This window comes from Gopherus evgoodei, chromosome 20 (assembly GCF_007399415.2).
Source record: "Gopherus evgoodei ecotype Sinaloan lineage chromosome 20, rGopEvg1_v1.p, whole genome shotgun sequence".
Lineage (NCBI taxonomy): Eukaryota > Metazoa > Chordata > Testudines > Testudinidae > Gopherus > Gopherus evgoodei.
In genome coordinates, this window is record NC_044341.1 from 13726720 (window position 1) to 13870898 (window position 144179).

A 144179-nucleotide genomic window follows, 5' to 3' on the forward strand; every position below is an offset into this window, starting at 1 on the left:
CACTAGGGTTGGTCCTAGTGATGAAAATTCAGATCTAGGACCAGAACCCTAATGGCTGTGGGAATCCAAAGCTGAGGGGTTGGGTTTGTGCTTTTTCTAAGGTGCTTAGCTGCGAAGCTGAAGAGTGGGTTTGAATCGTGTTTGATCTCACACTGAAAAGCCCCCTCCAGTTCACCTAGCTGCAAAATGGGTACCTGCCCTATTGGGTTAGGACAGTCAAAGGGGGCCGGATGTGAGGCTGACCACATCACTCCCTTGTGTGCCATTGGCTATGAAAGCAAAGTGCCGCAACCGTGGCAGCCTGGCAAGCCAGTGGCCTGGGGGGAATTTGACTTGACAGACACAGCAGGGTAATTGTAGTCAGTCACTCCCTTGAAATATAAGATGCAGCCCCTGATGCTCCGAAAGGAACTGCTGATACCTAGAAAACCATACACATTGTAGCCGGGCCAGAAGATCTGGACTGAATCTACAGTCTTCAGGGGAAATTCCAGCAAATTCCATTTGAATCTTCATCTACTGGCCATCATTGCTTTCTTCTAGTCTCTCTTGGTTTCTGCATATGCACCAGTAGCCCAGCAGACTCTTCAAAACCAGTCAACCATTGGTAACCAGTAGGGTGGCAACCAAAAATATTCCCCTGGAGATTTCACAAGTATTTTTATCTTAGCAAGAAGCATGTATTTTATTCTGTTCAGGTTCTTCCACTATCCTCAGCACCAAAGTATCTGAGCAGCTTCCAGCAGTTTGCATTAATCAGTGCGACTAGCATCTGGCATGTAGTGTTTGTTCTCTCGTCCTCTCCCCAGGGGAAAAGTATGTGCAGTCGAGTGTCTTGTTTTCATAGGGTGGGTTTTTTGTATTATTATTTATTATTATTATATTTTTTTTTTGGTATATCTTCCGCTCATCCAGCCCTGATCTGTATGCTGACTCCGTGTTTCGTTTAAAGTGGTATCTCACTCTGGGTGTTGCTATTTATCTATCTATTGGTTTTGCACAGCAGCCAACTCTGTAGAGTCAAAGCATTTCCCAGATAAAATAGGTTGGCATGGGACAATTGGGGAAAACTTTGGGGAATTCAGGTCTCTTACCATCTTCTCCTATCACTCACTGATTTCAGGGTCTATCCGTGAAGCAATGCCAGTAGCGGATTCTTTCTAAACCACATCCTTCTTAGAAAGGTTACCGTAAATGTTTCCCACAGATTTGTAACTTTCTCTCCACACAAACCAGGAACCAGTGTGGTTTCCTCTATATTCTTTCATCAAACAGCACACCATCACAGCCCGTTTAAGTGAAGTGCTTAGGCATCACTTAAGTATCTTTGATGGAAGAAGCTTGTACCATGAATAATTGAGACATCCTGGCAGTTTTTTAAAACAAAGGAATGCATTAAGGCTGTCTCCGTGGCATAACATCCCAACTTTTCAAACATGTGCAGCAACTGAAGCGAAATAATAAGCCCTGGTAATTAAGATCAGCCAGTCGAGAGTAGGTGATTCAGTGTCTGAGATGGTGCAACATCTGCTTTATACAGGTTCTTTCCCCATCGTCATGTTTTCCACAACAGTGCACACTTGTGAGATGGGAGAATGGGTTCAGTTCATATAACTCTTTGGGATTTTCAGCCAAAATCTGACCCAAAACAACTTGTTTTGAGGTCTGAAAAAGTTTACTAGGCTTCTCTCACGTAGCACATGGATGTGGCAAACTTGTGCTCTAGTGAAATGAGAAATGGAGTCAGATTCAGAAGACTTGGGTGCTGTTTCTGGCCAAGTGTTGGTGTGTGACCTGCAATTCTGTAAGCATAGTCAGATATCTACATAAAACACTGTGGGCCAGATTCTGAGCTGCCTTGGGGGTATCTTGGCCCCTTTGTCCCAGTGCAAAGTGGCTTAAAAGCCAGTTTAACCAGTATGGGAGGATCTATCTGTATCCCTGAATTTTCTCATAACTTGATGCATGCTTCTGTCTTGGGCACCTTCCACCATGAATCTCAAAGTGCTGTGCACACATTAATCCTCACAGCACTCTGTTGTGAGGCGAGGTGGCAGGAAATACCAGCCCTATCACCTAAAGAGTGGCGCCTTCTCCTGCTGGATAAGTTATGTCAACTTCACACATTGGTATTGTGGGTCTAAACGGACCTAAGGGAGTCCGACACCTCCCCTACTCTCAAAGTTAATGAAAGGATCCTAACACTTCACCTGATGCATCATCTCTGAATTTGGTGCCAGCTAAGGTGGAATTTTCATGAAGTGGCAGTTTCAAAAGTATTCAAAGGGTGACATCCTAGCCCCCTTGAAGCCAGTGGCCAACCCCCCATTGACTTCAATGAGGCCAGGAGTTCATGCCAAGTGTCTGAATGGAGGCACTCTTCATTAGAGGCCATCTTTGAAAATTTGGCCCAGAGTCCCTTGATCCAGGTGACACAGCAAGTCTGAGGTAGAGCCTGGGATATAACCAGGAGACCAGACTCCCATTGAGCTGTCCTTGGGCCATCCTCAGTCAAAGACAAAGGAGATTGCTCCATTCCAATGGAAAGCTACATGTGGACACTACTTGTGGCATGAGAAGAAATTCACACCTTCGTCCTGACAGTGTGATAAGGCTGAAGAGTTATATCATTTGTCAACGCAGCCTCTCAATAGCAACAAATTAATCTCACCAGCGGGTAGATGAACAACAGTGCTTTATACCTCTGCGGTCAAATTCTTGGCCCTGACTGAGGCAGTGCAAAACCTGCAGACCAGCTGAGGATTCCCCAGATAGAAAGGAACATTTGAATGGTATAGAATTAGTGTAGCTGACCCTGTGTGACCTGCTTCCCATCCCTCCACCTAGAGGGCATGCTGGAGTTTGGGGGTGAAGGAAGGGTGGAGTCCCAGATTCCGTACTGGTGCAACAGTCCTTGTGCGACCAGTGCAGCTTTTGTGATTTAGAGCAGCCTCCGGGCTGCTCTAAATCATACAGGGGGCTGTTTCTATCCCATAATCAGGGTACTGAAATGTGGCTTAGCCTCCTCTGCCCACTACTTTTCCCAGCTGTGCTGAATGTAAACTTGGTGCAGCTGAGCATCTGGCCCAGAAAGAACAGAATTGGGGTTATAGCTTGAAAACGAAACGTTTTAAGTTTCCGTGCAGCATCCCATAATTACTTTGTCAATAAGTAATACCTCAACTCTGCCCCATTTATAGGACTAAAGGTTTCTCCTGAATGTCACCCAGGAACACCAAAGTCCCAAACCTAGGATCTGACACCCCAGCTGACATCTTTATGCTTACAGATGTCATCCCCATGTTAAAGAATCTGGAATCAGAACTTAATTGGCTGTTTTGTCCATGATGAATGAAGCAGACGAGACAACTGATCTTTTTATGACTGTCAGTACTGCAAAACTATTCTAGCTTAGAACAAAAACAAAGGAAAGATCTATGAGTGAGAAAGGAGACGGAATTAGCACCAAGATGCCATTTTTACAGCCAATTTTTTCTGGATATTACCATACTTTTAAAAAATGGTTACAATAGCTTAAAAAAAACCCAGATAAATGAGAAATGATTTCACAAATATTAATGAATCACTGAGTTCCTGCTTAGACTCCAGTCCCACAAACATTTTTGCAAGTGCCTAACTCTGAGTATGTGCTTAAATGCTTTAACGGATCTGGGCCTTGATTTAGACCCTTCAGGCATGACTGCATGTGCTCGTACAAGCAGCCCCAGTAAGTTTGTGTACCTACATTTAAATCTGTTAAGAGTTTGCAGAGCTGATGTATAGAAAAGTCAACTCACCACTAGAGCAGCTTCTCATGCCTGGGTGTTGCATCGCAAACTTTCCTTCCCTAGAACCGGCTGTTACTAGTCACTCTGGTCCTGCGATGGTCCACCTCATCGCGTGGTTTGGCCTGCTGGCCAGGTCATATTTAGTCCACCCTTACTGGGGTAATGAAGTCTGACAGGCCAATGTCCTTACAAAAGGTCTTTGACCCTTATCCCGTTCTCCGAGGACCCATGCCACCTTCCCCAGTGGTTGGGTTCCAGTTCAGGGAGCCTGTAACCAGCAGCCATGATGTACTCCATCAGACTCCTGGCTGCGGGCTCCCTGGATGTCTTCCTACTACTGAGTTGCCTTCGACTGTAGCCTCTCCCACAGTCTAAATTCATACTTCTCTCAGGGCTGGGACTCGCAGGGCTCCCCTCTGGGATCCCCCTAGTAAATCTTAAACCAATAGCATAAATGTAACTCAACTTCTACCCTCCTCGTGCTTGACCTTTCATCCCTCTTGAGTTCCCCTTGCTCTGTTCTTCCACTGGACATCTCCCAGGGCTCTCTCCTCTGCAATCCAGATCCTGCCCTCACCATCAGAGCCTGCTCCACCCACAGGGATGTTCCATGTCTCTCCTGTCAGACTCCTCTACTCAGGAGAAGATCCCAGGACCATTGATCCCCCTGGGCTTCCTCCTTAACCCTTCTGGTCTCTCCAGTCTCAGAGCAGCTCCCCACAACCTCTTTCAAATCGGTGATTCCCTCCTTTACAGCCACCACCCAGCTTCTTCCCCAGATGGTTTAATCTTTAATAAGCTTGGCCCACCCTCCTGGTGCAGCATGATTGGCCTCTAGGGCCTACATTAACCCTTTTCATTGCCTGTGCGGGGTACACACCCCATCACAAGATGTCATGGGCCTTCAGACTATAAAAGGTTAGAGCAGATGTACAGAATATAAGAATGGTCATAATGAGTCAGGACAATGGTCCATCTAGCACAGTAGCTTGTCTTCCCACAGTGGCCAGATGCTTCAGAATCGCTACAGCAACGGTTCCCAAATTGTAGGTTGCAACCCCAAAGGAGTTTGCACCATCAGCAAATGAGGGAGCATGAGCCCAGCAGCTCAGGCCAGTCCCCTCCTCCCCTCCAATCAGCGACTGGACAGATCCTCTGCTCCTTCCCTCTCCGTCCCAGCATCACCAGGCCTTGGAGAGGTAGGGTGACCAGATGTCCCAATTTTTGCATCTTTTTCTTATATAGGCTCCTATTACCCCCCAGCCCTGTCCTGATTTTTCACATTTGCTGTCTGGTCACCCTAGCGAGAGGGGAGTGCAGAAGCCTAGAGCTGCAGGAGGAGGAGGAGGCAGAACTTTGTGGGTGGAGAATTGATGGGGAGCTGAGGGGCAGGGAGGACATTATGAGAGGGCAGAATTGAGAGGGGCCACAATTAATTCTTGGGCAGGATGAGCTTATTACAACAATCTGTAACCCATTAATCCCTCCCCCTTTTATTGGCCTATGACTGGAGAGGTGTTAATGGGCTACTTCACCTTGAATGGTCTCTTAGAATATGTCAGGAGTGGCCAAGTCGTGGCCTGTGAGCTGCCAGTGGCTCTTTTACAGTTAGTGTGGCTAGTGGAGCCCCCCATGCTCCTCCCCACCCCCCATTCTCTACCCACCAGACTAGGGGTGGGAGCTCGGGACTTCTGCTCTGCAATGGAAGGATGGAGTTAGGAGCTTCTGCCAAAGATGATCATTGCCTGCTGAGAGTGGAGAGCCTTTTGTCAAGGGAGGATGTGGGGCTCCTGTTTTCAATAGAGTGGTTTGTTGAGATTAAGAGGACTAAGGAATCCATCCCATGGAATCGTGGGATACTTCCCAATGACACTCGGGACCCGAGTCAAGCAGGGCTGCGGCTACATTGCAGAACAATAGGGTTCAGACATGGGTTGAATTGAGTTCTGATGCTACAGCCCTGCAGTGTCGTGGGACCTTGGGTCCAAGCCCTGGGTTAGCACAATTGCAGTGAAGACGCATGGGGAATTAGCATGGGCTTCCGTTGCCGCGTAGACATACCCTTGGAATTCCTTTCCGAGATCTGAAGAAGAGCTCAGAGGAGCTCAAAAGCTTGTCTCTTTTTCACCAACAGAAGTTGGTCCAATAAAAGATATTTCCTCACCCCCTTCGTCCCTTTCAAATATGGAAAAGCTTGTTATGAAAAGAATGGTGATCAATTGTCCTCCATGTCCACCACGGGTAGAATAAGAAGTAATCAGTTTAGTCTGCAGCAAGGGAAGATTTGGGTTAGAGATTAGGAAATACTTACTAGCCCTTATGACAGTTAAGTGCTGGACCATGTTACTTTGTGAGTCGTGGCCTCTCCATCACTGGACGTTTTTAAGAACAAAGAGCTCTCAGACACCTCTCAAGCTCCCTTCCAGCTGTACATTTCCATGATTCTCTGATTCACAGTGACAGAGGAATGTGAGTGGGAGAAGCAGCCCCTGCTTCACAACTGTGATGGAGCTGATGTTCCCAGAGTCTGTCACTCAGGCACCTTCTGCCAGCAGGAAATTCATTTCCTTCCCTACCCCCTGGTTTGAAAAGCTTCTTCTAGGTGAACCTGTGCCCCTTGTCCTGCCAGCACTGCTAGGAGGGCATGTTATTGCATAGCTGAATGTTCCTGCTATTCATGAGGCTGGACTACTGTGGAGTGTATCCTCTGTTAATAACATCAGGTCAAGATATAGCTGAAGCCGCAGAGCTGTGCTAGCAGGGAGAGGGGTCATAGGAAGCTTCCTATTGTCTCTTACTGTAGGCATGGGGTGCAAGAGGCCAGTACCAGCCTCATCCTCTAGCAACCTGGCTCAGTCATAGGGCTGCCAGGCAGCATATCCCCCTCCCTGTTCTTTTACAGCTCTCCCGCCAAGAGACAAAATCCAGCTCGCTGTGGGGTTGTGTCTGGCTGGACTTCGTTTCAGGCATCTCCATTACGGCGCCGTGAGCCATTTGCAAGCAGGGGTGAGGAATGATCAAGGCAAGTGACACATACAAATGTGAAGTGGGGACAAGGTGGGAATGGATGGAGACCTGCTGGCTTGACATCCTGGCTGGGATGACTCTGAGCTTCCTGAGGCCAGGGATGAGTAGAGTCTGTGTGTACAGCAGAGCTCCTGGCAATAATTAAATCCCAGTCACTGCTGCGACCGACACCTCCCACTAGCTAAGACACCCGAGATCCTTTTCCCCACAGCTGCCGCTCTGCCTCTCTGTGGGCCGGCTGAAGAGACCAGAGGGATGATGCGTTGCTTCCATGCCCTGCAGTGACAGCCGCCTTGCACTTCCGTGTGGTTTTCTTACCCTCCCCAAACTGTAAGGGGGACGCTGTGTCAGTGTAGGGGGCTGTGCAGGAACGCCGTGTCAGTGTAGAGGGCTGTAGGGTGAACGCTGTGTCAGTGGAAGGGGCTGTAGGGAGAATGCTGTGTAAGTGTAGGGGGCTGTAAGGGTAAAGCTGTGTCAGTGTAGAGGGCTGTAGAGGGAACGCTGTGTCAGTGGAAGGAGCTCTAAGGGGAACGCTGTGTCACTGGAAGGGGCCCAGGGGGAATTCTGTGTCAGTTGAAGGGGCTATAGGGGGAACGCTATATAAGTGTAGGGAACTGTAGGGGGAACGCTGTGTCAGTGGAATGGGCTGTAGGGGGAACGCTGTGTCAGTGGAATGGGCTGTAGGGGGAACGCTGTGTCAGTGGAAGGGGCTGTAGGGGGAATGCTGTGTAAGTGTAGGGGGCTGTAAGGGTAAAGCTGTGTCAGTGTAGAGGGCTGTAGAGGGAACGCTGTGTCACTGGAAGGGGCCCAGGGGGAATTCTGTGTCAGTTGAAGGGGCTATAGGGGGAACGCTATATAAGTGTAGGGAACTGTAGGGGGAACGCTGTGTCAGTGGAAGGGGCTGTAGAGAAAAGCTGTGTCAGCATAAACTGGTCAGTGTCATATGTTAGGGAGAAGGGTAGCTAACTCTAAATGGTCCTACACTGGAATGCTCATTCCATGAAGGCACTGCACCCTTGGCACAGGTGCTAGAGGGAGTCGTCCGGACAAAGAATTACTCTCACACAGTTGCCCAGTGCTCTGGGGCAGAGATAGAGCTAACTAATAGTGGGAATGTTTCTGGTGCCAGCACACGGGACTTCCTATGCCTCCGTCAGAGAGCAGGACTTACACCAGGAAACATGCTGAAGACAAGGGCCATGGCCCAGACTCCTGGCAAGTAGAAGAGGCCGATCACCACCTTCTTTGGAAACATTTTTTCTGTGGATCCACATGACCTGGGAGGAGATTGATGGAATAATAATAATAATCATTAATAATAAAAAGAAGTTTAGGCCAATGAGCTGGGCAAATGCCTTACTAAATGGATAGGGAACAGTCTTCTATGAGACATTGAGGTTGCCAGTGATTAGAGCATGGTCTGTATAAAGCGTTAGAAACACATTTTGCAGGGAACAATCCTCCTTTCGTAGGAGAGCATAGACTCAGTCACTTAGTCCCAGTCTCCTCAAGACACTGCACTGGCTCAGCTAAGACCCATCCACCATCTCCTGTTTATCTGCTGGGCACTGCTCCAAACCATAGTCTCATGTCCTGGGGCCCAGCATCATTGTTAGGGGGCTTTCCCCTCCCCTCCTCCCCTGGTTCTTGTCACGCAGACAGAAAGCAGAAGACCATAAGTCGGAAGTGCAGGCAATAACATGTTTATTGGGGTTAGTTTTAAGCTTGTCTTTAACTGTGACGCCACAGAGCCTTGTTTCCCAGTGTCCTGTTCTCCCCACTCCTGAGCAGGCATAAATATACCTGTAGTGCACTCCCTTGATCGCACCCCTTATAATTTATGGTCATGTTCCATTGCGGGGGATCATGAGTCTGGGGTCTTCGTCCCACCTCTTTTGTGTCCCATGGGAGGGGTAAGGAGTGAGGTTGTGCTACGGTCAGACATTTATTTGTCCTTTTAGTGTTAATACCTTCCCCCCCCAACCCCGTCCTCCCAACTGCTTGCTTGACCTTGCCTTGAGATAGGAGTTGAGGCAGTCTTCAAGTGTGCGCTCGTATATTGTACTCCCACCACATGCAGTAGCACTTTAACTGCGCTTATCTGTTCCCATTATTCTAACTAGCCCATCTGGCTTGGCAGAAGCAACCGACACAGTGTATTTGTCCTTTGCTCACACATATTGGTAAGACTAGAAGTGTATCAACAATCAAATGGGCAAACAAGACCTAAAATTCTATCTCAGGCAAAAATATAAGTCTGAATCCTACATTATTACTAACACTTCTCATGATCATTACAGCAGGGCAGAGGCATCAGCCCTAGGCTACCAGTCCTTAAAGCCTGAAGTACTAGTAATGGTTCAGATTACTGGGAACTGTTGGACTGGATAGGGCTTTAAATTATGATTCTAGATAAAAGGTCCAGTCCTACACGATGCTGGGTGTGTTCATATCCCATTGGGCCAGCCTGTGATCGGCTGAGTAGCAGTGTACTCCACAAACAGCCCCATTGACTCCTAGGAACCATTGCTCACCAACAAGAGGAAAGTCGCGCTCTGGCCCATGCCAGCCAATGGGATTTGAGAGAGTTTCTAATACCTCAGGAAGTGCTCAGCATTTTGGGACTGTCCTCAGTGTGAGAGATGAATAAACCAACATAGGGCAGGCAGCGCTATCAATGCACCTACCCCATCCCAAGTATTGGGAGATGCAATGGTATCATTAGAATGAAAGAAATCCCAAACTGATGAGAACCACTGGCAGTCCAAATATATCATCAATCTGAGCATTGACAAGCAGCAAGTAGGCTACAGACTCTAATGACGCCAATTCTGAGCTTTCAGAGCCACCTGCGTAACTGACATCATAATAACGAGAGTGCCTCATTCTGCAAAGAGACCATAATGATCCATTTAAAAGGTGAGAACCTCACCCCAGCCACCTCAGAAGCCAATGGAGCACGCCTGCTAAACAAACAACTTATGGTCAGTCATCTCACAGTGCGAGGACAAAAGCCGCTGGCAAATAGTTTTGAAATGGACTCTCTGCTTCTTCCCTTTCCGGTATAAGAGAATAAAGATGTTTTTATTATAATTATAATTATTATTTTTCAGGCAGGATATAAATGTTAATACAGCTCCCCACAGCTGCCCGGGAACTCATAGATATGTATCTAAGTGCCAGTACAAACTCTTCATGAATATAAACCGATGCTTGGTGAGACTTTTTGACATATCTCCAGGGAAAATAAGCCAGAGCTAAATGCATTTATTCCATTCAGCATCATTATGTCCTAATAGGATTTTGCATTTAAATGCATTCAAGATGGCACCTGGGTCATCGGAATCCTTGTTGACCTTGGAGAGGCAGAATGTATCAATCCTGGCTCAGCGGGGTGCTTTCAAATGTCTCTCTGCTGCTTGTTACAGATACAGTGTGCATCACTTTATGGCCCCTGGCATGAATAATGTGGAGTTACCAATAATACAGTTGTCATGGTAACAGTTTTGCAGTGACAAGGAGGCGAGTGGAAAAAGACTGCCCCCAGAAGAGGCCAGGGACCATGTTCATCCATCTGGGATCAGGTCTGCATGTTTTGGAGGGAAATTGGCATTATGTATTGGTCCTCAATCTTCCCAAACCACAAAGTAACTTGAGATGACAACAAAGTACTAGCTCTGGGTAAACCCAGCATTCCGCTTCCGTTTCCATCACGTAGTGAGCACCTTGCACCAAACCCTCAAGCCTATGCTGGCTGCCAGAGAGTTTCCAGTTGGAGTTTGAACGGTTGTTTTTGTCATAAAAAGCCCTGAATTATTTGGGACTCGAGAGATGCACTTTCCTCCCCCAGTAGTGCCCAGGTTGGAGACCCTGCATTTATATATAATGATCCACCAAGGGGGAGATGGCTATGAATAAACTTCAGGTAAATATTTAGAGTGAAACCTCCAAAACCAAGATGTTCGCTCATTTGTACACTGCCTTCCCAACATGCCTACCTACCAACCACTAATTGACAGGACAACTCCAACCATCTCTTAGTTATGTCCCAAACAACAGCATCTTCACAGCACTCATGAAACCTCACCATTTGACAGTGCTGGTCTGCTAAGCGTGCAATACCTGTGAATGCATTGCAAGATTCCTTCTGCGGCTAGCTAGTCTTTTGCAATTCCATCCTGACTGTCTTCAAAAGTGTGTATTATCTGTAAGTATTCATGGAATATTTTAGAAAAGTTTTTTTTTTTTAGACTAAAGGTTCATGAACTTCTTACATAGGTAACCGATCTCATGTCACAAAGAATCTAAGTCACATGGTATTGCTTCTGGTCCTTGATTGGATAGCTGAAACATTTCAAGCAGAAGAGTATCAAATAACTCCCTTTCTGGTAAGAATTTTCAGATGAATATTAACTTGTGCTAAAATTCATATAACTTTCTGGTCTTTCTGGGATTTCTGGTCATTTTCTTAACTACTCAGATGCTGCCTGAGTTCTTGTGAATAACAGTCTCACATCATCAGTTGTGGCAAACCAAATTCAGCGCTTAATTGCAAAAACATTTGAGAAGGATATATGCTACTCAGTTGACACAACACTTACAGATATCTGATTGCTCCAACATGAGTGATCAATAGGATTTGAACCCAGAGCTTTAAATAGTGCATCGCAGGCCACTGAAGTTAATGAAGTACTGTAACTCTACCAGCTAGCATGTTGTTAGTGCTTAGTGGGCCAGTACATGGGGATCTTTGCAGTGGTCCTCTAAGGGTAAGAATATCAGCTTAACGATATTTTTTTTCTTTAATGGAGATGGCTGAAGACTTTTTTTGTATTCTCAAGGTTTTCAGCTGTGACCTATTTTTTTTTGTGTGTGTCTGTGAGTGCAGCATCTTCACAATGCTGATCGGGAAAGTGCTTTCCACATCTGCAGTCTATTAGAGGATTAGAAAGCTCCTGAAGGTAGTTGAATTATACAGTCCTTGTGAGCATCGACTCTCAAGGACAGAGGTCTGCCCAGTTTAGATGAGTGGCTCTTTCTCTGTCTGGAATATAACCCCCTCCGGAAGGAACCTTGCAATCATGCTGTGATTAGCTGGACTGTTGTTTTATGTTGGGCTTATCTGAGGGAAAATCACAGGCAGGTCCAGGTGAAAGGGGCAGAAGTCATAGACAGCTCCAGAAATTTAGGTTGGGATTTTCAGAAGAACCTAAAGGAGTTAGGTGCCTAATCCCTATAGAATTTGAGTGACTAACTCCCTTAAGTTCCTTTTGAAAATATCAGCCTTTAAAACTAACCTTTGTGCAACTGTCACAGTGGGTCTGTAGAGCTAGATGTGTAGGCTTGAGATTCAGTCATAAGCATGTGACTGTGATGAACTAGGTTCAATTCTTGGGCTCAGTTACTTCATCTCTCTGTGGCCTAGTGCATTATCAGTAAAATAAAAGAAATGATCTTTCCCTGCCTTAAAAACACATTCTACAAAAAAAAATATGCATGTGTACACAGGGATAACTAGAAAAATGCAATTATCTTGGTGGTGCAAGACAACAGCTGCTCCAAGTGTGCACATTTGTGCTACATGTTGGTTCTCACAGTCAGAAGAATAGCATATCCCTGTGAAACTACATGTGATATTTATTGGGGCAGACAGAGCGTAATTACCTTCATTGGCATTTAGCCAGAATATCAGGGTTAACATCCCTACACAGAAATGCCTCCTCTCACCCTGGAGGGTTCTTGCTATCCTTTTATTGATGTATTTCTTGTGTAGGTGCACAGACATTCCGGGGAGAGTTTCCATTGTGGGATGGCAGCTCAGAATGTCAATTCAGGGTTGAGCTGCGTATTCAGTGGCATCATACACCAGGAAGCAGGGAAGCAATTAATTCTGCTCTGTCCATCTCTGGGGAAGACTGGAATGTTGGTTCAATTCTCCAGGCTCCTCATTATTGGCAAAAATAGTGACAAACTGAAGAGAATTCAGAGAAGAGCAGCAAAAAGGATCAAGAGCCTGGACAGATGGATTTATGAGGAAATATTAGAATCATAGATCATTAGAGTTGAAAGGGACCTCAAGAGATCATCTAGTCCAACCCCTTGCTCAAAGCAGGACCAATCCCCAAATGGCCCCCTCAAGGATTGAGCTCACAACCCTGGTTTTAGGGGGCCAATGCTCAAACCACTGAGCTATCCCTAAGTAGTGATGGCCTAGGGACATGACAACTATCGGAAGGCTGTATAAACGCTGAGGATTAAATCCTCACCTCAGTGAAGTCAAGGGCAAAACTCGTATTGACTTCAATGGGGCCAGCACTTCACCCCAAAGAGGGAGAGGAATTATTTAGGCTCTCTCTCCACTTGGAGCTGGGGGTGTGATTCCAAGCTTGAGCAGACATACTAGATGTACAGTATCTCATTGAGATGGTGTGCTAAAAACAGCAGTGTAGCTGCAGTAGTACAGGCAGTGAGAGAAGGGGGTATAATTATAGGAGGTGAAATTAAGAAATGGAAAATGTAGACTAAATATAAGGAGTTTTCTGTGCTACAAGGACAGGCAGGATAGATAGATAGATAGATAGATAGATAGACAGATGTTCTTGACTGTGAGATCTGGCACAGGGGGTCCCTAAAGGCAGTGTTGGAAGTCTCATCACTGGCATCATTTAACTAGCCTGCACAAAAGTCCAAAGACTATATGCTGTAGAGAACAATCCCATCTTAGCTGGGTGATGAATGAGACATGAGCTAATAGGCCGTTTCCATCTCTGTGACTCAGTGCTGATTTAGACTGATGATTGCTGTCTAGAAAATCACCAAAAACCACTTCTCAGTGCTCCTAGGAGATCTCCTATCTGTACCCTGCCCCAACTTAATTGGTGAGATTTGGCAGGCTCACAGCACCAGGTGGCATTGGTGCTAGGTGCCCAAGGCTCCTTTGAATTCATCCAGACACTTCTTCAATATGGAAGTCTAACAAGGTCAGACCTTCTTGTGAAATTTCTAGGTTTGGCTGGGATAATACTGGGAGAACTGCTTCTGCTTCTAGTACTGGACAGAAACAGGCAGTGCAAAGGCTATGGACAAACTATTTCTTTCCCTAACCTCAAAATATATTTGGGATTAGTTGAGTTAGTTGTGATTTGGAGTCAGATCCTATTATTTATAGGACAATAGTACCTAGGGGTCCCAAGTGAGATCATAGCCTCATTTGTTAGATGCAGTACACATAGGGAGAGACAATCTACACTCTAAACATTCAGTGTTTGCAAAGCATGAGAAGGTAAACGGAGGTGAAGTGTCCTTCCCAGGGTCATGAAGCAAGTGAATAGCAGAGTTGGGAAAAAGACCCCAGGTCTGCTAATACCCAGCTAAGTGTCCTATCCACTAGGTTGTGCTATCTCCTCTCTTACTGTGAAGAGAATTGCTGTATTAACTGAGTTGGTTTATCCATCCTAATTATAATCCCACAACAAAGCCAATAAGGGATGTCCTCTAATGAACTGCCATGCAGGACTCATGTGCACTTGGCCAAGCAATACCTCTTCTTGTCCTGTGTTCGGGTACGCATATTTTCCTTGCAACAGTGGTGCCATTATTTTCATATGACTGTGAGTTATTACTCCATGGAGGCCCAGATATATCATTGCAAACATTAGTCCTAGCGTGGTTGAGTAGAACAGTTCATCACTAGAAGTTCAACGTTGTGGACCAAACGATCCTTGGTTTTTAGCACTGCCATGCTTTCATTACTCACTGCAAAAGAGTGAAGAAAAACTGAAAGCCTCTTCCTTTCCTTAGGGCATTACAATTACAGTAGACAGGCAAAAATAGCCAGGCAATACATTGTACAATACATTGCTTGACATAAGGAGCTATATCCTGTAGGTCCTCATAAGTTATTCATGATTCATTACTCATCCTGTGTTGAAAATTGAGAGAGGACCATTAAGTAACAGGAATGCATATTTATTCAAGACTAAACTGATCTGTTTGAGAAGCAAGGCTGCCGATAACAAGCCAGGGAGAGACGGTAGGTTTTAACGGCAAAACAGAAAATAGCAGAGACACCTCTGTGCCAATCAGGGACCTCCTGGAGCATGAAAACAAATAATGTGAGCGGTAAATTCTCTCACCCTCGCATCACCAGATGTGGGTTGTGTCAGCTTGATTTCCAGACCTTCCCCTCCACGGCGGTAGCCGATCACATCAGAATGTGCTTTCACTTCCACCCATTTCTTCCGTCTAATCACCAGGACTATGGGCTGGGGCCAGATCAGCAACTGGGGTCAGTGGGTACCATTCCACCACAGCCAATGGAGTGATGACAACTTGTGTCCAGCTGAGCAGGTGGCACCTAGCGTTTCGCTAAATTCAGATGGCTCCACCCAGTGTTTCTGATGAACATTACAGGCCTTTTAATTTTTTTTCGTTCTCAAATGTCAAGTAGATCTTTTACAGCAGCTCTTAAGAAGATAAAGGGAATTAAAGGATCATTTTATCCTATTTAAAGTTAGCTCTGAGATGATAGGAGTAAACAGAACATTTTAAAGGGCATTAATCTGAGCTCTTTCTTCTTATCCCCCACTCGCTTCTTTTTCGTCTTCCTAGCTCTGCAAACAAATTCTGCTGCGATTTCACTTTCCTGGATGTATTAACCTGGGCAGATGGAATAATTGCCCCAAAAGCAAATCTTTGTTTTACAACCTCCTCCAAAATCTGGTTTCAGTATTGGACCCAAGTTTAAATTAAGTTCTCAATCCTCACTTTGATTGTGTGGCAAAAAGAGGGGGCTGGAGGGGGAAGGGTGCTCTGGCTGGCGGAAGAAATTGTCTTTGTGGCTGGCTCAGAGAAGGAAGGCGGCTGCGTATTGGCAGCAGAACCTTGGAAGTTATGAATGTTTAAAAGGAAATCTGAGATCTTTGCATTTAGGTCAGAAAATAAAACTTTGGACTAAAGAGAGAAATGTTCAAACTAGCTGGCAGGGAATCGAAAGAGACTTGTTAACCTTGGATGAGGAACAGACGGTCAGTTCACCCTTAATATTTAAAAGCTAACGCACACTTATTTTGAATTGAAGTGAATTTATTGCTGGTGAAAGGTGCTGGGTTGGCAGTCCTTGGGGGCTGATATCCCCTGTTTATCCACAGAACAGGCCCAGCTGGAGAAATTACTTGCACACACTCTCCATATGCCTGAACCCTGACCTACCTGTAACAGTGAGGGGGCCACTCAGTTTCCGATGGGCCATCCAATTCCTGGAGGTCATGCTTACTTTTAAACAGGGACATATCCTCATGGACTTCTGTCCCTCAGCACTTTGCTGGATTGAGGGCCAGGGCATCTAGCCCCTCACAGGGACAGCCTGAGAAATTGCTTACACACCTCAACTGTTTTGCAGGAACACTCCTTTAGCATTACTATGGACCTGCATGCAACAGAAATCAAACTGAGATCTAGCATCTCCTTTCACGTAGACCCTCAGGCTGCTGTCAGAGAATGAGCCCATTTGGCTATTATTGATGTGGGTTAGGACTGATCTGATCACTAGAAGACACGGCAACAGACAGCACATTACCAGTCACCTGAGCCATCTGTTTGCCTAAAAACTGCTGTCTGTGGGGTGAATTCACTTATTTCTTAGGTCCCATTCATCCCTGGCTGTTATATAATATTCTGGGACATCACAGACTGTTGGTGTGGAGATGCTTATGATGTCACGGAGGCAGGAGTGCTGGAACAATGTGTATAAAGGGTGTGCTGAGAGACATTGAACCAAACTGTCAACCCTGCACATGATGGAAACCCCTTCAAGCCAGGGGGTGCAGCAGCACTCCCAGCACCTCTCTTTCTACCACAGAGGAGGAGGAAATCAGTTAGGGAGTAAGCAGGAGGAGTAATTGAAACAAGGGAAATCTCCTACTGCTCATGGTGGACTCTGGATCATCAGGATCATTATCCCCAGCAGTAATAATTCAATAAAACCAAAGGACGTAAGATCCAAACTCCCCGCTGGGATCTGAGAGTCAAGCTGGGTTTCTTACTGCTTGTGCATCATGATCTTTCACCCAGACCCAGCTTGAGTCATATCATACGGGTACTGTTTGCTGAAGGGAGCTATGATACAGAAAAGTGGAGCCCTTGAGACTACTTTGAGGCCACATGCTCCAGTGTCAATGTCTCTGCTTTGAGGCTGTGATGAATAAATCCTAAGGATTTCAGTACAGAACCAAAATCAGCATTAAATCCTATCAAAGCTAAACCCTAGTCTTGAATTAGAAGGGAGGAATGTGAAGTATGCAGTTATCATTCTGTGTTCTGCATGCCACTGCTTTAGCAGAAGAAGTCTACCTGCTTGAAGAGGGCAGTGCTGCCAGGGGAGAGAGGCACATTCTGCTTTCTCAGTCTCTCAGGGGGAGTTTTAGCTTAGTTCGTTCTTAGTTTGTTCCCTTTAATCTAAAATAAAAGACAATGAGATTGAAAGTTTTTATTTTGCTCTTTATCTGTGAAGCATAACAAGAAAAAACAATTGCTAAGGAAGGAAGAACCCTTGACTTACAGGCTTTCAAGAAATGATGGGGGGAAACAACTGGCTTTTGAGATGTAGGTGAAAATACTTTGACAGCATCCCTTTTAAACAGCTCCTTTCATGTTTAAGTTGCAGTAATTAGATTAGTTCTCATACACCAGACAGTGAAATATTTACAAACACATGGAGAGCTAGAGGAACTAGCAAAACTGGTCTATAGACACACCTTCAATTATTTTCTTGGTGGTGTGTCTCATAAAGGAAGCCACTGCAGTCTTCTTGTAGTGGCTTGGTAACTCCAGGATAATAACCTACTAGTGCTACCATCTAATGGAGTTATTCCTTTAGCTCAAAGGGTAGAGGTGCAGTGCTGATGACTTTGGTCTTGAATCCTGCTGACCCTCATGCTGCCATTTGAACCCTAGACACTCAGATGCTTGGGATGAGCTTCCTCTAATAAGGGTAGCAGCTAACACCATGGCAAACTATGTGTCATGTTCATCTTTAGTAGATGGCTCAGTCAAAGACAACAGCCTTCTATTGCTGCAGTTAATGGAGTTATTAGCACTGGATGTTAAACAGATGGAAGAGAGACCCAATAAATAACAATACCCACTTTCCAGTGGTGGGGAAGAACTTCAACACCCACAAAATTACTTTTTTCCTCACTGGAAAAATGATTGTCAAAGGAAAAAGAGCATCACAGGCTTATCAATCCACATCCACTAACACAAGCTGAGTTCCACACAGCCCTCTCTGACTGCAGCAGGAAGGAGGGAAAGTCACAAGTACACAGCGGCCCATTGATCCCAATAGCCTGAAGTCTGTCAGATAAAGACTTTAGGAACAGGTTAAAAAATATAACTTGGACACAGATTATCTCAGACAAGGCAGCACTGGAAACAGTGATGGATTTTCCCCAGATCCCAGCTGGTGGAGTCAGTGCATTTTGTGGTGAGTGACACCTCTGTGCAAAATGCAGATGTTTGTCATGGGATAAAATTCAAGTAGGATGGTCTGATACTATATAGAAGAGAGAAGGCTGGTTTAGCGGGTAAGGTGGAGTCCCTGTTCTGTCACAGACTTCTTGTGTGACCTTGGGCAAATTACTTAGTTTCTCCCTGCTTCAGTTCCCCCATCCTATAGATGGGGACAATAGTACTTCACAAGACAGTGGGGAAATATTTTGAGATGCTCAGTAATGGGGGCCAAGTACGTACCATAGACAGAGAAGTAGAATGAAATATATACTCACGTAGTGCTTAGTGGTCCTCCAGCCAAGGTCTGTACCTCAGTGTGCTAGGTGCTGTACAAACATACATAAAGAGACAGTCCCACTCCCTGCCCACAGAGCTTACAATGTAAGCAGACAATATAGTAAAAGGAAACATTATTATCTTTGTTTTGCACATGGGGAACTGAGGCCCAGAAAGATTAAGACCACAATTTAGCAACGCACTTAAAGTTATGCAAGTTCCTAAATTCAACTCTATGGAGAAAAGGACTTAAGCCCTTGCTTTAGTCTTATTGACTTCCAAGGGACTTAAGCACATGCTTATGCACTCTGGAGCCTCAGTGGCTTCCCCAGGGTCACACAGGAAGTTTGTGATACAGAGTGAGGAATTGAGCTCAGATATTCTGAGTCCAGCCCAGTGCCTCAACCCCATAATGATTCTTTGGGTTACATTAGAGATGAGTACTGTTTACCTAGCACCATAGATGTGGCTGGAGCTCCACAGAACAAAGAGAGGCAGATTCCTAGCCCAGAAGTTTTCATAATCCAAGTTAAAACCAGAACAAAGGGAAAAGACAATGACAAAGCTAAGGAACAGGGGCAAGCTGGGATAATTAATAGTGAGGACAATCAATTTATAAATCATTCAGGAAATTAGCACGAATCTAGTCTAGGCAGCTAGAGATTTTTAATGTAATTGTTTTGATTTAATTTGAGCAATAGCAGGCCTTATTTACATAGGAGCAGTCCTCAGCAGCGCCTTTTGGCTTCAGTGGGGTATGTGGGTGCTCAGCACATCGTGTTTTTATGCAGTGGGTTTTGAGATTGGACTGGAGTGTGTAAAAGAAGGCAATGGGAGAGACAGGGTCAGGAACAGAGCTGGCTGGGAATTATTCAACTTTCTTTGGAAAATGCTGGTTTGTCCAAACTGAAAAGGTTGGCAGGACATTTAAGCTAATTATATAAAATAAAAGCAGCAAAGAATCCTGTGGCACCTTATAGACTAACAGACGTTTTGGAGCATGAGCTTTGGTAGGTGAATACTCACTTTATCAGATGTATTCACCCACGAAAGCTCATGCTCCAAAACGTCTGTTAGTCTATAAGGTGCCACAGGATTCTTTGCTGCTTATACAGATCCAGACTAACACGGCTACCCCTCTGATACTACATAAAATAATAGAAATGTTTCATGTTGAAACAAAACATTTAGAAAATGTGAAAGTGAAATGTTTCAGTTGACGCACAACATTTTTTCTTCAAGTGGTGAAAATTATTGTGATTTCGACTTTTTGTTCCAAATCAGAAGGGGAAATGTTCAAAACCCTCCAAAACTTTCTGGGATGGGAAAACCATTCCCTGCTGACCTTCTGTTGGAAAGAGAATATATGGGGCACCGTAAAAGAAGATGACAAGGCAAAAATGGAGAAGTTCAAAAAGCAGGTCTTATCAGGAATTTTGGATCCCACTTCCACCCATGGCATTAGGGTGAGATTGTGCCTGGATTGTGGGTTTGGCACTGTCCATAGCTTATAAGTGTCTATATAATAATGTGTGCGGAATATGTATAGTACACACATACTCGTAGCCTTAAGAACCTAACCTCTTCATTGTCCCTCTGTCACTAGTTTTCTGATCAGTTCTCTTGCACTACTTCCGTCATAGCAGTTTAGTGTTACATACGACTCAATAATGACACAGCCATCAAATTACTCTGCCACATGCCTGTAAACTTCTTCCATGCAGAGGGATGTTAAATCATGGTACTGGATCAAAGAGGTCCTAAGCAACAGGTAACTTGCACATCGTTGGAAATGTCTTTAATGCCACATTGATTGATTTCTTTATTACCCTTTGACAAAGTTTAACACAATAAACAGAATCGATCCCAGGGGCTAAGCACCTTGTGCCTTATGGGAGTAGGTTGGCCTCTAAAATTGAATTACAGTTATTGTTCTGCTTGTACTATTTTTTCATGTCTCATCATGACAGATGGCTCTGTAAATGATAGCAGATTTGTATTTCATTAGGACACTTAGTCAAAAGATCAATAGTGCCGCCATCCACCTTTGCGATAATACATATACAGACCATGCTGGCTGCAAGGAGCCAAATAAGATTTAGCTAGTATTGGGGACACAGCCAACATATGTTTTATTTGTAATGATATCTCATTGATTTAACAACAACAACAACAAAAAAGTGCACAAACCCAGCAGCTTTTATTGTCACACTTTATCTTTTCTCTATGCACTGCTGAGATTGGCATTTTTGCTAGGGGTGCAGGGTGGGGAAGGGAGAGAAACTCAAGAAATGAACTTTCTTGATGTACTTTAGTAGCTTGGTGTATAATCTCCAGAGCCCCCTAGTGGCCTAATCTATGCCATTTCTGAAAAAAAGACTCATTCCCTCTATGGACTGAAATATTTCTCCTTTTTTTAAAAAAACGTTTCAGCTTGAGTCTAACACACAAATCAAGAGGAGCCAGGAAGAGATAATGTATATTTTAGAAGAAAAAGAAAACATTCCAGAGAGGCTTTGTTTTCTTTAATGTATTCCCTTCCACCCCCGCGCTCTTCCGACTTCATCAGCATTGTCGATTCAATTCAGGAGTTACTTTCGAGTTACAGGCTATATTGATTGACTTCGGTTGTAATGGGTCTTTTCAATGTAAGCAGCGGTGCATAAAAGATTGGTTTTAAACCTCCCCCTTATGGTGCATTGATTTAGTGTGATTAAATGTGGATATAAGGCTTTAGCTAGGCATTGCCTGCTACACAAAGATATGGGAGTTGGGGGTGCGGGGGAGGGAGGTTGGAAATGGGGCTTTTGAAAGCACTGATAGCACATTATGGTAAAATAATAATCTCCGCCAAATGTACACATACTCCAGCAGATTAACGATGTTCACACTTCATTGAAGAATCCCAGATCTACAGGGGAAAAGGGGAGGTGTTCATTGGTAAAATGCAGCCCTCATGCGATCATGTACGATTTCTCAGCCAGGTCTGTCTGCCATCTATAGGATCTGTCGTTGTGAATGCTTCAGGACATGAAGATCTGTGTTTAGCAAAGGGCTTACAGAGCATGTTTCTCTGAAGGTTGCCCACACACAAATTCCACACTTCTGGATATGTCCTGATTGCAGACAACTTAAGGCAACTTTGGACCAGGGAACGAATTCTGTGCAGCCTGTTCCTCTCGTGTCCCTCGCTTTAAAAAGATTTTTATTGTTACTATTTTTATTATTTGTATTTTTGCCCCAGTGGAGGATCAGAGCCCCATCGTGGTACTTGCTGTACACACACAAAGCTGCTCCGAAGAGCTTAGCCAAGTTTACTTTGCTTTTATTGACCATAGTTCTGTGTATTTTTTTTTATAAACCAGCAACTGTGGAGTGTGATTTAATTCTTAGAGCAATGGAATGGGAATTGTGCGCAGGTCCTATTCCCGACTCTGCCACTGAATTTCCGTGAGACCTTGGCCAAAGCACTCATCTTCCTCTGGCTCCTTTGATAGCTATGCACCAGCAGCAAAGAATCCTATAGCACCTTATAGACTAACAGATGTTTTGGAGCATGAGCTTTCGTGGGTGAATACCCACTTCATCAGATGCATGTAGTGGAAATTTCCAGGGGCAGGTATATATATGCAGGCAAGCTAGAGATAATGAGGTTAGTTCAATCAGGGAGGATGAGGCCCTGTTCTAGCAGCTAAGGTGTGAAAACCAAGGGAGGAGAAACTAAACCAGTATTCACCCACAAAAGCTCATGCTCCAAAAAGTCTGTTAGTCTATAAGGTGCCATAGGATTCTTTGCTGCTTTTACAGGTCCAGACTAACACGGCTACTCCTTTGATACTATGCACTAGCATGTCCTGAGACTTCATTAATTTGTGAAAAATGCATTGATACCATTGGAGGAAAGGTGCTGTAGAAGGACAATGAATTGTTACATGGGCTGTCACTGACCTTTATTCAGCAGAATACCATCTGACTCCTGGAGTAACCCTATTGCAGTCAACAGGGTTACTGGGCCAGTAAAAACATTACACAGTGTGAACAAGGGTGACAGAATCTGACCTAGGTTGCTACGATTTAGACTCAAAGTACAGCAAGGCCTTTCAAGTACACTGCTCTAAGGCCAAGTTTTTCACATGTGACTAGTGAGTCTGGGTGCTTGAATCTTTGGGAGCCCAGCTCGAGACATCTTAAAGAGAACTCCTTTTCAGCCAGTGAATGCAATTTCTGAAAATCAAGCTTCAAAATGAGCACCTAAAATGCATGTCGGACCGGAAGTTTAACATGCTGCTACTGCATCTAGGTAGAGGATTTAGTCCTAAATCTCACACCGTAACAGCGCCTTTCTTCACATCTCAAGACCCCTAGTTCAAAGCCTGCTGATGTCCCAAGCAGTGGTGGTGACTAACTGAATGGCCAGCCCAAAACATACTGTAAGCGCCAGAGGGAGGTCCCTCGTTAGAGCTCGTTCTTCTCCTATGTTCTCTTTTCTCCTAGCTTGAATGAGATGAGTTGGAGCGTCCATGTTTGTGGACTTGATGGTAGAAATGGCCTTTGAGTGATAGGAAGAGGGGGGCTGGCAATAAGGCTGGCCAGAAAGTAAGAATTCCACACTGGGACAGAAACAAGACCATTTTATTAATTGTCATGAAAAGACAAGCCAGCAAGAAAAAGATCCAGATGACCCAGCAAGAGATGGATTTTCCTGCCTCTCGGCAGGGAAGCTGAGCACAGATCCCAGTTCAAGAACAAAGGACTGGGAGGTGTGATGTAGGAGGGGGAATCAAAGTTGGCTGCTGGAAAGAGTCGGGGCTCTCACCTGGCAATTGACCAAGGAGGTCAGATAGAGAGATGAAGCTTGAACAATGGAGTCCACCACAGCTTGGCTGGGCTCTAGGCTGACCAACATGGACTATACTTTAACTTTCCTCTCTCTATACTAAGCTAAAGACTTCCTGTGCTCCAGGTGACTAATAAACTCGGCTGTTTTGACAATGCTGTGTGAGCGTCACTGCAAAGGCTGGGCAAGGGGCATTACTCTCTGAAGAGTATACGAGTGTCTCTCTGTTGGACTCGCTGAACAGAGCTCACAGTGTGAGGGAGGAACGTTGGAGCCCCAGAGGGTCAGTCTGAGGAAGCACTGAGGCCTTGTGGCCTACCCTGAAGGAAGAATGAGACCCCGTTGGGGGGTCTGGCACATTGACAAGTTTCCTCCTAGACATTGTTCCAAGCTTGGGGGCATAGTACTGATCCTGTGGATCTGCAACTTCTGCCCAACAAAATTTTGTCAAAAGCCGTTGCTTCTGTGGAACATTTCGGTTTCAACCAAATGGCATTTTTCAACAGGAAAAAGTGTCATTGCAAATTCTTTAGCCAGTGCTAGCTCTCAGGGAGCTGCAGGCCTAGGAGGCAGCAAGAGGTGGGTGCATGAAGACAGCTGGGAGATAAACCAAAGCAAACATTTTCTGTTGGAATTTGGTAAAATCAGCCTCTCAACTGAGATCTGACAGGCCCAGACATCACAGCAATGAAGGCAGGAGAAATCGACACAGAGATTAAAGTGATTGAAACAGGAAGGAGAGCTGGCAAAGCATCGGCCAAGGACAAGGGGGGATGCTCTGTGGAAACACTGCCTAGCCATGCCAGGCACAGGAGGGGTGGCATTTCCTAAATTAACCCCTGGAGGGAGAGAGAAGCCAAATTTCAGCCTCAAGGCCCAAATCCTGGGCATCACTTTACAGTCCCAGGCTATGCACTGCACAGCTCCCGGGACGTGGATGCAGAAACCCTCCGCAGCACAAACCTATGGCGTATTTGCATCTTCCAGAAGGGGTGATGTATGAGAGGACCACAGAGCATCCTCCAGCCTTGCCTGCCCTAGCCCTGCCAGAAATAATCCCTTTACACTCTGACTGAAAACCTTGCACCTCTCCTAGGCACTGCAGTCACAGGTGAGGAGGAGGAACTGTCCTCACTCAGTTGTATCCTAAGTACCACATAAATGTCCTATGGAAATCAGGAGCTAACTCTTAAGAGCTCAATGTACAAAGCTGCCCATGGAAAGGCATTTGATTGGTACTGGAAACCTGTGAACAATGCTATGTATTCTTAAGCACCATCTAGTAGTATGCTATCTATTAGCCAACCATCTACATACCTGCCAGTATCTCTTTTGCTATTAGCCAACCATCTACATACCTGCCGGTATCTCTTTTGCAGAATGCTATTGTAGCACACATGTCCTGCTGCCAGAGCCTGGCTTTTGCATCTCACCGACATGGGTGTAAATAAGGAGTAACTCCATTGAAGTCAATGGAGGGATATTGGTATAGAGTCAATGTGAGCGGAATCAGGATCAGGCCCCACGTTCTGTATTGGTGCTCAACCTCAGAAGCCTTTAGACTTCTCTTAAAAGAGAGAGAGAAAAAAATTCCCCTTCCAGCCTCATAGTCCACATTTCATGCTGAGTGCTGGTTACAGCTTCATAAATAGCAAAAATCATTTTGAAATTTTGGTAATACAGGAAATCTGTGCTGGCTCACTGCCTCTGTCACTAAAACTCACAGCGTGTGTCTTGCCAAAGCAATTAATGCTCGCTGTTCGACTGCAATCCTGCATTTGGTTTTCTAGGCCAGTTCCCGTCTCCGTCTCCCCCTCCATTTCATCTTCAAATACTGTTTGGAGTGCAGGGGAGGGGAAGCATGTTTACTGAAGAAAAATGAATCAAACAAACACAAGCAGTTGATTTAAAATATAATATCTGTTCGCTTTCCTTTTACTTCTCCATGTGTAGAGATAGCCCAGATCCGCAGTGTCAAAAGCCTCCAGGTTAGAGAACTTTCAATTTGCCCCTGACTTGGCTTCATAAAGTTTCCTGTCCCCAATGTCCCTGCTATAGATTGGACTTTGAAAAGCAATAAAGAATGTCAGTTTGACAAATACACGTTACCTGCAGAGATTTCTCCTTCAGCTTACAGGATGATTCCTCATCTTTATTGCATCTCTCTGGAGGGGCTCCGATATTTCTCCTTCATCTTTGATTTTCACGAGCATTCTCCCCCACCTAGTTCAGAGTTGGATGATCAGCTGCATATTACTTATATGACCAGAGTGGCTGTTTCTTCTCATCACCCAGAGTAAGTTAATGGAGAAACTCCAGAAGGGCACACACACGGTATAGCCATACTAGAGGTGGAATTTCCAGTTCAGGTAGTGGATAAATTGTGCAGTCAATGACTTGACCACACTTTGGTTTGTTATGGAATGTACTCAAGGGATGAAATAACAATGCCAGTCAGGTTTATTAATATGGCACAGTGTGTCAGGGTGCTGCTAGAGAGGCCTTAATCAGCTCCTGCCACTCCAGCCCCAATCAAGGGGATTGGATTGATTGGGGCTGAGTAGGTTGTCTGATGCTTGCCTGGTAACTGACCACACCTGCCAGCCTTGTTAGCAGGAGCTATAAGCCTGGGAGGAAGTGAGAGTGGGAGGGGGTGGAGACCAAATGGGGAAGGCCAGATTCAGACTGAGGGATGTAGGAGCCTCCTAGTCTCTTTGCTGGCCAGGCCTGTGGTAGGCCAACTGTTGAAAAAGCCTGTATATAGTTGGAAACTGGTGGTGGGGACTGGTATTGCACCAACCTGAGGTATCCCTGAGTCTCTGAGAAGAGGGGGAGAAGGGCTGAACTGGAGGGGCACAGCATGTGCCCTGTTACACGCAGGAAAAAGATGCTATACGATATCTGGTTTCTGAAGAGGAATCTCATGCAGTGGTGCTACCCCTCCTCCCCAAAGTTACACCTCTAAAGCCATCTTGTTTACCAGGACAAGATACCGTATATATCGTTTGAAACTACAGTCAACTGATTAGCTCTGATCTTGTTTTTCTTGTCCCATGGGGTACTCCTTATCTTTGTTCTGAACCCACCCTGCATTGTGGGGCCTGACGCACTCTTATCTTTGTACCCAGTACATACATTCCAGGTACTAAGAAGGGTAAAGACACCTCTTAGGCCTGTACCAGGTTAAAAAGGTTTCTCGGTGTTTCTGTTGCTATAAAGAAACAATTGTATGTTCTGATACTGACAATTTTCCTATCTACTGAAGTCAAAGCTGACCTCAGCTAATACAAGGTGTTGTGGGATGCTTAGCAAAAGTGAGCAGGATTATAATAAATGTACGGGCTAATTTGGGCTATATAATTACTGTATTAATTCTTAATATATTTCCTTAATGATTAACGTAGATACGTGTGCCAGCCAGTGTATATTAATCAACCAGGGGGTCATATCCATACTAGATCTGGTTAAGCTAGCAGGCTGAAAATAGAAGCGTAGCTGCAGCGGTGCAAGCAGCAGGACTGGTTAGCTGCACAAATATACATCCAAGGTTTCAGATGGGCTCATACTTGGGTCACGCTGCTCCCACTGCCAGATACACTGTTTTTAGCACACTACCTCAATCAGAGTTAGCTCAGATATGTCTACCCCAGCTGGAAATTCCACTTCTGTCTTCAGTGTAGATATGTAGCCAGTGACAAGACAAGGCCAGTGGTGAATGGGGAAGGAGAATGAAGGTGATGGGAATATTGTGGGCAGAACATTCACTCAGCTGCATTTGGAGATCCCCTGGCTGACCGTGGTGCTCCAAACTGCACCATATTCCCAAATGCCAGGTCGTGGGATTGTTCACTAGTTTCACTAGGTTGCTCAGACATGGCCCTGTGCCATGGTGGCAGGGACATCACAAGGGTGAGAGTTCATATTTGGTTGGGATAATCACCCCAAAGTTCAGATTTTTCTATGTTGCTCAGAGCCAGCAGAAACAGCCTAAGGATATTGCAAGCAGAGGGCTGCCTCAATTTTATTACAGTGGGGCCTAGAAGACCTAAGTGCAATCAGGGCCCCATTGTGTCAGGCACTGTACGTGTGTATAGCAGGAGGCAGTCCCTGGCTCAAACAGGGCACATCTGAGTAGACAAGGCAGACAAAGGGTGGGAAGGGGAAACAGAGGTACCGAGAGCGGTGGTGACATGACCACGGTCACAGAGCAGGTGAGTGGTTGAGCTGGAAATAGAAACTTCCACTTCTGTCTCTTAGTAAAGCGTCCTGATCAATAGAATACCCTGCCTCTCCATCTCCAGTATGAGTGGACCTGCAGTTCTTGCTCTGTAGCAGCCATTCCAGTCAATGCCCATTCTAGGGCAAATACATTATATCCGTGGCATTGCTCGTCTCCTTTCCTCTATGCATATTGATCCACTACAGGACCTTTATTCCAGTGCTTTGCTATGGCGGATAGGCGTGCAAATACTACAGCTGCTGATGCCACAGTCCATCAAACCACTGGGGAGAGGCCTGCAGCAGCTGCCTCTGCACGCACTCCTCAGCGTTTTCCCCCACACTCAGTTTCCCTGCTGCCCCTAACCTGCCACGTGGCCACCACTGCTTTCCCCAAGAGCCAGCTTATTTCCTGGGGAAGGTCTTCTAGAGAGCTTTTGCCCCCTCCCCCTACTTTTCAGGAGAAGGGGATGTGCTTGTGTGTCCCCCCCTTGGGGGGGCGGGGTGTCAGAGATCTAAAGGGATGATGAGAATGGTTCTTTTCTGCTTAGCAGATTCATTGCCGGAAGCTTGCAGAAATCCTGCTGCTGCTTTGGAGCCCCCGTGTAGGTAGGGTGACCAGACGTCCCGACGCTATGTGATCACCCTCTGTGTAGGGGCCTTTGGATAGTGCCCCTTGGTGATGTGTAGTGGTGGCTGGACTATTTAGCAAAGTACTGCTGTTTTTGAACATGCTCTCAAGTCTGGAGATGAAGGTGAATTTCCCTTCTTGTTCTTCTGTGTGTGGCCGCCACCCCCATGGAAAAGCCTCTTCTGCTTCCATCTCTGGTCCCCCAAGTCTCTGCTATTGTTGAGCTCCCAGCACATAGGCTCCTTTACCCTGGCACAGCTTTGCAAAGCTGAGGCTGTGATGGAGATGCAGCCAAATGCCAGTTGGCACTAACTCGCCTGGGTTCAGCAGACTGGGGCAAGATTTACTATGTTATTTTCACACTGTTTACCCAGACTCAACTCCTCTAACCCCCATCCACTCACTTGCAAGGGCATTGGTTCTAGGTTCTCTTTCCTAGAGACTGATCAAAAAAGTCAGCGCTGCTTGCAGAAACACATCCCTGCATATCGGGAGCTTATCTGCTTTGTAAAATGCTGCTGGTGAATCTTCCATCCCCAAAAGCGCCAGGAATCTTTTCCAAGATTTCCCACTGGAGAATGGTCAGTTCATAAAAGATGCACTTCATCTATTCGCAAGGCTGCTGCAGCATGAAATGTGTGCTCATCACAAAAACCCAGCGCGAGACAACTTGGCTACAGAGAGGCAGGCATTGCTTCAGACAACAGCTGCCCCCTCTGCTTTCTGGATTTTTTTTTTTTTTTGCCTTTTCATAGATGAAGTAAGTGGAGGCTCCTTTCACACCTAGAGACCGAGGTATTCCAAAATTGGAGAGGCAGACTGAGTAGCTCTGTTCCGATCGTTGGGATTAGCAGAGCCAGCATTCCACACTGCTTCTAACAGGAGGAACCATTATACAGCTGCCATCTGTTACACCAATATTCTGAGATCCCCGGCTGCATCCAGTTGGGCTGCACATAACTGTGAAACTGTGCTGCACAGTGTGCTGGCCTTTTAAATTCTGCCTATGAGGTCAGAGCTCAGCTGCCATGCTGCTCTGAGAGTCGCTGCGGCCTATTACAGTGGAGATATCCACACTGTGCTCTCGTCAGGAACCTTAACTTTTGGTCTTTCTTGTTTTCTTCAGTCTTAACTAAACTGGTTTTAGGCTGAAAGTGCATGATTGGTCTTCATCAATTAAGAAAAGAAAAAAACAGCCCCTTAGCCTCTATGGTGAGCTTGTGCAGCTGGATGAAATGTGACAAGCTAGTCCATTCCTGGGGTTGCTTCTAAGAGCCTCTTGCCTATCAATGGAAATTGATGGTTTTCATTCTGGTGCCTAGTGGACATCACAAGAACACACTGCCACAATCAGAACTGCTGGAGGCTGGGCCCTGGTGAATGTCTAGCCTTCTCCTCTCTGAGGAGGCTCAGAGCCCAAGGTAGGATCACAGAATATTGGTGTTAGAAAGGACCTGAGGAGATCACTTAGTCCAACCCCCTGCTTAAAGCAGGACCAATCCCCAGACAGATTTTTGCCTGAGATCACTAAATGGTCCCCTCAAGGACTGAACTCACAACCCTGGGTTTAGCAGGCTAATGCTCAAACCACTGAGCTATTCCTCCTCTGTAGAAAGATGGGATATTCCAACATCACAGGTCTCCCCCAGCCCCTGCCTTAGGGCTTGTCTACATCAGAAAGTTGCAGCGCTGGTGAGGGAGTTACAGCGCTGCAACTTTGAAGGTGTACACATCTGCAGGGCATCACCAGCGCTGCAACTCCCTGTTTGCAGCGCTGGCCGTACTCCCGTTTTGTCTCGGGTGTAGAGGATCCAGCGCTGGTGATCCAGCGCTGGTAATCCAATGTAGACACTTACCAGCGCTTTTCTTGACCTCCGTGGAAGGAGGAAGCCTCTGGTAATCAAGCTGGTCTCCTTTCCCAGTTTGCTCTCTCGTTCCCGGAACCCCGAGCAAGCAGGTCTCCTTCCCTGCGGTTTGCAGGGTGGCTCCGGGAACGCGAGAGCAAACCGCGGCGAAGCTGGTCTCCTTCCCCGGTTTGCTCTCTCGTTCCCGGAACCCCGAGCAAGCAGGTCTCCTTCCCTGCGGTTTGCAGGGTGGCTCCGGGAACGCGAGAGCAAACCGCGGCGAAGCTGGTCTCCTTTCCCGGTTTGCTCTCTCATTCCCGGAACCCCGAGCAAGCAGGTCTCCTTCCCTGCGGTTTGCAGGGTGGCTCCGGGAACGCGAGAGCAAACCGCGGCGAAGCTGGTCTCCTTTCCCGGTTTGCTCTCTCGTTCCCGGAACCCCGAGCAAGCAGGTCTCCTTCCCTGCGGTTTGCAGGGTGGCTCCGGGAACGCGAGAGCAAACCGCGGCGAAGCTGGTCTCCTTTCCCAGTTTGCTCTCTCGTTCCCGGAACCCCGAGGAAGCAGGTCTCCTTCCCTGCGGTTTGCAGGGTGGCTCCGGGAACGCGAGAGCAAACCGCGGCGAAGCTGGTCTCCTTTCCCGGTTTGCTCTCTCGTTCCCGGAACCCCGAGCAAGCAGGTCTCCTTCCCTGCGGTTTGCTGGGTGGCTCCGGGAACGCGAGAGCAAACCGCGGCGAAGCTGGTCTCCTTTTCCGGTTTGCTCTCTCGTTCCCGGAACCCCGAGCAAGCAGGTCTCCTTCCCTGCGGTTTGCTGGGTGGCTCCGGGAACGCGAGAGCAAACCGCGGCGAAGCTGGTCTCCTTTCCCGGTTTGCTCTCGCGTTCCCGGAATCCCCCTTGAAGCCGCCCAACAGCGCTGCAGTGTGGCCACATCTAACACCACTTGCAGCGCTGGTTGCTGTAAGTGTGGCCACTCTGCAGCGCTGGCCCTATACAGCTGTACTAATACAGCTGTAACAACCAGCGCTGCAAAATTTTAGATGTAGACATGGCCTTAGTGTAAGGCATAGACTCATAGACTCATAGACTCTAGGACTGGAAGGGACCTCGAGAGGTCATCGAGTCCAGTCCCCTGCCCTCATGGCAGGACCAAATACTGTCTAGACCATCCCTGATAGACATTTATCTAACCTACTCTTAAATATCTCCAGCGATGGAGTTTCCACAACTTCCCTAGGCAATCTGTTCCAGTGTTTAACTACCCTGACAGTTAGGAACTTTTTCCTAATGTCCAACCTAAATCTCCCTTGCTTCAGTTTAAGCCCATTGCTTCTTGTTCTATCATTGGAGGCTAAGGTGAACAAGTTTTCTCCCTCCTCCTGATGACACCCTTTTAGATACCTGAAAACTGCTATCATGTCCCCTCTCAGTCTTCTCTTTTCCAAACTAAACAAACCCAATTCCTTCAGCCTTCCTTCATAGGTCATGTTCTCAAGACCTTTAATCATTCTTGTTGCTCTTCTCTGGACCCTCTCCAATTTCTCCACATCTTTCTTGAAATGCGGTGCCCAGAACTGGACACAATACTCTAGTTGAGACCTAACCAGCGCAGAGTAAAGCGGAAGAATGACTTCTCGTGTCTTGTTTACAACACACCTGTTAATGCATCCCAGAATCATGTTTGCTTTTTTTGCAACAGTATCACACTGTTGACTCATATTAAGCTTGTGGTCCACTATGACCCCTATATCTCTTTCTGCCATACTCCTTCCTAGACAGTCTCTTCCCATTCTGTATGTGTGAAACTGATTGGCAGGCAGGCAGGATTGAACCTGGGGCTTCTTGGAGGTTAGTGCAAGAGCCTCTACCACATGAGCTAAAAGCCCATTTCAATGAGAGGCAAAGTCTGGGAAGCTTGGCCAGCTGCTGCCCTTGTTCTACCAGCTCTCCTGGTCTGTAGAGAAGTTCAGCCGCCTGGAAGTTTGGTCCTGCCCCAATTTTCAGTTATCAGAACCCCATGGGAGCACAGGTTCTGCCTAATGTGATGAGAAACCTAGGAGGAGATTTTCAAAGGACAAAGTGAAGTGCAAGCCAATGAGAGTTGGGTGCCTAACTCCTATTTGTGACTTTGACAATCTCTCAGTGGTGGCAGATGACAGAACAAGGAGCGATGGTCTCAAGTTGCAGTGAGGGAGGTTTAGGTTGGATATTAGGAAAAAAAGTTTTTCACTAGGAGGATGGTGAAGCACTGGAATGGGTTACCTAGGGAGGTGGTGGAATCTCCTTCCTTAGAGGTTTTTAAGGCCCATCTTGACAAAGCCCTGGAGGGGAAGATTTAATTGGGGATTGGTCCTGCTTTGAGCAAGGGGTTGGACTAGATACCTCCTGAGGTCTCTTCCAACCCTAATAGTCTATGATTCTCTCTCAGGTTGGCTAATAGTGTATTAATTAGCATTAGAGCCAGGGGTGGCTCTAGACATTTTGCTGCCCCAAGCACGGCTGCATGCCGTGGGGGGTGCTCTGCCGGTCGCCGGAGAACGGCAGGCAGCTCCAGTGGATCCCCCGCAGCATGCCGCCCCAAGCATGCGCTTGGGGTGCTGGGGCCTGGAACCGCCCCGATTAGAGCCTCCTCTTTCCTCCCACCTTATGCCTCTGCTTTCCAACATGACCATTACTGTTAAAAGAAAGGTAGTGTGGCCTAGAGAATCAGGCTTGGACTCAGGAGACCTGGTTTCCATTTCCAACTCTGCCACTAGCCTGTCAGCTAATATTGGACAAGTCACTGCCCTCCCTGTGCCTCAGTTTCCCTCTCTGTGAAATGGGGGTGTAGCTGGGTGGTCACCGGCTCCTGCCCTGAGGGGTTTAAAGACAGCCCTGGGAGAGGTCTGTGGTAGGGGAAAACCTGGACTGATTGGGGAAGTAGCCACAGCTGGGTGATGCCCCAATCAGGCCTCAACTGGCCCTATATAAGATGCTGGGAGCCAGGCACTCAACAGTCTCCCTCTGCTTGTAGAGGGAGAAAGGCCTGGCTGCAGGGGGCCAGAGACAAAGTACCTGAGTGGAGCAGGGCTGGGGAAAGGCAGAGGAGCTGGGAAGCTCCAGCCTGGAAAGCCCCAGGCTGCGGCCTAGCATTGGACTAATAGGTACTGGGGGTTGCAGGGGGCAGCCCAGGGATAGGCACAGGCAGCAGGTCCAAACCCTCCTTACCATTGATGAGTGGCTGATACTGCAGTCTGCCCAGGGCGTGGGGGCTAGATGATGACTGACAGTAGCTGTATACTGAGGTGAGTTGGATAGTGGGTGGGGGTTCCCTGGGGAGGGGTTGGAAAAACAATTGTAAGACTATAAGCCATTTAAATGTCTATCACACTGGTCAGATAATGGTTTTACAAATCTAAGAGACTTTAAGACTGGGGGGTTACTGCCAGGGGGCAGCACCCCAGATATCAGGGCACCGGGTCTGGGAGGGACACGGGGGGCCAAGCGGTAGTGGGTCACTGGCCTGCAGAGGGTGCTCTAATAGCTGGAGAGCTAATTCCCTGAGATGACCAGCAGGAGGCGCCGCAGGGGTGAGTCCCACATCTCTGTGGGGGTAAAGTTACTGACCTACTTTGTAAAACATTTTGGGATCTACTGGTGAAGAGCCCTAGATAAGAGCTAGGGATTTATTATTATTATTATTATTTATTATTAAAACTGAAAGCCCTGATCTTCCTCAAAGCCTGTGTCATGTACACGCAAGATGGGTGACGAGGAGCCTATATCATTGTCTGAGTTACCTGGAGGCAAAGGAGATGTGAGATGCACAAGAATATCTTGCTGGGAGGCTGCTAAGTATGTGTTTTCAGGGCATCTGTAACCCACCTAGGGTGGCACTCCGTCCCCATTTACCGGTGGTCGGGCCACAGCTAAATATCACTGAGTTAGCTACAGCCCTGCTTAATAGAATTGACTCTTACAGCTCGTGCAGTAGAGGCATGTGCTTTTTAGACCCAGAAGTTCCACGTTCAATCCCCAGTGCCAGTGACCCATCCGGGGAGCAGCAGATAGGCCGGGGTACATCACGCTAGTGCCAGCCTCACTTTACACGAGTGGGGCAAATCCACACTGGGGCTCTGCACTGTTTTGATGCAAAAATCCCTCCCAGAGGCAAGAGCTCGTTCGCTTCCTCCACTCCTGCCCAATTACAGGCCACTGACTCCTGGCCACATAGGGTGTTTCTCTCTCCCAGCCTATCTTCCGCGGTAGTTGAATGCACCCACTGTGTGAATTCTCCAGCATCTCTGGAGGAAGCTATCCTTCATAACTGCTTCCTTAATGACTTCTCAGTTTTTCATTCCCTTTCTCCTACCCGGCACATTGAAACCTCATCACCGGTAGCAGTCACTGTAATTGGGATCAGCGCCTGTAAGGATAACACTCTCTATTGCCAACTCTAGCTTTTCTCTGTTATCTAATCCCTGCTGTCTGCGCACTGGCTCTGTAACTTCAATCTGAATGGAACCATTACGATTGTCTAATAGTATCTATCAATCTACAGCATCTCACAGGACAGGCAGAGTCGGTCAGAGTCTGTACTGGCACAGGAGGAAGAGGCTGTAAAAAGTAGCAATGGTGATTCATTAAATGTCACTCTTCTGTCTGACACTGCAGAGAGCCAGCCTGGTGGTTTGTAAAAGGCAGCAGGGTCTAGTGGTTTGAACACAGGTCTGGGAGATTGGAGACTTGCAACTGACTGGCTGTATGGCCTAGAGCAGTGGTTCTCAAACTGGGGTCTGTGAGGGTATTCCAGATGGCCCAAGAGTCATGTATGGATCCAGGGGGCCTGTGAGTCATGTCCGGAGGGGCCACCAGCCCCACTGATCAACTCTTTCCCCCTGCCTCCTACACACCATGGAACAGCTGTTCAGCAGTGTGCAGGAAGTTCTAGGAGGGAGGGGGACGAGTGGGGACAGGCACGAGTTGGGGAGGGCTGGGAAGAGGTGGGGCAGGGCCTCAGGCTGAGTGAGGGTTGAGCACCACCAGGGAAAATTAGAAGTTGGCATGGGGGTCAGTGAAAAATTTTAAATCAAAATGAGCGTCCTCGGGTTGTTAAAGTTTGAGAACCTCTGGCCTCGAGAAAACACACAGGATGAAATCCTGGCCCCACGGATGTCAATAGAAAAATTCCTATTGATTTTAATAGGGCCAAGATTTCAGCCTCCATCTCTTTACCTAAGTTTCTCCAGCCTTAAATTGGGGATAACAATCATGCTGACCCATGTGACAACCTGGTGTATGGATTCAGTTTTAGGTCCTGATTCTTATACCCTCACCATGCTAGGCGAGTGCCCCATTGACTGAAATGTAGTGCCATGTTGCTGAGCCTGAGGATCGGAGGATCTGGTCTTCCCTGTTTGTAACGTGCTTGGAAAATGCTTACTGCAAATGAAAGAATTATTATGATGTTTGCCCAGGAGGCACTATCTTTCTGGTGAAGCAGAAAAACCCAAGTCTTGGCCACTTACAGTCCTTAAAGACAGCATGGCACATTTCACTAGAGCAGGGTATATCTGTCCTATGTCCCAAATCGCTGATCCATAAAAGTCAAGCTGAACTTGGTTGGATAAATTTGGCCCAGGTTCTCAGCTACTGAAATGCAATAAATTTCACCAGCAGAGAAACTAGCCCATTATTCTTTTGCAGTTCCTGTCCTAGTCTCTGGTATAGTGTGCTGTTAAACATCTGCTGTGTTCCATCCCAGAGATGGCTGCATTTCAATGGTAGATAAAGATCTCTCTTGAAGTTTGAAATCCTTTAGGAGGACCAGTGCTATAGATTTGTAAAACCATTATCTGACCAGTGTGGTAGACATTTAAATGGCTTATAGCCTTACAATTGTTTTTCAACTCTCTGTCTGCGCATAAAGCTAGAACTTTCTCCAGCACTATATACAAATTCAGCAACTGGAGGGAATGGGTTGGTTCACATGGGATGATCGTCATATGAGTCCAGGGTCCACAGTATTGCAGCAGGTATGCACGGCAAGCAATGAAGCACAATTACGTGAGTTAAGTATAATAATGAAATGCTGCATACATTCAGTGGCAATAAAAATGATAATGATTGTGCTGAAAAATATTATTACTTCACACTCATTTAATTCCGGAAATCTAAATTCACAAAGGAGACAAGAAGCCCTTTAATCTCCTGTTAGATAAATGGTCCAATTTTATTTCTGCTATTGTTTTTAATCTTTTTCCAAGACATTTTATAAGACTCCGGTACACAAGAGCACAGTTTAATTAACAATATCACATTAAAAGGCACAGCCACAATTTTCATGGATTTTTAATTGAAATATAATACTGTCTCAAAGCACACAAAAATATACAGAATGATGGGAAATCAGTCTTTTCTGATTGCTGGATAATATGTGCTGCATTAGCAAAGGGGGGTTTTCAAAACGTACTCTTTGGGTAGCTTAAGATGATCTTTCCTTGCAGTGATGAGCAGAAAGACATACTTTGTATCTCCTTTGTGCCCATCTCGGAAATTATTACTTTCTCTCCACAGGTGATAGCAATTACATGAAAACATTCTTGGATAGGGGTGCATGCATCTGCTACTCAAACCATGCAGAGGATAACAGAGTGCTTTGCACTCACATAGCACTAGAGGATCTCTCAGCTCTTTGCAAATATTCCACCACACCCCAGGCTGGGTTGTCAGACTGGAGAATTGAACCTGGGATTCGTGGCTCTTAAAGCATAAGTTTCTAATGACCCACCTCTAATAGCCAAGGCTGTAAGAGGATCATCAAGTGATACCTGTGGCCCAGCCATCACTAGAGGAGGACATGGCACCACACTGAGTAGCCATGGGTTACACAAACATTCAATATACTTCAAACAGGCCTGTGACGTAGCATAGGTTTCATTCTCCACATTTGGCAGGCAGCAAACAGATGAGAAACAGAACGGTGAAATGGTGGGTCAGTAGCAGAGTCACAAAGCAAACTCAGAAATTCTGGCCTACTCATGGATAATTGATTAAATTTACAGAAACTTCCAGGAAATGAGAGGGTTGAGATTTTTCAAAGCCACCTAGGCATTTTGAACGCCAAATTCCCATCAATTTTAGCAGGATTTGGGCAACTAGATTGCACAGACAGCTTTGAAAATATGAACCATTTCCTCTACTAAAAATAACTGTTGAGAGGTGTCCAAATCCCTTAGATGGCTTTGAAAATCCCATTCAGTATCCCTGCCTGATGGCTCTCTCTGTCTGCTATACCAAGTTTGTCACTGTGGCTAAATCTGAGACAGTCCTAACTGGGGTAAGTGATCCCTACAGATGTGCCAGATTAATCTAGTGACTCCTGCTGTCATAATTTTAGATACAAGAAACATGATTTTAGAAGCAGCTTTCCCCCAAGAAGAGTCATTATTTTATTACTGTAATATTTCACAGTAATCAGGACTTTTTAAAAGATATGCTGCAGCTCAGTCAGAAGATACGTTTTTGATGCCTGACTAACCTAATTACCTTCTATGACAAGATAACTGGCTCGGTGGATGAGGGGAAAGCAGTGGACATGTTATTCCTTGACTTTAGCAAAGCTTTTGTTACGATCTCCCACAGTATTCTTGCCAGTAAGTTAAAGAAGTATGGGCTGGATGAATGGACTATAAGGTGGATAGAAAGCTGGCTAGATCATCAGGCTCAAAGGGTAGTGATCAGTGGCTCCAGGGCTAGTTGCCAGCCAGTATCAAGCGAACTGCCCCAAGGATCGGTCATAGGGCCAGTTTTGTTCAATATCTATATTAATAATCTGGAGGATGGTGTGGACTGCAGATGACACTAAACTGGGAGAAGTAGTAGATATGATGGAGGGTAGGGATAGGATAGAGAGGGACTTAGCCAAATTGGAGGATTGGGCTAAAAGAAACCTGATGAGGTTCAACAAGGACAAGTGCAAAGTCCTGCACTTAGGATGGAAGAATCCCATGCACTGTTACAGACTAGGGACCAGGTGGCTAGGGAGCAGTTCTGTGGAAAAGGACCTACAGGTTACAGTGGATGAAAAACTGGATATGAGTCAACTGTGTGCTCTTGCTGCCAGGAAGGCTAACAGCATTTTGGGCTGTATAAGTAACATTGTATAATATATCAGAGGGGGAGCCCTGTTAGTCTGGATCTTTAAAAGCAGCAAAGAGTCCTGTGGCACCTTATAAACTAGCACATGTATTGTTAGTCTACAAGGTGCCACAGAACTCTTTGCCGATTGTATAATATAACATTGCTAGCAGATCGAGGCACGTGATCAGTCCCCTCTATTCATATTGGTGAGGCCTCATCTGGAGTACTGTGTCCAGGTCTGGGCCCCACACTACAAGAAGGATGTGGACAAATTGGAGATAGTCCAGTGAAGGGCAACAAAAATGATTAGGGGGCTGGAGCACATGACTGATGAGGAGAGGCTGAGGGAAATGGGATAATTTAGTCTGCAGAAGAGAAGAGTGAAGAGGGATTTGATAGCTGCTTTCAACTACCTGAAAGGAGGTTTCAAAGAGGATGGATCTAGCCTGTTCTCAGTGTTACCTGATGACAGAACAAGGAATAATGATCTCAAGTTGCAGTGGGGGAGGTTTAGGTTGGATATTAGGAAAACCTTTTTCACTAGGAGGGTGGTGAAGCACTGGAATGGGTTACATAGGGAGGTTTTTAAGGTCAGGTTTGACAAACCCTGGCTGGGATGATTTAGTTGGGGATTGATCCTGCTTTGAGCAGGGGGGTGAACTAGATGACTTCCTGAGGTTCCTTCCAACCCTGATATTCTATGATTCTATGATGCAGATATTATTGGCTGAGCTTATTTGGCCCATGTTATATAGGAGGTCAAACTAGATAATCCCAATGGTCCCTTTTGGGCTTAAAACCATCATCATCACAATGACTAGCTGCAATGTTTCAATGCATTAATGTATCACTCTTTTTAAAGAGTATATCTCAGGATTGCCAACTGGACTGATGATAATGTCACTCCACTGCTTGCTCTTGACAAAGTGAGGTTTGCAATTAAGTGCACCCCATGTGATTCTTGGTAGTGTGTCTAAAGTTGTGTTCCCAGTGGGTGTTTAGCCGGACTTTGTGTTTGCAGCAGAGAAGAGCTGGTTGTAGTGTTTTCAATTAAAGGTATTCTCAGTGGAAGATACTGTTTCATCAAAGCTGAAATGTTTCACAGAGGTGTATCATTTTTGACTAAGTTTTCAATGGGAAGGCTTCTGAAGCACAGGTTTATCTAGTAAATTCTGGATCGAAAAAGGCCTAAATCGTAAACCAGACCTTTTTGCTTTGAAAATGAATGTTTCCATAACATTCTGTTTCACAAACACTATCAAAGAGTTTGGTTTTCCTTCCACACTGGAAAATAGATTCAAAATCTAAAAAGTCTTCGTAAAATGGAGCTATCAGTCTCCAGCCAGTTCTAATAGAAGGTATAGAGCAGGGACACTGGGTGTCTCTGAGTTAGAGTGTTGGCCTATGTGCATTGACCAAAATAAGAGAAGACCTTCCCAGAAGCATTGTCTTTCCTCAGGGGCTAATGATAGGGCAAAGTATAGATGGTGTACTTCCCCTTAAAGAAATCACCCTTAATACCTCAGGTATCCATCCACTCTTCTGTGTTGCAGAATGATCACATATTCCTGGAGAGCTGAGGTCTTGGGGGCTTCTACTTTCTGTAGGTATCAGGTAATTCTCTTCTGCCATAGATCAAGAGGAAATTGGCCAGGGATGCAAGCCATTCTCAAAGCAGCACAGAGGCGTCTGCAGATGAATGCTTGATGCTGAAAACATATAAAAATAATATAAAAGATCAGGTTAGAAATTGGACATCCTGAGTTTCCTCCCGAATGGAGACAAAACATATTAGATCTTTAATAAATGACCCAGGAATATTTTCAGTTTCAGTCTAGGTATGATACCTAAATCACAGTGGTTATGAATTTATAATCTCCCTCAAAGCTCTCAAGTTCTTGGCTAACTCAGGAATGACAGATCAGAAGACCTGATTTCAAGTTTTCTTTCCCCCTCCTGTTCTAAATCAATAGGCATATAAAAGTTAGAGATGAAAACAAATCATGATTGTGCCCTGGCTTGCAAGGGAAACTACCTACTACAAGAAAACAAATCAATAAACCTTTGTACTCTTGGACACAGTCTTTGGTTTTGGTCAATAAATGCACAGTGTTGTGCAGTATTTCACTGAACCCTGCAGCAGTTTGCTATCAACTGAACACATATATTTGGAAGAAGAAGGAGAAGTGCCTGTTGTTAAACTCCTGTATTTCTCCATGGTAATGTGGTTTTCTGTACATCTGAGGGCTATTGAGATAACTTGTACCAGCTAGCAGGCAATGACAAAGACAAAGTTATGTGACCTGTATACATTCTGCCTCCTGTTGCGCCTTCCTTGTGTTGGCTGATCCCATGGTACAAAGAGCACGTCTCCAGTTCTTTCTGCATTGGTTCAACCAGAAGAGTTCGTTGATGATAGGAGAGGAACTCACAAAAAACCTATTTCCAGAAAGAAATGTAGATTGAAGATATTAGATTGAATGACCACACCCCTACTTGAAATAAAGCTATCTTTGGGGCGGAATGCATCAGTTCTTTGTGAATGCGCTGCAAAACCACTCACCCATTTAGGCTAGGATATGAAGAATAATTTATACAATTGGGACAGGGGAAAAAGGAAAAAAAATTGTAATTCCCTCTCATTTTTCTACCAACTCTGCATCCGCAGTGCTGTGAAAATGCTCCTGCTCTGTTTCATCCAAAAGGTGACGCCCGTAGGAATTTAGCACTGGCTCAGTGGACAAAGCGTCACCAACAATGTCATTTGCAGCAGTTGCCGAGTGCAATTAAAGAGCCATTATATAAATGTCGAGCCATTAGGTGGCACGGTTTACAATAGCAAGAAGAAAGCAGCCTACGTACTTCAGACTGCGATGGCTGCCTCGCCTGTAGAAGCACTGTCCCTGTGAAATCGGTCAGGACTGCTCCAAATAAAGATCTTCATTCTGCTGGATGGGCATCCTCCTCAATACACGAAGGAACCATCTGTCACAAATGAAGAGCCATAAGGCAAATGAATCTTTCTCGCCTGCCACAAACAGCACACACAACTTTCCGGTCTACTGATTTTCCTTGGTCCTTTCCAAGTAGGATATTAACACATCTCTCTGAAGGGTTCAGCCAGAGACTAGCATGGAGTTAATCATGTAAGGTGCCTTGGTTTGACACAACTCATCCAGCTGCCACTCTAGTCAATGGAGATGAAGAGTTCAAGTTAATTCAGGCAAATAAAGATTTAATGCCATGGGGAGTGGTCAAATGATACAAGGTCATTGCCTGGCTGTACCTCTTCCTCGCTCTCTCATTCAGAAATGATGGCAGGATTAACTCCCTGCAGCAGTGGGGCTCAGTTTTATGTTTTTGGAGAGAGGTTGGTTTTGATAGCAAGGGCATAGGTGCTGGAACTCGGGGTGTGGGAGGTGCTGCCGCGCCCCCTGGCTTCAAGTGGTTTCCATCATATGCAGGATTTACAGTTTGGGTCAAATGGTTCTCACCACCGCCTCTATACAAATTGTTCCAGCAGCCCTGAGCAAGTGTGGTCTTGTGGTTAAGGCACTAAAGGGGGACTCGGGAAATAGGAATTAAATTCCCAGTTGTGCCAGAGTCACTGGGTGACCTCTCACTTGGCCTGTGTGTATTTCAGCACCCCCTATCTAAAATGGGGGGTGCTAATTCTCCCAATCTGTAAACTCCTCAGGCCTGGGACTGCCTCTCACTATGTGTACGTACAGTCTCGAGCACAATGGGCCTCTGGTTGCTACCGTAAAATAAGTAATAGCATCCCCATCTCATTTTTGCAAATGAGTATCCTTGCTCTACTGCAGCTGACTGCCTTTTTTCTGTCTGCCAATAGACTTCGATTTTTACAGACATGTTTGCCCTTCAAAATGGATCGAGACGCCTGTGCAAATGTATTTCAGTCCTTTTGTTGTCTGCACATTGTTTGTTTCAACTATATCTCAGCTGCCCATTATTTGGGGTAGATGTTAAATCACATTGTATTGTTTCTGCTCCTTGATTGGATGAGTAGGGAAATCAAAGCCATTTTGAGTTGGCTACGCAAATGCATCACAGGATTCATGAGTTCTAGTCCCATTTCTCCCACTGATTTGTTCTGTGACCTTGCACAAGTCACAGGACCTTAGCAGAGGATACCATTGCTTCATTTGGCTGAGCAGTTAGGCTTGCTGAATTAATGCTTGCCAAGCGCTTTGAGATCCTCAGATGAAACATGCTAGAGAAATGAAGTGTGCCATTATTATTAATATCTCTTCACCTGTCTAGACTATTTTTATGAATTATTCCTAGAGTTCTTAGCTACCAGCTCCTGCATTTTGTAACTGATCACTCAAGCTGGCCAAAGACTATTATCTAAATAAATGCATTAGATGGATTTTATAAAATATTTCAAGTAAAATATTTGAGGAATATTTTCCCCCAGTATTTACTGAGCTTCATTTTTGTCAGATTATTCAGGCTTGGCATGATTTACAGATTGATATCTTGGTGGTTGGGGCCCTATAAGTATGTTGGTAGTCAGATCCATGGAAAACACTACTTCTGAATTTTAAAATTCAGTGCTCTGTATACAATGGTACAGCAGTGTGGCTGTGGCTTGTTTCACAAGGACCGATCCAAAACATGGCAGCATCCCACTAAATATCATTTATCCTTTATTAATTGGGATGATGAGCAGGAAACCTGCTCTGGCTGGCAATCTCTATCCATCGTTGCTTTCAGGTGACTGCAATCTGTGCCCTTTCAGTAATTAAACCATTTTTCACGCCAGCTTTTGATCAGACTTTGTGCTTCTTTATAGGTTTTAATGCTCATTGGAAAATACTGGCAGAACATGTTAAAAAGACCTCCAATACAGACAAGAAAGAGGACATGGGACCTAACGTTCAAGGTGCAATCGGGTTAGTACACAGCTAAGACTGGTTAAAGATTTTCCCATAGAAAACTATTTTTCAATGGAAAATCGGGTCCTTAATGAAATTGTGTGTGTGTGAAAAGTGTTTGCTTTCCACAGAACATTTCAATTTTTGGTCAAAGTGCCAAACACCCCAAACCCAACATACTGCAACTGAAAATCAAAATATTTTGGGTTTGGAAAATTTAGACAAAAACTCCCCCCCCCCCTACTTTTCTTTTAAATTTTCCATGCCACACTACTCCCCCCACCCCTTTGAATATGTTCAGGCCTTTAAATCCGGAGAGTGAGGTGAGCCCCCTGGCTTTGGTACAAAGTAGGGAAGAGCCTGAACCAAACCCATGGTTCCAAGTTCCTCTGGAATGGAGCATATAAAATCTAGATCTGTCCCCAAATTCTGCAGCTTGAGGCACTGGTGAAAATAACCATCTCCTAGAACCTTTTGCAGAAAAGTTGAAACCAGGGTGCACAGTGTGACAAACCCAGTAATGGCAGCAGGAGGAGTCCCGCAGTAGCCTGCAGAAGCATCAGCCCTAGTTCAGGACCTTGTGGTGCTAGGCACTGTAGAAACACAGAACGATGGTCACTGCCCCAGACAGCATGCAATTAATATTTATACTGTGGTATGTCCAGGGCTTTAATCAGAATTTGGATCTCATTGCACTAGGTGTTGTGCAAACACAGATAAAGTCGATCCTGGCTTCACTGACATCAATGGCAAAACTCCCATTGAGTTCCATGGGGCCAGGGCTTCTTCCATGGCCCCTGCCATGAAGAACTTACCATCTACGGCAAAACACTTAAGGTCATGCTTGATATTGTCTTGCATTCAGATCAGTGGGACGGCTCACATGTTTAACCTTAAGCATATGCTCAAGCAGGCAGCTGGATCAGGGCATGAAAGACAAGCGACATCTGAGCAGTGGGGAGAAGAGGCAGAGACTCTCCAAGCCAAAATGACGGAAGATTTGGCTTGAGTTTTGATGGAAATGTTTCACAATGATGATGAGCTGAGGCAACTGCTTATTGTGCAAACATACATTCTTTTTACTGCTACCTTGTTCCTTCCAGCCACGTGTTTGTCTGCTTCACCATCCATTGTGTCTTCTCATAACACTAGATAGTAAGCTCTCTGGGGCAGGGACTATATTTTTATTAAACCTCTACCCTGATATAACGCCACCCAATATAACACAAATTTGGATATAACGCGGTAAAGCAGCAATCCGGGGGAGGGGGGAGCTGCACACTCTAGTGGATCAAAGCAAGTTCAATATGACGCGGTTTCACCTATAACGCGGTAAGATTTTTTTGGCTTCCGAGCACAGCGTTATATCAGGTAGAGGTGTATATGCATATACAGTGCCTAGTGCACTTGGGCCATGATTCTCATCTGGAGTCTGCAGGTGGTGTGTTTTGCAGAGCTCCAGTAACAAGCACATATGCAGTTGATTTTTGGCAGAGAGGCAGTGTTTCCTAGTGAATAGGGTACTAGCCTAGGAGGTCTGGATTCTGCTCCCTGCTTTTCCAGTGACCTGCTGTCTGTGTGACCATGGGCTAGTTATTTCACCTTTTTGTGCCTCAGTTTCCCATCCTGCTCTTTGCCTATTTAAACTGTAAGCTCTTTGGGGGCAGGGACTCTCTCTTAAACTGTGTGTTTGTACAGAACCTGGCACAACAGGGGCCCGATCTCATATGTATTAACTAATCCAAATAATAAGAAGGAAAACCAGTGAGATGGTGCAGTGGCAGCGCCTTGAGATGGCCTGAATAATTAAATCCAAGAGAAGCAGATATCATATTGTAAGCCAGGCATAGATGTGAAGCTGAAATTACTTCTGTTTACTAGCTCTGTCTGGATTGCAAAGACAGAAGCATCAATCAGAGAAAAAAAAACGATGTGTGAGGCTAAAGCAAAGGGTAAGTATATGAGAAAGAAGAATCCTCTCTTTTCACTTCTTTCAAACACAGCGGCCACTTGATCTCTGCAGCACTGCATTTTATTTACAGTCTGAAATAGCAGTGTCACCAACAGGGTCACCTTCCTCTGCTTTCCCATGGCCTGTTGGTGACATTGCTGTTCTCGGGAAGGTGCATCTTTTTCTTTACATTCTTGTCTGGCTGAGCTCAGATCCAAAGCTTTAATTCTAACATCTGTTGGAAAAACTTCTAAGGACCAATTTACAGGTATTAGCTGAGTGATGTGCTCCCAATACTTTAACAAGAGCCTTGCACAACATTAGCCTGTACTAAGCTGAGCATCCGAGGACAGCGTGTTTACTTGTGTACCTCAATGATCATTCTGTGTTCTAGGAGCTGGTCTGCTGAGGATTTGAGTTTACTACTGCTACCATCTAGAGGAGTTGCTTCTGTAGCTGAAATGGTAGAGGCTCGTCCTTTTTGCTTTTGAGATCTCAGATTCACTGAGGCCAACAGGAGGAAAAAAATAAATAAAAACCTATTTTAATCCCTAAAGTCAGGGGATCTTTGCATACCTGAGTTAATAAGCAGTCCTGCCAAGTGAGACCGTTCTACCTAGTCACTTTTCTGAGCAGAACTGACGTTACTGGCCCAAGATCACCCAGGGTATGTCTACACTGCACTGTAAATCTGGATTCACATTCAGGTTGAGCCCAAGCCTCCACTCCTATCCACACAGAAATCAGTCTGACGTGGGCCAGAAACCGCTCAAGGTTCGGGGCCATGGACACTGCTAAGGGGCGGGTCAGAGCCCGAGTTTTGGGTTCAACCCCCTGTCTTTTTGCAGTGTTGACTCAGCTCAAGCCGCAGACCCCAGTCAGAAGGTCTGGACGTGACAGCAATTGCAAACCCAGGTTTATAATGCAGTGTGGACGCTCAAGCATGGGCTTGGAGCTATCAACTCCACAGTTGATATTGTGAGGCCCACAGACGAGGATTTACAATGGAGTTTAGACAAACTCACAACAAGTCAGGTGCAGAGTCAGGATTAGAACTTGAGAGTTCCTGGGTTCCAGTGCTGTGCTGTTCCTACCGCACTGATTTCTAGTCCTACACTTTTCTTGTTTACCGGGCATAATCTTAACCCAATCAGTGAGTTATCATAGAATATCAGGGTTGTAACTCCTAGGTCCTTTTCTGCAGAACTACTGCCTACCCTTTTGGTCCCTAATCTGTAACAGTGCATGGGATTCTTCCATCCTAAGTGCAGGACTCTGCACTTGTCCTTGTTGAACCTCATCAGATTTCTTTTGGCCCAATCCTCTAATTTGTCTAAATTGTCTAAGTCTTATGAACTTGCACATACTTTTTACAGTTGAGCTCGTGATGAGGGTAGGTTTGTAGGCCCAATTATCACAACATTCCTTATAGGAAAAACTTTGGCTTGCCAACCAGCTCTGAGTTATTTAGTATAGCTCACAAAGGAGGGTAAATGCCATTAATACCAGTTTATAGATGAGGAAACTGAGGCACAATGGGTTTAAATGATTTGCCAAAGGTCACAAGTTTCAATGGCACAGCTGGGAAAGGAAATCATATCTCTTAACTCCCCTCTCAGAGCACTATCTGCTGGACCACAGTAAAAAGACACGCTCACAAATTGCATTATGTAGTCCATTTTATTAAGTACTTGGCAAGTCCTCCCACGTCTGTCTCTTGCCCATTCTGCAGCTGTGGCATACAGATCCACTCTTTTTCCTCATGTTTGGTCTCTTTATTATCGGGCATAAAATATGTTTGAACAGCATAGCAAAGCCAGACAGTAATTGGCAGATCACTAATTTATATGTTTGCTGTAGAGACAGAGCTTTATTATTGCAAAATAAATCTCCTTTAGGCCTCCAGTGGCCATTTTGGTGAGTGTTTCTTGTGAATATTGCAAGGATAAATACCAGAGGATTTCTAGTTGAAAAGTTATGACTCCAGACACACATGCCCAGAAACGACCTTTTCAGTAGCCATTCAGACAGTGTATCAGCAGACAACCATTGACCTGGGAGTCAGTCAACCAGAGAAGAGAAAGTTGTATTTACTTGTGACTTGTACTATTACCTGTGGTCTTGGTTGGTTCCCCAATGATGGGTCAGGACCCCAAATGGGCTTGCTCTGTCAGTGGATGGAGTCGTGGCAATCTAAAGTGTGCTGGATGATAAAATGGCATTCTCTGCACAATGTGACCTCATACTTATGGTGCGCATGAGGTCGTGCTGCATAGAGGACACTCCTGGTGTGCGGAAGATGCCATTTTGCTATGCAAAGTGGTGCCCACCATGTAGCGTGTCCTCGCACTTATGGTTTATGTGAGGTCACGCTGTAGGTAGGATGCCATTTTAAAATGATGCCCTCTATGCTGGGGTCACAGGAAAAAATACCTCTGAAAATGGGGTCATGCAGGTAAAAAGTTTGGGAACTGTTGGTCTGAAGGGTTAGAACACAGTGGATAGACTCTTTGGCTACAATCCCACAAAACGTTGAGTGTTTGTTACTTGAGGCTGAGCTGCCTTGAACTGGGGACCTAATGATCTATTCTTAACCCCACCACTGAATCTTCTTGGAAGAAAGAAGAGCTCTGGGCAGCTCAAAAGCTTGTCTCTCTCACCAACAGAAGTTGATCCAATAAAAGATATTCCCTCCCTCACCTTGTCTTACTCTGATCTTGGGAAAGTCACTTAAACGTTCTGGGCCTCAGCTTGTCCATCTATAAGAGAGCTGGGGGAAGAAAGGGGGTGAAAAAAATGTGAAATTTCTCAACATTTTTGGAAAACGTTTTCATTTGGACGTTTTTGTAAAGAACAGATTTCCAACATTTTCAGAGGTTTCTATCCCCCCACCTCTGGTTCAATAGAAAAGTGTCCCTTTACACATCGCTAACCCTTTCCAGATCTGCTAAACCCCACTTAGTTTGGTGTTAAGGGGTAGCACGTCCCAGAGGTGTACTCAGGCAGGGCTGTCTCCACTCTCTGGTCTTGTCCTGTCCAGGCTCAAATCTCTGATCTAGAACAGGAATTGAAGCTTGGCTCTCCCATAGGAGTGCCTTCACCACTAGGCTTTAGAGTGAGTCTCTTTCTCTGGCCCGATGGCTATTTAATTATTTTATAGAATATGGAACAGCTTCAACAGGGGAGAGCCCCATCCTAGACTACCCATAGAGCCCAGTGCTGAGAGCACTCACCTAGAAGGGAGGCGAGGTGTGATTTGAATCCAACTCTCCCACATACCAGGTGAGGGACCTAACCATATTGTAGTTTCTCCAAACTTACCAGCTGAAAAGAAGTTAACTAGAATATGGGGAAATTACCTGTCCATTCAGGAGATAACAATGTACATTATTTCAAAACACAGCTTTCTCCCTTAAGGATTCCAGAATACGTAACTACATACATTGTACTTAGTTTATCTGCATAGCCCAGGACCATCACAGCAGTATGAATAGAGCTAGATATGCATTAATCCAAAGTACGGCAGTTTTGCTCTTGAACATGTAGCGAAAGCCTGCATATAAATTGTCAGTCACACTAAAGTACTTTCCATAATTCCTGTGTAAAAAACAGTGCATTGTAATAGTTTTATTATAATAGTAACTTGAGGATACTTCTTGTTTATGAGGTGTAATAACCATATCCTCGGCTAAATAAATTCCAAAGTCGATGGTCGAGTTTTTTTTATAGAAATATTCAGCCTGGGAGTTTATTAGCTGAGGAAAGAGTTATTACCAAGTTAACACAAAATCCCTTCATTTTGTTGTTATTATTATTATAGTGAAATCTTTAATTACATATTCCTATAGTAAACCAAAGGGAATTTAAACTTTCCAAACACAGAATAGGGCTGGGAAACTACTGAGAGGTGAAAAAAAAAAAGTTACATCCCTCTGGCCTGTTCTATCCCTCACCTAGCAGCTTTCTATTTTCCACCTCCCCGCTTGGCTTATCTGCTTTATATGCCTTCCGTCTCTCACCCTGAAGAAAAGCAAAGCTCTTGCGCCCAGAATAACTGTCTTATTTTTGTTTGTGCTGATGAATTCGGAGGAGGATTCTCTCCGGATACAAACCTAAACCTAGTGTGAAGAGTGCAACCAGAGAAAGGGAATCAGGTTTCAGGAAGCACCTAGGTGAGGGACTAGGGGCTCAGGATGACACAGGGTATGTCTACATTACGGAATTATTCCAATTTTACAGAAACTGGTTTTGTAAAACAGATTGTATAAAGTCGAGTGCACACAGCCACACTAAGCACATTAGTTTGGCGGTGTGAGTCCATGTACTGAGGCTAGCATCGATTTCCTGAGCTTTGCACTGTGGGTAGCTATCCTGTAGCTATCCCATAGTTCCTGCAGTCTCTCCCGCCCACTGGAATTCTGGGTTGAGATCCCAATGCAAAAAGAGTGTCGCGGGTGATTCTGGGTAAATGTAGTCACTCAATCCTTCCTCCGTGAAAGCAACGGCAGACATTCATTTAGCGCCTTTTTCCCCTGGATTGCCCTGGCAGACGCCATAGCATGGCAACCATGGAGCCAGTTTTGCCTTTTGTCACTGTCACCGTATGTGTACTGGATGCTGCTGACAGAGGCAGTACTGCAGTGCTACACAGCAGCATTAATTTGCCTTTGCAAGGTAGCAGAGACGGTTACCAGCCCTATTGCACCGTCTGCCATGCCACTGAAAATTGGTGATGAGATGACGGTTATCAGTCGTTCTGTACCATCTCCTGCTGTCATGGGTGCTCCTAACTGGCCTCGCTGAGATCAGCTGGGGGCGTATGGACAAAAATGGGAATGACTCCCTGGGTCATTCGCTCCTTTATGTTCTGTCTAAAAATAGAGTCAGTCCTGCCTAGAATATGGGGCAAGTGTACTAGAGAACCAGAGAACACAGCTGCTCCATGTCAGAGCCTCATTTTTAGTGAGATAAAATGAGGGGGAGGAAGCCTCCAGCTGCTATGATAGTCCAGGCAGGACATTAAAGGGTTGGGGAGGGGGAGAGAGGAGCGCAGCCTCCAGCTGCTATGAGAGTCCAGGCAGTACAGAATCTTTTCTTTAGACATCAAAAGGGGGGGGGGGAGCTGATGGAACTCAGCCTCTAGTTACTAGGATGAGGACTGTTACCAGCCATTCTGTACCATCTGCCAGGAATGACTGGGAGTCATTCCCATTTTTACACAGGCACCCCCGTCCGACCTCACCAAGGCCAGCCAGGAGCACTCACGGGATAATGATGATGATGGATAGCAGTCATATTGTACTGTCTGCCAACGGGAAAGAGATGCTGGTGTTCACCGCTGCAGCACCCCGTCTACCAGCAGCATGCAGTAGAGATAGGGTGACATTGAAAAAAGGCAAGAAATGTTTTTTTTTCCTTTTTCTTTCGGCAGGGGGGGAAGGGTGTAAATTGACGACATATACACTGAACCCCCCAGGACAATGTTTTTGACCCTTCAGGCATTGGGAGCTCAGCCAAGAATGCAAATGCTTTTCGGAGACTGCGGGAACTGTGGGATAGCTGGAGTTCTCAGTCCCCCCTCCCTTCCTCCAAGAGTGTCCATTTGATTCTTTGGCTTTCCATTATATTTGTCACACAGCACTGTGCTGTGGACTCTGTCTATCATAGCCTGGAGATTTTTTAAAATGCTTTGTCATTTCGTCTTCTGTAACGGAGCTCTGATAGAACAGATTTGTCTCCCCATACAGTGATCAGATCCCGTATCTCCCGTACGTTCCATGCTGGAGCTCTTTTTGGATTTGTGACTGCATGGCCACCCGTGCTGATCAGAGCTATGCGCTGGGCAAACAGGAAATGAAATTCGAAAGTTTGTGGAGCTTTTCCTGTCTACCTGGCCAGTGCATCCAAGTTCAGATGGCTGTCCAGAGCAGTCACAATGATGCACTGTGGGATAGCGCCCAGAGGCCAATACTGTCGATTTGCAGCCACACTAACCCTAATCCGACATGGCAATACCAATTTCAGCGCTACTTCTCTTGTCAGGGAGGAGTACAGAAACGGATTTAAAGAGCCCTTTATATCGATATAAAGGGCCTCGTTGTGTGGACGGGTGCAGGGTTAAATCGGTTTAACACTGCTTAATTTGGTTTAAACGCATAGTGTAGACCAGGCCACAGCATCAGGCCTGGTCTACACTATGCATTTATACCGAATTTAGCAGTGTTAAACTGAAATAACCCTGCACCCGTCCATACAACGAAGCCCTTTATATCAATATAAAGGGCTCTTTAAACCGTTTTCTGTACTCTTCCCTGAAGAGGAGAATAGTGCTGAAATCGGTATTGCCATGTCAGATTAGGGTTAGTGTGGCTGCAATTCGATGGTATTGGTCTCCGGGCGCTATCCCACGGTGCACCCTTGTGACCATTTTGGACAGCCATCTGAACTCGGATGCACTGGCCAGGTAGACAGGAAAAGCCCCGCAAACTTTTGAATTTCATTTCCTGTTTGCCCAGCATGGAACGCTGATCAGCATGGACTGTATGGGAGATACTGGATCTAATCGCTTTATGGGGAGACAAATTTGTTCTATCAGAGCTCCGTTACAGAAGATGAAATGACAAAACATTTGAAAAAATCTCCAGGCTGTGAAAGACAGAGGCCACAGCAGGAACTCACCACAGTGCTGTGTGACAAGCGTAATGGAAAGCCAAAGAATCAAATGGACGCTCATGGAGGGAGGGAGGGGGGACTGAGGACTCCAGCTGTCCCACAGTCCCCGCAGTCTCTGAAAGCATTTGCATTCTTGGCTGAACTCCCAATGCCTGAAGGGTCAAAAACATTGTCCCGGATGTTTCAGGGTATATGTCGTCAATTTACCTCCTCCTCTCCCCTCCAAAAAAAGGGGAAAAAGTCATTTCTCACCTTTTTTCAATGTCACCGTATGTATACTGCATGCTGCTGGTAGACGCGGTGCTGCAGCACTGAACAGCAGCATCCCCTCCCCTTCCTTTCCTGATGGCAGACGGTGCAAAAGGCTTGAAAACCATCTCATCATCCCGTGAGTGCTCCTGGCTGGCCTTGGTGAGGTTGGCCGGGGGCACTTGGGCAAAATGGGAATGACTCCTGGTCATTCCCTTCTTTAAGCTTTGTCTCCTGGAGAGGCAGAAGGTGCAATAGGCTTGGTAACCGTCCTCATCATAGCAGCTGGAGGTTGAGCTCCTCTCTTCTCCCCCTTTCATGTCTAATGAAGATTTTCTACTGCCTGGACTGTCATAGCAGCTGGAGGCTGCCTCCCCCTCATTTTATCTCACTAAAAAGTCAGTGTTTCTTATTCCTGCATTCTTTATTACTTCATCACACAAAGTCGGGGGACACTGCCATGGTAGCTCAAGAGGGGTGTGGGAGGAGGGAAGCAACGGATGGGGTTATTGCAGGGGCACCCCCTAGAATGGCATTCAGCTCATCATTTCTGCAGGATCTCTGGGGCTCTGACACAGAGCGGCTGTGCTCTCTGGTTCTCTAGTACACTTGCCCCATATACTGACTCTATTTTTAGACAAAACATAAAGAAGAGAATGACCTGGGGAGTCATTCCCATTTTTGTCCATGCGCCCCCAGCCGACCTCAGTGAGGCCAGCCAGGAGCACCCATGACAGCAGCAGACGGTACAGAACGACTGATAGCCATCATTGCCGATTTACAATGGCATGGCAGATGGTGCAATAGGGCTGGTAACCATCTCTGCTACCAGGCAAAGGCAAATAAATGCTGCTGTGTAGCACTGCAGTACCGCGTCTGTCAGCAGCATCCAGTACACATATGGTGACTGTGACAAAAGGGAAAACGGGTTCCATGGTTGCCATGCTATGGCGTCTGCCAGGGCAATCCAGGGAAAAAAGGCGCTAAATGAATGTCTGCCGTTGCTTTCACAGAGGAAGGATTGAGTGACAACATTTACCCAGAATCATCCGCAACACTGTTTTGACCCCATCATACATTGGGATCTCAACCCAGAATTCCAATGGGCGGGAGAGACTGCCGGAACTATGGCATATCTATGGGATAGCTACCCACAGTGCAACGCTCTGGGAATTGACGCTAGCCTCGGTACATGGACTCACACCGCCTAATTAATGTGCTTAGTGTGGCCATGTGCACTCGACCTTATACAATCTGTTTTACAAAAACGGTTTCTGTAAAATAGTAATAATTCCGTAGTGTCGAAATACCCTCAGCTGCAACGCCAGCCTCTGAGCTTGTTAAATAAAGTCTTATCTCCTACAAATCTGTCCACTTGCTGCATCACTTTTGAAACAATTCTGGGGGGAAAACTTGCTGGGGAAGGAAGAGGATGTTTGTTGGGGGTAAGGGATGACTGGAAAGAGGTCAGAGGGTTTTTGTATTTGATAACCCAGATTTTATAGCCTGTATTTACATCTGTAGCTGCGTTATCCAGCCCTGTACCAACTGCAAACTGGCATTTCTAATCTTTTTAGAAAGCCCAGTTTATAGTCCGGTTGATGCAGGGCCAGCAGGCTCCCTACCTGGCTCCACGTGGCTCCACGCAAGCGGCAAGCTGTCTCTGCTGCTCCTAGGCGGAGGAACGGACATGAGGGGTTCAGAGTGTGGGAGGGAGTGCGGGGTTGGGGTACAGGAGGGGGCTCAGGGTGTCAGATCTCAGGTGGTTTCCCGCAAGTGGCGACCTGTCCTTGATTAACCTGGTTAATGGGACAAGACAAAAGCAAAGAAGATTTCTGCACCAACCCCATAATTCATGAATGATTTAGAGCATTTATTTTGGAAAGCGATACCCTATTGAGATTTTAAATGCCAACACATCCCTGGTAAATTAACAGCTCCAATTAATTACTCTCACCATTGAAAATGTGTGCTTTTAGGGGTGCTTTATTTGTTTGATTATTTTTGGTGCTTCCTTTCTGTCTGCTAGACTCAGCATATGATAGCCTCTTGTGGACACTGGTGTCTTTCTGACGACAGCTACATTTGGAAACTATCTTAAATATATTATCATTTGGACTTTATATATAGTAAAGGGCAGGTAAGGACCACTGTTTACCATGCACTTTGCATAAGTGTGATCCCATTCAACAGGCAATTTTGACATATTTTTTTATTTCCTTAAATCCCAAGTCAAAACAAAATCTTTGAAATTTCAAAGTTTCCTACAAAATGAAATTTCTGTGATTTTTTTGTTTTGTTTTTTGTTTTTTTTAAATATCAAAACAATCTTATCGAAAAGTTTCATTCTGATAATGTCAAAGAACTTCCTTTAGACTTCATTGTTTCTAATAAATCTAATATAAAATAATATATAGTCAAAATGAATCACGTCAACTTTATAAAAATGAAATATTACAAAAAAATTTCTCAAAAATGGTGATGAAATGGAGATGGTCCCATGAAACATTTCAGTTTTGCAGCGTCAGCATTTTCCCAATGGAAAACTGGTCCATTTGAAAATTTCCAACCATCACACAGGAATGGCTCAAGATAGAATTTGGCCACATTCAGCAGCTGACACCTTTACTCTTGCAAAAGGTCTCATGGTATTTCTAGAGGTCAGGACCATAGCTGTACTTATCATCTGAAAAGCACCATGATGCCCCTTAGCACTGGCTTCTCTGCTGATGCAGAAGTAAATAGCCACCTACAGCATTAGCACTGCCACTTTCTAGAGAGCCTGGGTTTTTCGTTATAGTCTCTCACACAAGCACTGATCAGGCCTTGCTGTTCTTATCTTCCAAGTTCCAACAAGATCAAAGCCTGAGATAGCAGAGCTGCAGATGGCAAGGGCAAAAAGGGAGCAAGCAAACTCTGTATGTGAGAGGAAAGGAACTGTTCCTCCAGCTTTAATGACTGCCAGACAATATGATATGTCTCCGACTTCACACACCCAGACCATCCTGTAATCCAGGACAGATCTAGGGCTTCATCCAAAAATCACAGCTTGCCATTAAGCAGGGGAATAAAATCCAGCAGGCGAATGGGCCGGAAAGACCAATCTGCTGGACAATACTGCTCCATTTCCTCAAATTCCTTGGCTTCCTTTCTCCATTTGCCCTGCCTGAATATTTGTGAGAGATTTTCAAAGGGGCAGTTAGACAACTAACTCCCACTGAAAGCCAGTGTCCCATTCATGGCTTTGAAAATCTCCTCCTTTTGTTTTTTTAAATTGGACCCTGGAGAGTTTGAATGTTATGAAAGGAGGAAGAAAGTGTCCTGTGCCAGTGGTGACCCAAAGTCACTGAGCCACATCACATTGTGAGGTATATAGTACATATTTTGCTCTGTAATTTGGGGAAAACAGATGATATACTCTCATCATGATGTGGTGATAAGACTTTCCATTTCACTAATATCTCTGGAGGATGTTATGGAGAAGCTACTAAAGTCAGATATCTTTAAATCAGCAGGTTCAGATAACTTGCATACAAGAGTTTCCAAAGAGCTGGCTGAGGAGCTCATTAAACCATTAATGTTGATTTTAAATAAGTCTTGGAGCACTGGGTATGTTGCAGAAGACTGGAAGAAAACTAATATACGATTTTTGAAAAGGGTAAATGAGATAACATGAGTAATTATAGGCCTGTCAGCCTGATATTGATCACAGGCAAGATAATGGAGGGGCTGACACAGGATTTGATTAATAAAGAATTAAAGAAGAGCAGTGCAAATCAACATGGGTTTATGGAAAATAGATCCTGTCAAATTAACTTGATATCTTTTGGGATGAAATTACAGGTTTGATTGATACAGGTAATAGTGTTGCCGTAATATACTTAGACTTCTATAAAGGTGTTTGACTTGGTACTGCACATTTGATTAAAAAGCCAGAAGGACATAAAATTAATATGGCACATGTGGAATGGATCAAAAAGTGGCTAACTGATAGGTCTCAAAATATAATTGAAAATGGGGAATCGTCATAAAGCGAGTGAGTTTCCAGAGGGGTCCCACTGGGACTGATTCTTGGCCCTGTGCTATTTCACATTTTATCAATGACCTGAAAGAAAACATCACGGATTAAGTTCGCAGATGACACAAAAACTGAGTGAGTGGTAAATAATGAATAAGATAGAACCTAATTCAGAGTGATCTGGATCGATTGATAAACTGGGTTCTAGCAAATAATATGCATTTTAATACAGCTAAATGTAAGAGACTGGATCTAGGAACAAAGAATATTGGTCACATTTATAGAACGGGGGACTCTTTCTTGGGAAGCAGTGATTCCAAAAGAGATTTGGGAATGATGATGGCTAATCAGCTGAACATAAGATCCCACTGTGATGCTATGGCCAAAAAAGCTAATGTTATATTGGGCTGCATAAGCAGGGGGTTCTCAAGGAGTACAGAAGTTATTTTACCTTTATATTTGGCACTGGTGCAACTCCTTGCTAGGATTCTGTGTCCAGTCCTGATGCCCACAATTCAAGAAGGATGCTGATAAAATGGAGAAAGCCTTTGACAGGGTCCCTCACCAAAGGCTCTTTAAGAAATTAAGTACAGTAGAACCGCTGAGTTACGAACAGGTCGGGAATGGAGGTTGTTTGTCACTCTGAAATGTTCATAATTCAGAACAAAATGTTACGGTTGTTCTTTCAAAAGTTTACAACTGAACATTGACTTAATACAACTTTGAAACTTTACTTTGCAGAAGAAAAATGCCGCTTTTAACTATCTTAATTTAAATGAAGCAAACAGAGAAACAGTTTCCTTACCACGTCAAATCTTTCGTTGTTTTTTTTAACTTTCCCTTTATTTTTTAGTAGTTTATGTTTAACTGTGTTTACTTTTTTTTTTGTCTCTGCTGCTGTCTGATTGAATACTTCTGGTTCCAAATGAGGTGTGTGGCTGACTGGTCAGTTTGTAACTCTGAGGTTCTACTGAATGTCCTCTCATGGATCAGTAACCAGTTAAAGATAAGGAGATGTTTGTACTGTTATACAAGGCACTGGTGAGACCTCATCTGGAATATTGTGTGTAGTTCTGGTCTCCCATGTTTAAGAAGGATGAATTCAAACTGGAAAGGGTACAGAGAAGGGCTACTAGGATGATTTGAGGAATGGAAAACCTGTCTTATGAAAGGAGACTGAAAGAGCTTGGCTTGTTTAGCCTAACCGAAAGAAGGCTAAGGGGAGATATGATTGCTCTCTATAAATATATCAGAGTGGTAAATATCAGGGAGGGAGAGGAATTATTTAAGCTCAGTACCAATGTGGACACAAGAACAAATGGATATAAACTGGACATTAGGAAGTTTAGACTTGAAATTAGATGAAGGTTTCTAACCATTAAAGGAGTGAAGTTCTGGAACAGTCTTCCAAGGGGAATAGTGGGGGCAAATGACATATCTGACTTCAGGACTAAGCTTGATACGTTTATGGAGGGGAAGATATGATGGGATAGCCTAATTTTGGCAATTAATTCTTCTTTGATTATTAGCAGGTAAATATGCCTAATGGTCTGTGATGGGATGTTAGATGGGGTGGGATCTGAGTTACTATAGGGAATTCTTTCCTGGGTATCTAGCTGGTGAGTCTTGCCTACATGCTCAAGGTTTAGCTGATCACCATATTTGGGGTTAGGAAGGAATTTTCCTCCAGGGCAGATTGGCAGAGGCCCTGGGGTTTTTTTGCCTTCCTCTGCAGCATGGGGCAAGTGTCACTTGCTGGAGGATTCTCTGCACCTTGAAGTCTTTAAACCATGATTTGAGGACTTCAGTAACTCAGACATAGTTTAGGGGTTTGTTACAGGACTAGGTGGGTGAGATTCTGTGGCCTGCGTTGTGCAGGTCAGACTAGAAGATCATAATGATCCCTTCTGACCTTAAAGTCTATGAGTCTAAAAGATAGGAAACAAAGGGTAGGAATAAGTGGTCAGTTTTCACAGTGGAGAGGTAAACAGCAGGATCCCCTGAGGATCTGTACTGGGACCTGTGCTAGTCAATATATTTATTAAAGATCTAGAGAAGCAAGTGAACAATAACGTGGCAAAGTTTGCAGATGGTATAAAGTTATTCAAGATAGTTAAGTCCAAAACTGAATGTAAAGAGTCATAGGGGGAAATCTCTCAAAACTGGGTGACCAGGTAATGCAATGGCAGATGAAATTTACCACTAACAAGTGCAAAGTAAGACACACTGGTGAAAAACAAAAACCTCAGCAACACCATATCTAATGATAGGTTCTAAATCAGCTGTTACCAGTTAAGAAAAATCTAGGAGTCACCATGAGTCATTTTCTGTAAATTCAGCTCAATGTGCAGCAGCAGGATGGGGTAGCAGGATACGTTCCTGCCTCTTCCTCAAACACAGACTACAGGGAGGCCTTCTTGCTTGTAAACATCCCTCTGTAGTTATTTTACTGTGTTTTAATCTGTCCACCCATACGTAGCAGTGTCTTCACACTTTTACACACTGTGTCTCAACTTCCTAACCCCTTTTTCCAAAAGGGGAAAGGGGTACACAGAGAACTCCTTTATCAGGTTCTCTTAGTTTTATATTCATAGAATATCAGATTGGAAAAGACCCCAGGAGATCATCTAATCCAACCCCCTGCTCAAAGCAGGACCAATACCAACTAAATCATCCCAGCCAGGGCTTTGTCAAGCCAAGCCTTAAAAACTTCTAAGAATAGAGATCCCCCTAGCACCTCAGTTCCATTTTATACAGCTTCCCTGTTTGTGGGCTAATTGGCTCATTGACTCATCAGCTCCCGTCTGCCTGGTAATGAGGTACATCTCTGTCCAATTAGGCCTTCTTCAGGTGAACCTAATTAGTATAACGGTGCCTGGAGTGCAGGCTCTCAGCGTGCTAGGCCTCAGCTCTCTGTCACAAGCAGTCAAAAAAGCTAAGAGAATGTTAGGAACTATTAGGAAACGGGATACAAAATAAGAGAGAAAATATCATAATGCCACTCTATAAATCTATGATGCATCCATACTTCAAATACTATGTCCAGTTTTGATGGCCTCATTTCAAAGAGGATATAGCGGAACTGGAAAAAGAAAGAATAGCAACAAAGATGACCATTTGTGTTCAGCCTAGAAAAGAGACGACTAAGAGGGGAATGTGATAGAGGTCTATAAAACTATGAACGGTGTGGAAAAATTGACTAGAGAATTGCTATTTACCCTTTCCCATAATACAAAAATCAGGGGCAACCCTGTGCAATGAATAGGCAGCAGGTTTAATACAAACAAGAGGAAGTACTTTTTCGTTCAACACACAATTAACTGTGGAATTCATTGCCATGGGATTTTGTGATGGCCAAAAGTATAAGGGGGTTCAAAAAAGAACTTGGTATGTTCATAGAAGGTTGATCCATCAATGGCTATTAACCAAGATGGGCAAGGATGTAACCACATGATCAGGGTGATCCTAAACCTCTGGCTGCCAGAAGCTGGGAGGGAAAGGCAGGGATGGATCACTCTAACTGCCCTGTTGTGGACACATCCCTGGAAGCTCTGGCATTGGCCACTGTCAGAAACAGGTTACTGGCCTAGATGGACCATTGGTCTGACCCAGTTTGGCTGTTTTTAAGTTCAGAGAAGAGCCACAAGAATGATCAAAGGGTTAGAGAACATCTTACAGTGATCAGAGAATACCAGAGATGGAAGGGATCTCAGGAGGTCATCCAGTCCAATCCCTTACTCAAAGCAGGGCTAATCCCCAGACAGATGTTTATCCCACTTCCCTAAATAACCCCCTCAAGGATTGAACTCACAATCCTAGGTTTAGCAGGCCAATGCTCAAACCACTGAGCTATAGACTCAAGGAGCTTGGTAGGGGGTGTTCACCCCATACTTGCCCTGAAAGGGTTAAGGTAGGCTAAGAAGGAGGTCAATTAATCAGACAGGCCCCAAGCTGAGGGGAATCACATGACTTAAGTAATCCCCTGCATGAGGGAGCCCAGCTGAGGAGGAATGAGCTGGGCTGGATCTGTAAAGCTGGGAAACTGGAAGCAGCAAGGGCTTCTGGGAAAGGCTGTAGCCATTCCCTTGAGGAAGGGAGGGATGTTTAGAGGCAGGTATCCTGAAGGAAAAGGAGTAGTGATGCTGGCAAACCTGGGGTGCTAAGGAAAGGCTTCAGGTAGAGGACATGAGATCTCAAAGGGAACAGATTTTGATGGCTTGCTAAAGGATCCCTGAGCTAGAACCTGGAGTAGGGGGCAGACTTAGGTTCCCCTGCCAGTTGCTGAGGAAGTAGCACTATGAGGCAGTGATGGCTCAGGGTTGTGGAAAAAAGACTTTTGTAACCATAGAAGGGAAAAACATGTACAATGATCTGGCTGGAGGACTGAGTCATGAAGAGGCAGTAGCTTGTGGTATGAAAGAGGGGCTTCAGACCTGCAGAGAGACAGCGTATAACTGCAGGAAGGGGTACTAACCCCATGAACTATTCCCTACTGTAACCAGGCAGTGGTGCCATCCTAGCAGTGAGTGCAGCCACCCTGTCAGAGTTCAGTCTAGCTAGCTTAACAAAGACAAGGTTAAGGGGTGCCTTGTTTATAGTCCACTAAGTGTCTACATGGGGAACAAATATTAGTAATGGGCCTCTCAATCTAGCAGAGAAAGTTTATAACATGAATCAGTGGCTGGACGTTGAAGCTAGACAAATTCAGACTCAAAGCAAAGCATGTATTTTTAACAATGAGAGTAATTAACCATTGGTACAATTTTACTGAGGGTCATAGTGAAATCTCCATCACTGACAACTTTTAAATCAAGATGGGATGTTTTGGGGCAGTTCTCCGGCCTGTGTTCTGCAGGAGGTCAGATGAGATGATCACAATGGTTCTTTCTGGCCTTGGAATCTATGAATTGCATGGTTATTGTATTTGCCACTGCACAGCTCCTGAAGGGAAGAACTGCAGGTAGCTAAACTTAGTCAGATCTGCAGAGCACTCAGTCATTATATGGGGTAGCCAGGATACCTAGACTAAAATTGAGAGAACTGCAGGGTTTCACTACAGGAAGGTGATGACTCAAGGCCTGATCGTTTTTCTACTATCCTTGGTACTATTAAAGATTTAAAATGCTAACAAAACTGAAAGTAATCTGCCAACTGCCTAAGTAACTCTTGCAGACAAGAGGAGTTTTATATGAAGTGCTGATCAAAATGACTGAAGATGCGGTAAAGCGAGGCATAAGGGATCATAGAGTCATAGAATCATAGGACTGGGAAGGACATTGAGAGGTCTTCTAAATATTATCTAGACCATCCCTGACAGGTGTTTGTCTAACCTGCTCTTAACAATCTCCACTGACGGAGATTCCACATCCTCCCTAAGTAGTTTTATTCCAGTGTTTAATCAACCTGACAGGAATTTTTTCCAGATGTCAAACTGCAGCAAGGGCGGTTTACGTTGAAGCCCTTTGCTTCATGTCCTATACTCAGAGGTAAAGGGACATTTTTCTCCCTCCTTCTTGTCACAGCCTTTTATGTATTTGAAAACTTATGTCCCCACTCAGTTTGCTCTTCTCCAGACTAAACAAACTTTTTTTTTCAATCTTCCCTCATAAGTCATGTGTTCTAGACCTTTTTAATCATTTTTTGTTGCTCTTCTCTGGACTCTCCAATTTCACCACATCTTTCCTGAAAGGTGATGCCCAGAACTGGACACAATACTCCAGCTGAGGTGAAATCAGCATGGAGTAGAGCAGATTAATTATTTCTTGTCTTGCTTACAATACTTCTGCTAATACAGCCCAGAATGATGTTTGCATATTTTTACAACAGTGTTACACTGGTGATTGATATTTAACTTATGATCCATTATGACCCCCCAGATCCCTTTCTGCCGTATTCCTTCCTAGGCAGTCATTTCCCATTTTGTATCTGTGCAACCGATAGTTCCTTCCTAAGAGGAGTAACTTGCATTTGTCCTTATTGAATTTTATCCTATTTACTTCAGCTCATGTCTCCAGTTTGTCCAGATCATTCTGAATTTTAATCCCATCTTCCAAAGTGCTTGCAGCCCCTCCCAGCTTGGTATTGTCCACAAACTATATAGGTGCACTCTCTACGCCATTATCTAAATCACTGATGAAAATATTGAATACAACTGGACCCAGAATGGATCCCTGCAGGAAACCACTTGTTATGCCTTTCAGCTTGTCACTGAACCACTGTTAACTACTCTCTGGGAACAGTTTTCCAACCAGTTATGCACCCACCTTATGGTAGCTCCATCTATGTTGTATTTCCCTAGTTTGTTTTATGAAAAGGTCATGCAAGACCATATCAAAAGCCTTACCTAAGTCAAGATATACCATATACACCACTTCCTCCTAGCCACAAGGCTTGTTACCTTGTAAAAGAAAGCTATTAAGTTGGTTTGACACATTTGTTCTTGACAAATCCATGCTGTTACTTATCACCTTATTATCTTCTAGGTGTCTGCAAATGTTTAATTATTTGTTCCTTTATCTTCTGAGGTACTGGACCTAAGATGACTGGTCTGTAATTCCCTAGGTGCTCCTTATTCCCCTTTTTATAGATTGGCACTATATTTGCCCTTTTTCAGTCCTCTGGCATCTCACCTGTCTTTCATGACTGGATGATAAGGAGCTATATGTTAAGTGGCAAATTAGCAAGAAAAACAGGGAAAGAAAGCTGTCAATGATTGTGCCAGTTGCATTTAAGGAAGAAACCCTTCCAGATAGGGTAACAATAAGATACAGATTTCTTAGACAAAACCATCTATCCCACTCCTGGTGAGGTGCCACAGATGCCAAAGGTTTAAACATGTGGCAAATACATTTAAAGGGAAAATTAGATGCAGTAAATGTGGAGGGGAGCACTTCTATGACCACTGTGCGGAAGGGACAGAATTAAACCGTAACAGCTGTGGAGGAAAGCATAGCCCAGCATATGGTGTTTATGTAGCAGCAAAGCAAGCAAGAGAGATACAAACATAAAAGCTGGAAAGAGCCCATCGTATTCAGAAGCTACTAGGAGGCATCTAAGGCCAAAAAGAGGGAGCAGAAAGGAAACTCAGTAAGAAGAAAGAGATAAATGCACAACAGAATAAATCAAAGGCTATAATGAGTGACACAGGGAAAATAAGAGAAGGCATATTATGTATAGACAAAGAGAGGTTTATAGCTGTTATGACTGAAGTAATAAACTGCACATTACAGAGAGGGGGGGAAAAACAGAGAAAATGAAAATTATAGTTAAAGCAGCAGAAAAGTACCTGCATGTTAGCAACTTACTAGCAGCAAAACTCCATGTTTTTTTAAAGTGAAAGAAATCCTGTAGGATAAATAGACTTGTAGTAATGATTTACTGCTGAAACCCACATGGACAGGAACTAAAGAAAATTACCCTTGATAAGACTACTGAGCCTGATGTTATCTGAATACAAGAAACATGGTTAATAGGAAAACTAGATTTCAGAATGCCAGTATATGGCACCTATAGACAAGACAGAGAAGTAGGGAGGGGGAGTTTGTATATTCATTAAGGGAAACCTAAAATATCTTGAAATTGAGGTGACAAAAGTAAATATAAAGTTTAACGCTATTGAGATTCCAAAGCAAAATAAATCTGCATCTTTGAGAACATATAATGTAAACAAGCCTGTGGAAAACTGTAGATTAAGGATTTGACAAATATACATATTTATATGGAGACCTGAATTACCATAACAGATTGTGTGAGAGAGAGGAAAAATTATAAGAATAGCAAATGTCCAGAACAATTCATTGATGAAAATAATTTAGTAATACTGAATGATGGTACACGCCAATGGAAACCTCTCCTATCTAGACCTGGGAATTGCATCAAATAGTATCACAAGCAAATGTAGTTGTGAAGTGGACAAAGAGGAGGGAATAAGAAGTGATCATTTCCCTGGACTTAGTACATGAAGATAAAGGCAGTGCTGAGGACAGAAGAAGGCTCCCTATTTAGAATATTTAAAAAAAAAAGCAAACCAGAAACTATTTAGAAGCAAACAGAATTAAAATATTGTATAACTGATGAGTTTAGTAGCAATATAACTAAGGTAATCATTATGGCAGCAAAGTTAGCTCTGCCTAAGATGTCAAGTCACCCTAAAGGTAGAAATCATGTACCATGGTGGAATGAGGAACATAAAAAAGCGATTAAGGAAAGGAAAAAAGCATATAAGAAAGATGAAAAAAATGCAATCAATAGTAAGGATTTAATGAAATATAAAAGAAACAAGGCAATTGTGCAAAGGGCTATTAAAAGGCAAAAAAAATAGCTGGAGAAAGTACTGTAAGAAAATAAAGATACTAAAACAACAGGGATAAACAGGCAGATTAGGACACTAAATGGAATATGGAGTAAGAACAACTCCGTGCCAGGCTTCATTGCAGAGGGCCAAGGGGTAAAAAGCTCGAATGAAGAAACAGTGAGAGCCCTAGCAGACATATTCCACAATGTTTAATAATGCTGAAAATCAGAGTATAGAAAGCCGAGTGAGGAACAAAATATCATTGAGGAGAATTATGAGACCTGGAAGAGCTGAGAGGAAGATGAGGATATGATATTAACTGAAACTTATGTATGAGGAAACTTCAGAAAAGTTATTCCTTAAAGCAAAAGCTCTTCACCAGGTGAAGATGGCGTAGGTAATGAAATGCTAAAATACCTGGATGAAGGGAGTCTGAAAATGCTGCTAAAACTGTACAGCAGTATATGGAGAAAAGGTGAGCTACCAGTGGACTGGAAACAGGAGGTTGTAGTCCCAGTGTGATATCAAGTTAGCTGGGAACAAGACCTGATGTGTAAATGTAGGGGGAGAATTTCTGTATATCTGTTTTGGCATTAATACCCACACGCAGTCTTGAATTCCTGAAAACAATAACTAGGAATCCATCTTCGCTGCCCTTCTTCCCCCTCCCAGGGAAACTGGGCAACCATGTGACGTGATCTGCCCAGTTATAGTGTCATCTTTATCTATTTACTTTGCTTACCTGTGCTGGGAGTCCTTTATAGCATACCCCGTTTACTTACCTTGTTTCTAATAAACACGTCTGCATTTTACTCCTGCACTCCCTTGTTGGTTTTTATTTTGGGTGATCTTAAACCCCGATGATAGGTGTGAGTAGGGAGATGAATCTCTCGACTGGTCTCTGGCCATCCTAAAACCAGTCAACCAGTCAATATGCAGGCCAATTGACCTTACCTTGTGAAAGATTAACCTGACTGAAAGATTAACAACATACCTAGAGATAAATGGACTTACAGACAAAGTGGAAAGGGTGTTTGGGGGTGAAGCAGCACAGCTAATTGTTTAGTGAGGCAGAGACAGAAGCACAAAAAAGGATGAGAAATAAAGAATATATGAAAGTAGCTTTCCTACATAGTGAAAAAAAACCCAATATATAACGGAGAAAGGGCTTGTTGCATAAAATAGCATCTTTGGGCATAAAAGGAAGACTATCCAGGTGGATAAATGATTCCTTAAGTAAAAGAAGTAGGTCGGAGTAGGGAAAGCCTAGTTTTCCATATATAGAGTCGCAAATGGCACTCCACAGGGGAATGTCATCAGCCCTACCTTAATCAATGTAATGATAAATGCTCTCCCAAAAAGGATGAGCGCAAGAATAGACGTTTCCCATTTGCAGATGACTGTGCCATATGGGCTAAAAACAGACACCAGGAAATAGCTGAGAAGTGAATAAATGAAGCACTTAGGAAAAGTGCAGAATGGGGTAACGTGGGGCTTTAAATGTTCAATTCTCAAAGCTAAAGGAATGATGTTCATTAAAAGGAAAATTAAATAAGATTGTAAACGGTCTTTCTATGGACAGCAAATAGGTATAGAGAGAAGCTACAAATGCCTGGATGCAACATTTGATAGCAAGCTAACATGGAAGGCTCACACTGACAATATTGTAGATAAATATAAAGGTAAAATCAATCTACTTTAAAACATTTCTGCAATCATCTGAGGTGTGGATAAGAAGACAATGGTAATTCTTTATAGAGAATTAATAAAACCAGTCATTGAGTACGGATGCCAAGCATTTAGTTCAGCATCAAAAACACACCTAAAGAAGCTAGATTCAGTCCATGCCAGGCATTACACTTGGCATGTGGTGTCTTCATCACAGCCCCTTTGTGTGTAACACAGATAGCAGCTGGTGAAAAGCCTGTAGTGTTAAGAATGAAATTATTGGATTTAACACATTGGGCAAAAGGCATAGGAAACAGGGAAGATGGAAACACCAAACATTGTGTATGAAGAATCCTAGGAATTCAGTGGACAACATGGGGGAAGGGAGACAAAAATGCCTCTCATTAATAGGATTAAAGTACCGACAAAGAAACTAAGAGAAAAGAAAGACCTAAAAGAAATTAGCATGGGAAAATGCACTAGAGGTGGATAATTACTCCTCTGATGTGGAACTATATAATGAAATTAAAAGGGGGAAAGGAGACCTAAAGATATTAAATATAGTAAATTGACAAATGGGGCAAATATTGCCAAATATTTATGGATGGGTCTAAAGATGAGAAAGTTGGGAGAGTGGGGACAGCATTCTGTGTCCCAACACTTGGAATAAAGAAATCTATTAGTTTATCAGAGTTTGTAGATGCTATGACAGCTGAACTAGCAGGGATAACATCAGTGTTATGCTGGATACTTGGTGTGCAATCAACCTCTGTTGTCATCTTGTCAGGACTGTTGGCAATCAAAAGCAGAAATTCAGGGAGCAAAAATGATATACATTAATGAAATATTATTATTTATTATTATTAACAACAGAACTGGCAGAGATGGGAGAAATACCAAGCATCCCAGTGCATGTTGGGATAGCAGGAAATCAGATAGCAGATAAAGTAGCAAAAAATGACACAGTGATCCCTCTAAGTAAATAGGAGTTTACAAACCTAATTAAAAAAGAACTAAGAGAGAGGAATGGCAGGAAGTATGGACAAAAGAGACGGGGGGGGGGGTGGGAGGAAGATTTCATGGAGTAAGCCCTAGAATTGAAAATGCTTCCGTACTGCAAGAACCTCAGAGAAAGAGGTGAGGCAGCTGTTCTCTGAATACTTCCAGGATCCCGTGGCTTAAACAATAACTTGTTTAAGCTTCAGGGAGAGAGGGAAGGAACTCTGCAGTCTTTTTCCTAGTAGTCGAGAGTCCTGCAGGGTCAAAGAGGAAGCCTGGGAAAGATTTGGCCTTGGGATCCTCTCTCAAGTAGAGAACTCTGGCAAGAGGCCAGGAGAGACACTGGGAAGCCCGAAGGGGTGAAGCTGGCTCCTGTGAGGAGCCTTGACAAAAGGGCAAGCCCCCAGGGAGGCGGGCTGGGGATCGGGTTTCTGAGGAAAGAGACACGGACACACAGAGAGCATGGGGGTAGCCAGACAGGAACCCAGAGTAGAGGGTGCCACTGAGGAAGGTGATGTGAAAATCCCTGTTGATATAAGGGGGTAAGGATTATGGGAAGCCTGGGGAAAGGGCATGGAAGGAACTGGGCTCAGAGTCTGGGCCAAAGACCTGGCATCAGGTTATTGGACAGTTGTTTGTGGGACTTTCTGTTACCCCAGTAGGGGATGTAAAAGTGACCTGACCAAAGAGCTAAGTCATGAGAAATGCTGTCAAGAGGGGGCGCCAGATGAGAGCCTCCTATCCCAGGCCTAACCACTAAGGGGCACCCCACCTTCCACAAGATATTTCTCCAGTGAGCTCTGTAGCTCTGGAGAGCAGATGCTGGTGGTGAGCAAGCTGCGTTCAGCCCCCTTATCCCATGATAACGTCACAGCCCTGAAATACAGCATCACTCCTTTACATGCTTCGGACCAGACAAAATGAGTTATTATTGTCACCTAGCTTTCTAGCACGGCTCCTTGGCTCTGCACTCCTCCCCCATTTGCATATGCAATGATACTAATTTACTGCTTTGACGGAAGGAGTACCAAGGGGGTGGTTTGGACTAAAATCATCATCATCAAAACAATCCACTTTTGCACCCAATGTTTTGGCTTAAACCAGACTTTGTGTATGCTGCTGAAATGTTGAGAACTTTATAAGGGAAAACAAAAGGTTCCTTTGCCTCTGCTCCTGTATTGCCTTGTTCCAGCTAGGCTTAGAAAAGGAAATGTGGAACGCAAAGGAGAGAGCAGCTCTCGTGGTAATTTCCAGCAGACTCAATATTATGTCCAGTGTACAGCTATAGAAACTGAGACACAATGAAATTAAATGACACGACAAAGTGATTTGGTAGCAGAGCTGGGGACAGAATCCAACTTTCTCACGCCTCATCTAATGCTGTTTCCACTGGATCACAACCCCTGCTCTAAAGTCATGTCTTTAAAATATTTATTGGAAAACAAAACATTTTCCAAGCAGCTCTACTCAGTAATTCGCAGGAACATCCAAGTTTCTGGAAGCTTTTTTATACCGAACTAGCCCTATAGACTTTTTCTTCTCTAAACAGACCCTCAGGAGGGTCTGATGTCCAACCATAATTGATTCCAAATACAGTTCATAAACACTTGAGGCCTGCTCCAAAGTCCATTGAAATGAATAGAAAGATTTCCATTTATTTCAAAAGGGGTTTTGAAGAGGCTTTTAGACTGCAAGATGAAGGGCAGATGGATAAATATTGGGTTGTATATGGAGCTAAATGAATGGTAAGTAGATATAGATAATATATAGATAATATAGGGTTGCTTATATAAAGAAGGAAGCAGATTAAAAAAATTCTGAAGCACATCATTCAGCAATGAAACAATTAATTAATGCTTCTAAAACATTTAATGTGTCTGGCTGAATCAGGCTAACTTTAATCTGAGTTGTTTTTAAAATTAACTTGTTAATTTTCAAGAAGGTCCAGCTAAGGTAAATGTAGGCAGCTTTGCTTTCTGCTTACTACAGGGTGCTGGGCATCAGGGAAGCTGCATTCTGTTTCCAACATCTGCCATTTGGGCAAATCATTTTCCCCCTCTGTGCCTCAGTTCCCCATCTGTAACCTTAGGATAGAAGGTTCCTCGTAGCAGCGTTGTGAGGCTAAATTACTTCATTCTTTTGTGCTTTCCCCATTTGTAAAATGGGGATAATTTTACTAACATACCAAACAACTACACAAGCTGGTAGGAAGTGGGGGCTGTGATGGGGGATGGGAGAGGAATAGGGTTGTGAGACTGAATAAATGTTTGTAGGGAATTTTGACGTCCTGCTATTTAAGCATCAAAGAGAAGCACCACATTATAAGGCATTTGGTTCACAAAAATGAAAGGTCTGTCTTTCTCTTCAAAGATTTTAGCAACAGCAGCAACAACAAAAAATACCTTGAGGCGCTGATCTCTCTAAGTTTCAAGTGTGGCTTGTTGGATAATAAAATGAAAGGATTCCAGGCTCGTAAAACTAAACTCTCTCTCTGTTAAAAGAACTTTGTACAGAGATGTAGCTGCAGCTAGCATGCTCTTACAGGTTCTTCCCTCTTGTAGCACCTGTGCTTTTCCCAAGTTCCATGCACGGTGCTACACTCCAAACCACAGAATTCGTTTCTGGGTGACAGTGAGCTGAGATTTAATTTTGGTCCGTGAATGTGATTTAATAAAACTTTGTTGCCCACATAGATCTGAGCTTTGCCCATTTGGCAGATTGTTAAATCTATAAGCATGAAGTGTAAAGTGATCAGGTGGACATATAGCACTGGTGACCCTCGTCTTCCATTAATGAGGATGCTGATGGGTAGCCACCAAATTAGTAATTACCCACCCCCCCCACACACACACACTTTTTATCGTGCTTTCTTGAGAATAAAGTAGTAGGTATGCAGGGAAAAAAGGACTAGGCCCAGTGCTTAGCCCTATTTGTGTAGCTTTCTCTCCCAATTACACTGGAGCACAATGACTTTCTACAATCTCCCACGTATGCCTTTTGCACAACGGCCTTGTACAGTTGACTAATCTCATGGAAGGCCTTGTAGGATCAAGGCCCATGTTATGCGAGTGCAATATAACAATTTATATGTAGATACAGCATTTAATATAAAGAGTGTAATCTACTGGCTGTGAGGATAATATCTAATCTATCTATCTATCTATCTATCAAGGGTCCCCAAACTGTGGACCAGCCCCTTATGGGATTGGGGAGGGAGTCTTACCCGGCTCTGCTTTTAGCCCTGCATCCGGGATCCCGGTTGCTGGCCCTGTGCTCGGGGCTATGGTCCTGCCCCCACTCCCAACTGTGGTCCCAGCCTCAGACCCCTTATCCCTGTCTGCATCCCCCGTTCCTGAAGTCAAGGCCCCGCTCCCCACCCTGGCTCTGGGGGAGAAGGGGAGGGATGCAGACGGGGGAAAGGTGGGGTGCCAAGTAAAAAGTTTGGGAACTACTGATAAATGCTATTGTTTATAAGTTAGTAGGTTCAATAAAGTTGTTGTACACAGTGTTTCCAGCCCTCATGATTTTATCAAGAGTATCACGACGGTTGATGTGTGTCTCAAATCCTTTGGGATTAGGGACAATGCGAGCTTTCATTTAAAAATACGTAAGATTCTAGCCCTTGTGGTTTTGCAGGAAAAGCTTAAAAATGTGACTTGAATTGATCTAAACAACTACAATGAGGCCCAAATGGATCACTTTAAAAAAAAAAAACCCTCATGATTTTAAATCAGTCTTGTATCAGAGGGGTAGCCGTGTTAGTCTGGATCTGTAAAAGCAACAAAGAATCCTGTGGCACCTTATAGACTAACAGACGTTTTGGAGCATGAGCTTTCGTGGGTGAATACCCACTTCGTCAGATGCATGTAGTGGAAATTTCCAGGGGCAGGTATATATATGCAGGCAAGCTAGAGATAATGAGGTTAGTTCAGTCAGGGAGGATGAGACCCTGTTCTAGCAGTTGAGGTGTGAAAACCAAGGGAGGAGAAACTGGTTTTGTAGTTGCCAAGCCATTCACAGTCTTTGTTTAATCCTGAGCTGATGGTGTCAAATTTGCAGATGAACTGAAGCTCAGCAATTTCTCTTTGAAGTCTGGTCCTGAAGTTTTTTTGCTGCAGGATGGCCACCTTAAGGTCTGCTATAGTGTGGCCAGGGAGGTTGAAGTGCTCTCCTACAGGTTTTTGTATATTGCCATTCCTAATATCTGATTTGTGTCCATTTATCCTTTTCCGTAGATACTGTCCAGTTTGGCCGATGTACATAGTAGAGGGGATTGCTGGCATATGATGGCGTATATTACATTAGTAGATGTGCAGGTGAATGAACTGGTGATGGCACCGCACCATAGTAACTCTAGCTCAGGAACCAATCCATGCAACAAACCTCGATGCCAACTGTGCCCACATATCTACACCAGCAACACCATCACAGGACCTAACCAGATCAGCCACACCATCACCGGTTCATTCACCTGCACGTCCACCAATGTAATATACGCCATCATATGCCGGCAATGCCCCTCTGCTATGTACATCGGCCAAACTGGACAGTCTCTACGGAAAAGGATAAATGGACACAAATCAGATATTAGGAATGGCAATATACAAAAACCTGTAGGAGAACACTTCAGCCTCCCTGGCCACACTATAGCAGACCTTAAGGTGGCCATCCTGCAGCAAAAAAACTTCAGGACCAGACTTCAAAGAGAAACTGCTGAGCTTCAGTTCATCTGCAAATTTGACACCATCAGCTCAGGATTAAACAAAGACTATGAGTGGCTTGCCAGCTACAAAACCAGTTTCTCTTTCCTTAGTTTTCACACTTCAGCTGCTAGAACAGGGCCTCATCCTCCCTGATTGAACCAACCTCATTATCTCTAGCTTGCTTGCATATATATACCTGCCCCTGGAAATTTCCACTACATGCATCCGACGAGGTGGGTATTCACCCACAAAAGCTCATGCTCCAAAACGTCTGTTAGTCTATAAGGTGCCACAGGATTCTTTGCTGCTTTTATAAATCAGTCTTGTGAAGTTTGAAACCTGACTCATGGTTTTGGAGTGGTTGAGGTTGACAGTCAGGGGACCCCCAAGTCAGGAGACTCCCAAGCTTTCTTTCACTCCCCTCTCAACCACCATGGACACCATTGGAGGGAAACAGTTTGAAGTGTCTAGAAAATCCTGCAGTTCAGAAAAGGGCGTGTCCAGCTCCAGAAGCTTTTGTGCGCCTCCCTGGAAGAAACAAGGCGAAAGGAAATTGTAATCCTGAGAGCCAAGAAGTAAGTTATGAATGGCAGGCTGTCCTGAGTTCAACCCATCGTATCCAGCAGAGAGGAAGAAACAGTGCAGGAGGCACCCGTTAACTATATATTCGTTGTTGTGTCGAATGCTTTTCCCACAGTGTCAGTGGTTCTCACCTAGCACCAAGTAAATTCTACATTTAGACAGGATTTTTCTGATGGATACACTCCTGAAAACTGATGGCAATAAAAGAGAAAAATAGACCGGCTGGGTCCCGATAACGGTAGCCTGTGAAGAAATTATTACCCTCTCCCCCTTGTGAATTAGGATTAGACGTCAGTGCCGTGCACTTTTTGAGGTAATTTATCAGCACACAGATTTATGGACTCTGTAGGAGCTTCCTCAGGCATTGTTTTCCCTTCAGTTTACTAGCGACATCTCTATTTAGATTTTGTCAAGATTAGTGTTCCTGACACTCTCTGGCTAGGTGGAGGAAAGCAGTCTGCTCTCCCAGAGGCACAACTGAATGCTGATAGCCAGAGGATGAAACCCAAGCACACAACTTATTTTGGATGGTCTGACTGCTTGCCCTGGTTCTTTGAGGGGCCTTGCAGAATTCATCCCCTGGAAGAGCAAATGGACTTTGTCTGCAACTTAAAAAGTTTCAGGGGAAATGACCCCTTGGTGGAGATTCTGTGCTGAACTTTCATGAGGAATGGCTAAGAGGAGTCTGAGGCAAAGGGGGCTGCCCCGTGAGATTCTGCCTCCACTGGGAGCTATTCCTAGGTTGCTCAAATTTACTGCCCTGTCCTGAAGACTGCCTATAAGCTACTCTGCAGACTAGACTCTCTGTAACAGAATGCAGTGCAAAAAGTTCCTCTCCCATCCCTGCCTGCAGCGCACCCCCCCCCCACCCGAAGCAGGGCATGCTACCCTAGCCCATGGCAGTCCAGTTTTGGCCAGTGCAGCTGAAACTGAACTTGAGGGGTCAGGCCTGGAGACAGAATTCATTAGGTGAGGTGACTAGAATAGCTGTAAAGAGCTGGGGATTAGTCTCAGAACCAGTGACCTGGCCCGGAGCAGCCTGTGAGCACTGCAGCATTGGCAGTTTGTACTTCTGCGGGTTGTTTGCTCCAGCTGTCAGGGTGCCTGTTGTAATGGTGGGACCGCAGGCCAGCACTGCCCTGGTTATGGAGCCCTCATTGCTCTAAGCGGGCAGCTCTCATAGCAGAGTTTCTGAAAATAAAATGCTCAGCAAGATTGTCGTGCTATGGAGGGGTGAAGGGACAGGGCTGTTGGGGGGTCACATTGACCACTTGCTTGAAGCTGGCAGGCCACCGTGGTGTCACAGCCTGCAGCCCCTGGTCCCAGCATGCAATGCTGCATTTTGCTCCAAGTGGCCAAGGTTGAGAGGCAGCTGGGATTGTTGAGCTTTTCCAGACTCTGACCTCGTGTTACAACATCAACAGCGTTCCAGTTTTCCCTTCTACCTCTCTGTATGGGAAAGGGAAATGACCATGCTCCCTCTGGGAGCCGTAAGCCCCAGGTCAAGAATCAATGAGATTAAAAGTTATATGTGAGAGTTGTCATCTCTGTAGGCTCCCCTCCGTAATGGCTGTAAGGGAAGGCCACAAGGTGCATTGCAGAGGGGCACTGTTTTGCACTGAGGCTGCAATATGTCCTCTCTTGATATTAAGGGCGTATTGCAGCCTGGAGCCCTAGGTGTGGGTTAGTGGCAGTTGCCATCTTTAACACCTTCGCACTCTGCATGTAGCCAACGGGAATTTCTTGAAATGCACTTTACTATGCTGTTAAGTCATTGAATGTAATACCAAGGGATTATTAGTAAAACCAAATGACAGACGATATGTATTTTTATGCATCAATATTAAAACTCATCAAATATATCTTGGTAATTAATCATACCATAACTTCATTAATAATAGTGCTCAGCACTCTGCCTTCAACTGTGGACTTCAAAGCACTTTAAAAGGTAAGCATTTGTTATTATTATTTCATACAAAGTCAGGATCAGGGCCGTACTGTGCTAGGTGGTGTAAAAACACGGCTAAAGAGACAGCCCTTGTCCCAGACAGCTCACAGGTGGGGAAACTGAGGCACAGAGCAAGGATGTGACTTGCCCAAGGTCAATCAGTGAGTCTGTGACACAGCCAAGAACTGAATCCAATGTTCCTGATTTCCCCTTCGGCAGAGAGGAAGCATGGTCCAGTGGTGAGAGTGCTGATTTGGAAGGAAAGTATACAGTTTCTTCATCTGCTACATACTTTGCATGTGTTATCTTGGGCAGTTACTTAACCCTTCAGTGCCATTAGTATATAGTAGTTCCCTACCTCAGAGGGCTGTGGTGAGGTGATGGGGGGCTATGAGTAGACTGCTAATACCTTATTCAATGCATCCTCATGCATCTTTGTCTTATTAAGTTGGAAGAGACACATCTAGTCCATCTTGCTGGTAAAAATTAGCCAGGTCCTGACTCAGAGAAAACAGCCAGTGGGATTTTTTGCCTGGGCAAAGACTGAAGGATTATGTTCCCAAACTGGTGAATTATGGAAAATTATTCCTGGAGGTCAACAGCTCTGCAACAGATAAAAATCTCACTACATCCTTGTCAGATCTCGACAAATGTTTTCTCAGCGATCCGCTGGCATTCAAATATGCAGCTGTCTTATGAAATTTTCATTAAATCCATATTGGAGATGAATAATTTAATATGAGACTGTCGCAGCTCAGTTACCTGTGCTACATTGCTGAGCGGGAAACCAGAGCATGCCATGCTATGGGTCAGATGCACTGCTGGTGAAAATCAGCGCGGCTCGATTGACTTCAGCGGAACTATGCCAACTACCACCAGCTGGCGGCCTGGCCCCCACCTGCATGGGAAAGACATTGGTTTAGCAGCAGGAGCATTGACAGTTGCTCTTTACCAAAGAGCCGATCAGACCATTAGTGATTTGGGGGCTATGCAGAGTTTTTCACCCAGGACACAGATCACTTCAGGTGCAGTGGCAGCTTTTTTACGGCAAAGATTTTTATTTCTCCTCTTTAATTAAATGCTGCTTATAAGTGTTTGGCAGCCTCTGGCAACTAAGTCGTCCCCATGAGACAGAGACATCATGGGAAGCAACAGAAGCAGCTTCCCCCACACCACTAGGCTGGAGTGCCTCACTTTATAGCTGGACAAATACTCCTTTCTCTTACCCTGGTTAAACTCAATTTATTTAGGGTCCAGATCCTCAGCTGGTGTAACTCAGTGAAGATCACTCCAATGGCGCTATTTTGATTTACGCTACCTGGGGATCTGGCCCATTGACGTCAATGGAGTTACTCCTGATTTACACTAGTGTAAGTGCGGGGAGAGTCAGGCACAGTGTGTAAATATGCTTCTGAAGTCTGAACCGTTGTTCAATTCAACCATGTTCATAATGCTTCTGATTTGTTCCTTGGAGGTGAAATTGATTGTTGTGCAGACAGACACCCCAAAGCCTATGCACCTTAAATTACACTTCAGCCCTCAAATCAGGGGATTTAAACGGTGGCACCCTTCCTCACTGGATAAATTTCACGGCTCTTTATCTCTGTATAATATTTGGGGACTAAGGATTTGCATGAAAGCAAAGTTATTTGTACATTTAGTATTGTCTACATGCAGTTGTAAAACAGATAGTCCCTGGTCATCGTCAGCTCAATCTCTAGATCATCTAGGTGCCGCTTCAGGGGACAGAGCACCACACCAGGCAGGCATGGATTGCACAGTCACTATTCTTCATTCATTACTCCCCTATTTAAATAAGTATCAGAGGGGGAACCGTGTTAGTCTGGATCTGTAAAAAAGCAAGAGAGTCCTGTGGCACTTTATAGACTAACAGATGTATTGGAGCATGAGCTTTCCTGGGTGAATACATTACATGCATCTGACGAAGTGGGTATTCACCCAGGAAAGCTTATGCTCCAGTACATCTGTTAGTCTTAAAGGTGCCACAAAACTCTCTGTTGCTATTTTAAATAAGTTTAGTCATCCAATCATGGAGCAGAAACAATGACTCTGAGGCTGCCAATCACACACCAGGACACAAATGAAGAACTTGCAGAAATCCTCAAGACCAAGATGTGTGAGTGGGCATCAAATGATTACCAATAGCAAACAAGAGCCTGATGATGGAAAGTGCTCAGCTGTCACAGCTGCACTGGACGTCAGTAAGTGTTGAGGGCACTCGGCTCTTCTCAGACAGGGCTCTGCACCTCACAGGATCAGACCCCAAATTAGTAAGAATCAAGGGGCTGCCTCTTAGTTACATTGAAGCTTTGTTATGCTACTCTTGTAACCCACTGATCTTGCCCTTGCAACCCGCTGATCAGTGTGTGTTGGCAGCCATCAGGGACTGAAGAGTCAATGACCATACAGCTGAAAATATGATTTGCTATTGCTGAGCCAGAGAGCCAGGGCTGTAACAGGCTCACATCCTTTGGAAATAAGGCACAGAGGGGGACAACAATGCACACTGATAGGTGGATTACACATCAAATTACATAAGGGGAAAGGGGGAATCCTTCCCTCAGTTATTAATGACCCAAGTCCAAGTCAAATTAGTGACCAAGCAGTGCTATAACCCCTCCAACTGCCAAACCCAGAGTCACCCAAGCTGTGATTTTTTACAATGGGAATTGATTGATACACAAAGGTGCCAAGTGACTTTCCCAAGGTCAGAGACTGAGTTGATGTCTTAGCATTCTCATTTAATCAAAGTCATTAAGTGAGAGAATAAATTCTAACACCCCTTTAATCCTTCTTAACAATAAGAAGCACTATTAAATCCTTAATGTGCCTGCTTTAATTATAACCTATCAAACATGGAAACAATCTCAACGGTAAACACAAAATGAGTGGATCAGATAGTGACTTTTAAAAATGCAAATTGAGACTCAAGCATTAAACCTATAATAACCTTCTATTATGTTATCACTTAAAAACAAATACAAAATATTTAATCTTACTCTAATCTCAGAGGTTGATGGAATCAGAGCTGAAGAGGAGGCTTTGGTTTCACATAAACCAGAAAGGGCTAGGAGGCAACCTCTGGTTTCCTCAGAATCATGTAAATTGGGTAGCTGGGTGTGTGGGCAAGGATGGAGGGTCAATGAACATTTAATGCCAATGTGATTATCATTGGTGAATTAATGGAGATAATATGGAGGTACTGGGACAGATTCTCAGTTATGGCAAAGCCCTTTCAAACCATCCTGGTCTTGTAAAGAGAGTGAGTAGAAATGGCCCTCTGGGGCACCCCAGCCTACAGGTGCATCAGGGACATGGCGGGGTGCGGCCAGGGTGCACTGTGTTACAACTGTTCTCCACTTCCAAGCATAGGGGCTGGAACTAGGATGCTCAGGGTGTGGCAGCATCTCCTGGCTTGAAGTTGTTTCCTTCATATCCAGAGTTTACAGTTTGGTTCAATGGCTCTCAGCAGGGCCTCCCAGAGAGGGGGGGCAAGTGGAGCAATTTGCCCCAGTCCATGGGCGCTGCAGGGGCCCCCATGAGAATTTTTCGGGGGCCCTGGAGCAGGGTCCTTCACTCGTTCTAGGGTCCCCAGAAAAATCTTGCAGGGCCGGGGCCCCCAGAGTTTCTTCCACTCTGGGTTTTTGGTGGTGGGGGAACCTTTCGCTCCCAGCAGAAGGACATCCCGCCGCTGAATTACCACTGAAGCGGGACCCGCCGCCGAAGTGCCGGGTCTTCGGTGGTAATTCGGTGGTGGGGAGCTCCCGCCTTGGGTCTTCGGGGCACTTCGGTGGCAGGTCCTGGAGTGGAAGGACCCCTCGCCGCTGAATTACCATCGAAGCGGGGGGCCCCCGCCGCAGAAGACCCCAGGCCCCCTGAATCCTCTGGGCAGCCCTGGCTCTGAGCACCCTTGCTTCTGAGGGTGTTTAAAGCTCTGAAATCTGCTTGCTTGCTATGTCGGGAGATGCACTGATATGGACATGTTTCTGCAAAACATTTGTCTTTTGATTGATCAGCATTTTCCAAGGGAAAAAGCGTTAGGCTGGAAAATCCTGACCAGCTCTAATTGGGAGCAGTTCGTAGTGCAGACAGTGTGTTCATCTCAGCATGGGATGCAAACACACGATCACAGCTGGCTGAATAATAAAAATATTTATCTGCAACTAATTTTTTGATGAAAACTATTGGCAAAATTTGCAATAAATGTTATCGCCAATGAGTTATTGGTTTAACTCCTTCAGTGTTGTTTATTTAATTAAAAGCACGTGGAGGCTGATTCTGCATCACTCTGCCCTGTGTGCCGTCATTTATATGGATGTAAAATGCTACCGTGCTAATCGGGTCACCTTCTATACCCACTGGGCATTCTCTTCGCTTTGGTATACAAGACTCCATAAGGCATTGCCCAATAGAGAATCAGGTGCAGAAAGATGCAGAATGCAACTTCAGACCACAATGCCTATAGACTATTTTTAAAAAAACAAATGTTCAGGCTCTGAAATATAGCGATGCTCCTTTTCTTTAGGGCATAGCCATGCCAAAGGGCACAGGTCTAAAATGGGGTCAAAATGAAGGTATATGTTGAGGTCTCATCACAAATCTGTGCAGACAATAACTTATGTGAATTCATGATTGATGTTACAATGCTACGTAATTCATTCAAAACGAGCCTTGCAAAATACCGTACAGCGAGAGGTAGATTAGAGATATAATGTTGCATAGAGCTGAGGAGTGTTACTCCTACGCAATGAGGAAGGGAAAACAACATGCAATGAGAGACAAAGAGAAGCACAGAATAGAAAGCTGAATCCAGAGAAGAGGAATATTTATTCAAAAATTCTTAGAGTGATGGTACGGGTTCCATGTGAGCTTGGATTATTTCCTGCAAGAGTTCATATGATACAGGTCATGATAATAGAAGGAGGGGATAATGACTAAAATATTACCACAGGAGATCGGGAATAAGAACTACTGGGACCAGCTGCTCAGCCGGGATAAATTGGCATAGCTCCATTGAGTTGAATTAAGAGTCTGGCCCCTGGTTTCTATTCCCAGCCTAGCAGCCTCCGACTCACTTCGACAAATCCTTTAGGATCTGGCTCTCTGTTCCCCTACATCAGATTTTGCCAGTGTCACTCGTTTGAAATCAGTGGAGTCACACGGAAGTAAAACTGTTTTAGCAGAGTGGAGAACGAGGCTCTTAACCTGCCAGGGTTCATCTAAACTGGAATTGAAAAGGTTGTTGTCATAACGTTTGAACTAGCATTTTCTAAGTTATGCCTTGTAAGAACAGGAGCTTCTCTACACTACAGAGCCTTTGTATTGCCCCCTAGTGAGGTACAATGCAAGCCCACAGAAGCAGTTCTGCCAGCATAGCTATACCCTTCCCCTCATCCCCCACCCGAATGGCCTTAACTAAGGCAACAGACTCACCCTTCCATCAGGATAGTTGCATCGAAACCAGAGGCATTGCTGACATGTGTGATTTTTTTTTTTTTGGCATAGTTATACTTGGAAAACTTTGCGGTGACAATAAGTCTACCGTAGATAAGGCATCGTAAACCTTAGGCTTCGACTGACCAGCTTAGCACATGCCGAAGTACGACTTGTTTTCTCCTAACTAGCTTTAGAAGGTGTTAGTTAGATCAGCCTAGCCAATGCTTTATGATACAATGATTGTTATTATTTGTATCGCTGTAGCGCATAGGTATCCCAGCCATGGATGAGCATCCCATTGTTCTGTACAAACACAGAACAAAACATGGTCTAACTTTGCGCCATTACATGTGAGTCTGGTTAAGCCCTGAGTGGGTGTCAGCCAGCAATAAAAAGGGAATAATCCTTCCCTACCTCCCAGGTTACTGGTTAGACTTTGCTAATTAATATTTGTTGAGCATTTTGAGATAGCTGCAAGAAAGGCAGGAGATCAGTGCAATGTATTATAATCATTCGTAGGAGTGATTATCGTCATTGCACATGTACAATTGTCTGGGGAGAAAGCAAGTGAAGTGAGATATCACAGAATCAGGGTTGGAAGGGACCTCAGGAGGTATCTAGTCCAATCCCCTGTTCAAAGCAGGACCAACACCAACTAAACCATCCCAGTCAGGGCTTTGGCAAGCCTGACCTTAAAAACCTCTAAGGAAGGAGATTCCACCACCTCCCTAGGGAACCCATTCCAGTGCTTCACCACCCTTCTAGTGAAAAAGTTTTTCCCAATATCCAACCTAAACCTCCCCTACTGCAACTTAACACCATTACTCCTTGTTCTGTCATCTACTACCACTGGGAATAGTCTAGGTCTATCCTCTCTGGAACCCCCTTTCAGGTAGTTAAAAGCAGCTATCAAATCCCCCCTCATTCTTCTCTTCTGCAGACTAAACAAGCCTAGTTCACTCAGCCTCTCCTCATAAGTCATGTGCTCCAGCCCCCTAATCATTTTTGTTGCCCTCCGCTGGACTCTTTCTAATTTGTCCACATCCTTCTTGTAGTGTGGGGCCCAAAACTGGACACAGTACTCCAGATGAGGCATCACCAATGTCAGATAGAGGGGAATGATCACGTCCCTCGATCTGCTGGCAATGCCCCTACTTATACAGCCCAAAATGCCGTTAGCCTTCTTGGTAACAAGGGCACACTGTTGACTCATATCCAGCTATTCATCCACTATAACCCCTACGTCTTTTTCTGCAGAACTGCTGCCTAGCCATTCGGTCCCTAGTCTGTAAAAGTTAATGGGATTCTTCCATCCTAAATGCAGGACTCTGCACTTGTCCTTCTTCTATGCACTTGTCCTCATCAGGTTTCTTTTGGCCCAATCCTCTAATTTGTCTAGGTCCCTCTGTATCCTATCCCTACCCTCCAGTGTATCTACCACTCCTTCCAGTTTAGTGCCATCTGCAAACTTGCTGAAAGTGCAGTCCATACCATCCTTCAGATCATTAATGAAGATATTGAACACAATCGGCTCCAGGACCGACCCTTGGGGCACTCCACTTGATACCGGCTGCCAACTAGACATGGAGCGGTTGATCACTGCCTGTTGAGCCCAGCGATCTAGCCAGCTTTCTATCCACCTTATAATCCATTCATCCAGTTCATACTTCTTTAACTTGCCGGCAAGAATACTGTGGGAAACCGTATCAAAGCTTTGCTAAAGTCAAGGAATTAAACATCCACTGCTTTCCCCTCATCCACAGACCCAGTTATCTCCTCATAGAAGGCAATTAGGTTAGTCAAGCATGACTTGCCCTTGGTGAATCCAATCTGACTGTTCCTGATCACTTTCCTCTCCTCTAAGTGCTTCAGAATTAATTCCTTGAGGACTTGCTCCATGATTTTTCCAGGGACTGAGGAGAGGCTGACTGGCCTATAGTTCCCTGGATCCTCCTTCTTCTCTTTTTTAAAAATGGGAACTACGTTAGCCTTTTTCCAGTCATCCAGGACCTCCCCCGATCACCATGAGTTTTCAAAGATAATGGCCAATGGCTCTGCAATCACATCCGCCAACTCCTTTAGCACCCTCGGATGCAGCGCATCCAGCCCCATGGACTTGTGCTCGTCCAGCTTTTCTAAATAGTCCTGAACCACTTCTTTCTCCACAGAGGGCTGGTCACCTCCTCCCCATACTGTGCTGCCCAGTGCAGCAGTCTGGGAGATGACCTTGTTTGTGAAGACAGAGGCAAAAAAATCATTGAGTGTATTAGTTTTTTCCACATTCTCCGTCACTAGGTTGTCTCCTGCATTCAGTAAGGGGCCCACACTTTTCCTGACCACCTTCTTGTTGCTAACTTACCTGTAGAAACCCTTCTTGTTACTCTTAACATCCCTTGCTAGTTGCAACTTCAGCTATGATTTGGCCTTCCTGATTTCACTCCTGCATGCTTGAGGAATATATTTATACTCCTCCCTAGTCATTTGTGCAAGCTTCTACTTCTTGTAAGCTTCTTTTTTGCGTTTAAGATCAGCAAGGATTTCTCTGATAAGCCAAGCTGGTCGCCAGCCATATTTACTATTCTTTCTACATATCGGGATTTTTTTTTCCTGCAACCTCAATAAGGCTTCTTTAAAATATAGCCAGCTCTCCTGGACTCCTTTCCCCTTCATGTTATTCTCCCAGGGGATCCTGCCCATCAGTTCCCTGAGAGAGTCAAAGTCTGCTTTTCTGAAGTCCAGGGTCCATATTCTGCTGCTCTCCTTTCTTCCTTGTGTCAGGATCCTGAACTCGACCATCTCATGGTCACTGCCACCCAGGTACCCATCCACTTTTGGTTCCCCTATTAATTCTTTCCTGTGCGTGAGCAGCACGGAAGAGCTATGCCCCTAGTTGGTTCCTCCAACACTTGCACTAGGAAATTGTCCCCTGCAATTTCCAAAAACTTCCTGGATTGTCTGTGCACTGCTGTATTGCTCTCCCCGCAGATATCAGGGTGATTGAAGTCCCCCATGAAAACCAGAGCCTGTGATCTAGTAACTTCTGTTAGTTGCCTGAAGAAATCCTCATCCGCCTCATCCCCCTGGTCTGGTGGTCTATAGCAGACTCCTATTACAACATCACCCTTGTTGCTCACAACTCTAAACTTAATCCAGACTCTCAGGTTTTATTGCAGTTTCATACTGGAGCTCTGAGCAGCCATATGATATGCCCTTCTCATGAAAGTTATTGATGGAGTTGAAATTAAGTTGTCACCCCTATCATGTCATATTTCTATGAGCAAGTCTGAACAGATTGATTTGCAGTTCTCCTTGGCTGTAACTTAATCAACTCAGAGTAGATTTAGTTGGGCATATGGGTTATCATGTGTCTGGCACTTGCTTCCTCCCATAACATAGTTACAGGAATTTCAATGAGCACCACGACCGGTCCCAATGTACGATTGTTTTGGAACATAAAAGGCTTAATGCATTTTGAGACATTATTCCTCTTGCCTGGCTTCTCAGAGGGTTCAGAATGCTGGCCAAATAGCCAATGGGGGTCCAAGGGTTTCTACCTCCATTTTGTACATGCGTGTTAGTTTTCTGCAATCCACTTTGCAATAAAAGTCCTGTACTTACTGGTGCAAATACGGCAGTTAGATGTGCAATTGTAACCATTGGTGCATGTTTTACACATGCTACTCTGGGTATGTCTAGACTACACACTCCTTATGATGGTGTGTAGAGTACATACCCGATATGGCCCCCGGCACGGGGATAAATACCAGTGTAGATGGTGAGGCACTGCTTACACAAGTAGAGTAAAGACATGCCTGCACCCATAGGGTATGTACCCTACAGACCTCTCTACGTGCCCAGGCAATGCCTCCCCCATCTGCACTGCTATTTTTAGCAGTGTAGCATTCTGCTGCCTCCCTGCTGCCAGAGACTTCCGCCCCTGCAAGGAAAGACTCCAGTAGTGGGGAAAGACTCTGGCAGAGGACAAAGGCTCTGGCAAGAGGAATGCAGCAGGGGAAGGCTCTGACAGTTTCCTCTTGCCAAGGTCATTCCCTGCTGCCTTCCCCACACCAAAGCCTTTTGCTGATGTGTAGCTATACACTACAGTGTGGATGCAACCTGCTTTTCATTGCATCATGGAGCAACATCTACCGTACATGCCACCACGGGTGGTGTGCAGCATGGCCATTGCCTCTGAGTCCAACCACAGAAGATGGGAATCTATCAAAGCCCCAGCTAGGGTCACTAGGTCAAGCTGGAGCAGCTCCCTCTTTTTAGCTCTGGAAGTTCCCCAATTCACTCCTGGTGTCACAGCCGAGACAGCAGCAATCACACAACCACCCACCTTGCACACACAAATGTAGCTGTAAAATGGCGCACTTGCAAACGTTGCATATCCACTAAAGAGAGGGCAGCTGCAGATATGATCAGGTATATTTATGATTATAATGACCTGATTTAGGCTTGTACATATGCAGTCTTGTATGTTCAATGACATGTTAAAAATAGAACATCTTGCTACAAAATGTAGTTGGCAGTTGATGTACCACATGAAGAACCCAGAGGCAGGCTGGACCCATGACCCTGTATTCATGCAGCTTCAGACGCTGGAAGCGTTTAGATCTGAAATTTGCATCCAAGGGCTTGTCTGAGGGTACATCCGGGTGGACGTACCTGAGTTAGTTTTAATCCGGGGCTTCAGCATGGCCTGGATAAGCTCGCACGGAATGATGGGTAACTACTCCAGGGGCCCAGCCTGTTCTAAGTGCATGCTGCTGAGGCTTCATTGCTCCCAGACCCAAGCTAGCTAGACTCAAGCTACAATCATACCCCATGATTGCAGTCTAGACATCCCCATGCACTCCTCTGTAATTAAAAACCCAGATTGTCACAGGGTAGCTGATCCCTGTGAGCAGACCATGCCCAGCTCCCCTGTGTCAGAACAGGTGGCCCCAGCTAAGCCAACTGAAAGAGGCAGGGTACACCTAGGGATAGAAAGGCCTGTCAGAGGGCAAGAAGGATTGGGGTAGGCTGTGCATGGGGAGAGGACCACAGAGGAGGGGAGCTAACTCTAGTGGTGGGTCACTGGAACAAGAGGCCAAATGCTCCAGGAGGTAGATCTGGGGCCAGTGTTCCAGAAGGGGAGCAGAGCTGATGGAGAGCTGAGCTGGCTGCTTGAGAACTGTCTGTAAGAAGGGAGCTGGCTGGGACCGGGAAGTTGCAAGGAGCAGGATTAGTGGAGACTTGTAGGAGGCAAGGCCATGAAACCCTAGGACAAAGGGTAAGCTGAGGAACTGTTTTGTCTACTATGTGCTTACGTTGGGAGAAATAAACCTGCTTAAGGGAGGCTAGGCATGGCAGCCAGTGCTTGTTAACTTGGGGAGAAGCTCTGCGGTGTGACTTGGATGTCTGAACTATTCAAACTATTGAACTGTTCCTGGGTCTACAAAGCACAGTATTGCCAATGTGCAACAAAATCACGCGATTGGCCAAAAAAATCATACACTTAAAAAAACAAAAAACGCTTGTTAAGATCCTGACAATTTTGAGCTACACATTTCTCTTCTCCAGACCTGAAGAATAGCTCTGTGAAGCGAAAAGCTTACATCTCTCACAAGCAGAAGTTGGGCACATCAAAGATCTGACCTCACCCACCTTGTCTCTCCAATATCCTGGGACCAACGTGACTACCACAACACTGCAAACATAACATTTCAATAACAGCGTTGATGATTTTGATAGGAATATTGATTTAATAATGTCCCAAACACTTTGGAAAACATGCAAAATGGGGCTGCTTTGCACCCTGCAAAATGGAAAACTTTGAAATTTCAAAAACATTAATTAATTGAATTTTTTTAATCACATCTAAATATTACTCTTTAACACAGATGATAATGCCAGAATCAGTCACTGATCTGGAGCAAAATACTTTCCAAATTCCCCAGTGTATTATTTTGTCAGTACAGTAGCAAAAAAATATGTAGATGAATGAGAAATACATTAAGCAAGGCAATAAATGACACACTCCATAGAACAGAATGGCAACATTTTCCTTGTTCGGCAGCTGGGTATAATTTACTGCCTACAGAATGTCAATGAGTATTAGACTATTTGGGGGCTAGATTCAGCTTAGTGTGTTTGTCAAGACCCAGCAACAGCAACTCAGCTCTGCAGAAAGTTATGGCACAAGGCAGCTGCCAACTTCCTTCAATCAGAGGGCTGCAAGTAGCCAACAAGAATGGGTTGCACAGGCTACCTGTATTCTTGGTAGAAACTAAAGCGAGCAGCCCTCTTCCAGTACAAAACTGCAAGGAATGTAGGTAATGAAACCACCCCACACAATTCTACCAATGCAGATTTCACAAGGGTTTGGAAGGGGGAGTCTGGGTAGGTATAGGAAAAATCCCTTTGGCTAGGTCTTGACAGCAGAGTTAGCCTGGGTGATGAGCAGCCAGGCCTGAGCCACTGGGGTAGCCTACCCTAGTCTATCCACACTGCAAAGTAGGTGGGTTACCAGCCCAAGTGGAAGTGGAACCAGGGCTCTAATCCACATCCTCAGCTGGGCCAGATAGCCTGAGTTGAAAGCACCACCAAACTCTGGCGAGAGAGATTTGTGTGTGATGGGCAGGGGCACCTGGGTAAGAACCCTGTGGTGTGTTGAACACTGTGTTCAGATGGTAAGATATCACTTTAAATTTCAAGGGTGTTCTGTCCTGCTTGCAAGCTAGGGGGCTCAATAAGAAAGTATGTTTTCTGGGCTTAACAGCAGCACATTTGTAGCCAGCCAGCCTAGAGCAAGGTGAGGTGAGCTATGCCCGTTTGTTTTAGGGAGCAGCCTGTTTTGTCTATCTCTCTTTTGGGGTTCTTGTGCGTTCTTATTCTGGATTCTAAGAAATAAAGTTGTGCTATGTTGCCACCTTCCAGCAAGACTATTAATGTTTTTATCTAACTTCTCTGTGTGTGCTGGGAACATAACAAGCCCAGGCTAACTTTGAAGTGAGGACATATCGTAGGAGGATAAAGAATGAAAAGGTGAAAGTTAAAATATGCTTCCCCCACATTAGCTTGCACCTTCTTCCAGCCCTTTATGAAAAATAAACCCACCTAGACCACCAGGACAGGTTCTGATCTCATTTACATGGCTGTGAATCCAGTGACATGGAGCCACTGTGGATTTGGACCTGTGTGACCAAAAGTGGAATAAGGCCTTCTTATGTTAACATGGGGCATGATTCTGATCATCCATAGAGGACCTGATTCCCCTCTTTACAGCAATGTAATTCCCAGGTCCTTAGTGGTGTTACTTCTGATTTACACCAGTGTGACTGAGATCAGAATTGGATGTTTAGACTCCATTCTACCTACTTAGGGCCAGATTCTGATTTCATTTATATTGGTGTGAATCAGGAATGAGTGCCATTAAGTCAGTGGAATCACTCCAGTGTGAAACTGATGTGAGAAGAATCAGGCCATTATACCCCCTTGATCTCCATTTTTACTTATTGGACTTTGTTGTCCTCTCACACCATGGGAAACCTAAAGTAGCTCTACTAATGCCAGGGGAGTGGTGGCTCCTGGTGTCAAGATAGGAGAATCTGGTCTTCAGATACGTAATTTCATCCACCTTCTGTAACTGAATCGTCACTGAATTTGGCCCAGGGAGTCAGATCCTGCAGTCCTTATTCAGTCCTGCTTACCCAGACAAAATTCCTGTGGAAGACACTGGGCCTGGTATGAATCTGTGTCCTGTCAATATGCCCATTTGCACTGAGGATCTGGCCCATCAATGCGAGCTTTGGCCAAATAAGGGACCAGCCAGTAGAGTGAGTGCAAGCCCTTTTCACAAGACACATTGATAGTTCATTTCATTTGGGTCAGTAAGCTTTGCCAATTCTGCAGTCCCATTTACTGTTTGCAGCTTTGCTGCATTATGTAAAAAACAAAACAAGGAAAGCTCTAATTTGTATTGTGCATATTTAATTACTTTCATTTATCTGTGAATTTAGTTTGATTGTTCTAGGCATAATAAACCCTGTAAGTTATTGTTAAATGAAGATCTATCACCAGTTTGCCATGATATGTCACCAAGCTTACTGTCTCGGTGTTCTCTCTGCTTTCTGTGTGGATAGCGGAGCTGGGGTAATTGTGCTGCCGGGTGGGTATCGTGAAGTCTGCAGGAGGAGGTCTGTTACACATCACGGTCTGGATCAAAGAGACTTGTGCTGGTCTCCAGCTAATAAAAAAAGCAAACAGAGAGAAAATGAAAAAAAAGGCGCTCAAGTGGCATTGCAGATATGAATTTTGTCTTCCAAATAAATGAGGCAGGATTGTTCTGGGCTCATAACATAATACAGCAGATTTAGGGATGTCTTGTGGCTTTGAGCTACAGCCACGCTGGGAGGTAGAAGGTGGCCCAAGGGCCACAGAACCACCAGCAATTCCCAGTTCCACCAGTAGGATGCATAGGCGGGTTAGGTGCCTCTAGGGGCATGGAGGGGAGTGTGCTTAGAGGTGATTCCTCATTTTGGAAAGTGGATATTGCCGCACATTCGCTTTGTGCTGACTTCAGTCCATCAGCCAGTGCAGAAGAGGGTGGATCCATGGCCATGCCCCCGCACCAGAGTGCCTGACAGTGCTCACATTCACCCTGTCTTTTTCCTCAAGAGGGAGCAATTTGGCTGATTCAGTGTGACAGGTAGAGCTGGTAGACCTCCATAGCTTTACTGAGAAGCATAAAAGACTAAGGGTACATCCACATTGCAATTAAACACCTGTGGCTGACCCAGGTCAGCTGGCTTGAGTTCATGGGTCTCGGGCTGTGGATCTGTAAAATTGCTGTGTAGACACTGGGGCTTGGACTGGAACCCTTGCAAACACTTCGGAGGATAGATCTAAAATTCAAAAGGATCTTGATAAATTAGAGAACTGGGCTATAGACAATAAAATGATATTCAACACTGAATGCACAAATACAGAATAGGGGATAATTGGCTTGGCCACAGCACTGCTGAGGAGGGTCTGGGAGTTGTGGTGGATATCAACCTCAACATGAGTCAACAATGTGATGCTGTTGCAGCAAAAGCAAATGTACTTTTAAGCTTTATTAACAGAATCATAACATGCAACACGGGAGGTGATATTACCACTACACTCACTGCTGGTTCATCCTCAGCTGAGTTCTGCATCCAGTTTTGGTCATTAATGTATAGAAATGATGTAGAGAAATTGGAAAGAATCCAGAGGCGAGCGACGAAGATCATCAAAGGGATAGAATACAAGCCATATTATCAAAGGCTGAAGGAACCGGCTATATTTACTTTGGAAAAGAGGAGATTAAAGGGGGACATGACAGCAGTCTTCAAATATTTAAAAGGCTGCCATAAAAAAAGATGAAGAAAAAATTGTTCCCTCTTGCCACAGAGGGCAGGGCAAGAGGCAATGGGTTCAAACTACAGCCCAGCAAATTTAGATTAAATCCCAGGGAAAACTTCCAAACTGTAAGAACAGTAGGACAATGGAACAAACTGCCTAGGGAAGTTGTGCAATTTTCTTCACTGGAGGTTTTCCAAAGGAGGCTGAATAGCCCTCTGTCTTGGGTAGTTTAGATACAACAAATTGGGGTAATTTGACCGAGGGTTACACTAGATTAGGGATTGGCAACCTTGGCATGCGGCCTGTCAGGGAAATTCATTGGCGTGCCAGGAAGGTTTGTTTACCTGCAGCGTCCACAGATTTGGCCAGTCACAGCTCCCACTGGCTGCGGTTTGCCATTCCAGGTCAATGGGGGCTGCGGGAAGTGGCATGTGCTGAGGGAGGTGCTGGCTGCTGCTTCGTTGCACTAGATAATCCTCATGTCCCTTTTAGCCCAATGGTTCTATTCATCTACTATTTTGTGTGTGTGTGTGTGTGTCTCTCCTATTGGAAATTCCAAATAGTGGAGACTCAATTAAGCCCAAAATACACAGTAAAATTCAGTGAGAGCAAACAGTCATGGACCAAAACAAGAGGACAAAATTCCATCAGTCCCCTATTAACTTAGATCTGTTGAGTTTCACACAATTTGAATCCTGTTCCCAGAGGATTGCTGTGCACAGCTAAATTATTTCCCATACTCTGTAGAAGGAACTGTGTGAGTGTGGGGAAACCGAGAAAATGACCAAGTAAAATATTTTTTTCCCATTTTTGGATAAAAGTGCTCAGTGCAATACAGCTATTTCTGTCTCACACTGTGTTCTCTTTTTCACCACACCATGCAAAAGCTTTTCAATCCGCTCTTGTTTCATGTTTCAAGCGGATTATTTTCCTCCAGTTGATGAGGTGAAATTCAGTGAGGCCGTGGTAATGATTATTTCATTCCTCAAAAGGATATTTTGCTGGGAAGGATCAATTAAAAAAAAAAACATCACTGCCACCACGTCAGGTCTGTGGAAATTAGATAGATTATCAAGTGCTAAACAGCTAATCACTCACGGTGAGTTAAACCAAGGTGGAATGAAGGAAATATTTTACCTAACTGCTGGGAGTCACATAACTCAGTCTGTGCTAAGGTCCCGATCCTCAGCACCATTCCAGCAACTTTATGCAGCTCCAACAGCTGAAGGTGGATGATCCCCCAATGCAGGGGCACAAATGCATAGCACAGAGCAGAGCTGTTCTAACACTGTTGCCCTCCTGGCTGCTATGGTAAGAGGGTGTGGCTGGGAGATACGGTGACATGATCAAGTCTTCCCTCCCTCCTTCATCCCAAGCAATCCCCAGTTGCTGGATTGGCCCCTTGGGGCTATTGGTAGCTGGAACAGTTAGAGCAGTTCTATGCCAGAGTATCCCCTTGTACACAGAGAATCCAAGAATTCATGCCAACAAGCATCCATTCCCATCTGTGTTCACGATTTTAAAGGGCTATAAACGTGGGAGGAGTGAGAAACCCCTCAGAGTTCCAGTGACGGATGGAGAACTGTGGGTCAGATCTCATCCAGCAGTAGGACAGCTTTGCACTGGTGCCCTGGCATGGAGGTGTCTCAACCCTACTCATCCAGCTAGTGGAGAGTTCTTCTACTGCAGAAGGATCGTCAGCTAATGCAAAGTTGCTGGAGTGGCTGCAATTTCACCCTGGCACTTGGTCCTGGCTTCCAGTGCAGGGGGAATGGCTAGGTTCAAGGGGCCGTGACCCTACAGCCCTCCAACTCTTCAGCTGCCATTACGATCCCTTGGAACCATGGGCCCCTGGTATAATTTTTAGATTACTCTAAACTGACTAATATGGGACAACTCCAGTGGTGACAGGTGCAACTATGGCTTAAATCTACCTTTCTCCCACGTGCTCTAACCAACCTGAGCTGTACTGGGTGTACAAAAGACAGACCCAGTATTTAACCTGCTGTACGCCTATCATCCTGGGTTGGATTCAGCCAGCAATAGAGAACAATGGGCTCCATATTCCCAATCCCCAAACCGGTCAGTTCCTCCAAGACAGCCTCATTTTGTATAACAACTAAACGAGTGCTGTACTGTAGCTGAAATGGAAGAGTTCTGAAGGAGGGGGAATATATTTATAGCAACGTAACCCAGTAATCTATAGTGCCTTTTACGTCCATTATTAATCCTTAGCATTGTGGTGAAGCAATATAGCCTGGTGGATAGGGCAATACAACTGAAAAGATCTGGGCTCTGTTCCTGGCTCTGTCATTGGCACCCAGCAGGCCACTGAGCAAGTCATTTACACCCTCTGTGCCTAAATTTCCCAATCTATAAAATGAGAGTAATAATACTTCGAGTGCTTGGAAATTCACTGATTACGCGAGCGAGGTGGTGTTAAACCTCATATCTAAAATTCCCATTTAACCAAATGTTCTATCCTCCATGGTTTTCAGTCATATTGAAAATTTTCTCCTGTATTTTGTAGCCCAATTATTCAGGCTTAATTGGTGTCACACACAACATTTGGACTCTAGAAGGCTTCTAGTGTACTGGAAAGTAAGTAATGTCTGTCCGTTTTGACACTAGTGTGTGATGGGGAGCCTGCCCCACAATGGGCTCTAAGGGGTTAATAGAACCCTAGGGGAAGCTGTGCAGGAGGTAGCTAATCAGGGCCAAGCAGGCCCATATGAAAAGGGATCTGCAGGGAAGAGGAGAACAGTTCTCTGCCCACGGAGGAAGGACTGTGTCTTTGGAGGGCTGAGAGAACTTCCAGCACTCTGGACAGAGCACTGCTGTTAGCAGGGACCGGAGGAGCCAGAGACAGCTCCTGGCTGGCTGCTGGGGTTTGCAGGCTGAGGCCCTAAGGCAAGGGCAAAGAGGATGCTGGGGCCACAAGGAAGTGGCCAGACAATGTGTTGCAGTAGCCACTAAAGGAAGTGTCTGAACAGCAGACTTCACATCCCCTGGAAGGTGGGGAGCACGGTGTGTGGCACAGCTGGAGGGCTGAAGAGGACGCCACAATCCTTGGAGAGACGTGGGTCCTAGAGCGGGAGTGATGGTGGCGAGGCACCACCTGAAGAGGGTGCACTAACGTACTAAGCTAATTCCCAAGACAGCCAGCAGGAGGCACCAATGTGGTGAGTGAACCCTGTTACAGAGAGTCATAATAGCTTATCCCAGGGGGCATGGCAAGAGAGAGGTGGGTGCAGGATCTGATCCAGGGACAATTTTGAGTTAGGTTTTGTGTGATGTCAATAATCTTCTATAAGAAAACAGAAGTCTCCACATCAACAGCTGTATTTGGTGACATCCTCAGTGAACACAAGGATGGAAGTCAATGGAGTGTATCTCTATAATTGATTTGCTAAGTCCTGGGTCTCTATCCAGCCCATTTTGACTGATCTGGCAGAGCAAAGGGGATGTTAAACCAGTATAATTGGTCAGCTGATGTTTTCTGCACCAGGGACAAATCTATTGTGGTGTAGAGCCTTTGCATAGGGGGCATGTCGCAGCATGGCTGGGGAAGTACTATGGCTGGAGCTCTGCGTTCCAGATGTGCCCAGCTGAAGAGGGAATGTCAGGACATGCCTGGGGGAGGTGGCATAGGAGGAGCAGTGCTAAACTCTAACAAGACCCCACTGGCCTAATGGCCCCAGATGTTGCCAGCTGGCAGAAATTAGGACAACATTAAGGCTGCTTTAACTTGTGCTGGGAGCTGAACAAGCTCCTGACACCCCAGCGATTGAGAGAGCACAAAGGTGGCAGAAAACCAGGTTTCTTACTCCTCTGCTCCTGCTCAGCTGGGGCCCAGGATCAGGGCTGGCATGTCTATACTCAGGACCACGTTGTAGTTTCCTGGAGAGACGGGATGAAATCCTGGCCCCAGTGAAGTCACTGGCAGTTGAACTTCAATAGGGCCAATATTTTGCCTTATATTGGTTTGTACAACTGCCAGAAGCTGAGACTGGATGACAAGATGGATCACTCAAAAATTGCCCTATTCTGTTCATTCCTCTTGAAGCATCTGACGCTGGCCACTGCTGGAAGGCAGGATACTGGGCTAGCTGGGCCACTGGTCTGTCCCAGTGTGGCCATTCTTATGTACCAGCTACCTCTGAATGAAATGATGTGACAGCTAAAGAACAGGAAGCTGCTGAAAGACAGGGACAAAGAACAGTCCTGAAACTGATCTTTGCATGGGCAGCACCGTCACTATCTAATTACTGAGATCCTCGTGAAACACCAGCGAGGTACTTGAAGCCTGTTCTGATAAGTGGCTCTCCCCATTTCATAGGATATCAGAGTTGGAAGGGACCTCAGGAGGTCATGTAGTCCACCCCACTGCTCAAAGCAGGACCAATTCCCCAGACAGATTTTTGCCCCAGATCCCTATATGGGCCCCTCAAAGATTTAACTCACAACCCTGGGTTTAGCAGGCCAACGCTCAAACCACTGAGCTATCTCACACCCGCCCCCCTCATTTGCCTCTGTGCGGGACTAGGAAAGGCCAAGCATCTTAATAACTCCTTCCTTTGCAAGTGAGGCTCTGCTGAGACATAAAACGGATCGAGGCTGAACAATCTGAAGCAGGCCCACAGTGGCTTGAGGCTCCTTGCTAATTTGAAGAGACTGTGTTGATTTTTCATGGGCGGCAGATTTTCTGATGGCTGTGGGCTGTGGGAATTTTGCCTTTGACACCAGCGGAACGATGAGCAGGATCTGTCTTTTTTCTGTGGCTCTGTTTACAGATCCTATTACCACAGAAACAGAAGTTCTAGGTTTCCTATGGAGAACCTGCTAATGCGTTAAGTTAGGTATCTTTGTGTCTTAATTCAGTACCTTTGAGGACAATAGCATGGCATTACGAGATTGTCATTGGCATTCTCTTCATTCCATTTTTGTCCGTTTCTTCCTCCCTCTGAGCGGCATCCAAATACAACTGATCAATCTATGTCTGTTAAAGAGAAAAGGCACCAGGTGAGGTGAGATGAGGGAGGGTGGGGTGAATTACGACCCCAGCAATGTCTGGATATTATAATTACATTGTATTTGAGTAGTTCCAGAGGGAACGGGGCTGGTGCAGTGGTTAGTAGAGCCTACTTCTAGTCTATCCTCTGCAACAGGCTTTCTGTATGTCCTTTGGAAAGTCATGTCGTCTCTCTATACCTCAGTTCCCCTGTGTAAAATGAGAAGAGCTAAAACTGTGCAAATAATTTTTTTTTTTTTTTTGGTTCAGCCACCAAACCAAAAAAAGGTATTGTTTTGGCTCAACCCAAAATGGAATTTTTTAAAAAATTTTCAGTGAGCCAAAACAGTTAAAAAAAATCATTTGGGGTCATTTAGTTTCATTTTAAAGAGGTTTTTTTAACCTTTTAAAAATCAATTTTATTTTTTCAAGTAGAAGGATCAGAATGTTTCAAATTTTCTCCCTCTTCCCCCTCCCCCCCCCGACCAAAAGAATTTCTACCTGCTGTTCAGACATGGAATAAAAAGGCAGTCACTGCCCCAGAGACCTTAAATATTAAGTGCTTGAGACAGGAAGTTCAACAATTACTCCTCTTTGAAGATTTCTGCTGGAAGAGCAAATCTGAGCGTTGACTTTTATGTTCCGTTTGATTTGTGGAAGTGATGCTTTGTGTCAAGAGAGAACTCCTCCCTAAGATGGATAAAATGTTGAAAAAGAATCTGGGTTGGGTTGGTAAAAAACCCTTTAAACTCCTTGAAATACCCCTGTGTTTGGAGGTACCTGTGCAAATATGGATTCTGAGTACGTACAAAAGAACACCAATACAAGCTGTATTTGTGTGTGGGGGTGTGTTGAGCAGGAAACTGAATTATACAAGGGTACAATAGAGGAACTTTTAAAACTAGACTGGGCAAAGCATTGGAAAAGATAAGAAACAATCATGCATTGGGGCAAGGAAAATGCACCACATGATCTAATAGGTCTTTTAACTTCTAGGATCTTATAACTGTGACAAAGTTCCTCCTCTACCTTGGTGGGTCCTGCGCTTATTTGGCAGATTTGCTTACCTCAGTGATCTTCCCCACAGTCTGGGTCAACTGCTCCTGTGTCAGATCAGGAGTTGGGAGGTTTGGGGGGAACCCAAGCCAGCCCTATACTCCGGGTTCCAGCTCAGGGCCCTGTGTATTGCAGCTGTCTATAGTGCCTCCTGTAACAGCTGCATGACAACTACAACTCCCCGGGCTACTTCCCCATGGCCTTCTCTAAACACTTTCTTTATCCTCACCACAGGACCTTCCTCCTGGTGTCTGATAACGCTTGTACTCCTCAATCCTCCAGCAGCACAGCCTCTCACTCTCAGCTCCTTGTGCCTCTTGCTCCCAGCTCCTCACACACTTCCTCTTCTCTGGCTCCCCTCTCCCTGACTGGGGTGAGCTCCTTTTTAAACCCAGGTGCCCTGATTAGGCTACCTTGATTGGCTGCAGGTGTTCTAATCAGCCTGTCTGCCTTAATTGGTTCTAGTAGGTTCCTAATTACTCTAGTGCAGTCCCTGCTCTGGTCACTCAGGGAACAGAAAACTACTCGCCTAGTGACCAGTATATTTGCCCTCTACCAGACTCCTGTACCACACTGGCCTGGGTCTGTCACATAACATACAACTCAACACACAACTGTTTGGAGATAACCACGCAGTATCAATAGTTCGTAGCATATTGCACTATTTAATCCTTACAGATCATCTAGCAGCTTATAGTTAATGCCCTGGGCAGGGACTCAGGAGACCTGGCTGCAATTCCTGGCTGTGCCACAAACTTCCTGGGTTACCTTAAGCAAGTCACATAAGCCAAAAATTTCAAACCAGGGTGCCAAAAGTTAGTTTCCTAATTCCATATTTGTCCCCCTAAATGAAAGTGGACTGATTAGCAGAGATGCTGGGCACCGGCCACTCCCAACTGACTTCAATTATCATTAGGTACCGGGTTTGGAAATGCTGGCCCTGAACCCTGCACCTCAGTTCTCCATCTATAAAAGAGGGGTATTAATACTTTCCTTGGTGAAGTGGGGATGGGGTTCATTCATATTTGTGCGATGCTCAGAGATGACAATAACTGGGACTGGTTGGGTACTTAGACAAATAGGGACAGATTGCCCCATCTGTACTGAAATAAACAAAGATAAACAACATTTAAAAATAGTTATTTCTATTCCAGTAGTACCTGGAGTGTGCCAGCTGAGATCAGGGTCCCATTGTACTAGATGTAACGTCAACAGGCCCCAGTTGTCAGTGGGCTGGATTGAACCTGGGAACTCTGGAGCTTAGTGAATGAGCCTCTACCGCATGAACTAAAAGCCAACTGGCTGTTAGCTAAGGCTGTACAGCAAACTCATTAACTCTCTCTCTCTAAGTGGTCTCGGTGCCACTAGATAGGACACACCACTCCCCCCAGGAGGTGTGTGGGTTACATAGGCGTAGTACATACATATAACCGGAGGCAGTCCCTGTCCTGAATTGTTGACAAAGGAAGCACCATTATCCCCATTTTACCAAGGGGAAACTGAGACAAAGGGATAGTCCGGGACTTGCTCCAGCTCACATCAGGATCCCATAGCAAAGTCAGGAAGGGAACCAAGAACAGCTGTGTCTTATGCCAAAATCTCTTGGGCAAAACCACTGCTCCTACTCATGAGGGTTTAACAGAGGGAGTTCCAAATGCTGATGGCACAGAGCGGCTCTGCTATCCAACCTGAGTTACAGAGTTGCCCAAGTAAAGCTCTGCCTCGGCCCCACCCTTAATCTGCTTGCAAAATTCAGTCCACATATTATTAAAGAAAACTCATATGCTCGGTAGACAATGCCTCTATAAACAGTTGTCTGCAAATGAGACGATGACCTTCCCACTCCACCCCAGCAGAGAAATTGGGCAAACAGCACATTCTCACTATGTCCTTGAGGGTGCTATTTAATCATGGCACATAAAGTGTCTCTGGCCTTCAATCTAGACTTTCTGAGAGGGGCTGTGTAGCAGCAGACGTGCAATAAGAAATGCATGATTAATCAGGAGCAATTACAAATATATGAAGAAGGCATTCCTATGAATCTCGCTTTCCCATTCCTAAATCTCTTATAGTATGAGAATGCGAGAGAATGTTTATGAAGGGTGCATAATGGCCAGCTGTGTTCTTATATGCCCCACTGTGTATTCCCCATAATGGCATTCATTAGTCTATCTGACATAAATACTGTTCTCAGGTTAATATGTTTAACTTAATGAGGCATTTATTTTCATCCCCAAAACTATTTAAGACTGCATGTTTTCTTTCAACGAGTTGAGCTGACGAAGAGATTAATAACAAGCTTGAACAAGCAGGCTAAGAAAATGAACCTAACAAACTCCGCTGCCCAAGTTATGGGGAATGCTTGGGCTGATCCGAGTCGGGGCAATCATTTCTGACTGGGTGGAGAGAGATAAAACACATTCTCTTTGCTTGCATCACATTCTTGTTCCTCTCTTTGGCTTTCCTCATCTCCCCACTCCCCCTCCATGTCTCACCCCCAGCCTCATAAAATAACTGGACTAACTTACTCTAATACATCTTGGAATTCTGAGGGCCTCAGCTGGCATAAATTGTCCAAGCTCCATTGAATTCAAGGCTCTATTCAAAAGTGCTAGGCCCACCTACACCTGTGGAGGGTCTAGCCAGACAATGGAAGAGGGAATTAGAGTTGGGTGAATAATTGATTTTTCAGTACAATGGTAGTTCTGAAAAATAGTAATTAAAAAATTGGTTCACATTAAACAGCATTGACATTTTTTCAGAATTTTTGGAGAACTGAAAGAATCTGGGGGCTGCTCCCCAGGAGAGATTAGAACCTGCATCTCCCACAACCCAAGTTAGTACCCTAATTGCTAGGCTAAAAATTATTGTAATGGGTTGGGGAGGAGGAGGAGAAGTAGAGTGGCAGCACTTCCACATCCTCCTCCTTGGCCATTTGCAAAGGGCCAAAATTATTTGTGCCAAATTTGCAAATAGTTTCAGGTCCACCGCAATTGCATTTTTCATCAAATAAAAATTTTGCAGCCCTGGCGATAATGTCCCATTAGGTCCCCCAGTCCATCCCCTGCCAGTGCTCACAGCCAGTAGAACGCAGGTTTGTTTCTTGTGTTTTCTAGTGCAATGTTCTGGTCCCATTTTAAATACCCCAATAGCTGTGAATTGCACCATGTCCCTGCTGAGAACATTCCACACCCTAGAGGGGTCAGATCCCCAGCTGGGGCTAGATTTACTAAAGGATTTAGGTACCTAACTGCCACTTTAGACCCCTAAATCCCTGAATCAGGCCCCACTGGGATGCACAGAAGTCCCACTCAGCTGCTCTGAACCCCATAGGCACCTAAAATTGCACAGTGCCTAGATGTTTGCAGTAAAAGTCCCCAGGTGCCTATGTTTCTACCTGTGGGCATGTGTGCTGCAGCCCAGCACCTGGTGTCTGGACACCTAAGCCCCAGAGTGATGCACAAACCAGAGGAAGATAGAAATCCCTGCACCTGACTCGCTGGTAGGACCCAATCCAGTAAGTGTAGTCAGGCCTCTCCTACAGGATCAGGCCCCTATAGCTGAACTTCCACACTAGAGCCAGGAGTGGGGACAAAAGGACCCCCTAATAACTTTGAGCCTAGTGGTTAGGGCTTAAAACCAGTTCAAATCCCTTTTTTCCCTCTCAAGTAGAGGGTGGACTGAAACTAGAGTCTCTCACATCCCAGGTGAGTATTCTAGCCATAGGGCTATAAATTATGAGGCAGGGCCTCCTCCTTGTCCTGTCTTCTCTCCACAGGCCCCTTAACCCCAAGGGAGGGTTTGGGGGCTGAGAATCTCAAGCAGAGGAGGCACATCCCTGCAGCCCAGACAGAGGAGCCATCTAGCATGCTGGTTTCTGTGAATCGTATTCTGAGGCACCATCTCTCCCCATTCATTGTACAGGGAGCCTGGGCACCACGCTCTGCCTTTGTGGAGCCCAGAGGTTTTCTAGGCAACTAAAAGTGAGGAGTGACGACGCTCAGTCTCACCACCCCTGAGCTGCTTTTTGTGACCCTCGCCCCTGGTGTAAATTGGCATAGCATCATTGACTTCAATGGAGTTAAAATGTTTTATGCTATCTGAGGAGCTGGCCCCTGCCCATTGCTGTGGTGTTTTGGCATCTGATTTAGGCTCTGGGCCTCATGGATTGGTAATATAGCAGCTATTCCTACCACATGACTTTTCTTGACTTCATCCCCGTATACCTAGTCACACTCCCCACCAACCAAGCTAAACAATCACAAATCCTTCCTTGGCGTCTTTACTCTTCAAATACTTGTGAATGGCAATCCACGCAACAGCCACACTTTCCATCATCCTCAGGGTTCCCCCATGGCCCACCCGCTTGCCTGAGGCCAGTTATAGGAACGGGGCCTTAGATAAACATGCAGGGAAGGGTCTGTCACTTGCTATGTGTTTCTACAGTCCTCAACACCACCAGGTCATGCTCCTGATTGGGGTCTATTATAGGTTCTGGTGTAATACTAGAAGCATTGCTTCTGCAGGTTACTGTATTTCTGTTTGTCCACTTTGACTTCTATGCATATTGCTGATCTTTCCATGTTATCTATAGTATTCCAGCCCGCTCTGTTCACTAAACATTCAGAGACTGAAAAGGGCTGTTTCTTTTCTTTTCTTTTCTTTTTTTTTTTTTTTACACAGACACAGTGAAATGACAAATGACTATATGGATGAAACAGAAAAACTTAAAATAAGATTGAGCTGACTGCCACATCTCCTGTAGTTTTCTATAGGACACCCAGATGTTCTCAATCTCTTGCCAAGAATTAAAAGAAGGACCCAAGGCCACAATAGAGATCACAGAGGATTGGTTGCAGATGAACAGGATTTTTGTGGCTAATAGAGAAGGCAGGGATAATATAAGGGTTTTCAAAATAGTGTTTTAAAATATTGAAATGTGCATTTTTCTTTCATGAGCATTGTGCTGCTAAAATATAAAGTTATTTCAATGAAAATGTTGGTTTATTTTGAGGGAAACAAAGACATTGTGGTTACTTTACTCTGCAGAACAGTTGAAACCTGCCTTCCAAGGGTATTTCAGGTGAAAAGACTTCAACATTACTGTAATTATTTGACTAACATACAGAATCTACATTTCTTTAACAACACTCCTTCCCCCCCTCCTCTATCTCACTATTTCTAGCCACCTCACGCACTCCATGGGCCACCTTCTATAGGAGAGTCAGGACAAACTTGCAGTTAAGACTCTGGCCCAGTGCTCAGCAGATCTGTTCAATTCCCATTTCTGCTACATGTTCCCTGTGTGACCTTGTACACATCACTTAATACCACTGTTCCTTATCTTTAAAATGGGGATAGCAATTAGGAATGGTTGGAAAATTTTCATCACAATGGTTTTCCTTCAGAAAATGCCATTTTGACACAATCAAAATGTTTCATGCAGTTTTGATGAGATTTCCATTACAGAAGAAAAATGCCAAACAAAAAAAATTGTTTAAAAAAAAATCAAAATGTATTTTGTTTTATCCTTTTTTTCATTTTTTATTTTATTTGTATTTTTTACTTTATTTCAGGAACTGCCAATAGTTGTAGTAGTACGTAACGTGTCATGTCAAATGATTTCAGGCTAACACATGGATATTGAAAACAGCCACTCCTCTAATTAGCACACTGAATGCTTCTCCTATTTTCTTTGTCAGTGTCAAATTGTTTCACTACCACACCAACAGGAGACATTCTAGTCAAGAAAATAAGATACAATGTTGAAATCAGTACTAAATAGCAGCTGCCATTAATAATTTTAAAAAAATGAATTAAACCACAATATTTTCACTGTAATATTGTCATGACATATAACATGATGTTATATCATGGATTGCTACTGTATTTACACTATTATATTATATTTACATATTACCAAAATATTTACTTCTTGAAGCAATTCCTTTAGCTTGCAATCCAATTTAAAGTTTGTGGAATATATTTGTTTGAGAAAGATGACCTCATCACTGATTCTTTTGAGATTTCTTTGTTGTACTGTTGCTGAAATTGTTCAGCTGCAGAAAGTAGATCTTCATTACTCGGTCTGTTGAACTGCCAAAGAAACACCCAAAGGGTACAAATTAGTCACTGTGACTCTGATGGGTAAGAGCTGATTGAACAGAGTCAGTGATGGCAGGGAAGACAGTGACCCTATAATGCTGCTCAGCATTGGATTCAGTAGGTAAATTGCGATTGGTGGAGAACTCGGTTGAAATGCCAGTATTCTGTGCTACTAATTTGGACTCAGTCAGGATCGCATCCTATTGTTCACAAATCTGTTGAATGTCATTGATAAGACTTTCAATGTTATCCTTCTCAACATCAAGAGTAGCATTGCTTGCTTCAATTACCAGATTAGTCTGGTTGATCATTGTAAGTAGCTTCATCCACAAAGATGACGTCAGAATGCATTCAAATTTGGACATATGCTTCTGAATAGACTGAAGCTCAGTTTCAGCCTGTGAGATTGAGAGATTCATGCTCATTTAAAGCCTTTCTCACTGAATTCAAATGCTGTGCAGTTGGTTGAACACCATCAATCCGTGTAGACCATCTAGTTTTGGGCATCCCTTGCAGTGAAATAGGAAGATATTGCTTCAGAATGTCCCAGCTTTGTGGACTGCTGCTGAAGAGATTGTACATTTGCTGAACGGTTCCAAAGTAAGTAATTGCTTCCTTGCATGATTCAGCACAGTCAGTGCCTACAAGGTTTAGTGTGTGGTTTCCACAGCTGGAGAAAATACAGTTTGAATTATGCTCAAGCAGAACTGCTTATACACCTTTGTACTTCCCAGCCAGATTAGATCCATTGCCATAGGTTTGACCAATGCAGACTTGAAAATCTAACTTAAAACCTTTCAAAATTGCTAGTACTTGAGCAGCAATTTCTTTTCCTGTTTTTCTCGTGAAATTATCAAACAAAATAAACCTTTCTTCAATTGAAAATTTTGAGCTGTCTACAATCTTAGCATATTGAATAATCATAGTAGTCTGTTCCTTGTGAGAACAATCTGGAGTGGCATAAGCAATGATTGAAAAAATACTTGGCATTTTGATTCTCATCAAGAATTGTTGTTTGTACGAATGACCCACATAGCTCAATAAACTCTTTTTGTATGCATGTGGAGAGATAATGGACTTGCATGCCTTTTGACTCTTTTGCGATTCTCGAACACGTTTAACGTGCTCTGATAAAAGTGGGTCATATTTGCTGAGGAGCTCAACTATACCTAGAAAGTTTCCATTTGCACAATCACCAATATGTTGACTGGAACCAAAGAAATCCAATCCCCGCTCAGAAAGAACAAGGATGATATTCAGGATGTGCTCAAGAAGTTTTTTCCAGTTATTAGTTTCTGTAGAGAGTTAATTTAAGAGTAAATTACCAACTAAACTTTCAGCTGATGCTGCGGTACTGGCTGATTTCCATGCAACATAGTTTTTTGTGTGACGTTGAACTCTTATGTGATGGTACTTAGTCTTTTAACATCCTCCAGCCTCCGTTGATGCTCCATCTTGATTTGATCAGAGAGAACTGATGCATTTGCAGCACTTTTGTTCAAAATGAAGCAGGGTGCACAGTACAGAGATTGTTTGTTTGTTTTTTCCATACTCTGGCATAACCAGTCTCTTTTGTGGGTCTCACCATTTGGAAGTGTTTTTGTCAGCAGACAAGGAGGGAAAGCAGGATTATCAGCATCTCGTGGAATGTTACTTGGAATTTCAAAACCACTAATTTGAAGAAAAGATTGCATTTGGGCAGCATTGCTCTTGTCAATAATTCCAATGTCAGTCACAGTCAAACCCGTTGTACTCATGAATTGCTCTTGCTGCATAAGATCCACATCTTCCTGTTGCTGTTGAGTTTCTTGATCATACACAGGATCTTCTGCTACATCTGTTACTATTGGCACATCATCTTCTTGAGCCTGGGCCTATAGACTACGAAAGCCTATGATGATGGCCAAGCTACCAAGCTAGGGCTCTACTAACCAACCAGTCACCTCTTTTAGTTACCATATGAAAATAATAATGAGGAAATCTCACACACACATAATTCCTTAGTCAATTAGATGTAAAACTATAAAGACACTAAAATGTAACAATTCTCTACTTTTCAACACGCACTTGATCCAGTTCCAACCACTAGCCATGGTTTGTTTATATTATCAGCTGATCTGAGAGGACACGTTCATCATGGTCTACTCTTGTACCATCAGAACTGAAATATTTTTATTAATATTTATGAATATTTTAACTCTTTATATGACAATCTGTATCAGTTAACAAAAAAAATTGTCTTTTACCAAATCACATTTTATTTGCTGATTTTCAGCTCTAAGCTGAGAGAGTGGGTCACATTTTGGTCCGATAGGGATGTGCATAAAAACAAGTTGCAAAACTTATCAAATGCCAAAAAATTAACATGTGTCTAAATTTGAGGCCCCTTTTGAGCTTGAGGCCCAGGCCAAATGACCTTTCTGGCCCCCCTCTGATTGGCCTGGACAGTCCTGATATTCGGAGCTTTGTCTTAGGTAGGCACCTATTGCCCCCACCCCATCTCGATTTTTCACACTTGCTATCTGGTCACCCTACTCATTAGTCTCCAATCTAGTATTCCAAAGAATTCAATGTCAATGTTCATGATCGTTCATGCCACTTGCCATTGAAAAAGAGCTCTGTAGAACTTGAAAGTTTGCCTCTTTTACCAACAGAAGTTGGTCCAATAAAAGAGATTAACTCACCAACCTTGTGTCTCTCATTAGTCCAGTGAAATTAATTTTGATTTTGCAAATCTTTTGCAAATTTTATAGAGTATGACTAAAGTACCTCATTTCACAATTTCTTTGGAGACATTAGTTCTCCAGTGACAACAATTTTTTTTGCTGGCAAATTAGTCATGAGGCATCTCCAAAGGTGAGGACCTATAAAAGGGCACCTGCTGAGTTGAGGACTGCTGTGAGGGGAATGTGTGTAATGTAGGTGTAACCCATGCTAGGAAAATGGTCAGGCTTTGCCCCATGCTAGTGATGAGCCCATATAAGAGGACAAGTGTTTACTACATCTGATGGCTAAAGAAGTTGTTCCCGTAGCCAAGGCTTTGACTTTTAGTACTGAAGATCCTTGGTTCAAACTCATGTGACATCAGCCATTGGCAGCTAGCAATGGGGATCATGACTACTTAGGTGAGTGAGTGAGAGTTAAAGGTGGGATTTTCAAAAGGACCTAAGAGAGTCAGGTGCTCGACCTTCAATGGCATTCATTGAGAATTGGGTGCCTGCCTCCTGTAAGCATTTTTGATAATTCCACTTTTAAGGAAGTCGAACTCAGTCTACATTGGTGTAACTTCCCAGTGCACATTGAGGGGCTAAAGGCGAATGGTGGCCTATTTTCACTTTGCTAGAAGTTTTAGTGTGTAATATGAGGCTAAGTTGGCAAGAGCGTAAGCCCCTGTCTACACAGGAAAGTTTAACCAGTTATACCAATATAGTTATGGTATATATTCTTCTTCTAGCATAAGAATGTCTATGTAAGACACAGGGTTATGCTGGTATAATTGTATTGATTTAAATTCTCACTTTAGATTTTACCAGAAACATTTTGTCATGTAATCAAAACCTATGGGAGCCTAACAGAGGTTAAGAGACTGAGGCCCAAATCCTCAAAGCTATTTAGGTGCCTAGCTCCCAATGAATGAATGGGTGCCTTTGAAGATCTGGGCTAGAGTCTATACTGGTTCATTTGCATGCTGAGAGAGGGTTGGAAGAAGGGTATACATTACATCCGATTGCACTTGCTTTGGGACTTGGGCTCAGGTCTTTACCTCGTCCCAGTGCCTCTAAAAAGGTTCCATGAGAAGTTTTTCCTTTTTATGATTTGCATTGTACAGTTTCCAATCAACAAGAGGCCTCCAAGTGCTGGAGACTCTTTTTTATTAGCATTACCTGCTTGTTGCTAACTAGATTGATGCAGGTTTGTTTTTGCTCGGCTATCCTTAAATGTCAAGTTCCACATCTGAGTCCCAAGGCATCGTAATGGGAACCTGTTAGTCAACAAGAAGCAATCTGGTGAATGTGAATACATTTCAAATACTGCAGTGTAGCCAGGAACCCATCTGTCAAGTGAGCACCTTAGCTCACTATTCAAACTGCATTTTCCAGAGAGCATGAAAAATTTAAAATATGCAGTTGCTTTTTCAGAGCAAGGACAGAATAAAGTCTTCTCAGATTGCTTGATACATTGCAGGAGTTGTTACACGATTAAGGGTGAATCGATCAGAAGACAATGAATATTGATTTGGAGTGTTCATTGATTGTATTTGCACTAGGATTAAGTAAAATTGTTCAGAAGAAAAAGAATCCTCTCAACAAACAATAATAATTTTCCACCCTTTCCATATGAGAATCTCAAAGCATTTCTGAACTTAGACTCACAACACCTATGTGAGTTGGGTGTGAATCTTTAATTTAACACAAACGTAGAGTGAGGTAGAGAAAGGTCACATGACTTGACCAAGCCCACATGGTAAGTCATGGAAGAGCCATGAATTGAACACAAGGGCTTGATCCTGATTTCTCAGAAGGGCAAATCAGGAGTAACTCTGTTAAGACAGTGGTTGTTACACCAACGTAAAACAGATGTAATCTGAGATCAGAACGGGTCCCAGTTCTCAGTTCTTTTCCTCAGCCACTAAGCTATTCTCCAACTTCCCTCAGAATGACCAATATCAACCGTAACATTCTGAAATGTTCTGCTTCTTTTTGGGTTCATGACTTGATGTTCCTAAAAAGGTTGCTTCCAAAGAAATTCCAGCCATAACTGGAAGCCCTTGGAATCTCACATTTCCAGCTGGCTTGTGACAATTCAAGGCATTTGGAGAGTTCAGATTGGCATTCAAGCTTTTGGATTCTTATCCAAACCAAATCCGTATTCAAAAACTTCTTAGGATGGCTCAGTGCTAATTTGTACGTGCCATCTGCACTGGAGTACAGGACAAATTCTGCTTCCATGTGTGACTCCCACTGAAATGAATGGACTGAGAAAAATGGACTACTGTGAACCAAACATTATATTAATGCAACATTAGGGTTATTTTAATCACAAATGTTGGGGGAATTCAGAGTTGAGCAAAGTTCCTACAACAACTTTAGTTCTTCCAGGACATACATGCAGTATTAACAAAATTCTGCATGTGAGCGTCTCTTGCAGAAAATGGTGCTATATAAATTTACATCGTTAGCACACAATTCAGCTCATTTACACAATATTACTGGAGGAGCAGCATTAAAATTCAGCTGGGGATAGTAATAGAGAAATAGAAAATGCTACTATTTGCATCCTCAGTTACAGGCAGCTCCTTTCCTTGATACTATGTTACAAGTTCAATCGTATTACCATATTCCCTGGTAGTTTTGAGATCATATAATATCAAGCATAATTATAAAACATCCATTCAAGGGATATCCTGGTGAAAGAGTCCCTTAGAAACTCTTAAAGTATTAAGAACATGACTGAAGATCCTCCACTGGTGTGAATTGGCACAGCATCAATGCATGAGGGTGGCTGCAGAGACATGTTTGAGTAGGCTGAAAACTGTACTCTGACACCAAGATGCTGGCAAATGAGTCCTAGGAAAGGTTGGATACAGGGTGGTGGTCCCGGCATGTGCCTCCCAGAACCCTGTAGGTAATGTGTTGAGCTGGGCAAATACCTGATTTTCAGTTCACCATCAATCAAGGGGAAAAAATTGTTTCAGATCAAACCAAAGGTGAACATTTGTGACATATCTGATGAATCAAAAAGTAAAAAAAAACAATAAACAAAAAACAAAATAATTTGGTGTCCAATGTAACGTTGTTTGCCCCCAGATTACAAGTTTTGTTTCAATTTTGGAATGTTTCACTTTTAAAAATAATTTTGGAATAAAAATAATTGAAAATTTCTAAACAAAATCATTTCACATTGAGAAAGTGAAACGATTCATTTTGAAAATGTCAAAACAAACCTTTTTGATTTTTTTTTTCAGAATTTTGGATTTTTCTCCTCCGACAGAAACAATTGGACAAAGTTGACATGACTTTGCAATTTTTTTTTCAGAGTCTCCGAATCTGCATTTTTCCCTGGAAGCAGCTGTACAAATATGCCTCTCAGAACTTGCCTTCAATGCAAAGTTTGCTTCTCTTATGGCTACGTAATTCAGAGATTCACTTTACGTGGTGTAAGAGCAGCTCTGATTTCTGCATCATTAAGAACTGTAGGATGTGCGGCCAGAAGTCTCAGTGCCCCACTGGTGTGGACACAGGGCCCAGAATCATACAAATGCAGAGCTGGAAGGGACTTCAAGAGGTCATCTAGTCCAGTCCCTGCACTGCAGCAGGATTAAGTATTATCTTGTGAGACAAGCAGCTGAGATAAACTTTTATTGGACCAACTTTCAAAGCACACAGAGCTCTTCCTCAGATCTAGTGAGGCAGGAGTATTATCTAGCATGCTAGCAATTCAAGTGTTTATTTCATAGTGTGACCACTCACGCTCTTGCAAGGCTAACGAAAGAGAAGAAACTCACATGTAGCTGGCTTGAGTTACATCTGCAGTGAAGACACCCCTTCCAAGACATAGTACTTCCTGTCCCACTGGTCATCTCTTCTGGGCATCTCTCCTGCTTTCCCCTGGTTCAGCCTCAGAGGAGGCACAACCAAGCCCTGACCATATAATTTTTTCTTGCATTCAAGTATCAATCTCTGCTTAGTTTAAAAAAAAATCACCTGCACTCACAGTGGAAAAGTTCTGAAACAGGAACATCTGCCAAAATGGGAGAAGAGATGCATCAGGCCTGATGTAAAGACCACTGAAACCAGTTGGGAGATGACCACTGACTTAAATGAATTTTGGATCAGGCTTTTATTCGCAAGACAGGAAGGTGTGAATGGCATGGAACTTAACACAGTTTAAATCATAGCAGCACTTTCTGTTTTCCCTTGCAAATTTGCCATGATGCTTTAAGTGCATTTAATTTAGATTTAATAAGAATGCTATTAGAGGTTGAACAAATACCAGCTGATCACTGAGGACAAGAATACACTGTATTGTACTAACCCTTCTGTAGTAGATAATTACCTATTGCACAGTAAGCCTCCAACATGTTTTTAATACACACTATTTAAATAACATGCATTAATTGCCTTGTTATAAATTAGTCCCTGAGAATGGTAATTTACAGCAATGCCAGCTGCTCTTTTGCACGGTCAGAGGAGAGAAGTAGTGTCTAATCGTAAAAGCTGCAACTGAGGAATCCTTGGTTCTGTTTTGGGCTGCGCCACCACCTTGCTGTGTAACCTTGGGCAACTTGTGCTACACCTCTGTGTCTTCACTTACCTAGCTGTAAAATGGAGGGCTTTTTCTGGAAGGCTCAGTTAAAACATGTGATTGCAAGGTGTGACCCATCCATTGGGTTGCAATGGAGAAGGGTAAAAAAGTAATTATTTATCACAGCCCCCATCGGTGTTGAGCGGAATGAGTGACAGTAGCAACCTAGTCACTGAGCCTGAAGTAGGATTCCATTTCTCCCCTCGGCTTTTCAGTGTCTCTGTTAATCTGGAAGAGGAACGTAAGTTCCCCCAACCTGGTTCTGGCCTAAACTCTACCTGGAATTGCCAAAAGGAACACGAGAGAGGCTGCTGGGAGAGTCCCAGCCCAATTTTGCAAACAGCTGGGGTAAATCAGCAAAGCTCCATTGAAGTCAAGGCTCACAGAGTGAATTGCTGATTCACATCTATCCATTTAGCCATTTGGGCAGGTATCCAAACTGCACCAAACGTCAAACAGCTTGGAATGCCACCCTCGTGCATGAGAAATGATAGACATGGGGCAGAAACAGCAAAACTTCAAGGTACTGAATCTACTTTTAGTTTCTCTGGTGCAAGCTGTGAGCAACTCTAGTGGAATCCTAAATTGGTGCCAGTGAGATCAGAATCAAGCCCTAAAGTAGAAATGTGTTTGGTTAATCCCTGTGGTTAAGCTACTGGACAGGGCCTCAGGACACCTGGATTCAATTCCTGGCTCTGCCACAGATTTATCACATGATTTGGGGCAAGTCTCTTAACCCCTCTTTGCCTCAGTTTCTCACCTTCTGCTTATATGCTCTATCCCTTTCCCCCACCCTTTGTCTACTTATTGCATCAGGGACTGCCTCTCGCCGCTAATCTGAGCCCGCAACTACAACAATGCACAAGTGATCTTGGCAGGATGGAACGGGACGAGTGGCTACATTCTTTCACCAGCCAGCAGCTATAAAAAAACTCATGCTAAGGATAGGTTGCTTGGCTACTTAAGGGATACAGGCAGAACTGGGAAACCCTCCAGGCTATAAGGCACTCTGGTGGTCCCCATGCCAGGAGGGCATTGAGCAATGACTCTGTTGTGATGGACAGAGTTAAGTTTAGCAGCTTCCTGGAAGCTTTCCTATTTATGATCATTGTCATTAACCCCCAGGAGCGTCTCTGTTTCATGGATGCTGCAGCATAGGACTGTGGACCAGATCCTGAGAGGTGCTGCATGCCCTCCCCTCCTTTTAACCTGGATGGATGCTCGGCCCGTTGCAGGGTTGAGTTTTAGCATTGTGGCTGGAGAGAAAAGGCAAGGCCTTAGGGTTCCTGCGGAGGAAGATGCAGCAGGAAGGCTTAGGCATGTGAGTCTGCAGTGAAAGATGACACTGACAGGCTTGAGTGACAGGGAAGATGGTGCGGTTGTCGCTATAGGTAGGGATGGAGAAAGGCACGAGCGGGAATGGACTATAGCGACTGGGAGGTCAGTCTGGGGCAATGTAAGTTTCAATGGACAGCCAAACATCCAGGAGCAGTTGCCAGTGAGATGTGGGACTGGAATGGAAAGGCAGATTTATGAGTCACCATCATGGATGTGGCATTTGAAGCTGAGTAAGGGGATAAGAGCCCTAGAAAAAGGGCATGCAGGGAGAAAAGGGGTGGGACAAGGACACTCATGGTGGGGGAAGAGCCCGGTGGAAGAGATGCTGAAGGGATGTCCAGAGAGGTAGGAGGAGGACAGGGCATGTCAGTCCAGGGAGAACAAGCTCCTGAGGCAGGCAGGAAGGCAGGCAAGGGTTCATGGAGGATGAGAAGACCATAGAGACCCACAGGTCCTGGAGCTGGGGGAGCTGCAGCACCCCTTTCTTGAAGCGGATTCCATTATAAACAGGGTTTACAGTTTGGTTCAATGGTTCTCAGTACTCCCACTATAAAAATTGTTCCAGCGCCCCTGAAGAGGCCCTGAGCTCAGGCCATGAAGAGGTTATTAGAATCACAGTGGAGAGCAGACTCTGTAGAGCGGAGAGTCAGTAACCACACTGGAGGGGATGAGGAATGGAGATGGAGTAGAGAAAGTCCCTGCATTGGTTGTAGTGAGACACAATGAGTGGGTTTAGAGAAGGGAGGTGTGTGGGGTAGATTGAGAGGGAGGTGGGGACAAAGGGAGGGGGAAGAAACCATAATGTGTTTCTATCTTGAGAGGCAGGAACCTGATGAGAGAGAGATGGGGGAGAGGAGGCCAGTGAGGCCAAAAGAGAAGTAGGGTCACTCAGATGGTAGATTTAGAGGAGGAGGGTGGATGAGAAACAGCCGTGTCAGTAAGAAGGGGAGAAGAACAGAGGGATGGGAGAGGAGGCGAGAGGAGATTCTCTGAGCTATAAGGAGTCTTAATTATATTCATTGTATGCGAAATGTGAATGAACAAAGAGAGACAGGACCCTCCTGCTATGTCAAGTGCTGCAGCAGGGCAGTGGAATGGACTGGCACCAGGAAATGCCAGTGTGCAGATATGGGCCAGGAGCCAATTGAATCAGACTCTGATCCCCAAGGAGGTGTGGAAAGTGGACAAGGCTTCTGTGGAGGAGCTGCTGCTTCCCAAATAGGAGCTGACTGGTGCAGTGCTCTGCATCCCGAGTCCTGCTCTTTCCATGCCCAACCTCTTTTGGGCTCATCGCGAGCCTCCCTGGAGCCCCTATTCTGCAAAGCACTTCATCAGCCCTTTAACTTGAAGCATGCGCTTAAGACCTTCCTTATTAATCAAAGCTCTTTAGAATGGGATGAATCCCCATTGCCTTCAGAGGGACCTAGAGAACATGCTGAGAGTTAATGCCTGTGTCAGAGTATGCTGCTGGATCAGGGCCCTTGACCTGTGCCTTCCATAAGGCTTGAAGTGGGGTTCAGAGAGCTCTTCGCCTCTGAATGATTCACAGCAATCCAGCTATGCAAGAAACTGAGACTTAATCCCTTCCACTTGCTGCCTCTTGACTTTATCCCCCCTCTCCTCACACACACTGATGGGCATAATTTTCAAAGTCAAGCATATATATCATTGCAGCAAGGTCCACTTGCTTGCCAGTGGTTTGTCATAGAATATTAAGGTTGGAAGGGACCTCAGGAGGTCATCTAGTCCAACCCCCTGCTCAAAGAAGGACCAAGCCCCAGACAGATTTTTACCCCAGTTCCCTAAATAGCCCCCTCAAGGAATGAGATCACAACCCTGGGTTTAGCAGGCCAATGCACAAACCATTGAGCTATCCCTCCCCCTCTGTCCTGGGGGAGGTTTCCTTTTCACTGGGGCTAGGGCTGGTTAACAAAGTCCTCCTTTGATTGGGTCTCCCCAGCTACTGTAAAATGCTGAGTGCCTCATTGTCATGGGGATTCTTCAGGATGTTGCACCCATTCACTGGACCAGATCTGAGGCCCACTAAAGTCAATGGAAAGGTTCCCAATGATTTCACTGGTCATTGAATCAGATGCTTTGTTTTCCCCATCTGGGCACTTGTTTGAAAACCAGCACGCTGCAAATTTGTCAGGTGGAGCCATAAAATCATGTGTGCTCCTGACTGGTAGGCGGCTGTGTCACCACAAGCAAATGCTCCCTGATTAGTTATTAATGAAAAACAAGTCTGCATCAAAACCAAAATTATATTGTCCTCAGTTAATTATCACTTGTCAAAGAGACTGCGTGGCACATTGTGGATTTAATTCTCGGATAGGCTTGTATTCCATTGCTTTTGATGAGTGAGTCCCTTGTGTTGAGAGACGTTCATTGTTTGAACTGCTCTCAATGGATTCTGATATCTGAACAAGCTTATGGGAAGATCACAGGCTCAGTGTTTTAAAGTAGCTTATTTCATGATCAGATGGCACAATACTGAATATATCCTAATGATTATATAGAGTATATTCTTGCATCTTTACTTCTAAAGTATTTTATAAACCATATAGATATGTACACATACACATACGTGCCTAGGAGTCAGATTGGGAATCAGGACAAACCTGGAGCAGGATCAAAAGAGACACCCCACAGTTCACAGACGAGGAACCTTTTCCCCAGGCAGGACTAACTGAGGGTAGGAAACATTTTCAAACCTAGCCCGTGGAGCATGTAATCCTTCTCCCTGTTAAATATCTGTAGCTAGACATAGATGATATAAATCTGTATTGCCTTGACTGGTGGCAATTTTTTGGCTTCTAGGCAAGTAAGGTTGATTCTGTGTGGTACGGACCGCCTCTTACTATGTGTATGTACAGCACCTGGCACAATGGGGGCTCAGCCTGAGTATATACAATGCTCCCATTTGTTGTGCCTCCACACACTAACCCCACTGTACTCATAGGGCAACACTTCCTGAAGTGTACAGCACTCAAAATATGAGCTAGCTCTTCAAAACAATTCAGCACATTAGATGCTGCCTTCTTTTGGAAATCCAGCCATAAGGTTGCAGTGGAAGAGCTGGCCAGCTTTGAAAATCTGCCCCTTCTTGAGGGGCCTAAGTGGGAGCTGAACACTTGAAAATCCGGGCCTGAGTTCTTTTGAAAATTTGGACCCACGGAGTGAATTTTCTGAGGTGCTAAACAACCTCAGCTCTCGCATGCTTCAAATGGAACCTTGAGCTTAATGCTTCTGAAAATCAGGCCTTACTTCACCGTCGCATTGTCTACCCCTCCCTGTAATTAGTGAGTCTAGATGCGATAAATCGACCCCCGAGCCCTCTCCTGTCAACTCCTGTACTCCACCGCCACAAGAGGCACAAGCAGAGTCAATAGGGGAGTGGCAGCAGACGACTCACCGCGGTGAAGACATCACGGTAAGTTGATAAGCTAGCTGAAGTCGACGTACTCTTATTCACGGAGCTGAAGTTAAGTAACTTATATCGATTTCCCTCCCCCGCCATAGTGTAGACCAAGGCTTAGAAAGCTATTGTTTTAGACCATTGGAGTAGGAGCTACTAAGTTTCCATGCGGTCTGTACAAGCTCTTTGTCTGAACTGGAACTGGTTGAAATTTAAAAAAAAATGACCTTTTTTCAAAAGGAATATTTTGTGAAAAACTTATTTTTTTCTTTAAATGTTTATGTTTGGTGAAAAGCTTTGTGATATTTTTTCATGGACATTTTGAGCAAAAATGTCACTGGAATTTTGCATTTGCCCAAAAGCAAGTTTGGAGAGTGAATGAAACCTTTCAATTACATTATGGATAAAAATGTCAATGGAAAAAATTCCTCAAAATAATCAAAAAATGGGACCATGTTGAACCCTGCAAAATGAAAATAACTGGACATTTTTGAAATTTCTCATGATTTTTTTTCAATTATTCAACCAGGTCTAGTCTTGGCTTTTTGTCATTGTGGTTATTCTGTTTATCTACAGAACATAGGCAGTCTAGGCAATGGTGGGGCAAGCTTCTCCTATACTGTCCCACCAATGCTCTTCAGCCTGGACCTTCTCTAAAAGTGAAAGGATTGTTCAGTCCTTGGCCTGTCTGCTGAGACCACCAGTTAGTGCCAGTTCTGATGAAGACTTTCGTGATAAGAAAACCTGCCCACAGGTATGTGACTTGAAACCAACCAGCTAATTTTGGGTATTGCCCGGGCATAAACCAGTCTTGCTGCTGACCCTGGCTTGCTGGCAGACAGCATGGTGCATTGAACCGTGCAACTCTGGCACTCGCTCACCTCAATGAGACTCCTGGGGTGAGACTGTCCTCACCATTAACTTCACTGAAGCTAGTGGTGTAAGTGCACATCTGTGTAAGGGCTGCACAGTCTAGTCCACTCCATTAGGCTGGCCAATGGCAAAAAAAACGAATGAGAGTATGAGATTATCACTACCTTGCCTGAATATACCCCCGGGAGAACATTTTCTCTGCCTCTTTGCCAGCCTCTGGGACACATTTTCCCTTGTCTGATTAGGGCTGTAAATGCAATTGTTAAAATGTAAGATCCACTCGGCTTGGAGCTGCTAATTATCTTACCATTACCCAGAAGTAGGATCGTCAGTTTTGGTTGGATGTATTCCTGGACATTTCATCACATGACATAAGATTAATCTTTAATTCCCGGAGACTCCAGGACAATCCCAGAAAACACAATTGCTTTGCATAAGGCAAGGGTCCCCTTTATCTTCCCTGGCTAAACTCTCAAGATGCACCTACACATTTTGGCATTCATTTATGGCTCAAACGGCCTCAGCACAATGGACAAACCTTGTCTAAGGCTCGAAAATAAACCTGCCACTTGGTACTGATTTAGCTGTTGTTCAGCCATCCCCACATTTCCAAAACAGGAGTATATCTCTTTTAGCGCAACCATCAATAAACAGAAGAGTTAAGGAGACAGTGGGAGGAAGTGGAAGAAAGGTTGACAATGTTAGAGACCAAAGCCATTATCTATGGGCCTGGGCCTCAGAGGGCAAGAAAGGCCTACAGTCCAGCCTCTCCTTGATTTATGAAGCAGCCTGAACTGTTATCTCTGTCAGGGGTTGCTCGTTCCATCTTTATCTTCTCAGCCAAAAGACTGAGTGTTGGGCTGAGCATGGGGGTACGACAGGAGCCAGAAGACACAGGTAGACTTCTCTTTGCCATATAGAGTAACTGATGGCATAGAATTGCATACATTGCAGCTGCTTGTTACTGGTCTCAGAGCCAAAGGTGAGGGTAACAGGGAAGAAATCAAACCTAGGTATGCCAAGCTTTGGAGCCAGTCACTTGGAAGATCTAGAGACATACAAATGATGAGTGAGCTGATTATTCTGATTCCAGTGTTGTCAAATCTCATGATTTTAGTACAAGTTTCATGGTAGTCGATGTTTTATTTTAAATCCCCAGTTCCCGGAACCTCAGTTTCCTTTCTTTCTATTTCTAGCCCTCACAGTTTGGACAAAAGCTTGAAAATGTGATCTGAGTTCAACCCAAAGGCTCAGAAACCAGGAGACAATTAAAAAGAAAGCAAAGTGTAGTATTTGTTCTGTTTAAAACAAAAACAAAACCCTCATAATTGTTTTAGCTTTCTTGTGACTTTGGGGCCCTGACTCATGATGTTTGTCTGTTTGGAGCTGGCAGTACTGGCATCTCCACGGCTATTCAAGACTGGTCAAACCAGATCCAAAGAACCCACATTTTGAGGACATGTGGGTGGGAATCTGGACTTTGGCACGTGATCTGCCATGCTAAGGGCCAGATTGTGCCCAGCATCTCTGTGATGAGTCTTCATTTTCCCACCTCATGTAAACTGGCTTCTGGTATGTACTCACATCCCACTCCATTCCCTTTTTGAGCCTCCTGTGCAACAGCGAGACACAACCTCTGTTCCCCCACTAGCACCTGTCAAGTGACAATGGTAAAGAATCACAGAAAGGCTTGCTTTCTTCCCCCACTGAGCAAGGAGCTTTATTAGACTAAGGGAAACAGTCATGCCTAATGGTACTGGTTCCCTCTGCTTCACTGCAGAACTTCGGTCCAGAACCCTACACGCCCTCCTCATCTCAGGTTTCTTGCTACAGAGTTAAAAACAGTTCCCCAATCCTCACACCACAAGGATCTTAGTGCCTGGGACACCCACTTACTACAGGGATACTGGCCATATAAGAGCCTGGTCTAAAACCCATTGAAGTGAATGAGATTAGATGAGATAAATAGATCTCCCCAATGCTTGGGCTGTCTTTACACCACCCATTTTGCAAGACTGAGCTGATCAAAACCAAATATTCCTAAATAATTGACAAGCAACCCCTTTCACAGTGTGGATTTCTGTCCCCTTGTAGTGTCTGGACCACGTGTAGAAGTTTGAGTCTGCTACTGCCTCCAAATTAGTAGACTTAGCCTTTCAGATCATGCTTTATTGATTCAGAAATCCCAGGTTCCTTCCCCACAGACAACCCAACTAGGGACTTCATTAGACAACACACACTACTGGAGTGCCCCCTATATCCCTGCTTAGACTGCCTGGAACCATGGCATAATAGAAACCCATCAGAAACAAAGCAGCATTCAAATTAAAACCAGCAAAAGACTCAAGTATTTCTCCTCTCTTTGTGTAATTCCCCATCAGTCTCTCCTAGCCTGCAAATTACAGCATTGAGATGTAATTTCCTTTAATGGAGCATTGGATTCTAATCATTTTGCATAATTTGAAATATTGTTTCTTTGCAGCAGTGAGAAAGATGCTGTATTTTCCCCCTTTCCTAAGAACGTTTTTTTATAAAAATTATGTCTCTACAGTAGCAACTTTAACTTTTTAAAAAAAATAAATAAAAGGACGGAGGACGCATTATAGGGTGGGCTGTGATGGTGATTACAGGGAAATAATGTGAGTGGAGCCATTTAACCAATTTACTTTTTAACTAAGGGTTACCCTGAATAGTCTCTCTTGATACACAGGGAATTGCTTATGGGACCAATTCTAGACCTCCCCACCTATACTCAAGCAGGAACTGGTATTGTTTTCCAAAGCTTTTATCCCAGCGGAAGTAAAATCTTCTAGGGATGTGCACCTGTTGTGTCAACTGAAACTACCTTTTTGAAAAAAAACAAAGGAGTGTCATAATTAAAAATAAAACAACTGCATGCCGGGCTGGTTTGAAAAATTCACCCCCAAATGGATGGAAATTTCACAAATTATGGTAAATACACATAGCTGTCAATCCCCCAGGGGAACTCAAGACAGCAAAATGTGTGATGGTTTTGCACTTATACCATCACCTGTCACTGGAGGATCTCCAAGTGTTCTGTAAATTGTAATAAAATGAGTTTCACAGCACCAATCTTAAGGATTCTTGTGATATATTTATTCAAGCCAAGTACTGCTGAAGTCTTTACTCATGGCCTCCACTGTAGCCCTTTTAGTCTGCTTCATTAAGGTAAGAGGGTGAAATCTGATTACCTTTTTCTGCAAGGGGTTCCTGGGCTGATGCAGGACTAGCAGAGAAACTCCATGCCATACTCCTGCTCAAATCCCTAGCACAAATGGGGCTCCATCCTAAGAGGGAAATCCAGGGCTCACACAACTCACCACTTAAACCTGTTTAAGCCCTTCATGTGGCTTAGGTGGTGCATTGTATCTCCTGCACTGGGAAGAAATTCACCCTTGACTGTTAATTTGCTAATAGACACGGGATTGACATTCTGGGAAACCAGTGGGTTCTTTGGGTGGGCAAGAAATGCCGGACTCATGCATTCCCATTGACACATGGGGCCTGGTTTTCCACTGCATCTTGTGTAGACTGTAGGGGCACAGCTGGCTCGCAGGCCAGGCAACTCAGCAAACTCAGCTGGACCCGGTGAGCCCCCTCCAAATCGCCGCGCTTTCTGCTTGGGTAGGGCAGCCAGCAGTTTGCTACTTGAGTCTTGTGACAGCAGCAGCAGCATAGTCTGCTCAATATGTACCATTCCTGCAGCTGCACTTACACTGGTCTCATGGCTGCCTTGTGCGCCAACCCCAGCCTGTACATGCCTCTGTCTCTAGGCTATATCCCTGACTATGACTCCAGCATACCCTTCAGCATAGGCTTGACTTCTGACTGGTTCAACATGACCCCTAGATCCTGACCCCGGCTTTACCCTTGGAGCAGTGCCTGACTCCTGGACCTACCCTTGTCATTACCCGAACTGTCACACAACCACCAGGCAAGGCCCTGGTCCACCTGCTAGATAGGCTGCCTGTGTCCTGACAGCTTAAACAGACGCACACACCAGTTCAAAGTGATTTTGCATTGGAAGTATTTTCCATTGTTTGAGCACTGGTGTAAATGGAGCAATGCAGAATCAGGCCTATATTGTCTTTCAAGGTAAGATTTCTGTCCCTCGCTCCCTGTAAGGCTTAAAAGAAAGTGCAAACAAAATAGTTCGGCAGTCAAAAGTCCCAGCTGATCAGGCAAAAATAGGATGTAAGAGGTGGTTGTATTAATTTCAGCTACAGATAAACTCCAGCCTCATTTTTTAGAATAAAGTTGGCAGAAGATCCTCAGCTGGCGTAAATCTGCATAATGCCATTGAAAACAAGGGAGCTCTGCAGAACTACCCCCACTGAGGATCTGGCCCACAGCAGACGTTAGGTAATTGCATGGAGATGTGCCTCAAAAGAACTCCACTTATTGCTGACAGCTTTAAAAGTCACGCTTTTCATGTGTGAAATGAAGGATTTGTATAATTGCTCATCCCTTGAACTCCAGTTTATTAAAACTGTGGCATGCACATTAAGATGAGATTATTTATGAAAGAGAGGAAACACATCCTAAGCGATACCCATGTATCCGTTGGCTTGGGAAGATAAGAGCAGAAATGCTTGTTACTGAGGAGGGGGTTCTATATCTTTGGGATACGGTTTCATGCGGGGAGGGGCAGCGATCGAAAGCAACATTTTGTTTTGTGACTTCGATCCCTCATGGCCTGGCACCTTGTGGCACTGTCATTTACACCTGTGTACAAGACCCTGGGCTCCCCCCGGGTCCTTTTGCTCCACTTTGTGATGCTGGTGCCACCGGCTGCCTAAGGATTCCTCCAGATTCGGGGATCTTCCTCCAGCACACTGCAACTCTGGAATCTCCTTTCCACCCTCAGATTGGCCCCTGTTTCAGGAAGGGTGGCCTGGCAAAGGGGGTGTAGCCAATGATGCCTTTGTCTCGGCGATCCCTAACAGCTGGAATGGGCCAAATTCAGAAGTGAGCCTCAAGTGAGATGGAGGAGTTTAGAGTGGCATCAGTTTCACCTTCCTCCAGCCCATCTATGTCATGTGAATTGTTCCAGTCATAGGCTCTGACTTCATATTTCACTGGGGGTACTCCACCCCTCCCTCAAGGCCATGCCCCCACTCTGCCCCTTCCTCAAGACATCCACCCGCCCACTGCTTGCTGCTCACCACCCTTCCCCAACCCCTCACCCGGCTGCCAAACAGCTGAGTGGCAGCCCTGCCCATCAGCTGTTCAGGTGGGGCCCTGCCCTACAGCTGATCAGTGGGATCCCGCCAAACAGCTGTGTCTGGTGCGTGCTGAGCATCCACTATTTTTTTCTAGGGGTGCTCCAGCCCAGGCGCATCCAAGGAGTCGGAGTCTATGGTTCCAGTTCAAAAATCTCCATTAGGCTTATCGGGCTAGAGTCAGAAGTGATGTGTAGGGAGGCTTAAGTTATATGTGCATTAATGGTTGTGAGTCCAGGTGACACATCACATCATGGATTTTTTAGTAGAATTCCTATTGAAATCAATGTGGAATACACCTTAAAAGTTGATGGCATTCTATGGTCTGAAGAGAATCTGAGTCCAAAAGAGTCTAGCAGAATCTAAACTGGTGTGATTTACATGCTGAAGGGGCTAGAAGAAGGACCACAATACATCAGCCTTTTATTTTCACACAGGTAACAGGGTTCTAATCCGGGACCGGACTTACAAACACACAAGGTCTTTTCCCAGCTGGATAGCCTGTCCTTCCTTCTAGTTCACCTTTCCCCAGAGAGACACACGGCCTTTTATGCTCCTGAGTTGGAGCTAATGAGACCCATCAGCTCTGGCATCCAGGTGAATCACCAGAATAGCTCTGTACCTCCCCTGAGGATCCTGACACCTGGTGACAGTTACATTGTATTTTATAGCATTGATGTCTTCATTCCAGGTTTCCAAGCACAGCTTGTCTTTCACACATGTTCTATCATATATCACCCAGCTTCAGAGCAGACTATGTTTTAACTGGTTAAAAGTAAAAAGAGAGGAAAAAAAACCCCTCAGTGTAAGAGAAAGGAAAATTGACAGGGTTATTTGAGATTTGTCCTCTTTCCCATGGTCATTGTCAGTGCTAAGAATACTTTTGACAATGTCTATGAAATATCAGATGGAACGGTGGCAAAGTCTGTACATGATATAGTAATTCAAATAGATTCAGTCCATTTCGCCTGTCATCCTAATTATTATTGTAATAGAATGGAATGCACTGAAGAAGGAGGTTGGGGGGAGAGATTACAAGCTCTTTCTTTCAATCTTAAATCCTGCAGAATCCTGACATTCTGGATTTACATATTTTATTAACACGGTGTCCCCCTAAGTGGAACCAAAATATTAGACATTCAAAATAAGCCCTCTCTCTGCTCCAATTGTGTTTAACCCCTTGAGTTCCCTAGGGGTGTAAGTTCAGGCCATAAGTCCAACACTAACTGACAGGAGTTAGGGGGAAAAAACCCTTCTCCTGGGGATAGGCTATTCCATGAACGTCCACTACAAGGTTTTTTCCACCTTCCTCTGAAGCATCTATTACTGGCCACTGCCAGAGAAAAGAACAGGAGTCCTTGTGGCACCTTAGAGACTAACTCATTTATTTGAGCATAAGCTTTCATGGGCCCATCCCCTTTTTGTGGATACAGACTAACACGGCTGCTACTTTGAAACCTGCCAGAGAAGGGATATCAGACTGGAGGATGCCTAGTCTGATTGGTCATGGCTGTGCCTATTTACCCATGATCCCATATAATCTTGATCTCTCTTTCTTTAAATATGCTTTATTGAGCCTCAGCTGGTGAAAATCAACACAGCATCACTGATGTCATTTTACACAAGCAGTGGATGCAGCCCTGTTGATTTCTGAACATTATCCTTTGCTCTGGTAGTTATATAGTCCCCGTTATCAGGGTATCTGGATGCTTCACAAGCTGTAATATATTTATCCCCACAGTCCCCCTGTAAGTTGGTCAATGCTCTCATCCCCATTTTAAATGAGGCCCAGAGAGGCTGAGGGCTAGATTCACAAAGGAATTTAGGTGAGGTGTTGCTGAGCACCACCACACCTAACTCTTAGGCATCTAGAAAATGACTGGGATTCACAAAGCCTGAATTCAGTATCCAGGCTCCCCATACAATGACTAGGGAGAGAGGATGCCTCAGGATGATATTCATGAAAGCCAGCATGCTCGGCTATATAAGTGCAAAACCATAAAATCGTAGAATATCAGAGTTGGAAGGGACCTCAGAAGGTCATCTAGTCCAACCTTCTGCTCAAAGCAGGACCAACACCAACTAAATCACCCCAACCAGGGCTTTGTCAAGCCTGACTTTAAAAACCTCTAAAAATGTGATCATAGTGATGTTTATCTCATGAGAGAAAATAAATATTCAGTGAACATGGTTTTCCACCATGAGATTGTCCCTTTCGATCCCATTGGGCAGTGTAAGCCAGTCCTGTAGGGAACCCAGCAATATTGTAAAGGGGCAAGAACTCTACTCATGTTTTCCCAAGAAAGCCTGGTATTTACAGGGTTTGCTTTCTAGGGAAAATGTGTTACTGTTTCAACAGACTCCCTCCAGCAATAATCCTCCAAAGGGTTAAGAGAACTGGCTAGGGATGAAGAGTTCAAACATCACAGAAAGTGGGGAACTAATATGATTGGGACCTTTCCTAAAAGATGCTTCTATTTTTGAAGAGCAATTCCCCACTCCCCCATAGACTCTGCTGTGACATCAGAACTGGCCGTGCAGGTTGGCTATATCAGTGATACCCAGACTGAAGCTCGTGAGCCGCAAGAGGCTCTTTAATGTGTTTCCCGTGGCTCTTTGCAGCATGTGATACTAAAGAAGATAAGAATGGCCACACTGGGTCAGACCAAAGTCCATCTAGCCCAGTATCCTGTCTTCTGACAGTGGTCAATGCCAGGTGCCCCAGAGGGAATCATCAAGTGATCCATCCTCTGCTGCCTATTCCCATCTGCTCGCAAACAGAGGCTAGGGACACCATCCCTGCCCATCCTGGCTAATAGCCATTGATGGACCTATCCTCTATGAATTTATCTAGTTCTTTTTTGAACCTTGTTATAGTCTTGGTCTTCACAACATTCTCTAGCAAAGAGTTCCCCAGGTTGACTGTGTTGTGTGAAAAAATACTTCCTTTTGTTTGTTTTAAACCTTCTGCCTGTTAATTTCATTTGGTGACCCCTAATTCCTGTGTTATGGGAAGGAGTAAATAACACTTCCTTATTTACTTTCTCCACACCAGTCATGATTTTATAGACCTCTGTTATTTCCCCCCTAAGTCATCTCTTTTCCAAGCTGAAAAAGTCCCAGTCTTATTAATTTCTCCTCATACAGCTGCCGTTCCTTACTCCTAATCATTTTTATTGTCCTTTTCTGAACCTTTTCCAAATCCAATATATCTTTTTTGAGATGGGGCAACCACATCTAAACTCAGTATTCAAGATATGGGCGTACCATGGATTTATATAGAGACAATATGATATTTTCTGTCTTATTATTATCCCTTTCTTAATGATTCCCAACATTCTGTTTGCTTTTTTGACTGCCCCTGCACATTGAGTGGATGTTTTCAGAGAACTCTCCACAATGACTCCAAGGTCTCTTTCTTGAGTGGTAACAGCTAATTTAGACCCCATCAATTTGTGTGTACAGTTGAGATGATGTTTTCCAGTGTGCATTTATCAATATTAAAATTCACCTGCCATTTTGTTGCCCAGTCACCCAGTTTTGACAGATCCTTTTGTAGCTCTTCGCAGTCTGCCTGGGGATATAACTATCTTGAGAAGTTTTGTATCATCTGCAAATTTTGCCATCTCACTGGTTACCCCTTTTTCCAGATTGTTTATGAAGATGTTGAATAGGACTAGTTGCAGTACAGACCCCTGGGAGACACCACTATTTACCACTCTCCATTCTGAAAACTGACTATTTATTCCTACCTTTTGTGATTTAAGTATTAACCAATCTAAGCTATTAACCGATCAGGATGCTTTTACTATGTTATTACCAATTGTAGTTGATAAAGAAATAATAATTGGTAAGTCATTTTGTTGTGAGAATTATACATATATACTAAATATTTCCCCATCATACTATTTAAATATGAATTTCTAGCACTATAGTAAATGAAACAGTGAATTCACACGACTGTGGCTCTTTGGGGTAATGTTGATTGCTAATTTGACTCCTGAAGCACTGAGGTCTGCATCTCACTGATCTGGAGCCTGTGTCAAAACCCATTAAAGTCAACTGGAGCCTTTCCACTAACTTTGGGGGGCTTTGAGAACTACTGTGGTTTTGTTACATTGGTGGTGTTTGGTTTTTAAACAGCTGGCCCTGGTTTTGAACTGGTGCCTCAAAGTATCATTGAAATCTAGTAGGAGTCGGGTGCCATCCACCCCCTTCGCTGACCCAGCCTCGCATAGACATTCCAGAGGACATTGGGGACAGAACTAAGCCCTGCCCTGCTCAGTACTCCTTAGGGTACGTTGAAACAGCCCCCAGGAGTGAACCCCCACAGCCCAGGTCGGTAGACCCGGGTTAGCAGAGCTCAGGAGCAAAGGAAGCACCTTAAAAGTGGGGGGCCCACGGTGCCCAAACCGTGACCTCACCGCCACTGCCACTGCTACTTCTCCCTGAGGTCCCTCCATGCCATCCCTTCCCCCCAAGCTTCCGCTTCCATCCTGCCTCTTCTCCCCAAGACCCCCTCCTCCATTTGCTCCTCTCCGGCCCCTCCCCCCATCACTCCCCCTTACAGCCGGTAAAAAGTGATGGGGCTATGGACCCCTGACCCCTCCTGTTCTGGCGCCCTTGGCAAGGCCCCTACTCATGCTCTAACACAGCACTTTGAAGTTATGACTCAGGCTGCAGCTCGGGCTCTGAAGCCTATCCCCTCCCAAGGCTTCAGAGCCCAGGCTGGGAGGTTTGCTCCTACAGGCTGTATAGACAAACCCAAAGTGACCTTAACCCCAAGCCCAAAATTCCACTTAAGGATGTCACACTTGGAAACCTCATGATGTTTAGAGATCCTGCAAGTATTTCTAAAAGGAGGGCACTTTACTAGGCCTGATATTATAGCATCAGCTGTACCACTGTTCGGTTTCCAGTTTTTATTTTGGCTTTGTTTCATATTTTTTTGTGAGACGTGCCTTGGCAAAGTTCCCGCTGTAGAGTTATTACGCTCCAATCTGAGAGTAAGTGTATAATTGCAGCAAACACATTTTTAATGTATTTTCATCTATCTATAAATAGGGAATGTAATTATCTGTAATTATCATATGCTTATTTTGTAGCTAAGTGTATATATTGTTTCCCCTGAAGAGTGTGAGCTCCCAATTCATGACAGGGATGCCAGCTTTGCAGCCATGTTTTCCACACCATCAATTACCCAGACGCTGTTTAGTCATCATCTTAGTGATGTGGCAGGGGACGGGGGCGGAAGAGCTTAAGAAATCATTAACTCCAGATAGTAGAGATTTTTCACATCCTTGTTTAAATGTGATGATGGGCAAAATCATACCAGACACACACACACTGCTCCTTTCATCACTGATAAGGGCAGATCAAGCCACTGGGAAGAGAAGGATGGTCTTGTGGATTAGTCAAAAAGCTCAGTCCTTAGCTCTGTTACAAACTTCCTGGGTGATCTTGGGAAAGAGGTTTGATCTCATACCGCTAGTCAAAAATATCCCAGCAAATCTTGTTTCCCAATGAAAAATAGACTTTTTCCTTTTAATTTACCATCATTTAGCACCTAGGAGCCTTAGTCATGGGCTAAGCCCCTATTGTGCTAGGTGCTATGCAAACAGAACAAAAAGATGATCCCTGCGACAAGAAGCTGAGAACAGAAGGATAAGACAGGAGACAACAGATGGGGGAGTACAAGGAAACAATGAGACAGGCCTGTGATCTGTGGGAATGAAAATTAAATTTCACAGAAATGTCTTTTTGACAACAAACAAAAACCCACACCCCATATCACACACACTTTTTACAAAACATTTCACCAAAAAAAAAAAATCAGGTTTTTGTTTTTCATCAGAAAACTGGAACATTTTCATGAAATTCTTCAACCATTTTCAGATCAGCTCTATTTAATCTCTCTGTGCCTCAGTTTCCATTCTGTAGGAATGGTTAATAATCTTTCTCTTGTCTATGTTGTCTGCTTATATTGTGAACTCTTTGGGACAAAGACTGTTTCTTAACATGTGTATTCTTAGTGCACTGAGACCTTGGTCTTCGCTGGGACCTAAAACGTGTTTTGTCTACACAGAACATGGTTAAGGAGGGAGTGTGATCTAGTTTAATGGTTAGAGCAGGCACTATCGGTACTGATTCTCTAGTACTTCTGCCTTGTGTTGTCATTTTCCTCTGTGCAGAGAAGGTGTAAAACTGAACAATGTGAAACACTAACAATTCATACTCGGTGTTCAGCTTGCACAGGTACGTGACTGCAGGGCAATGGAGAAGCAAGCCTCAAACCTTCGTTTTGCAGAAAAATGCCATTTTTTTTGCACTTTCTTCTGAGAGTTTATGCCAATTTTGGACAAAATGGCATATTTTCACTGAAATCCTGGGGAAGATGTTAGTTTCAGTGCAAAGCCATTGTTGGTCAAAAATTGACCTGTGAATATAGTCATAGCAAAAATTTGGAGGAAAATTTGGAAATGGACCCAACTTTGAGCTTATAACTAAGGGCCCAATGACTTCAGGGGCTGAGTGGCCATGACTTGCATTGACTTCAGGGGAGGAAAAGGGGATCAGCACTGCTCAGGATCAGGCTAACGATCTTCTAATCTGAAAAATAGTGCTAATGATACTTAGGGAGACCAATCAGAATCAGGGGGCCCTTATGCTAGATTCTGTTCCTATATACATAGGAAGAAGTGTCCCTGTCCTGAAGATGGGTCCCTGTCCTAGTATTTCATACACATCAAGTTGAGTTCTTTTCCCAGCCCAGTCTTTGATTCAACATGTGTCCCTGGGAAAGTTACTTTACCCCTCCCTGCCTCTGTTTGGCCCTGGGTAAAATGAGTTCACTAATACCAATCCACCCAGCAGGAGATATCAGAGGTGTGACTGCTGCATGGGTAGACATACCCCAGCTAGCTTTGATCTAGCTAGGTCTAATAACCATTGCAATGAAGCTGCAGAAGGGGCTAGTTCCTGGAGTACATACCCAGGGCCTTGTGCTGCCACCACTTCATTGCATACAGTCCATGCTGCTGCTGCGTCACCAGGGTTGTTATTGGAGCTAGCTAGGTTAAAGCTAACTCGGATATGTTTACATGGGCTGCAGTCCCATCTCTGACTGCAGTGTAGACACACCCTCCTTTGGTGAATATTGGTAAGACACTTTGAGATCCTCACCTGCAAGTTACTAGGGAAATGCACCGTCTTGTTTTAATCAGCGGTAGAGCTGGCAGTGGGATCTTTTCTTTCCTGCCTCAACAAACAGAACTACTTAATAGAAAGTGACAATGGACCCCTTACATTTGGTTTGCTCAGATGGCTTTTAAGCCTCAGAACCATCCGAGAAGCTGAAATTGACATTTGCTATAAAACAAGTTTGCTGTCCTTATCTTATCAGGCCCTATTGATTTAGGGCTGGAGTGTGGTGTTCATTACACTAGTTGTGAATCCAGAGTAAAGAACACTGATTTCATTAGACTTCCTCCAAAGTGACTGTGATTTAACTGAAATTAGAATCTGGCTGTGGCTGCTTTGGACTGTGCCAGGAGAGCATCATGATCACACAACCCCTAATTAATATTAATATTACCGTAGTGCATAAGACTCTTGCCAAGGTAACTCTCCTGTGTCAGGTGCCGTTCAAGCACGTAAGAGGAGACAGTCCCTGCCTGGAAGAGTTTACAGTCTAAATGCATAAGACAAACAACAGGTGGGAAAGGAAAGGGGCACAGAGGGGGGAAGTGACTTGCTCAAGGACACAGAGCAGGTTGGTTGCAGTCTATTCCTGAATAGAATACCGATCTCCTGACTCCCACGATCCACTGGCCCATGCTTGCCCTTGTAGCAAGGGTGCTGGAATTGAGGGGGGGAGTGCAAGGGGCCATGGCCCTTCCACTTTTAACTGGATGTAAGGGCGAGTGACGGGGGAGTGGGCAGAGAGGAGCAAATGGGGGCGGGCTCTTGGGGGGGAAGAGGTGTTATTGGGCTGGGGCCTCCAGAAAGGGAGGCACGAGGATGGGGTCTTAGGAAGAAGGAGTGACATGGCACCTGTGGACCCCCTCACACTTTCAGGGTGTTTCCATCGCACCTGTAATAGTGCTGTACTTTGAGCCAAACCCAACAGCACATTAGAATCTTCATTTTTCAGTTCTAACCACTGCTGACAAACTTCCCAGAGTCCGCTCCCCCCCCACCCTTTTCCACCTTGGATTGATCAAAGACACAGCACAATCCCCAAGTGCACATTTTGCATCTCAAAAATCCCCCACAACACACTCCCAATCTTTGTTTTTATCCTCTGGAAATGAATACAGTTCAAAAACTGACACGCAAATATAGAGATACATATTTTGCGGCTCTGCATGTCTTATTACTCTCTGGCAATTAATGTCATTTACAAAATGACATCCACCAAACAAAAGAATATGATTATGTAAATTGCCCCAGGAAATAAGTTGGCAATTTCACAAGCAAAGAAAAAACACAAAAAAGGAAAGACGGGGACGAGAGAGGAGGGAAGTGAAGCCTCAGTTTCTAACAAGACCCAAACTTGTTAAAGACAGAATCGGAAGGCATCACAACTTTTTTGTTGTTGTTTGTTTTTTACCTTCATCCAATGATTCCATGAGCTGCTTTCCTCACATGAGGTTTTTGGTTTTTGTTTTATTCTGGTCAGGCTGCAACGCTGACAACATATTTGATCTGAATAGCAACACCATACAGGGCTGGCTTGGAAAGCGATGATTTGAAATGTAATCGGCTATGACATCTGTATTGACAACCAGATACGTATGGTGAATGCCTGGGTGCTCACTCTCTGGGAGGCCATCATCCCCCCTGAAGTCACAGAGAAGAAAAGATAATTTCTGCCTTCCAATGATTTGTCATTTCTTTGTTAGCTTTCCATATCTTGCCTTTGACTGCACAATAATGTATACCTTGCACCTCTTTATTATTACTAGTATTCATTCTTGCCTCTCTAGTTCTTTGACATTGATTTCTCCTTCTTTGCTGCTTCTGCCCTGTACTTGAAGGGAAAAAAATAAAGGGGCTTTGTAATTTGCCGTGATTTGTATATACATATATTTTGAAAAGCAAAATGGTTGTTCTTATGCCTGAATTTTGTTGCTTTAAAAAAAAATCTTTAGCAGCAGCTATGCGGAGAGAAGTGGGAGAGGGATTATATTTCCCTGAAAAATGACTTTGGGAATTTCAGCATCGTGCTTTGCCAGGAGATGAGATTAAGGGATCAGATCAAATGAATTTTGCCATCAGAATAAGAGATCTGTCTGTGGGGGTGGGGGAAGTTTTAATTTGACAGAAGGCTTTAAGGGAATTTTACAGAATTCGTTTTGCTGACAGATATGATCAAGGTATTAAATAAAAACACATTTTGTCACAAGAACGCTGTTAGCTGTTTGACATAATGCATTTTATCCAGCGTCAGGATTTGGTGCAAGTGACAGTTATTTTCTGTCCAGTGAAGCATGGGATTATTGTTTCAGCTCAGAAAGGCCCAGCCATACTGCACTGGCCTAAGGAGCAGCAGTAGGGGATATCAATTAATTAGGAGACCCGAGTGAGCTCCAGAGACTGCCTGGCTTGACCTCATCCCTTTTGACTTTGTGCGGTGCCCAAGCTATTCTGCATCGTGGGGGGTCTAGTCTGGCAGAGGCGTCCGAGAAGTCAGTGTTCTGTGCCGCAGGGAGAAAGAGGCTGACTCCTGGCTTTCAAAATCTTGCCTCTGACACTCTCCCTAGGTGGCAAGTCACTCCAGACGTTCCATACCTCCACTCAACATGGGGAAAATGACCTGATTTTTTGTTGTTTGTATTATGGTGGCATCTAGCAGCCCCATTTGGGATCAAGCCCCAATTGTGCAAGGTGCTGTACTGCCAGTCCCTGCCCTGAAGAGCTTCTGATCTTCATTTAGATTGTAAGTTCTTTGGACCAGGGACTGTCTTTTTGTTCTGTGTTTATACAACGCCTGGCACAAGGGGGTCCTGCTCCGTGACCAGGGCTCAGACGTAGACTGGGGAAAGAAAGTATTAATGTGCCCATTTTACAGATGGGGACTAGAGGCACAGAGTGATAAAGTGGCTTGTCCAAGGTCACACACAGGAAGTCTGGGGCTGAGCCAGAAACTGAACACAGATCCCTTAAGGCCTAGTTGTGTGTTTACCCCCACACGATTATCCTACCTCACAGTGCAAAGTTTAATGAACGATGAAGCACATTAGCTCCTCAGATGAAAAGTGACCTAGTGTGGGGTACATAAAGGGCAAACCCGTGCTCTACTGGGTGGTGTTGGGTGGAGAGTTTGCCGTGTTCCATCCCGTCTCCTGCTGACACGCTCCATCCAAAGTACTACTAAGAAACTACACTCACTCTTCATAGTAAGGCTGTATTCGTATTTTACTATTGTTCATTATTTGTATTCTGGCAGTGCTTAGCAGCCGTGGTTGTGGACCGGGAACCCCATTCTGCTCAATGCCAGACATTTTTAGTGCTGTTAGTTGGGTGATGGTAGCACCTAGGAGACCCAGTCACGGAGCAGGGCCCCGGTTTGCTAGGTGCCGGACAGACACAGAACAAAAAGCGGGTCCCTGCCCCACAGAGCTTGGGCTGGAGTTTATAAATGGTTGATAAGTGTTTGGGAGATGTTTTGGTAAAGAGTTAATCAATTCTAGATTCCAACAGGTCAGTGAGGGTTGGGAATAAGGCCCTCAGCTGTGCCTGCTCAGTACAGGTAATGGTCTAATGAGTAAGTTAGGCTGCCTGTTGGACTGTCCCTGCCTGATTAGCTAAGGAAGCCAGCAGGCAGGTTCTTAAACCTAGCAGCAGCAGCAGCTCACTGGCTGCTCAACGCAAATGCCCATGGACTGTCTTCCTCCCTGTGTTCGTTTCTCCAAGCCCTGCTCCTGCTCTGGTTCTCCCCTGCTCCAGGCCAAATTCTGCCCTGCACCTAGCCTTCTTCCAAAGTTCCCATTCTCTTCCAGCCTCTCTCCTGTCTCAGAACCAGCCCTGCTCCTGGTAATCCAGTTCCAACCCTTGGCTCCGACTCTGTGTTGCTTCAACACTTGGCTTTGGCATTTGGACTCTGACTTCGGTCTCGACTCTCGGTGCTGATTCCTGACCCCAACTCTGTCCTGACTCATGGTTCTGGCATTCAGGCTCTGACCACTAGGCGTGACTCCTGCTCTGAACTTGTCCGCTGAAAGTGAGCTGCTTATTACCTTCCACAACACGGTCTGTTGATATGCTTATACTGTCTATAATACACTATTCATGACTATAACATGTTTCTTCATGTTTATAACATGCCTAGAATTGGCCAAAGAATGATAATTCTGTTTCATGACAACTTTTGAGGTTTCAGAATTGGTTCTTGTTTCACATTGGAACAAAAATAAAACCTTTCAAAAGCTTCACAAAATGTCTGATTTCCTTCTCTCTCTGCCTTGTTCTGAAATTGATCAGAGAGTTCACCCAGGACCTCAGAACCTTTCCACTGAATCTTTGGTCAACATCGAGTCATATCCCTGAACCATTTCAACTTTGACAAAACAGCATTTTCTGACAAAAAAAATTTTGATCAACATTTTTTTTCCAGTCAGCCTTTCTTATCATATCTGTTAACCCTTTATAAATCATGTATAACTGGAACCTTATTATAAAGTGTTATTGAAGGCATATGGCAAGGACAACAGAAGGAACTCAATGCTTCAACGGAGCAGGGCCATTGCCCATGAAGGCAAAGTCACTTATCTTGAGTGAAAGCAGAATCTGGACTAGTCTGCCTATTTTAGATAATTACCTAGCCCACATCATCATCATATCTGAGCACCGCAACACTCCTGTAAGGTAGGGAAGTGCTAAAATCCCCAGTTTACAGATGGGAAACTGAAGCACAGAGAGACTAGTGACTTACCCAAGGTCACATAGAAGGTCTATGACAGCGGAGGGAATGAAAACAAAGTCTCCCGTGTCCCATGCTAGCACCCTAAGTGCTGGACTAACCTTCCTCTCCAGTTTCACGTAAACTTGCATTGATTCACTTAAATGTTACCTAAATCAATGTAGTTCAGTGTGTGTGTGAACACTCTTATTCTGGAATAAAATTGTCTTAAGTCAGTTAAAATATGTGCTGTACAGCTCCTAGGTTCAACCCCCTGAGATGACCCATGAGGGGGGCTCATCACAGAGGCAAGAGACAGAAGCTCCTCTTCCAGCCACAGGTACCCTGAAGTGTAACCCACAGCTACATTTCTCAGAGCAATGGCTTGGTTTTTCTTCTGATATCACTCAAGCTTCATTTTTTTTCTTGTGCTTATTCTTCCCCCACCTCGCCTGTGCTCTAAAGAGCTCATCAAGTTCATTTTGTTCCTCTGCTTCAGCTCTGTTTGGAGAGATGATGATAGAAGTGTGGGTTTGTTCTCTGCGTCTTCTTAATAACCACCTCTTTGGTTAGCTGGATGTGAGTGATAAATCACAGTCTCCATTGTTCTGAGCCCTGGCAATGCTGTAGAAATATTATGAAACAAACAAAACATTACATATCTATCTAATGAATAAATCACCTTTGTGCAGAAACTGGCAAGAGAGTTCTTTGCCACAGCAGTGCGAGAATATTTACAGGGATATATCTAGGCCAGAGAATAACAAACTAATCAATGAGTCCCCTAGATACCTCTCTCATGTAAATAGGCATCCAGGAAGGGGGATTAAATGTAGATAACTGTTTTTGATACAATGTCCTCTCATCTGTGAGTTTGCTATATGGGCTGAAGATCCAGATAATGATACTTGGCCAAGTTCTCAGAGGGGGTAAACTGGTGTATCCCCACTGACATCAGTGAAGTGATCCTGATTTACACCAACTGAGGATATGGCCCGTGTCTTTGTGGCTTCGACATCTTAAATCCTGTATATTTTCTGGCTTTGCTTAAAATGGAAATCAACTGAACCCATTTTGCAGATGGAGGGTCGGAAAAATCAAGGCCCTAATTCTGATCCTATTGACACCAGTGTTCAGGGGTGAATTTGGCAGACTTGCTCTTGGTTTATGCTGGTGTAATTACATTCATAATTGGTCCTAAGTGATTTTCTTGAGAGATGTGCTTGATGTTGCTGGTCTGATTCTCCAGTGCTTTGTAGTCACTATACTCACTTTGCATTAGTGCAGAGTAGGAGTGCAAAATTTCAAGATTTTCCAGCCAATACTAGTGCAAAGATGATATAACCTACTTCCAGATCAGGATGAGGGCTGTAAAAGCACCGAGTTAGGTACAGAGGAAGCCTGGATTTCTCATACACAGAAGTAAATCACTGGATTCAATAGAGGTACACTCGTGTGAAAGTACAAAGAGGAATAGGCCTTGTGTTAAGTCCTCATTGACATACTTGCTATGTGACCTTGTGTGCACGTCTGAATGTCGCTCACCTCCTCAATCCAATGGGTGTGATGTTTACCTGCTAAATAATGCTGGGTAAGCACATCCAGCGTGACTAATCCATACAAGGTGTCAGAGACGGGCCTAGATCTCAACTTCCTGAAGCCCCAGCCCATGGGCTTAACTCACCAGAAGGTGAAATTCACTTCTCTGGAGAAGGCTGATACAAAGTCTAGTGAAAAGGGAAGTGGACTACAGGAAACCCCAAGTCTCTTCCCCGCTCAGCCACTGACCTGACGTGGTACATTGGACCAGTCAGTTCCCCTTGTACCCTTTGCTGTCTTGTCTATTAGATCATAAACACTTCAGGGCAGGGGCTGTCTCTCACTATGTTTGTATAACATATAGCGCAGGGGGGCCTCTAGATCCTATTAAAATATTAGTAATACTAAAGCATATGCACCACTTCCTTTTTCAGAACAGTGTGCAAGCAGCACCTAGGTAGTGTAACCTTTGGGTGGATTAGTGTTCACTTAATTGCCCTTCTCCAGTGCCTAAAAAACCCAACTCCCATAGCAAAGTAGCTGGAGTCCCAGAGTTCAGTCTCTAAAGATTTTCAGCAAGGATTGTGCAGGGTCAACCTTCCCACATTCAGCTCCGTGACTAGATCCTTCCCCCCCCACCTCCCGGCGTGCAGTCTGGGACTGTGGTGGGCCCGCTGTGCACCCCTGCTTGCAGGGAGCTGATCAAAAAAAAAAAAAAAAGCAACAAGCTACAAGCCAAACACTACCAACAAGCAACTCACAAGCCAATTAAGCCAAAAACAAGCCCAATTTCTGCATTTTTTTCACGGGTTTGGCATGTCTGGCACATGGCCCCCTGCAAAGCACTTGCCCTGACTGCTCGCCCTTACGGATCTGACCCCAGCAACCTAGTGGAACAGACCTAAAACCACCACACCCTATTCCAGAAGCTTCTGGATGTGGAGTGCTAAATCTGCCTAGCAATAATAACTCAGACACAACTTGCTCCTATCTCCCGCCAGTGGGTCTCTTAAAGAGATATCTCCCTATTAGGCACATGGGTTACAGTAGCACCTGAGCTGAGCATCTGACCTGCTGCTTAAGGGTGAATTTCACCATAAATTCTGTGACTTCAAGGAACCACCTCTTTATCCTTCTGCCCCTAAATTGATTTTATTTGTGAAAAGTTATTTGACTTTTTCAATGGCAGTCAGAGAGCAATAAACATTTTGCTTGTAATTATAGTAGACGCTCTGCAATTTTCATGGAGATTCACACCCTTGAGAGTAGGCAAAGTTTGATGTGAGAACACCCCAAACAAACCCAAAACTGAGATGCCACTGGCTCTGAGTCCTGGGTCCTTGAAAGCAGGGTAGGGACAACTCCTGTCGTTCTTGGCCAGATTGCTATGTGAATAGGAACTGGTTTAGCATGAGACCTTCATTTTAAGATCATTTAATGTTTCAATGTATTTTTTAGAGTCAAAAATACACTTAGATCAGATCTCATCTAATGTAAATCAGTACAGCTCCCCCTAAGACACTGGTCTAGTTGCCCACTTGGTGTAAACTGCTGTAGCCTCATTGAACTCAACAGAATTATGCCAGGCTGAGGATCTGGCCCATGTAGTTTAATTGCCCTAAGGTGGACCCATAACATGATGAGAGGATGATACAAAAAACCCCAGATCCTCAGCTGTCATAGCTCCCTTGAAGTCCATGCAGCTATAGCAGTTTATACTAACTGAGGGTTTGGCCCAGAATGGGAGGAATGACATCAGCTAAAAGCAGGAGTGAAAAATAAAAGCAACGGAATTACAAATGACTAGAAATTTGGGTCTGATGCTTCACAGAGCGGAGTACTCCAGCTGGTATAAATCAGGGTAGTTCTGTACAATGGAACCAGGAGACTTACCCCTGCGATGGGTCTGACCCATTGACTTCATTAAGAGCAGAAGATGCTCATTCTCCTTACAGGAGAAATGCAGCATTCCAGAGTAACAGGACCTGAGAGAAATTATAGCAAAATGTACAGGGAGTTGTGCTGGCGGGTGTGAAGTCAATTCAAGGGGGTCGGAGCACCAAGCAGGAGGAAAAGAAGGAACGTAAATTGCATTCCCTTCTCTGTCTATGACAAACTAAGAGTAAACAGGCTGGCAAAGCATGAAGGAGGCTTAGGAGCTAAAGGTGAGCAGCAGACCACTCCGTCTTCAGAAGATTAGCTTGGCAAATTGGCATCTGTTGAGCTCTGATGAAAGGCAGAGCCTGAGATCAATGCGTCTGCTATTATGCCGCCACTTCTCAATGCAGAAAATGCATGAAATATGGAGCGAAAGTTCAGGGTACGGAGCGAGGTTTCTGAATGTATTGCTGGGCAATAATTAGCTAATTAACAGTCTTTTGCTTGGCTGCAGCAGAATTTATAATCAATTTCCTATGGAATGTGGCATAATGAACACATAATTGGATTCTGAGCGTCCGTGTGTGTGTATATGTGTGTGTGCTTGTTTTTAAACAGTTTGCGTCAAAAAAAAAAACCAGGTGAGTGCTGCCGGCGAAGCAAAATTTCGGGACAAATTGAGTCCCAGTCAAAGATTGGTCAGGACAAACACCTAAATATCGGGACGGTCCCCCTAGTGACCAGACAGTGAGAAAAATTGGGATGGGGTGGGGGGTAATAGGAACCCTTATAAGAAAAAGCCCCAAATATTAGGACTGTCCCTATAAAATCAGGACATTTGGTCACCCTAGGCCAGATGGTATAAGCCGGTGTAGCTCCATTTAAACCAGTAGAAGAGCTAGCTCATTTAATAGAATAGCTCATTTTTGTGAGGGTTAGCGGGCGGCTAGATCTCAAGGTGTGATTGATGCAACTATGACCTCATTGCAATGTATCCACCTCCTCCTCCGCTTTAGTGAATGTGTTTCCACGGCAGCCCCATGCCACATCTCCACTGGATCTTTGCATTGAGAGGTAAAAAACTCTGCTCTGGGGAAGGGGAGTTGCATGGTCAGTGGTATTATGCCTAGCTAAATGATTCAAGGGCATGGATGATTCTGTTTCCTCTGCTGTTTGGAAACAAGGTGGAAGAATGGCTGAGGGCTTTGCAATTCTGGCTGGGTTATAGGCAGACCAGGTGCGGAAGGGAATATTTTTTTATTGGCCTGATTTCTGTCGGTGGGAGAGATGAGCTTTCGAGCCAGACAGTTTTTCCTCAGACAGGCAAGTGGTGGCAATCTCTTGGATTATATCTATTGACAGCATGTGTTAGTGTGAATTTTAATACCTTGTAAAGACACCACTAGGCACTTTCTAGTGTTGTCTTATGAATAAAAATAAATGTATCAAACAGAGTACAAACCCTGGCTTCAAAATATATCCTATCGTATCCATCACCATGTATTTCCATCTATCTATATTTTTGTACCATACTTATCTAAAAGCCAATGTCATAAGGCATTGGGCATTTCCACAGTTTCTTATGGGTAGAGCCCTGCAACTCCGCAGATATCCGCTTTATAGCTGTGATATCTGCATCCACGGAGGCGGTTGTCTTGTTTACAATCTTTGAGGATCAGATGCGGCTCCAAATTTTTGTATCCACGCAGGACTCTAACTATGAGTCCCTGGCACGATCACCATCTCAAGAGATGACTTGGGGGATGTTGCTACATTGCAAATGCATGATTAATTAAAATACGAAAAACAAAAGACAGCAACTTAATTCAGAGATGCAACAGACTTAGCAATAGAGTCATCTTATTTATCATTTTTTTAAATTTAGTTTCGTTCTTATGGCAACCCCTCATTTTCATATTAATGAAGCCAGATAACTTTCCTATGTTGGGATGCCACTGGGACCTCCATAATTAATGTATCTAATGTGAAAGTTTAAGGTTCATTAGGTTTAGAACTCAGGCAGGTTTTTAATCAAGCATGTTATGGCAAATCATTAAAAGCTGAACACAATTTGTAAAATATTGCAGTAATATTTAGTTGCATGTTAGCTCGGAGCAGAGTAAGGGGGTGCGGAAAATGTATTGCACCTCTGAGATCTCCTCTAAAATCAAGCAGGATGCTGATAGCCAGTGCAAGCAAATCCTTACTGGGAGGACCATTCTCCTAATAATAATGGCAATTAAAAAAACTGCATAGTTAAAGCCTACTGGACGACTGATGATATTGTCTCCCTCCTGCTGAAATGTCCCTTATATGAGCAAGAGAAGGTCCTGACCAAATTCACACCATCATCAGGTTATTAATTATGATAAAACAGCACCTACAAGACCTAGGTGAGATCCAGTTCCTATTGTGTTGGGCATTGCACATACACATAGAGTTAGTTTGAGGCCAGAAGGAACCACCAGATCATCCAATCTGACCTCCTGTATATCACGGGCCACCAACACCACCCAGCACACTACACCCAACAACCAAAATTAGACTGAAGTATCACAGCCCTCAGGAGACTAGACTGTTATATGCCATAGGCAGTGAATAGGAGGTACCAAGATGCACTGGTGTACAAGGACCCCACAATGGCAGAGGAATGATTATGTGAGCTATATCCATATAATCCTGGCACGTGAACCACAACCACATGCTGCAGAGGAAGACGAAAAGCCCCCAAGGTCACTGCCGATTGGCCTGGGGGAAAATTCCTTCCTGACCCCCCACATGGCAATCAGTTAGACCCTGAGCATGTGAACAAGAAACATAGTAAGAAGTGGCCCGTGCCCCAAAGGGGTTGCAGTCTGCACAGGCAACAGAGACGAAGGATTATTATCCTCATTGGAGATGGGGAAATGAGGTGAAGAGAGATTTAGGGTTTGAGTCACAGGTTTTGTATCGCTATCAGTATATTAGTAGAGAAACCAATGTCGTTAAATTGGTACAAGCCCTAACATAGATGCAGCCCAACCAGTACAAATGTGCACAATAAAGATGATCAGAACATGTTTCTTCTCATGGAAAAAAAAATCTATTTTTCTGTTAAACATTTTGTCCGAAAAATAGAGCACTCTGAGTGTGAAATAGCATTCATGGGAGGTGTAGTTTGGATGCTTCACACAGGCGCCAGCTTCTGATTATCCTGAGAGTGTTCAAACTCCACCTCTTCCCCAAAGCCACAACCCCTGCCATGCGTCTCAACACCCCCGCTCCAGCCCTGGCCCCATCCCCACTCCACTCCTTCTCCTAAGGCCCCATCCCTGCCCTGCCTCTTCTCCACCTTTTTCCAACCCGTTCCTCGAGCATGTCCCATCCCCGCTTCTTCCCCTCCCTCCCTCCAAGCACCTCCTGCACACCACCGAACAGCTGTTCCCCAGTGTGCAGGAGGTGCTGAGAGGGAGAAGGAGCTGATCAATGGGTGCCGCAGGTGGGTGGGAGTGGGGGGGAAGAGGGGAGCTGGCTGCCAGCGGATGCTAAACACCCGCCAATTTTTTTCTAGGGCTGGAGCACCCACAGAGTCAGTGCCTATGGTACTTCATGCTCCTGTTTTCTTGGCAAGGAGAGGTGGTGCATCATGGCAGTCACAGCCATGCAGTGCTGCATCCTGGGAGATGAAGTCTGGACCTAAAGGGGAAGGGAAGCGCTCAGTAAGAGGTACTTGACCGACAACTCCCATGATGCACCGCGGTAGCATTTTGCAATCAAAATATTTCATTTTTTGAGTGTCTAGCTTTTTGATGAAAAAAGAATCAGAATGTTTGCTCTGAAAGCAGACACTTTCCACAGAAAACCTTTAGTCAAAAACCCAGCTATCTGTTGAAAAACACTCTTGACCACAATTTTTCAACCAGTCTAAGCAGAGGGAATGGAGGCCTATTAAGAGGCAGTGTGGCCTAATAGCGCAAAGGCAAACTTAGAAAATCTGGATTCTAGTCCTGCCTCTGGGTGACACAAGGCAAGTCACTTCCTCCCACCCCCTCTGTGACTGAATTTCCCCAGCTGTGAAATGGGAATAATGATACCGACTTCCTTTGTAAAGAGCTTTGAGATCTGCTGATGCAAATTGCTAATTAAGAACTAGAGTTTATTAGTGCTTATATTTACATGTGTAACCCATCTCCTGAATACTCTATCGCACCTCGGCTCAGGGACACCCAGAGCATGGGGTTGTGACTCTAGCCCCATCTTGACTACTAGCCATTGATGGCCCTGATCTCCATGATTTTTTTTTTTTATAACCCAGTTATACTTTTGGCCTGCGCAGCATCCCTGGCAATGAGTTGAGTGTTGTGTGGCGAAGTACTTTAGAAGAAAATTTAACTATATCTGCATAATCCACACCCCTTAATCGAAATGGTTATAACACCATTGTGAGTGGAGCAGAACTAAGTGACTTTGCCCAATGTCAAGTCTTGTAGGGGGGGATAGGGTGTTACGTGATGCAACTAATTTCAATAATACTGGACAAGACAAACAAAAGTCTGGAACAAGAACTCCTGTTCCCCATGAGTTTAGGAGGAGAAGTAAGATCTATAAACAGACTCCTGATGGCCCTGACAACAGGGTTTCCAAATGCCTCCCAGCTGTAATTATCATCTCCTTTTGTTCTCCCCATTGTTTTCTTTAAGCTCCTTTTAAGCTTACAATTATTATTTTTTAAATAACAGCACTTGGCAAGCAGAATTTCCCAAGCCTCAGCAGTTCCAATTGCATCCAAAGTAATAGTCTTAAGAGAGCAATGTGACTGAAGATGCTCAGCCACATGATCACAAGAACAAAGGAAATGTTTGGAAGCTGGTGTCAATCAAAACGCAGCCCTTGGTAATTAACACAGAGTCACCCATTTGTATTTCTCTACTCAGTGACCTATTGATGGAGGCTATAGCTGTCTCGCACTTTGCTGCATCCTCTTTGGAAGCTGGAAAAGCTGTATTGGAATGAAGACACTGAGGGTATGTCTACATCTACAATTTTGCAGCGCTGGTTGTTACACCTGTATTAGTACAGCTGTATAGGGCCAGCGCTGCAGAGTGGCCACACTTACAGCAACCAGCGCTGCAAGTGGTGTTAGATGTGGCCACACTGCAGCGCTGTTGGGCGGCTTCAAGGGGGGTTCGGGGAACGCGAGAGCAAACCGCGGGGAAGCAGGTCTCCTTCCCCGGGTTGCTCCAGTGTTCCCCGAACCCCCCGGCAAGCAGATCTCCTTCCCCGCGGTTTGCTCTCGCGTTCCCCGAACCCCCGTGCAAGCAGGTCTCCTTCCCCGTGGTTTGCTCTTGCGTTCCCCGAACCCCCGTGCAAGCAGGTCTCCTTCCCCACGGTTTGCAGGGGGGTTCGGGGAACGTGATAGCAAACCACGGGGAAGGAGACCTGCTTGCGGGGAGGGGGTTCGGGGAACGCGAGAGCAAACCGCGGGGAAGGAGACCTGCTTGGGGGGGGATTGAACACCGGAGGAAACCGCGGGGAAGGAGACCTGCTTGATTACCAGAGAGGTATCCTCAGGTATGCTGGGATACCTGCTTATTCCACGGAGGTCAAGAAAAGCGCTGGTAAGTGTCTACACTTGATTACCAGCGCTGGATCCTCTACACCCGAGACAAAACGGGAGTACGGCCAGCGCTGCAAACAGGGAGTTGCAGTGCTGGTGATGCCCTGCAGATGTGTACACCTCCTAAGTTGCAGCGCTGTAACCCCCTCACCAGCGCTGCAACTTTGTGATGTAGACAAGCCCTAATTGAGTGGCAGCCACCTCTCACGAGGACTCCCTGGCTTGGTGTCCGTCGGCTCCTCTCTCAGTCTGACATGACCCCTGTTGGTGGTTTCTCAGGTGGTTTCGGTGACTCAGTCCTCCAACCCATATCACACACACAGTTTGCAGGCTTTCAACAACAACAACAACAACAAAAACCCTTCCAAGATAAACAGTTCTATGGTAAAGTCTCAGTCTGCAGTGTTTAAACAGTCCCAGCCTTGGAATCAAGCTGTGCCCCCAGGGCTTCCTCCCTGGAAGCAATGGTTTCACCCACTCTGGGCAATTCTGGATCTAACTCTCCAGCTGGAACACTAATAATTCACTTCCCCTTCTGGGGATATATCGCAGTTCAATGTTCAGGCCACTACCCTGTGGCCAGTGGTGGGACGCAGGCCCACCCGCAACTCTGGGTCCCAGCCCAGGGACCTTGTGAATAGCAGTCACACTCCAGTGCGTCCCCTTTTAACTCTTCACTATGCTTCTAGATTTCCCTAGGCCACTTCCCCATGACTCCCACACCTTCATGAATACTTCACCCTTTCCATAGGGCGGAAGTCTTGTACTCAGTCCCAGCAGCCAGCTAGGAGCTCCTTCTTGTTTCCCCAGTTCCTGCCAGCAACAGATCTGTCCATGGTCCTGTAGCATCCTCAGCCAGCCAGGAACACCATCTACATTCCTCTAGTTGCAGGCAGCAACTGCGTGCCTCTTCCTATGCAGCTCCTTTTACATGGCCCACCTGGGCCCTGACTAAATCATAGAATATCAGGGTTGGAAGAGACCTCAGGAGGTATCTAGTCCAACCCCCCTCCAACTAAATCATCCCAGCCAGGGCTTTGTCAATATCGACCTTAAAAACCTCTAAGGAAGGAGATTCTACCACCTCCCTAGGGAACCCAATTCCTGTGTTTCGCCACCCTCCTAGTGAAATAGTGTTTCCTAATATCCAACCTAAACCTTCCCCACTGCAACTTGAGAACATTACTCCTTGTTCTGTCATCTACCACCACTGAGAACAGTCTAGATCCATCATCTTTGGAACCCCCCTTCAGGTAGTTGAAAGCAGCTATCAAATCCCCCCTCATTCTTCTCTTCTGCAGACTAAACAATCCCAGTTCCCTCAGCCTCTCCTCATAAGTCACGTGCTCCAGCCCCCTAATCATTTTTGTTGCCCTCTGCTGGTCTCTTTCCAATTTTTCCCCATCTTTTCTGTAGTAGGGGGCGGCCAAAACTGGATTCAATACTCCAGATGTGGCCTCACCAGTGCCGACTAGAGGGGAATAATCACTTCCCTTGAGCTGCTGGCATGATTGACTGTTCCCTGCAGCCACTCTAGACTGCTTGGAAGACCGCTCTGCTGCTTCTGTCTGGCCTGGTACACCCTGTCACAGTGACATACCAGGGTATAATCCAGACTAATGCGCAGATGTGTCACCCTGTCTTGAAGTTTTGGGTGCCTTACCATAGTTTGCTGAAGCTGTCTCCCCCCACCCGCCCCCCAGGGCTGCTCACAAACAGCCTTCCAGCATGCAAGCCACATCCTGAGTGTTTGCAGCTGTAGCCTGCCAGAGACAATTGGGTTACACGTTGGGTTAAACTCTGGATCTCACCAGCCTTGGTTATACTGCAGAGCAATCCCAATATATCCCCAGTCTTAGATTTCCCCCCAGAAATATATGTTCTGTGCTGCCAAGCCCCCTCCTGGACAATACAAGCTATATTAAGTCCATTGTTTCTTCTAAAGGAATAATACGCACACAACGTGCCACTCCAAAGGGAGTTTCCAGGCACTTCAATTTAAACACACTGGATCAGATAAAACAAGTTTATAAACTGCAAAGAGAGAGATTTTAATTGAATACAAGTAATGACGCATAGACGTCAGAAATGGTTTCAAGAAAAATAAAGATGAGACATTTACTAATATCTAATTTAACAAATTAAACCAAATTCAAGCAAAGTTTCTTACCATATACTTTCAGCAGTCTTACTGACTAAATCTTGTAGGTCAGGACCCATTCTCCCAAAGTTCAATGAAGGCTTCCTTTGTTGCCTCAGATGCACTGAATGTGATGGGCAGTGAGAGAGAGAGTGAGGGGGGGAGTCCTAGGGTGTTTGTCCTCCTCTTGAAAAACATTTCCAGCTGGGTGCCAGGAGACAAAGTCTATGTGGAAGGATGTTCCCTGCTGCTTTTTCCTCACCAGTCTGAACTTCCTGCTTGATGAATCTGTTTATTGCTTAAATGCAAATTAAGTAGAGCACACATTCCTTTGTGTAAAACACACTTGTTTGCCAACCTCAGTTTGGAACATGTGTTAATAGTACCACACAGTGGAACCTTATAACTTCACATACAGTGTTGTCACATGGATTTTATCAGGACAATACTGTTCAGCAAATTATGAATATTCAAATGTTACCTTTCAAGGCATACTTTGTACAAAGATTATTACAATTTTGTGTAGGGTGTGAATGCAGGGGCACATTCTGTTACAGAGAGTTGATTACTGGGTCTAAAAATTTACTAAAATGTAAAAAAGTATGTTCAAATTCAAAAGATGTCACAGTAACCTATAACTTTTGCCTGCTTTGAAAATAATAATGGAAAATAGGTCCCATTGTTTTCAGTAATGACTGTTATAAACCAGTGCAAGGGAACCAGACAGAGAAACTGGATTAGTCGAAATAAAAAGCATCTGATGATATGGGTCAAGGACTGTTGAAATCATGCTCAGTAAAAACAAAAGGTGTGGAGCCCGAAATAAATGAACCAACATTTGTATCAGATATTAGACCTAACTTATGGACAAATAACAAGGGGATGCGCTATGTCATTTACCTGCTTTTTTCTTTCTGGGATTCTTAAAAAGATACTTTGAAAAAATCATCTTGTCGTTCTCTTCTCCCATCCCACCTGGCATCCCAGCTTGTCTCGTCTCACCTTCCCTGACTCCAAGACAGAGGGAGCAAATCAGAATAAAAGACTTTCTTCCTGAGAGGAAGGCTGTTAGGACATAAGGCGATGGATCACGTGGTGATTCCCTGTTCTGTTCATTCCTTCTGAAGCACCTGGCACTGGCCACTGTCGGAAGACAGGATTCTGGGCTAGATGGACTTTTGGTCTGACCCATTATGGCCGCTCTTATGTTCAAGGAATTTTGTTTTTCACTGAGTCCTGAACACCATCATGACATCCAGTCCTCGGCCCATCAAGTGGACATCTAATTGCAAGTGCTGCAGAGGCATGTAAGAACCTCTTCTGTCCCCTCCTCTCTTTTCCTTCCTCCTATATCTCTCACTCGCTCTGCTTTTCATCAAATCCACTGCATGGCATCAGCACAGCGAGATGAGATGGCCACAACCCGCCCTGTCTAAGGAGAACTAGACTCAACCAGATGACATCCCTCACCAGAATGTGAAACAGGGCCCAAGCAACAGATACCATGGCTGATCTGCCAGCCAAGCCACCATCCATCACCGACCCACTGTCCAGTGTTCTGAAAAATCAGCAAAAGCCGTATTTCCCCCACCTTGTCTCTCCTCCACCTTGAGACTGTTTGTCTGTTAGAAACAGAAGTAAATACCCTTCTGACATCAGAACCAGGAGTAAAATTAACCCTTTCTTTTTCATCAAAGGTTGTTGCTTAGACAAAAGAGAC